This window comes from Oncorhynchus nerka, linkage group LG21 (genome assembly GCF_034236695.1).
Source record: "Oncorhynchus nerka isolate Pitt River linkage group LG21, Oner_Uvic_2.0, whole genome shotgun sequence".
NCBI classification, from domain to species: domain Eukaryota; kingdom Metazoa; phylum Chordata; class Actinopteri; order Salmoniformes; family Salmonidae; genus Oncorhynchus; species Oncorhynchus nerka.
The window spans coordinates 15928443-16042580 of NC_088416.1; the positions used below are offsets into that span (position 1 = coordinate 15928443).

The 114138-nt window shown below is 42.3% G+C and overlaps 1 protein-coding gene across 6 annotated transcripts; it reads right to left on the bottom strand.

Moving 5' to 3' along the window:
* Positions 1–8472: 8472 nt before the first annotated feature.
* LOC115103959 (signal-induced proliferation-associated 1-like protein 2) lies at positions 8473–72261 on the bottom strand. 6 transcript variants are annotated; one of them, XM_029625028.2, is made up of 22 exons: positions 70558–72261; positions 67463–67590; positions 66289–66477; positions 62876–63050; positions 56291–56394; positions 53722–53879; positions 46128–46707; positions 43895–44169; positions 42058–42273; positions 34692–34841; positions 32533–32630; positions 31864–31961; positions 29813–30231; positions 25597–25821; positions 21628–21739; positions 20402–20642; positions 18481–18612; positions 16168–16194; positions 13676–13738; positions 11559–11679; positions 10547–10628; positions 8473–9888 (listed from the first exon to the last, which is right to left on the bottom strand). In XM_029625028.2, exons 1-22 carry the CDS (start codon positions 71936–71938, stop codon positions 9739–9741), a joined length of 5124 nt encoding a protein of 1707 aa, XP_029480888.2. In that variant the 5' UTR covers positions 71939–72261; the 3' UTR covers positions 8473–9738. The 6 variants fall into 6 exon arrangements, with proteins under 6 accessions (XP_029480888.2, XP_064862445.1, XP_064862449.1 ...); XM_065006373.1 differs by having other exon boundaries at positions 11559–11676; positions 70558–72047; XM_065006377.1 differs by lacking the exon at positions 16168–16194.
* Between the last annotated feature and the right edge of the window lie 41877 nt (positions 72262–114138).

Below are 114138 nucleotides of genomic sequence, written 5' to 3' on the forward strand. Positions count from 1 at the left end.
AGATGCTAGAGAAAAGCAGAGACCAGACACTTCTTGTTTTTTTTCTTAAGAAGTATTTTGTGAATTCGGGCCCAGATGTTTTCAGCAGGAAAAAAACAGATGGAACAGGTGGTATCTCCACGGGCTTTATTATAAGCCTTCTATTTCTCCAGTCCAGATGAGACAAAGACATCCACTCTCCGTTACATATAAATGGTGTCGATTACAAAACCCACTGGCTGATGCGGAATTGCAGCACACCCAGAGGTGTCATGCCGCTAAGATTTGTCCTGTTTCTTAATTTTTCAGATGTTAAATTAATTACTAAACTCAATTTTTAAGCCCACGTTTGATCACAATTATTTATAAAAATAAGATCTGTCAGGGTTTCTTCCAAGGTGCACCATGGAGCAAAGGTATGCTAGGCAGGACACTAGATTCTCTAATGTGTGCATACACTATCATCAGTGGAGGGGGAGAGAGAGTGTTGAGTAACACACACAGCATTTGATTTGATTTTAGCTGCCAGTGATGGGAAGGACTCCCAGGAGGTACGTTTGTAAATGAAATTGATCAAGCTATGTTAGCCTATTGATTCCTTTTTGATGAATAAATAAAACCGTTTTGGTGTTTCGCTGAAATACCTAGCAATTTTATCAAGTTGGCTTTAACTAGCCAGCTAGATAGGTTCCCAATCTCCCAATCTCATTACTAGCTACCAAGCCATTTCAGGCTATCAATCCAGTTAAGAGTAGCTTGTCTAAGTATCTTAGCTGGCATGCTTGCTGGCAAGGTTGCTAGACTTTAGAAAATAACAAAATTGCTTTAATTCTTGGGTTATGATAGTATATATCAGTGTGGCAGCTGTACTAAACTACTAAGGGCATAAACGTTAAATAATCAATGTGTAATGTATAATCAATTCATTTAAATGACAATTGAACAGGTAAAGACCTATGCTTAGATAACCTATGCAGAAAAATAGATAGAAATATGTACTGTACACAGAGACATTGACATCTGGACCTGTGGCTGTCTTGATTGGATTGTCGCCATGTGTGGACCGGTATTGTGGTTGTGAGAGACGCTGACAGTTTTCAATGCATTGATGCCACAGTAGAAGCCATATTCCTTTTATGTGTCCCAGTGCCAATTATATAAAAGGAATGCTGCGTTTCTATGGTGATACATCCCGTGGGAAAGTCAAATTCAACAACTCAGAGCAGATCGAGTTGATGCTTTTGTTCAAGTCGTGATCACATGCATGTATAGCTCACAACATAAGTCTATTAGCGACTTTAAACACTTTATTGAAAATATGGGAGCCACTTTAAACGGAGTACGGCTTCATAAGCACTACATAAATGCTTCACAAGTCATCTATAAGCCTATGTCATACTCTATGAATGCTGTAGAATGTTAGATTTGGCAATTCACCATACTGCGGGAATTGTTATGTACCCTTTATACACGATTTATAGAGTATGACATAGGCTTATAGAATATTTGTGAAGCCTTGTTGTAGTGCCTATGAAGCCTTTATCTTTATGTGTGCTATATAAAACTATACTTTGTTTAAAGTGGGACCAACATGTATTTCATTTTATATGAGGCAGTAGCCTCAGGCAGGCCAGGAAACAAAGGGTTGACGGGGAACAATCTGGCGGGAGTGAGGTGCCACCTACTGCCGTTATGTCATTGAGTAAGGCGCTTAATCCATAAACTGCTAAACTATATTATTATATACTAATACAATTGATCAGAGAAATAGATTCTGTTAAACAAGTAATATAACATATCTCAAAAAGACTGGGTCAAACTGATTGTACCCCTTATTATCAATACTGCAGCACCCTCCTAACACTGAGCCGTTTTCTAAAATGTTTTATGAGATTGGAGAACACATTGGGAGGGATATTACACCTCCATCCAGAATCTTTCCAGATCCTTGATATCATTCATCTGTGCTTATGGACTCCGTTATGTATCTATATGTAATCAATTAAGAACTCTTCACAACTCTACTGACAGATAGCTTCGGGAATTTTTCATTCAGGGCACCGGACCAAACTGTCAACATGGCTAACCTTGGTAGTAGAGCTGCTGATTTCTCCCTGTAGGACCGTCGGGAGATGTGACTTTGCCTGAACCTTTTCATGAGTCTGGCCTGCCCTAAAGCTCTGTTGGCTTTGCGATTTTCTGAGAAGATAAGACATCAACGTTTTTCAATCCTGGTCCTTGTGTACCCGAAAGGTTGCACATTTAACTTGTTCTGTTTTATCCCATTTTAACTGTTCCAACCACTCAACTTATCATCAAGCCCTTGATTAGTTTGGGGGAGAAACAATGTTCCAACTTATTTGAAAGGACTGCGCAGTGAAAAGCAAAGTTGATGGAGCCCTAATGATGCTTAGATTAAGCTTCGATACACGGTCGGTCACATACACAGCAATATGCTCCAAATTACCATTGCATTCCCATGATCATTATTAGAAAAACGTTCTCATTTTGACCTAAAGCTCACTGCTGAGAATACACTCTGGCCTAGAAAGCCCAAACCTTTGGGGCACCACAGCTGAAACCATTGCACAATTTGCATTTTAACCCCGAGCCATAGAGGTCTCTGATCTTTCTCTACACTTCCTGCTTTCCATTGTGTGTGTAGAACTCAGTGAAAAATACCAAATACCAGCATTTTTTCATGAAATCAGGTCATCGAACCTATGAATTATAGATCCCTCTCCATGACAAACTCCGGCACTTACAACATTGCATAGCTTTCTTTTTCCCTTCGGTTGAACGCTTCTGTTCGGGATTTAGCGTGCCTTGTGCTTCGCAAGCATCTTTGTAAAGTGTTGTTCCATTAAGTCAAATCTTCGTTCAAAACTTGGGATCATTGGGAAGGATGGTACACAGCATCTTCTCATTTCGTGTCACACTTCTCGGGTCGGGGCTCTCATCCTAAAAACACTTTGTCATGCGGCAGGTGCTCTATACGTTTCCCACGCAACCACCAAAGTGCTCAAAAATACTCTGATCGGCTCCACTGAGGAGAACGCTGGGGTTTTGAAATGGAAGGTGAAACATGAGCTAGGGTAAAGGGGGTGACAATGGAGCTCCATTCAATATTCAGCACTCCATCCATCCAATTTTTCTTCCATTGATCTTTAAAAAAAAGCTAACTTCGAACTATTCCACTGGCCCATTTGTCTTCCCCTACTTGCAGGATGCCTCTCCTGTTTGATCGCTTTTCTCCTCCTGTCCTTCTGTTTCTCTCGGGCCCTCATTTTTTTAACTCTCTTTTTCATCTCCAACCAAACCTTGCTACTCCTCCTGGACTTCAACAACGTGCATGCGTGTGTGTCTGCTCCCAATTGCATGTGTGAGTGGGTGTGTGTCTCTCTCGGTTCCTCCACTTTTTACATATGTGCTCAAACCATATGACAGAGAAGATGGCACCAAAGAACACTGTTTTACATTCTGCCAACCAATTGTGCAATTTTGTTATTTTTTTTGTGTGTTTTGTGTAACTTATTTTTTAAAACTTATTGTGTACATAATGTTGCTATTGTCTCTTATGATCGAAAATAACTTCTGGATATCAGAAAAGCGATTACTCACCGCGGACTGGAATAAACTTTTTCCTTTAATGAATCCGACGAGAAGGATATCCTGCTTTGCCTGGAACAGGCCCGGATCCACGCCTTTTGCATGAAGAAAAGACGCCAGAAAAGAGGATACAGATCAGGCATCCTTCTGAGAATCCAGAGGTGAGCGAGCAAACTCCCATTCTCCTTGCTAACATGCAATCGTTGGAAAATAAAATTGATGAGCTACTATTAAGATGATCCTACCAACTGGACATTAAAAACTGTAACATCTAATGTTTCACCGAGACGTGGCTGAATGAAGAAACGGACAATATAGAGCTGGCGGGATATTCCATGCACCGGCAGAACAGAGACTCTACCTCTGGTAAGACGAGGGGTGGGGGTGTGTGTCTTTTTGTCAATAACAGCTGGTGCATGATGTCTAATATTACAGAAGTCTTGAGGTATTGCTCGCCTGAGGTAGAGTACTTTATGATAAGCTGTCGACCACACTATCTACCAAGAGAGTTCTCATCTGTATTATTCGTAGCCGTCTTTACCACCACAAAGTGAAGCTGGCACTAAGACCGCTCTCATCCAACTCTACAAGGCCATAAGCAAAGACGAAAATGCTCACCTAGAAGCGGCACTCCTAGTGGCCGGGGACTTTAGGCAAACTTAAATCAGTTTTAACACATTTTTACCAGCATGTCACGTGCAAACAGGGAAAAAAAATGCTAGACCACCTTTACTCCACACACAGAGATGCATACAAAGCTCTTCTCTGCCCTCCATTTGGCAAATCTGACCATAATTCTATCCTCCTGATTCCTGCTTACAAGCAAAAACAAAATCAGGAAGTACCAGTGACTCGCTCAATACGGAAGTGGTCAGATGACATGGATGCTACACTACAGGACTGTTTTGATAGCACAGACTGGAATATGTTCTGGGATTCATCCAATGGCATTGAAGAATACCTCAGTCATCGGCTTCATCAATAAGTGGGGCGGCAGGGTAACCTAGTGGTTAGAGCATTGGACTCGTAACCGGAAGGTTGCAAGTTCAAATCCCGAGCTGACAAGTTACAAATCTGTCGTTCTGCCCCTGAACAGGCAGTTAACCCACTGTTCCTAGGCAGTCATTGAAAATAAGAATTTGTTCTTAACTGACTTGCCTAGTTAAATAAAGGTTAAAAAAATAAATAAAAAAAAGTGCATTGATGACGTTGTCCCCACAGTGACTGTACGTACATATCCCAACCAGAAGCCATGGATTACAGACAACATCTGCATCAAGCTAAAGGCTGGAGTGGGACACTAATCCAGACGCTTATAAGAAATCCTGCTATATCCTCAGACGAACCATCAAACAACAAAGCGTCAATACAGGATTAAGATTGAATCCTCCTACACTGGCTCTGATGCTCGTCGGATGTGGCAGGGCTTGAAAACTATTACGGACTACAAAGGGAAACCCAGACATGAGCTGCCCAGTGACGCGAGCCTACCAGATGAGCTAAATGCATTTTATGCTCACTTCGAGGCAAACAACACTGAAGCATGCACGAGAGCACCAGCTGTTCTGGATGACTGTGTGATACCGCTCTCGGCAGCCGATGTGAACAAAACTTTCAAACAGATCAGCAATCACAAATCCGCTGCGCCAGACGGATTACCAGGACGTGTACTCAAAGCATGCGCAAACCAACTGTCTTCACTGACATTTTCAACCTCTCCCTAACCGAGTCTGTTATACCTACATGTTTCAAGCAGACCACCATAGTCCCTGTGCCCAAGGAAGTGAAGGTAACCTGCCTAAATGATTACCGCCCCGTGGCACTCACATCGGTAGCCATGAAGTGCTTTGAAAGGCTGGGCATGCCTCACATCAACAGCATTCTCCCGGACACCATAGACCCTCTCCAATTTGCACACCGCCCCAACAGATCCGCAGATGACACAATCTCAATCGCACTCCACACTGCCCTTTCTCACCTGGACAAAAGGAATACCTATGTGAGAATGCTGTTCATATTGACTACAGCTCAGCGTTCAACACCATAGTGCCTTCGAAGATCATCACTAAGCTAAGGACTCTGGGACTAAACACTTCCCTCTGTAACTGGATCCTGGACTTTCTGACGGGCCACCCCCAGGTGGTAAGAGTAGGCAACAACACATCTGCCACGCTGATCCTTGACACTGGGGCCCCACAGGGGTGTGTACTTAGTCCCCTCCTGTGTTCCCTGTTCACCCACGACTGCATGGCCAAACACGACTCCAACACCATCATTAAGTTTGCTGACGACACAACCATGACCGACAACGATGAGACGGCCTACAGGGAGGAGATCGGAGAACTGGCAGTCTGGTGCCAGGACAACAACCTTCCCCTCAATGTGAGGAAGGCAAAGGAGCTGATCGTGGACTACAGGAAAAGGCAGGCCAGACAGGCCCCCATTAACATTGACGGGGCTGTAGTGGAGCGGGTTGAGAGTTTCAAGTTCCTTGGTGTCCGCATCACCATCGAACTATCATGGTCCAAACATACCAAGACAGTCGTGAAGAGGGCATGCCAAAAACTTTTCCCCCTCGGGAGACTGAAAAGATTTGGGATTGGTCCCCAGATCCTCAACAGGTTCTACAGCTGCACCAACTGACTGCATCACCGCCTGGTATGGCAACTGCTCGACATCTGACTGTAAGGCCCTACAGAGGGTAGTGTAAATGGCCCAGTACATCACTGGGGCCAAGCTACCTGCCATCCAGGACCTAAATAATAGGTGGTGTCAGAGGAAAGCCCATAAAATTGACTCCAGTCACCCAAGTTATAGACTGTTTTCTCTGCCACCGCACGGCAAGCGGTACTGGAGTGCCAAGTCTAGGACCAAAAGGCTACTCAACAGCTTCTACCCCCAAGCCATTGGACTGCTGAACAATTTATGAAAATCGCCACAGGACAATTAACATTGACCCCCCCTTGTACACTGCTGCTTGTTACCTATGCATAGTCACTTCCCCCCCACCTACGTGTACAGATTACCTCAACTAGCCTGTACCCCCGCACACTGACTCGGTACCAGTGCCCCCTGTTTATAGCCTCTTTATTCTTATTGTTACTTTTTATTTTGGCCTACTTAGTAAATATTTTCTTCTTCTTGAACTGCACTGTTGGTTAAGGGCTTGTAAGTAAGCATTTCACTGTAAAGTCTACACTTGTATTCGGCACGTGGCAAATAAAGTTTGATTTGATGTGGAGAGGTGAGGTAATGGGACCTAAATTGGGTGGCTGGGGGCTGCAGGAGAGGCATCTGGGACATAGGCCTGCTGTTGTAGACAGGCTGGGCTGATATCTGTACAGACTTCCCCACCATACCACAGGTTATTGTCCCTAAGGGATGGGAATGTTCTCAATCTGCCATACATAATGGCTCATCTGTTGGACACAAACACAGTATGTTGCCTTCTTAGTTGGACATGATAGGGATCCACCCCTTTTTAAAATGTTCACCAAAATGACATACCCAAATCTAACTGCTCAGGACATGCAAATTCTTGATACCATTTGAGAGGAAACTTTGAAGTTTGTGGAAATGGGAAATTAATGTAGGAGAATATAACATAGATCTGGTAAAAGATAACATAAAATAAAAATTGTACCATCTTTGAAATGCAAGAGAAAGGCCATCATTTATTATTCCAGCCCAGGTGCAATTTAGATGTTGGCCACTAGATGGTAGCAGTATGTGCAAAGTTTTAGACTGGTCCAAAAAACTGTTCAAAATGTTGTATCAAGGCTGCCCAAATGTGCCTAATTGGTTTATTAATAATTTTTCAAACAATAACATGGTATTATTTCACTGTAATAGCTACTGTAAATTGGACAGTGCAGTTAGATTAATAATTTAAGCTTTCTACCAATATCTGATACGTCTATGTCCTGGGAAATGTTTTTGTTACTTACAACCTCATGCTAATTACACTAGCGCACATTAGCTCAACCGTCGCGAGGGTGGGACACCGATCTGTAGAGATCATTTAAGAGGTAAACTGGTGTCGACCAAATCTAGGCCTTGTTTTCAGAATGTATTCAAGGTTTTCATAAGAGACTAGTTTGGTTGTGTGAGGTTTTAGAAAATACTATGCTCTGATTTCTCAACACACAAGACTTTCCAATATGTTAAGTCTAATCGAAAAGGAATAAAAACAATTATAGTCCGATTACTATCGTGTGAATTCTCCAGTACCAAGACACAAGTTTGACAGCTATTTGCACTGAGCAAAATTTCACTTGTGTCACCTTGCCATAAGAGCTGATAGCCCTACTCCTCAGAGACCTCTGAGCCAAGTACTTTACAGTACCATCATTTTGGGGCAAATCTATATTTTTTATTCGTTTAACATGGCTCCAGGATCCAGATCTGAAAATTCTATTGCGAAAGTATTATAATGATATTTCTTCCAAGCCATGAATAATTCAAGGTTTATCTAGGTGATACTTGTGGACACTGCCGGCCCATCTGGGTCTAACAAGATTTGATGATAGTGTGCTACACTCCAGAATACCCGTTTCCAGCCAGCCAGGCATCACTTTTGCTAGATCCTTTGGAGAGAGGAGCTGTTTTGAATAATGGCCTGACCTATAAAAAAGGAAGGCACTATGCGGATTCCCAATTGTGCCGAAGATACGATCCCTGTACAAGTGTTACCCATAATTCAATACTCTAAGCGACTGCATGCCACTTATCAAACAGTGTCTAGCACTGATTATAGTCAGGGGCATACTATAGGATGTCTGTTTAAGACACAATTTGTCTGCAAAACAACACGGAACATTACAAAAAAAATACCGTAATACTCACAAACGTTGTCGCTGGAATTAAATGTCACTGTTGAGTCCATTTTGTTTTTTCCAACATCCTACATTTATTAAAAAAGCAAACATTTTGTCCCATCTTTAACAAAACATCTTACAAAGAAAGAAAGGCTTACAAAACAACAGGCTGTATTCTAGCAGCATCCAAACGTTGGGCTTCCCAGAAATAACCCTTTATAAGTATATAGTATTTATATCTCATCTCTTGCCAACTATACAGACATTGCCAATAAGGAGCCATTAATTGTTTTAGTGCAGAAAGGATCAAAATACTCAATATTAAAATAAACAATTTGGAGGGTAAATTTAAATAAGAGTGTTAAATACAAGACACTTTCTCTAAAGTACTGTACAAAGAACATCAAACACACTTTGGCATTGAAAATACATAATTCGTACACTTGGTGGTACCTTATGTACCTGCAAGTGTTCAGGATCGACTGCATAAGAATACTTTTCTCTGTGGCAAAAAGAAAAAGGTCATAAAATCATGGTAGACATCATTAGTGAGAGCGGTGGACAAGGTGTGGGGGTGGAAAAGGATGAGGGACTACAACAGAAAAGACTACAGTATCCATACACCACTGGTTAAAGTCAGGCACGTTTTTGTTCCTGCAAAATAAACACTTCCAAGTAATCCAATACAACCGCTATTTCGACAACACCACAATCAGTGCTAACCATTAATAACAGTTTTGTGACTATCACCATATTTATTGCTAGGACAATTTCATTTTTTTGTTCAAAAGTGGAGTATTTACAAAACTTATACAAGAACCTTGTAACACCTTAGTTATTTCCTGGTTATTATATAATGCATTAAAAGTCAAGGTAAAGTTGAGTAAATTTATTTGGGTGAACTTCTTTTCATTGTTGTTTACTGAGGGAACCGAAAAGTTTACACTTGCCTTATTCGACAAAAGAATATAGATTTCACATAAGTTACATTCATTTGTTTTTTTAAATTCACATGTTCCTTCCTATAACCAAATATCCAAAAAACATGAGATCTGAAGCATTCTTCCCTTCCTCCCCTTTATTTTAACCTTCTATAAATGTATCTCTTTACCCTCCCCCATCCCCTTGGTATATTTACACTAATTCATGTTGTTGTTTTGATTACAAAACAATGCTACTAGCATTAGCACGCTAACTCGCAACTTCTCGCACTCATGCGATGGCTATTCACTTTGAATCACTGTAGACATCGTCCCTCTTGACATGCCACTGGCTCAGGTAATGTGGAGTTAACGGCCATGTTGCAGTGTGTCAGTGTTTTTTTTTTTGTTGCTCAGGGCTTCTTGTTGTCAACCGAGTTTAGGAACCATTCGCTGAACCTCCTGAGCTGGCCGGCTGCCGTTTGGCTCTCCTCGTGCAGACGCATGTTGTCCTGACGCAAGTGCTGGACCTGCTCCTGCAACATGGCCTTGTCCTCTTGCTCCTGTGGAGAGGGAACACACACACACACACACACACACACACACACACACACACACACACACACACACACACACACACACACACACACACACACACAGGTTATTACGCAACCTGGCATGATGACATTGGCTATACATATGATCATCATTTGGCACAGTAGACAAGATTTGGCTTCATTGTGACATAATTATCTGGTTGTACACTGGTTTTCTGAATGAGAATACAAAATATAACCAGATTACAAGCAACTGGTCTTTGTTATAGCCAGGTAAAGATGCATATTATATGACGACGTCACCACATCATGGGAAAGCAATCATATTCTTGCTGTTTATCTGGTCAGATAAAGACCTATTTTTCTGGTTGCTGAAAACACTGACAAAACGTCCTTTTACAATCAATATTCCACCTGACTATGACAACTGGTTTTCGCTGGGGTTGTATGATTTACAACATACACCAACAGAGAAGCATACATTTTAAAACAACAGCTAATTGTACAGACCATTTTAGTGTATCATGATAGTATACTGATTCACGTGTTTACTTTCATCCAAAGGGATGTGCAGCTATCAGCTAAATGACCATGTTATTATTGTTATACATGCTAAGCGATTCACTGGACACATTGCTGATGTGCTTCGGGGAGTTGACTATACCTTTCGCAGGTCGAACTGAAGCTGTCTGAGGATCTCTTCCAGTTGGATGACTTTGCCAGTGAGCAGAGCAGGAGAACCATCCCTATATAGAGATAGAGAGACAGGCTTCTTCATGTTTTGCGAGTCTATAGAGCAGTCTATAGAATTTGACCTCTTCGTTATGTCTGTCTTTATTGGTATATGCTTTTATACAGCATCAATTACACCACTCTTTGAAGTGGAGTATAACTACTGACAAAAAACGGTATTGTTTACTAGCCAACTTCAGGTGTGACTGACTTAAAACATATTTAAGTGAATAGTGTTGTAGGTCCACACTCAAGGTCATTTATGTGAAGTGAAGGTCATTTCTGAAAATGTTTACATTTTTACAATTAAGCACCTTACTGTGATTGTTTTCAATTAAAATAGTCAAAAATAAACAAAAATAGCTTCTTAGCAAAGAGCCATTTTTCCAAGAAGGACTGCTAGGAGTGTCTGGGAGGGGTCTGAGTGGGGAGGAGAACATTGAAAACTAGCTGATATTGGCAGAGAGGTCTGGAACTCTTTCTTATTGGTCTATTAGCTCATTTGTGTTGACACCAGGCAGGCCAAAACTCCATCCCACCAAAACAGGCAGAAGTTTTAGGCAGTCTTTCAAAAAGCTCTTACACTAGAATGGCATTATCATATTTTTCACAATTTCACAGTATTACTCCAACCACAATGTGATTTTTTTTTAACACACACAAACACACACACACACACACACACACACACACACACACACAGAGAGAGAAGGAAAAATCACATTTTTGACTACACTGGGCCTGTAATCGGAATATTTTGATCATAAAAGTGATTCCTTTAGAGGAGGATGAACAATATTTCGGCATTCATGCTATTGTCAGTGCATTCAGTCAGTAAGTAGTGTTAAACATGTGCATATGTAAGACCTTCAATAACTAAATCCCTTCTCTACTAAGTCAAGCTCCTTTAACTGCCTGCCCACCCAAAGGCGCAGTACACCTACCCTGCCTCCAGAGCGGCAGCCTCCGACGCAGCCACCCTCCGACTCAGCTCACGGGACAGCTCCATGGCCTGCTGGGCCTGCTCCACGTCCAACATGGAGCAGAGTGAACCCTGGTCCGCTGCTAAAGAAAACACACACACAATCCTATTAAAGCCGCAATAGGTAACTTTGGGGGGGGGTAGATCTGTTCTATGTGCTCTATTTCTATGCATCCCTTTCTTACGTTTCGTTTTTTTGCGACTTTTAGTTAGTTTTGCACACCACCTTCAAATGGCTGAAAATACAGTCAACAAAAACATAAATGCAACATTCAACAATTTCAAATATTTGACTGAGTTACATTTCATATAAGGAAATCATTTGATTTTTTATTATTATTATTATTATTATTAGGTCCTAATCTATAGATTTCACAGACACAAAAAAAAGGCAGAGGCGTGGATCAGAAAACCAGTCAATATCTGGTGTGACCACCATTTGCCTCATGCAGTACGACACATCTCCTTCGCATAGAGTTAATCTGGCTGTTGATTGTGGCCTGTGGAATGTTGTCCCACCCCCTTCAATGGTTGCGTGAAGTTGCTGGATATTGCCGGGAACTGGAACACGTGGTCGTACACGTCGATCCCGAGCATCCCATACATGTCTGGTGAGTATGCAAGCCATGAAAGAACTGGGACATTTTCAGCTTCCAGGAATTGTGTACAGATGCGATGACATGGGGCTGTGCATTATCTTGCTGAAACATCAGGTGATGGTGGAGGATGAATGGCACGACAATGGGCCTCAGGATCTCGTAACGGTATCTCAGTGCATTCAATTGGCCATTGATAAAATGCTTTTGTGTTGGTTGTCCGTAGCTTATGCCTGCCCATACCATAACCCCACTGCCACCATGGGGCACTCTGTTCACAACGTTGATATCAGCAAACCGCTTGCCCACACAACGCCATACAAATGGTCTGCGGTTGTGATGCTGGTTGGACGTATTACCAAGTTCTCTAAGACGACGTTGGAGGTGGCTTATGGTAGAGAAATTAACATTCTATTCTCTGACAACAGCTCTGGTATACATTCCTGAAGTTAGCATGCCAATTGCATGGTCCCTCAAAACTTGAGACATCTGTGGCATTGTGTTGTGTAATTTTAGAGTGCCATTTTATTGACACCATCATAAGGTGTACCTGTGTAATGATCATGCTGTTTAATCAGCTTCTTGATATGCCATACCTATCAGGTGGATTTATTATCTTGGCAAATGAGAAATGCTCACTAACATGGATGTAAACACATCTTTGCACAAAATTTGAGAGAAATAAACTTTTTGTCCATATGGAACATTTCTGGGATCTTTTATTTCAGCTCATGAAACATGGGACCGAGACTTTACATTTTTGTTTAGTGTACAATGTTTTTGGTTATGGAATATACATTTCACAGCAGTTTAGATGGTACAATGATTCTCTACACTACACTTGCTTGTTTTGTCACAAACTGAAATTTGTCAAATTATTAGAATTTTAGCAACCAGGAAATGGCGGAGAGATTTCTGCATAGCGTAGCTTTAAATACCATGACACACATCTCAACTTCAATAATGTTCTTAACTGCTGGGAAATGCCAGATTAGAAGAGGAGAGCAGTTTAATCAGGCGTGTTAGTGTAAGGCTGGAACAAAAGTTAGCAGGAGAAAACATCACAACAGAAGAAGTGGTTGAGGTAAGGCAGAGACACAAGGCACAAGGCAGAGACACAAGGCAGAGGCACTAGGCAGAGGCACTAGGCAGAGGCACTAGGCAGAGGCACAAGGCAGAGGCACAAGGCATAGGCAGAGGCACTGGGCAGAGGCACTAGGCAGCTAGAAGGTGGTGATAGATGTACAGTGGTAGTAGTAGCTGCTGTAGTGTTACAGAAATGCTCGTAAAAACCCTCATTTGATTTGGTTTCAACACTAAATAAAATTGTAGCAGTTGTGGAGGTCCCATAGCAGTAATAGCAAAAGCACCAACGGCAGTAAAGGTGAAAGAAGCTTTAATGCCAGTAACTAACTAGTGGTAGTAAAAGACAAGGAATTCCAGTGAAGAATAGAGTGCCTCGCGGAGCAAAATGTCATGTCACCTAGTGAGTCTTTTGGACAGTCTTTATCACACAGACGACTGGTATCCTTGTCGAGCTCCAGACCTGAAAACAGGAGACAGCACATCCCTCAGATACAGTTCAGTTACCCACACTGTGTACAGTCAACTTTCAGTGCAAATTAACCTACAGTAGCGCTTAAATGCTCCAAAAGCAATGTTCTAAGGAAAGGCACATTCTGGTGCAGCCCTTTTAAGCAGTCCAATCTTGCAACCATGAAGGTGGAGAGCGTGACTAATAGGGAGTGATGTAGAGTAGAATGGATCCTGTGGAGGTGCTATGGTTAGCTCCCATCCCTAAGCCTTTGCCAGAGTCTATCCTAAAAGCAACAATTATGGAGCTACTTTCTAATTTTTGCTATTTTTTACATATTTTTTTTTATACTGAACATTATCAGATCTTCAACAAAACCTAATATTAGATAAAGGTTTAAGATCTGATAACATTCAGTATCAACAATATGCAAAAATAGAGAAAATAAGTAAGGGGGAAAATACTTTTTCACAGCACTGTATTTACCACCTGGATCCACTCTCTCGGGGGGGTGAAGAGGGCACGAGCAGGCTGCGGGTTAAATATGAGAGCAAACTGGATTTCACACAGTTAAGGCCCCACTCACAGTATAATACACAGTGCCTTCGGACTGTATTCAGACCCCTTGACCGTTTCCACATTTTGTTACGTTACAGTCTTTTAAAATGGATTTTGAAAAATGTACAAAAACTCAGCAATCTACACACAATACCCCACAATGACAAAGTGAAAACAGGTTTAGACATTTTTTACAAATGTATACAAAATAAAAAAATAAATACCTTATTTGCATAAGTATTTAGACTCTTTGCCATGAGACTTGAAATTGAGCTCATTTGCATCCCGTTTCCATTGATCATCCTTGAGATGTTTCCATAACTTGATTGGAGTCTACCTGTGGTAAATTCCATTGATTGGACATGATTTGGAAAGGCACACACCTGTCTATATAAGGTCCCACAGTTGACAGTGTATGGCAGAGAAAAAAAACAAGCCATGAGGTCAAAATAATTATCCGTAGAGCTCCAAGACAGGATTGTTTCGAGGCACAGATCACGGGGAAGGATCCCAAAAACATTTCTGCAGCATTGAAGAACACAGTGGCCTCCATCATTCTTAAAATGGAAGAAGTTTGGAATCACCAAGACTATCCTTAGAGCTGGCAGCCCAGTCAAACTGAGCAATCGGGGGAAAAGGGCCTGGGTCAGGGATGTGACCAAGAACCCGACAGGTCACTCTGACAAAGCTCTTCTGTGGAGATTGGAGAACCTTCCAGAAGGACAACCATCTCTGCAGTACTCCACCAATCAGGCCTTTACAGTGGAGTGGCCAGACGGAAGCCACTCCTCAGTTAAAGGCACATGATACCCCGCTTGGAGTTTGCCAAAAGGCACCTAATGGACTCTCAGACCATGAGAAACAAGATTCTCTGGTCTGATGAAACCAAGATTGAACTCTTTGGCCTGAATGCCAAGCGTCACCTCTGGAAGAAATCTGGCACCATCCCTACGGTGAAGCATGGTGGTGGCTGCATCATGCTGTGGTGGTGTTTTTCAGCATCACGGACTGGGAGACTAGTTGGGATCGAGGGAAAGATGAACGGAGCAAAGTACAGAGAGAGCCTTGATGAAAACCTGCTCCAGAGCGCTCAGGACCTCAGACTGGGGCGAAGGTTCACCTTTCAACAGAACAATGACCCTATGCACACAGCCAAGACAACACCGGAGTGGTTCCAGGACAAGTCTCTGCATGTCCTTGAGTGGCCCAGCCAGAGCCCGGACTTGAACCCGTTCGAACATCTCTGGAGAGACCTGAAAATAGCTGTGCAGCAACGCTCCCTATCCAACCTGACAGAGCTTGAGAGGATCTGCAGAGAAGAATGATAGAACCTCCCCAAATACAGATGTGACAAGATTGTAGCATTTTATCGAAGAAAACTCAAGGCTGTAACTGCTGCCAAAGGTGGTTCAACAATATACTGAGTGGGTCTGAATACTTATGTAAATGTGATTTAATTGTTTTTATTAATTATTTTAATAAATTTGCAAAAATGTCTAAACCTGCTTTTGCTTTGTCATTATGTGGTATTGTGTGTAGATTGATGAGGGGAAAAAACTGTTTAATTAATGTTTATGCTGTAACCTAACAAAATGTGTAAAAAGTCAAGGGGTCTGAATATTTTCCGAAGGCATTATAAGCCAGTGATTCTCAACTCCAGCTGTAAAGACCCACATGACTGCACATTTTTGTTCAAGCCCACCAAAACTAACACACTCGATTCAACTAGTCAACAACTCAAACAGCCCGTGGCTAAGTTGAATCAAGTGCATTAGCACTGGGCTAGAACAATAAAGCGCAGTCAGATGGGTTGTCGAGTGGAGAAACACTAGAAGCCAGTACCCTTCCTTAGTAACTGGCATGGCACAGCACACTATTGTTACCTTCCAGATAGAGAGCATAGGACAATTCTGGATAGGGAAGAAGACAAGAAAAAACAGACTAAGCTTGTGAGAAGTCACAGCAGATGTCCGAATGGGCATCACATATCAATTTAGAAAGCCGGGGAAAATGAGGTTGAGGAAAGTGAGGTTAAGTTTCTTGCGAAAGGGCAGCACCAACCATCCCCCACCTGCATCTGTCTTCTCAATATGTGGATGGCGTTGAGAGGTGACGTGGATTTGGAATGTGGTATTTTATGACAGAAAGGAGGGAGAAGGGGAAAGGCATGGGAGCTGTTCTCGCTAAGATTATTCTCGCTAAGGAGGGAGAAGAGGGGAGAGAGAAAAAGGGAATTGCGAGAGAGGGGTAAAGAGCGAGAGGGAAGAGAGATGAAAGTGGTTCTCACTAAAGATAAGTGTCTCACCGAAGTTGCTTCTGAGAGCCAAGCGAGAGACTGAAGCTTTGAAAACCACCCATAATTACACGTCCCTCTTTCTTCCTTTTAACAATCACTCCGTTCTAATTGAGTCTCAACATTGGCTGAACATTGACCGAAGTAAATCACAGGTGAAGTGATTGTCATAGTGGAAAACAAAGAACACAAAAGAGGGAAAGGGGGAAAGTAAAAGAGGGAGATCTAGAACAGAGCCAGGTATTCCTTTTCCTTAAAAAGACTAGCCTATAGTGAGTTGGAAACAACTAAAACACCCCATGACATTCTCTCTGTAATGTTCAATATGGAAGACAAACAGTCTAAGATAAATCTTGAGGTTAAGTTTATCATTGATAAATATGAATCACAAGTGAAGAATGAGACGCACAAGGAGAGAGGAATGTCTGTGTTGTGTCTGCTCTGCTGCACTCTTGACTGTGAACCATTTGTCCTGTTCTAGCATGCGTAGGTCTACGGTAACATAAATAATGCTCGCTTGTTGCTACTAATGCTCACCCTGCCCTTTTCCCCCAGCATGCTAATGAGGGCTAGCATGCTAGAGTCTCCGCGCGCTTAGCAACACTGCCTTGAGAGCACACAGCGGGCGACACGAAACAAAACAAGCCAATTAAACGACACGGCATAATAACGCCAGGGTCAACACTACCACGACTCTCCAAGACAATGAGTTCCCCCTCTTTTCTCTGGTGTTGACTTCTACACAAATCGAAGGCTGCTGTGCAGCCCGATGCTAATCCATGTCCCCGGCCCCGCCCCTCGTTGCTCAGGGTGAAAAAAACGTGGTCAACGGGTCCAAACTATCCAGTCTATAAACATCTGTTGGTCATGAAGGAAGCAGGAGCCATTTGCAGGAAAAAACAACATTGTGAGTACATCACCCTGTAATTCCAGACCAGAAACACAGTTGGACGAGGTAGCGAGGCTATAATTGCCAGAGAAAGTGTGCAAGCAAGAGGTGCAATTACGGCGTGAATTGGCAAAATGGTTGCTTGCTGTGCGCTCCATTGTCATGCAATGCTTCGTTTCTCAAGTCCCCAAATACTCTCTCTCTCCTTCCACTTCCTGCTAATTAGCACCTCGAGGTAGACACAGACAATGGGAGAGACTGAGGATTTTGACTGGATCAAGATGATATTGGGGGTCAATTTGAATTCACATCAAGTCGCTTCAGCAAATGAATTTGGCAGACTTGAATTGGATGACGGACATTGAAATCCCATCTGAACATTAAGAGAAAAGAAAAACAACTTTTATAATGGTCTTTTCGCACTTTGAATTTCACGCCAAATTAGTTACCTAAATTGACCAGAGTGGATTTGGACACCGAATAAAGGCCAGGAATTGTTGGCAGCAGCTAATGGGGATCCATAATAAATACAAATACTGAGTGAACAAAAGGGTAACAGTTCAAGCGCTGAAAGCCTGATGAGAACTGGGGACAAAAGATTTGACAGCCTTTGACAGTATGACACCTGACAGGAAGAACCTTGGTAGCAGCAAATGTTAATTCAGGTACCACTTACACCTAGCTAACATTTCTTCATTCCCAGAACATTTCTGCTAGGTAGGGAGATAACGTTTATGGTCGGTCAGGGGATAACATTCCCATAACCTTTGTTTAAGTGCTTTAAGAAAGTCTGTCTAAAGGGATATTTTCCTTTTGACATCGTCCAAACGTATCATTTCCCAACAAATGTGAAGATTCCCCTTCTGATGTTCTCACATCACAACCAAATGGGTACCTGACAAAAAAAATCCATACTGTTCTAGGCCATGTTAATTGTTAGCTGGGTAAGGTCAAACAGTGAATAAGTACTCAGTTTTGTTTAATGATGATGATGAATCTAGACGTTGTCCTTACCTTCAAAAGCTCTTGCGGCATCAACAAGATGGGACCAGTCCAGGCCAGACACTGCTTCCGGGAGAGGCATCAGACTGCCATCAGCCATTTTGCAGCGGTCGGCCAGGGAGCTGTCAGAGAACCACAGCTCATCTGTAGAGATGAGACATTTCGGGTTTAGATAAGTGACTGACAAGCTCACCGATTTGGTTCTCTCTCCCTCTCCCTCTTTCCCCCTCTCCCTTCTGTCTACCGATAATTAGACATCAGTGCTCATCCATTCTCCACTTGGAACACCTGCTCCTATATTAAGCCCAAACTGCCTGCAGATTTCCGAAGTCATTTCAGGGTTTTAGGTTTCAAAGTCAGTAAAAACACAAGTAGAGTTTAAATAAGATGATACTCTTAACGAATGAAAGACAGGCACTTTCCACCAAAGCGTAAGACAAACATCACAGAGTTATCCATACGACTTGTATCACCTTAACAGACATTTTTAGAGACATCTGGAATTCCCCTTGAAGCAAATACAACTCAGCCTGTTCAATTTGCACCAAATTGACTGTGCGAGACAAACCCCCACCCAAAATGTAAAAAAAAAAAAAAAAAAAAGCTAAACAATTACACTCTCAAAGTGCACTTCTGCTTGGAAAACTGCCAAGAACATGGCTACTTTTTTAAAACCCAATGTCAGTCTGTTGAAAACTGATCAGAGGACGGAGACGAAGGGGGAGCTTCCCCCCGTCAGACAGACAATTCACCTGCATCTAGGGGACATCCACAGGGGTCAGCTTTGGCGAACATACTCACACAAACCTTGGCATACAAATGTGTGCATAAAAACACACATACGCACCTTAATCTCGCACACAGCTGGAGATTCATGATGCACCCCCCCCCCCCCCGATAGAGTTAAGGTGATCTGAATAAGACACAGCAATCACATATCCACACACACACAACCTACACCCTCCAAGGTGTGTGTGTGTGTGGGGGGTATTCAGCCCCTGTGTGTCATTGCGAAATACAACAAGTGGTTAGAATGTTTCAACAAAGAACGCAAGGAGGACAGACAGTGAAAGGGTTAATATCTTGCATACTCAATGAGCACATACTGGGATGTTTTTCCCAGTGGAAAATATCCAATATCTTGCTGTGTTTCTTATAAACAGAGTAAACTTTTTAAAATAGGTTTGCACAAGACAGATGGGAAATTGAAAGTGGCATATGCTGTAGCTATTACAATGGGTCTAGTTCAGATTCAAGTTCAACTTCAGACTGGCAAGGGCGTTTGCATTTAATTGACCACAATGAGCTCGCAGCTAGATATTTTTTATTTCTATGGCCTTAATTTGAAAATCAAAATGGCTGCCCTGCCACTTTGTTTACTATAAAGCTGAGGAATGAGTCTGGAGAAATATAAAAGTGGCTGTAAATATCACAGAGTAGGCCTTTAAGTGCTTTTCAGGAATAGGTGAATGCAGCTGTCCACTGTCCATTTAATGCGTTTGTCCATTTGCCCTGTTTGCGTTCCATCTTTGGCAGATACATTAATGATTTCGTAACATGTGTTCCATTCCTAAATGAATGTCTGAATCAATTAAATGTACTCCAGGGTTTCCCTAATATATAATAAAATGTAGGGCAAATGTGGTACTTTTACACCGACTATACAGTTTGGACATATTTAGATTTTCAGGTAAAAGGGGCCTTGACGGTATTAGCGGTATTAGCTGAATATGGTGAGTTCGAGCCGGGCTGGAAGAATATATATACATCCTGTAGCACTCTAGGAGAAAGGTTGGCCATCCCTATTACCTCTCAACCACAGATATAGATTAAAGTATACATTATCTGTTCTATTAGATTCTGTTTTCACAACTGACAAGACCTAGCTAGCGAGAGACTACGCCACCCCTACCCTAAACGGGCAGACACTCACTCTTGTGTAGCGGCGCCCCATGGCTGTGGCCGAGGTTCACGCGAGGTGGCAGGGTGCTGTGGTGGGGCTCAGTGGGGGTGCTGAACAGGATATCGTTGGGCAGGGCCTGGTCCAGGAGAGAGCTCCGAGAGCTGACCAGGGACAGGTTTTTCCTGTAGCTGCTGCACAGGCTCTCGTCCGACAGGGTCCGGTACAGGGACCTCCGTGGGGACATGGGCAGGCCGCCAGGACCAGTCAGACTCTGCGGGAAGGGATGGAGAAAATGAGGGAGGGAAAAAGGGTGACCGAAAATCCTGAGACATTTTACATCTTGGAGGGCTGCACCACGGAAGGGGTGATTCAAGCTCCAACTGGTTGTACTAAACTAGGAAAAAACTGCCTGAATCTTCCACAAAATTGGCAAAACAGTAACTTCGGTCTACCACAGTGCCAAAAATGAGAGCCGATAATTTCCCCTCAATTTTCTAACGCTAGCTTCCCTGCGCATAGTAGTTGGTATCAATGCAGGGCATCAGATAATAATGAAAGACTTGCATCTTCCATTTATTACAGGAAGGTATGTCAAGACTATTGACTATTAATTTGCTGGCAGCCATTTTCCTGTGATGTATTTTTCAATCAGTGAACAAAGAGGACTGAAGAGCAGCTTGCTAGCTCCCAGATCAAATCCATTTGTATCAACCCCTTCCCATTCTACCTCCACCCTTGTTTCCTGGCCACATTGTCTTCTTCTAATTCTCCAAGAGCCTTTACATCAAGTGCTGTTTTTTTTCTGACGCTAGGCCGGTGGTATTGAACGGTAGATGTCTAAATTAACCTTTCGACAGGCGGAGGGAAGCTGTGCTAGAAAAAGGTTAGCCCAAGTCTGGCATCTTATAATCCCCCTTGGTTTTAATTTCAGTTCATTTGAAAACGGCGGCGGCCTTGATTTTTAATATCACAAGCAATCTGAGTGGATTATGTCAAGCGGAGGAAGGAGCCGACTGAAGGAGGGAAGGAAATTGAAGCAAGACACTCATTGTCAGGGGAGGAAATGGCTAACACTACACTAGATAATGCTGTCAGCTCTATTTATTAAATTTCTATCTGCGACGTTCAAACATTTCCTTTAACTGAACACAGCCCAGACAGCATACGAATGAACCACAGAGTCAGAGTGAACCAAGTAGAGTGAACTAGTGAACCAAGTAGAGTGTGGAGAAAAACTAGCGGGAGCAGGGGCTCACCTTGCCACGCCCCCCCTCCCCAGGGGGACTGTCGGGCAGCATCATCTTCAGGAAGGCCTCTCTGGTCAGGCTGGGCTGGACCTGGCTGTCTGCACCCAGCATGGCCCGCAGCCTGCTCCCCAGGGGAGGATGGGGGATGCAATGGAGAGCGGGAGGGAGGGGAAGACAAAGAGGCGGAAGAGAGAAAAGAGCAACAACAACAAAAAAGGTAAGAGAGATGCATTAGAGACAAGCTTATCAGTTTCACTGAAACTTTCTTGTGAAAGCTATTGTACAAGGGTATGTGGAAGGCAGCCTTTCCTGAACAAAGAACAGGTGTCTAAAATTCCTGGTCAAACGCAGTGCACGACATCTGGAATAGGGGGTCATTTTGCACACAAAGGTGCGGTAAAGGGGGCATAGTGACACGTGTGGGAGAGTAAGGACATTACTGAACAGTAAGACCGAAAACAGTAAGACATATATAGAAGCATAAAGCTATCAAAAGTAAGACGAGGCAGCACATTACACTGCTCTTTGGGAAGGACAAAATAATAAAACAAGGTAATAAGAAATAAGTATACTACCAGAACTACTGTAAAGGGTTATTGAAAGTTGAATATCAACACACACACACAAACAGGGGGAGTAATTTATTACAATATGCTGTCCGGAACCATTCAATCACAGTGCTTCAACTGGAGGGCATCTAGTTTGGGGAGTTGCGGTTTCCAGGTAAACACACAGAGTGGGGGTGGGGTGTCACGGAAGGCACAGTTTGCATTGTGTACAGACACCATGCGAATGACAAAGTGGGTAGACTTATTTTACCAGCCCATTTCAACCGGGCTCTGTCCAATATTTATTAAGAAATTACGCACTTAACTTGGAGACTTCCACACAACCAAATGGTGATTTTAATCTCAAGAAACAGGTAAATATTATATATATATCTCAATTTTACAATGTCATTTCTTAGTGAATACAAAGTAAATAGTGGACTGTAAAATAAAGCATACGTAAGAGGTTTATTGAACCAAAGAGGGTTCCGTAAAGCTAGTGTACCTGGATCTCAGTGTTAGAGTCTTTAGTAGGAAAGACAATACGCCTTCCATTCCACTGATGTAGAAAACCCCAAGTGAAAAAAGGAGGGAAATAATGTACATTGAGATGTAAACAAAAGCTGTATACATGGCTGATATGCAAGCATATTGCTGTCAAAATTCTTATGCTATATGGTCATACCTCAAATAACATTGGCCTTATAAAGCAAACCTGTTACTTTTGTGTTAATTGTTTCTGTACAGGGGTAAGTACACTAAATACTTGTTCTTGCATACATAGTACAAACTAATTACATACAGTGGGGCAAAAATGTATTTAGTCAGCCTTATTACTTATTTTCCACCACAATTTGCAAATAAATTCATAAAAAATACTACAATGTGATTTTCTGGATTTTCTTTTATCACCTTTTTCTGTCATAGTTGAAGTGTACCTATGATGAAAATTACAGGCCTCTCATCTTTTTAAGTGGGAGAACTTGCACAATTGGTGGCTGACTAAATACTTTAAATACTTTTTGCCCCACTGTAATAGCTACCTTGGAATAAGGCCAATGTAAAGTGGTGATAAAAATACTGCTCTACTCTTAACCTCCACCAATCATAAACATTACAATGAAACCTGTCATGATATAATATAACAACAAAAGAATGACAACTATCCACGAATGCTATTTCTACACTATATATACAAAAGTATGTGCTCACTCACCATTTTAAATGAGTGGATTCGGCTATTTCAGCCACAGTTGTTGCTGACAGGTGTATAAAAATGTAGCACACAACCATGCAATCTCCATAGACAAACATTGGCAGTAGAATGGCTGAAGAGCCATTTACTGAAGAGCTCAGTAACTTTCATCATAGGATGTCAAATTTCTTCCCTGCTAGAGCTGCCCCGGGCAACTGTAAGTGCTGTTATTGTGAAGTGGAAACGTCTAGGAGCAACATCGGCTCAGCCGAAGTGGTAGGCCACACAAGCTCACAGAAGGGGACCCTCGAGTGCTGAAACCTTGGTTGCAACACTCACTACCGAGCTCCAAACTGCCTCTGGATGAAACATCAGCACAAGAACGGTTTGTCTGGAGCTTCATAAAAAGGGTTTCCATGGCAAAGCAGACGCACACAAGCCTAAGATCACCATGCACAATGCAAAGCGTCGCCAGGAGTGGTGTAAAGCTCACCGCCATTGGACTCTGCAGCAGTGGAAATGCTTTCTCTGGAATGATGACTCACTCTTCACCGATGGATGTGGAGTATCTTTCCTTCTTAATGCGTTTGAGACAAATCAGTTGTGTTGTGACAAGGTAGGGGTGGGTAGACAGAAGTTGGCCCTATTTGGTAAAATACCAAATCCATATTATGGAAAGAACAGCTCAAATAAGCAAAGAGAAACGACAGTCCATCATTGCTTTAAGACATGAAGGTCAGTCAATGAGGAACATTTCAAGAACTTTGAAAGTTTCTTCAAGTGCCATCGCAAAAACCATCAAGCGCTATGATGAAACTGGCTCTCATGAGGACCGCCACAGGAAAGGAAGACCCAGAGTTACCTCTGCTGCAGAGGATAAATTCATTACAGTTAATTCCATAAATTAACTTTCAACAAGGCACACCTGTTAATTGAAACTCATTCCAGGTGACTACCTCTTGAAGTGCAAAGCTGTAATCAAGGTGTAGGGTGGCTACCTTGAAGAATCTTACATTTCAAATATATATTTTGATTTGTTTAACACTTTTTTGGTTATTACATGATTCCATATGTGTTATGTCATAGTTTTGATGTCTTAGCTATTATTCTACAATGTAGAAAATAGTCAAAATAAAGAAAAAACTTTCACAATTTTAAAAAATGGGTATTAGAAATTATGCAGACAATTACATTGATGGAAGCTATGCTCGCAGGGCGCCAGTTGGGGAAACATGTTCTAGATGAATCATGCTTCACCATTTAGCAGTCCGACGGACCAATCTGGGTTTGGTAGATGCCAGGACAACGCTACCTGCCCCAATGCATAGAGCAAACTATAATGTTTGTGGAGGCGGAATTATGGTCTGGGGCTGTTTTTCATGGTTCGGAAGCAAGTCCCAGCAGCAATGTTCCAACATCTAGTGGAAAGCCTTCCCAGAAGATTGGAGGCTGTTATAGCAGCAAAGGGGGGACCAACTCCATATTAACGCCCATGATTTTGGAATGAGATGTTCGACGAGCAGGTCTCCACATACCTTTTTTCATGTAGTGTAGCTGCAGCAATCCAAACTTGTTTGGTATTATCTATGTGCAGTCCCATCTAAAATTATATATGTTTATTTTGGGGGCTCTTTGCACACTACGAAGACTGTTTTGTGAACTGAAAATATCAGAAAAGGTTGCACTAGCCGATGGACACTTGACACTAGCTAAATGAGAGACCGTACTCGAGAACACTGCTTCAACTCCTACTTATCAATAAGATGGGACATGTGTCAAGAGGATTCTGTCAGAGCATCAAGTAATCAGAGGTTACTTTTAATATGGCTGTCCCCTTTGATCAGAACCTGCCTAAAATGGGGGCCTTTGGTTAGTATGGCTTGCCACCTTTTCAACAGGACCAAAGCAGGCAGTTTGTCAGCTCGCCATCTTTTCTTCCAGTTCAGTTAACTTAACCAAGAAAGACTGTCAACCTGGCCAAAGGTTAGCAGGAAAGTACTAGTAAAGTTGACACACGTACGCACTTGTGGCTTCTTTATTAAAATAGGACGATGGGGTTTATTTCAACGGGTTACGTAGAGTCGAGGCTGAAAACGTGTCAGTCTGGCAGGGAGAAAAATTATGTGTGGCACTGGCAACTATTATGATGCTATAGAGCATATTGACAGTGCTCTAGGAGCAAATTACATGTCCAAGTAAGAATACAACCCCACAAAACACTGCTTATTTTCTCACCCGTAGTCTTTTGGCCTGCCCAGATCCTCCATTGGAGAGCCATCCACGGCTTTCTTCCAGCCAATCAGATACTCTTTGCCTGGTGATTGGCGGGCGTGTATGGGATCATTAAGCCCCGCCCCTGTCACCGTGCTGCCGGAGGAGACTATGTAGACTTTGGAGGAGTCGACCGAGGTGGAGGTCTTAGGACCACGTTCCGAGGGGCTGCCTGAGTGCCGCGAGCCACTAGGAAAACCGAGACAGAAACATGTGATCACAGTTGTTCAATTACGTAAAATATGAGTGGCTACCAAAAATCCAAGGTTTGGGATCAGTCCATTTTATATCAGTAAAGTCAGGGGATAATCAGGAGGGATAATTATGCCTCCTGAACTGAACTGACCCAAACCCTGCTACCCATATCAGTGGTTCTCCTCACGATGGGCTCTGTGTGGTTCTCGGGCAGGTTTTGATCCTAACTCCTATGACTCCACTAGCCTACTTCAGCAGAATTCATGCCAACCCTGCGTATGCGGACAACATAGTGATACGAATTGGGGCATGATGACACTGCACTGTTGCCGCTGGCAGTGAAGGGCAAATGTGTCACACCTCATTAAATGCTGCATTGTGCCCACTGCGGGGGGAGGCAGGATCCTGCCATGGCCACAGTGAGCCTGCCACAACATGGCAGACCGGTCGTCAACCTTTTAGCATAATCTTGTTCCCAGACACTTTCACCCCAAATGCACAAAGAGTCTGGTGGACCAACGCGTCAAACTTAGCCTTTGTTAGCCAATACAGAGAGCCTGGAGAAACTCCCAGCGCAGGCATTGGTTTAAATAGGCTTAATCTACCAACCAATCATCTCCCAGAACGCTTTCCCCTTCACTATCGCCCATATGCTAGCACACCACAAGCACAGAGCCACGCCTCGCAGTCAGGTGTTTCGCAAAAATTCAATTACAAATACTTTACTCAGTAGAGCACTCCCATAGAATTCTATGGCCACTCCCATTAAGGCCAATTTAGAGTGGTTGATATCCCAGGATTATATAGGCTGGGCACAATAGCCAGAGGACGAGGTTACTTTTATTCCGATAGGAAACTGCACTTTGGCTCATCCAGTCTGACCTAAAATGGAGAACCTGATGTCACCGCTCAGCCTGGCACAGCATGAAAATGAAGACTATATCTGGTCTACCTGACCCCAAAATGGAGGTACTGGTGTCACCTCTCAGCCTGGCCCAGCAGGAAACTGCAGACTATATCTGGTCTACCTGACCCCAAAATGGAGGTACTGGTGTCACCTCTCAGCCTGGCACAGCAGGAAAATTAAGACTATATCTGGTCTACCTGACCCCAAAATGGAGGTACTGGTGTCACCTCTCAGCCTGGCACAGCATGAAAATGAAGACTATATCTGGTCTACCTGACCCCAAAATGGAGGTACTGGTGTCACCTCTCAGCCTGGCCCAGCAAGAAACTGCAGACTATATCTGGTCTCCCTGACCCCAAAATGGAGGTACTGGTGTCACCTCTCAGCCTGGCACAGCAGGAAACTGCAGACTATATCTGGTCTACCTGACCCCAAAATGGAGGTACTGGTGTCACCTCTCAGCCTGGCCCAGCAAGAAACTGCAGACTATATCTGGTCTACCTGACCCCAAAATGGAGGTACTGGTGTCACCTCTCAGCCTGGCACAGCAGGAAAATGAAGACTATATCTGGTCTACCTGACCCCAAAATGGAGGTACTGGTGTCACCTCTCAGCCTGGCACAGCAGGAAACTGCAGAGTTGGGCAGGAAACTGTCTACACCGTTTCATTCTGTCTGATCCAAAAATGAAGGACATGAAATGTTGGAAAGGTAACCTTGACTCCAGGCTACTGTGCACAAACTTGGAGAGGACGTGCGAGAATAATGGATTGGGAATCTGGTGGGGAGATTGTGATGATGACGACGGTGGTTTCTGCTTAGTCGCTGGCTAAGTAGGTTAGCTGGCTACTTTAGCTGCGTCATTATTGATGTGATGTGCCCAGTGTCTATGTGAATTAATAAAACAATCTATTGTGTAGGCACAGCAATGACCTATTTAGCCTTACTCACAGCAATGGACTGTCCATCTGGAGCACACGAAATGGCTAACACTAGAGAATCATGTCAGCTCTATTTATTACATTTATATCTGCAATGTTCCAAACATTTCCTTTCACTGAACACAGCATACGAATGAACCAGAGAGTCGGAGTGATGGTGAACCAAGGAGTCTGGAGAAAAACTATAAGGAGCCGGGCGCTCCCGTTCACGAGAAGTTGAGCTATCTAGCAAGAGAAGTCCACCCAGGAAAACTCCCAAATAAACATGAAAAAGTAACACCACCACACAAAAGAAACGCAAAAGGTAGGGCCGGAAAGTTAGGGGACAGCGCCAATGCTAACATCAACGTGCATGTAAGCCCATTCCGAGGAGGATGCCACAGCCCCGGGTCATTGCCTAGCAGAAGAAGACAGCGACAGGATAGTTGACGATTGTGAGCCTTGCTACAGCAAAAGTCAGTGCAGCCGAAGCGCTAGGCAAATGGGGATCAAGGGCAGGGAGGGAGACATGGGTAACACAACATCAATATTGGGAAAACTAACTAGGCTAACTAACTATACCAGCAACATGATACCAGCCAGACCGTTTCTTGATTAATGTACATGCCAGCCATAGTAATTTCAAGCCCTATTCCTCAACCTTTGTTGAATAGGAACAACAACATATGATTTCATATTTTTATCATATTTTTATTATGTACTTGAGCTTGTGTCTTTAAAAGTGAGTACAGCTCGGCAATTTATAACTATTTTTTTTTACCAGAAAGGTGCGATCCTTATCTTTCTTGGAGTATGCGGCATTACTAGCTATTGTTTTTGGCACTCATGATAAATAATTACTTTTGGGAATGTATATTTAGGCAGAATTCTACATTTTTACATTACATTCAACAGGTTCATGTTTGTTTGAAGCTCTACAATTGACATTAGTCAAATCAAATCAAACTTTATTGGTCACATACACATATCTAGCAGATGTTATTGCGGGTGTAGTGAAATGCTTGAAAAGGCAGCCTTTGACACAGCACAGCTGCCTTTTATTTATACATTTTATGATGATTAATTCTGACTAAACCTATTGCTTCCACTATGTTGTTATATTTATAATCTGTAGCTAAAACAACTATGAATTACAACTGAGTGGTTGTGCTAAGCTAGAGGACAGTGAGCTGCTGAGAAAACTGCCCGTCCAATAAGGTAGCCAGGACATATTTTTCTATAACTTGCTTACTTACCATTCTCTTTACGCCCAAATTTGGTGTGTCTTTTTCTGGTTCACTGTGCTGTCTGTAGTAGTGTTGTCTACTGCTTTGACAGAGTGAAGCCAGCCAGCTCTCTCTGAAAAAGAGCCAGCCAGTGCTCTGTCTCACTGAGTATTCTAGCTACTATATATCTTCTCCGTTTTATTCTAGGCTTCAGATGACGGGATGTTGTTCAATCAGGACAATTTCAGTATGTGTTCTGTAGAACTCCTTTAACAGCGTATAGCATGTTCTGTAGCACTCTGAAAATAGTACTGCATTAGTGTACAATAGCTGTGATGCAGCTAGGTGGTGGTATTAGGGGCTGGTGTGTGTACGTGTGTGCGTAGGCGGTGGAGTATCCGAGGACTGGTTGTGGTGGGGCAGTCTGTGTCAAAGTCCAGGGCCGTTTTTTTGTCCTAGTCCGTCCCTGCTTACTCATCATGATAATGTGTAATGTGTACATGCCTAGAGCAAAAATAACTCACATCCAATAATGACAGACACTGAAAACATGGGCAGTTTGACCTCACATTACTTAGCCTGATGATGTGTTTGAGCATTGCCTGTGGTTGAATTGGAATGAAAAAGGTACCAGTACTGATTTACATTTTCCAGTACCAGGTTTAGAGTGAATATTCTACAAGAGGTGGCGATGATCAAGCAGAATAACATGTCAGATGCTGGTACTGCGTATCGGTGAGTCGTTGTCAACAATTCAAGCGCTGGTCATTGGTCAGATAAAAGGGATCCATTCAGCCTCTTGGTGTATGGTGATGTTGCCCCTAGACACTGATCATGGGTCAGTTTGGCGGTTTCCCCACTAATGGATTGGGAGAGTGGAAGCTGATACTAGATCTGTCCTTTGGGGAACTTTATTTTGGAGCTACACCTTACCTGGACATGGAGGAAATCTCACTCAGGTCGCCCAGGCTCCCGTCCGTTACGTGCCCAGCCGAAGTGGCCTGGGTGCTGTAGCCTTGTGACGTCAATCCTCCTTCCGGCGTCCCCGCTCCATGGTAACCCCCCGCCCCGTGGTACTCCAGCACCCACTGTTCCCCTCGGGCATTCTGGGGGACTGGCCGGCCAGCCGAGACCCCCGGTACACTACCTCCGCCGCAGCCGGGTAGAGGGGGAGGTGGCGGGGGCATGCAAGGTGCCGTGTCGATGCCACTGTCGGTAGACGCACCCTTGATGTAGATGAGGCCCAGGGCATCGGGGTCCATGGGGTCACCAGAGCCAAAGCGCTTGTCGTCGCTGCTGCCGCTGGAGGCATTGCTGGAGAGCGTGTTGCTGCTGGAGTGGCTGGAGCCAGACTGGGGGAAGAGATGGCGATCAAAACACAACAACAGTTAGTGGTTAGCAGCATTCATTTGTGTCTGAAAATTAGCGGTTAAATCCGTGCTTCGTCCATTCTTGTTTTCTCAGTTCCTCTGAAAGAGCATTGGAGTAAAGGATCCAAGACCTCGCCCTCCGACCTCCAATGACCTTTGAGAGGAATTGAGGAAACAAGGATTCGGCAGCTAGTATACATAGGCTGTGTGTCCTTACACCACAATTCAATCAAATCTTAGATAAAATCGGAAAAACACATTGTGGGTTTATTCACTGGTTCAGAATGTATTATGAAATTTGGGCCCTGGAAATGTTTGGTACAATTTACTATTGTAATTACTCATTGTTACAATGTATTTACAGCAGTAAATTACTCCACTCCTAACCCTAATCTAATCCACCAAGTCGTGTGGGAAAATGACCAACATACCACTTCACAGGCCTTTTAGTGTAACAAAACTGCATTTCAGTTAAAACATCATTTTCTTGTTGCTAGACTATATGTGGTTTGGACTTTAAACCATTCGCATTTTGATTTAATAGAGCTATCCAGCCAATGAGCTTCCTACTCCTGTTAAGAGAGCTATATTCATAGCAGACTTGGGTCCCATTTCAACTACACCGTAGTAAAATAAATAATTCCTGAAGCTGCAATTAATTGAAAATCCAATAAACCAAGCCATTCCAAATGGGTTAGGAGGGCATATGAAACTTTAATGCGCTCTGCATAGGTAGAGACAAGTACATTCTACCCCTCTTTCTGTTTATCCAGGGCCAATTGTTGGAAAGCTTCCTCATTTGTAGTAACACTAATGAAAAATAAATAACGCACATGAATCGATATTCACCATGCGTCGCCATTACTTGCAATACACTTTTACAGCTTGGGGCCGTATGGGTAACCAAGCCGTTCTCTACTGCCAGGTGTGACCCTAAAGATCAGATGACTATACGTACGGTCTCATGACCCATCTGTCTAGGGTGTCGTGTTGCGGTCCAAACCGAAGACCATGCATGTTGCTCGTAGGGGATAAGGTGGTCTGCGAGCGGCTACCCTGCCTAGTGGTTAGAGCGTTGGACTAGTAACCGGAAGGCTGCAAGTTCAAACCCCCGAGCTGACAAGGTACAAATCTGTCATTCTGCCCCTGAACAGGCAGTTAACCCACTGTTCCTAGGCCGTCATTGAAAATAAGAATTTGTTCTTAACTGACTTGCCTGGTTAAATAAAGGTAAAATAAAAAAATAAAAATAGCTAGGTCTACCAAAGCCTTTATCGACTGACGGGACTCCTATGGGATACGTTCACCAAATGGCCATGATGTTCTGTCATTGGATGACATCAATGCTTTCATATGAAACATTTGATTGGTTAAGGTATTCCTTTGTTTATTTAAAGGGTCTTACAACTAACTGATTTTGTCCTGAAAAAAAGTGTTACAAGACACACTTTCCATTGATGCTCAAATGTAGGCATATGTATTGCATGAGATGACATAGATGCAACAACAAGCTAACCCAAATCCAGCATGACAAGTGCGTTAGTGTAAAATTAAATTTAACCTGGCAACCCTCAATAAACATTAAGATAACTCTTTCCAAGTATGAGTACTCACATGTTGGTATTTATTGGGGGAGTCCTTTGCTCCTGGTCTCGGCTGGCTTCTCTCCCTCATGTTCAGAATCTTTGTGGAGGGATGGTGCCACTTGGCCTCTGCAAAAGAGGAATAAGACCATTTGTGAATTATTTATTTTTTTAGATATAATTTTCTCATTAAAATACTTGTGGTGCAATTTCTACGATACTGTCCACCAGAGTTGATGTCAGGAACTATTATATATTCACTAGGAACCAAACAGATTGAAGTGGGGAGGGACTACCTGAATGTGCCCAATAAGAAACGCCTGTTTTCCTTTCCCTAGTTGCCATTACTGGCATTTTTTCAATGCAGTTCGTGAAATGCCAAAAAATGAATTGGAATGGCAGTTATTTGGTCATTCTATTTTGTGTTACAGGCTATGAAAGCACATTTGTCATTTGTTGACATCACAACATGACACATTTGGTAACACTTAATGTGAATGACAATCGTGAATCTATAAGAATGACAGTTAATATTGCTTTCTGTTTTGTCTGTCTCCAGCTGACCAATTCGCTAAAGTGCATTTCTACTGACAGGCAAGTGAGTCTCTTTCATAGCACAGTTGATAATGATGATGAAAATTATATTGGTGGAAACATGATGCTTATGATGGTGCTGGTGATGAAGAAGAGTAACTCATACCTGCAGATCTGGTCCTCTCCAGCTTGGGCTCCCTCTCTCTCCGGCCCTCTCCCTCCTTGTCGCTCGGCTGGTCCAGGAGCAGTGCAGGGGACTGGCATCTACAGGTGCATGAAAGAAGGATATGACAAAGCTAGCGGTATCAGCAAACTGGTTTAAATCTTCAAAAGTGGGAGGAAAGATGTGACGTCTTTGCTGAACATTCTAACCATGAAGACCATCAGTGACGCACAGGTCAGCCATTTTTTATTTGCCCAAACAAACTCAGTTAACTGAACCCGCACCTGAATGATCCAATGTAGAGCTGCCAGTTCTTATTACAAGGGTTGGCAACCCTTGTCCTGGAGTGACATAGGAACTTCAAATGTTTTTGATTTAACCGACCTGGATGACCAGGTGTTTTGCATTTAGACAATCATTTAACTGACCATTTTACCTCAGTTGGTCAGGTGTGGTACCTAATCGGAGCAAAATCCTGCGGCACTCCAAGAACAGGGTTGCCTACCCATGCCTTACCTAATCACAACTGTATCAACTTTCAATGCAATAATTTTGTCAAATGAGAACTGGTGTCCTAAACTCAGGCCTCAAAGAGAAAAGAGAATGCTAACCAGAATATCATGGCTCCCAAACATTACAATTGAGAAAATGTGTTCAAATTATAGTCTTCTCCCACAGCATCCTCAATGCTTTGCCATTGCTTTAGAACCTTTTAAGTGCATTGTAATACTTATCAACCCCACTTCCTGCTTTTCACACCACTGGCCATTGTTTCACTGTTTCTCACCACTTGGCTAGTCGCACTGAGCTATTTCAAACCTTTCCCTTGGTGTGTAACAGTATCCGTTAAGCTGCGGCCGCCCAGACACATTTCCACAACGGATGCTGTGGGGAAATTGAAGGAATGCCTTACAACCTGAGAGCCAGGGTCCGGCTGGGGCCTCTGGCCTGGCGACTATAACCTGGTCTGGATTGCCGAAGGTCAAGGAATGGGGGTCCTGGAAGAACCAGGATGGGGAGGTAGTAATGGTATCGTTTTGTCCTAGATAGAGGAGATGGCCTATCATATGACACAACTGGTCCCACTACATATACTGAATGTATGGGTCACTGTACTGAATATATACACTATGCTGAATATATGGGCCGATGTACTGAATATAAACACTATACTGATGCTTCTGCATTGTTTGGTCTTTGGTGTTTTAGGCTGGGTATCTGTAAAGTACTTTGTGACAACAGCTGAGGGATAAAGGGCTTTTAAAATAAATGTGATTGAATTTGATTGATTCATATACAGTATGAGTCACTGTGAATGCTGAACAGTTATGAAAATGGCTTTGGATAAAAATGCTAAATGACCATAGTATTATTATAGTCCTCTTTCTCTATAGATTATGTGCCATCTACAGTATGCCCAGGAGGGAATAGTCTGGTTTAAAGGAGTAGAAATATGGATTGAAATTTCGATGTAAATATATAGCCTGTAGCATTATTCATATGAATTTTATTATTCATATGAATTGTGCATTATTCTGTGTTTCTATATATTATGTACTTTGTCTTTTTAAGCACATGACCAAATTCATTTCCCCCTGTTGGGATAATGAAGTTGATCTAATCTAGGAGCAAAGAAAAGCACCTAATTGCATTTTATTAGATGACAGCCATCTCTCCCATTTATTTGTGCTCGGGGTCTGTAGACTTCTCCCAATGCTCATAGCTGTAGGCCTATCTGTCTATCTGCTGTAGGCCTATCTGTCTATCTGCTGTAGGCCTATCTGTCTATCTGCTGTAGGCCTATCTGTAACCGGGACACACAGCAGATGCCATCAAATATGGACTTGATTATATTGAGAAACGTAAACATCGAATAAACTTTGATTTTGGACTAAACTATCCCTTTAAACAGAATGGTGGGCGGGGTTTCCACTTTTGCTACTATTTCATTGGCACCATTGCCCCAGACAAGCTAAATCAAGCGCAGATACAGTATTTGAATATAATTGTATTCAAACCCAGTCTGCTGTGTATGTAACTCTCCATGGAAGGGTGAGGCTTGAGGTTGAGAGTTTGCTAAAATGTACACCGTAGTTGTCCTAAAATATACACCACAGCTGTCATAAAATGTGCACCGCAGCACTGTGCTCCAATGCACTTACACGTTAATGCATCCCGCCTTCTGGGACCAGGTGCCACAGGGTCCGGGGTCACTGGACGTGGACTGGTTGCTGGGGGAGCTGCAGTACAGTTGTCCTGGTTCCCGACTGCTACAGGAGGCCGTAGGGGAGATCTCATATTCCTGCAGTACCCTGAAAAAACACAAAAATAACATTTAGGGGACATGTAACCAAAATGGGCCTCAACCGCTAAATTGCCCCACCTGTAGGCTACAGCTCCAATGGCCCTGTTAAATGGAAAGGGTTAGTTGTTTGTTTGATTCTCAAAAGGGCCACACACTAGGTCTAAGGAAACAATTTGACTGTACCTAGCAGACCAAACTAAATTGGCCACTGGGTGGGTCACTTGGGATAAATGCATCTGCTAAACGACCATGTTATCACTCCTATTATTCTCAGAGTTGTGAAAACAAAATAAAAGAGCTGTCAAGACAATGTCAGGCATGTCAATACAACTCATCACCTAGTCTGGACGTATGATGCATGTGCTCCTGATGTTTGTTTGTTTAGTATATCATTATGTGTATTATGCCAAAGGTCAAACTACACAGTGTAGATAAGAACGTTTATATATTTTTTTTAAAAGGAGGGTTTATTTCATACAGACAATACAAATAGTAGGTCAACCGTTATACTGTGATGATAAGTAGTAACTGGACTACTGGAATCCCATCCATTTATGAAGAGTGATTGGGGAAATACTTGCGGAACATAGCGTAAGTAAGCAGTTTAGGCAAGGTGTTATTCTTAGCCTGAACACACTGTTCCAAGCCTCCGGGGCGTGGGAGATGCCCGAGCCTCCGACTCGTGAAACCCGACTCTCCCACCAGACCGGGAAGAACGCTGAGACCTCGAAAAAAACACATCATATGGAAAAGCTGAGATGGGATCGTAAATGTGCAATGGAGAAGCTCGCATAATGGAGGTTATATAGGCCAGGGAGGGAGTAAAGGATGAGGAGGTGTGAAAGGGATCTTCAATGCTTGCATCTTCAGCAGCATTGGAGCAGGCCTGCTTTACAAGGCGTTGGCAGCTGCAAATTGAGTCCCGCTCCTTCTTAATTAGCTGGCAAAATTAGCTGGCAAAACGATTAGGAGTCGAAGCCACAAAGTGTTTGAATTCAAACGATCCCCACACAATGAACATATGCAGTGTCTCCATGTATGTTTCCCTTAGGAAAACATGTCACCTTATTGGATCCATTGTACTACCTCAGAGTCTATCACGTTTTTTTGTAGAACCCAGGCAAAGTGTTACATATGACAAATATGGTATGGTAAAAGTGTGCGGGAAATGTAATGTTACATAAATCATAACCCAGAAATCAGTTTTTATATTTCCTGCTGGTAACGGTGTGGTGACTCCCGGTACGCTCCACAGCGCTTATAAGAACCAGTATGTTACTATTAGAGGTTGACCGATTAATCGGAATGGCCGATTAATTAGGGCCGATTTCAAGTTGTCATAACAATCGGAAATCTGTATTTTTGGGCGCCGATTTCCGATATTTTAATACATTTTATTTTTTATACCTTTATTTAACTAGGCAAGTCAGTATTCTCAATGATGGCCGAGGAACGGTGGGTTAACTGCCTTGTTCAGGGGCAGAACGACAGATTTTCACCTTGTCAGCTCAGGGGATCCAATTTTGCAACCGTACAGTTAACTAGCCCAATGCTCTAACCATTGCACTCCACGATTAGCCTGCCTGTTACGCATATGCAGTAGAAGCCAAGGTAAATTGCTAGCTAGCATTAAACTTATCTTATACAAAACAATCAATCATAATCACTAGTTATAATTAATAATCCAGTTTAGCAGGCAATAATAACCAGGTGAAATTGTGTCATTTCTCTTGCGTTCATTTCATGCAGAGTCAGGGTATATGCAACAGTTTGGGCTGCCTGGCTCATTGCCAGAATTTTACGTAATTATGGCATAACATTGAAGGTTGTGCAATGTAACAAGAATATTTAGACTTAGGGATGCCACCCGTTAGATAAAATACCGTATTCCACTGAAATAATAAACGTTTTGTTTTTTCGAAATGATAGTTTCCGGATTTGACCATATTAATGACCAAAGGCTCGTATTTCTGTGTGTTATTATGTTATAATTAAGTCTGATTTGATAGAGCAGTCTGACTGAGCAGCAGCAGGTCCGTAATCATTCATTCAAACAGCACTTTCGTGCATTTTGCCAGCAGCTCTTCGCAAGCACAGCTAATGACTTGAAGCCTATCAGCCTAATGGCTGGTGTAACCAATGTGAAATGGCTAGCTAGTTAGCTGGGTGTGTGCTAATACTGTTTCAAACGTCACTCGCTTTTAGATTTGGAGTAGTTATTCCACTTACGTTGCAAGGGCTGCGGCTTTTGTGGGGTGATGGGTAATGATGCTTCGAGTGTGGCTGTTGTCGATGTGTTCCTGGTTCGAGCCCAGGTAGGGGCGAGGAGGGGATGGAAGCTATACTGTTACACTGGCAATACTATAGTGCCTATAAGAACATCCAATAGTCAAAGGTACAGTGGGGCAAAAAAGTATTTAGTCAGCCACCAATTGTGCAAGGTCTCCCACTTAAAACGATGAGAGAGGCCTGTAATTTTCATCATAGGTACACTTCAACTATGACAGACAAAATTTGAAAAAAAAATCCAGAAAATCACATTGTAGGATTTTAAATTTATTTATTTGCAGATTATGGTGGAAAATAAGTATTTGGTCAATAACAAAAGTTTATCTCAATACTTTGTTATTATATACCCTTTGTTGGCAATGACAGAGGTCAAACGTTTTCTGTAAGTCTTCACAAGGTTTTCACACACTGTTGCTGGTATTTTGGCCCATTCCTCCATGCAGATCTCCTCTAGCGCAGTGATGTTTTGGGGCTGTTGCTGGGCAACACGACTTTCAACTCCCTCCAAAGATTTTCTATGGGGTTGAGATCTGGAGACTGGCTAGGCCACTCCAGGACCTTGAAATGCTTCTTACGAAGCCACTCCTTTGTTGCCCGGGCGGTGTGTTTGGGATCATTGTCATGCTGAAAGACCCAGCCACGTTTCATCTTCAATGCCCTTGCTGATGGAACTATGTTTTCACTCAAAATCTCACGATACATGGCCCCATTCATTCTTTCCTTTACACGGATCAGTTGTCCTGGTCCCTTTGCAGAAAAACAGCCCCAAAGCATGATGTTTCCACCCCCATGCTTCACAGTAGGTATGCTGTTCTTTGGATGCAACATCTTTTTAAGTGGGAGAACTTGCACAATTGGTGGCTGACTAAATACCTTTTTGCCCCACTGTATATGAAATACAAATGGTACAGAGAGAAATAGTCCTATGAATACTATATTAACTACAACCTAAAACCTCTTACCTTGGAAAATTGAAGTCTCATGTTAAAAGGAACCACCAACTTTCATATGTTCTCATGTTCTGAGCAAGGAACTTAAACGTTAGCTTTTTTACATGGCAAATATTTTACATGGCACATATTGCATATTAGCACATATTACTTTCTTCTTTGCATTATTTAAAACAAATTGAACATGTTTCATTATTTATTTGAGGCTGAATTGATTTTATTGATGTATTATATTAAATTAAAATAAGTGTTAATTCAGTATTGTTGTAGTTGTCATTATTACAAATGTAACGCTTAAGGGGGAAAGCTTTTAGAACGTAGACTGAGAAGGCTAGTGTCTTGGAAATACGTGGTCATTTAAAATGTGATATATGTTTTTATTTTCAAGACATTACGGTCAAATTGAAAATTCTAACTTTGTTCTAAAAGCTTTCCCCCTTAAGCGTAGCTCAAAGCGCTAACTAAAACCCACATAATAAAAAAGGACAATGACTAGTTGGTCAGGACTTTATGTCCACTAAAGCCTTAGATGGAGTTTATCATAGCACACTGCACTTTATTATGGGCGGCAATTTTAGTACTCATCACTGCATTCTCTACCAGAAAGTTTGTTGGCCCTCTGATGTCATGTAGGTTGATACATTGCTATGTTTTAAGTGGGACTAACATATTCACTAAACTTTAGACACCCGGTCTCAGGGATGGCGAACTCTGATAATTCCTTTGGTAACTCAGCTTTTAGTTTTCTGGCACCTTATTTTGTGGAACAATCTTTAACATTTTCTTAAATGTGATGTTTTGGTGCCTCTAGGGCATGTTCAATTTTGTTTAAATAATGCAAAAACAAAGTGTTGGAGAAGTAAAAGTGCAATATGTGCCATGTAAAAAAGCTAACGTTTAAGTTCCTTGCTCAGAACATGAGAACATATGAAAGCTGGTGGTTCCTTTTAATAGTCTTCAATATTCCCAGTTAAGAAGTTTTAGGTTGTAGTTATTATAGGACTATTTCTCTCTATACCATTTGTATTTCATATACCTTTGACCATTGGATGTTCTAAGAGGTACTTTAGTATTGCCAGCCTAATCTCGGGAGTTGAAAGGCTTGAAGTCATAAACAGCACAATCCTTGAAGCACAGCGAAGAGCTGCTAGCAAATGCAGGAAAGTACTGTTTCAATGAATGCTTACGAGCCTGCTGCTGCCTGCCACCACTTAGTCAGACTGCTCTATCAAATCATAGACTTAATTATAACTCTGCTTGCACGGAGCGCAAGAGAAGTGACACAATTTCCCTAGTTAAAAGAAATTCATGTTAGCAGGCAATATATACTTGTGTATTGATTTTAAAGAAAGGCATTGATGTTTATGGTTAAGTACACATTGATGCAACAACAGTGCTTTTTTTCGCGAATGCGCTTGTTAAATCACCCGTATTTGGCGAAGAAGGCTGTGATTCAATGATAAATGAACAGGCACTGCATCGATTATATGCAACGCAGGACAAGCTAGATAAACTAGTACTATCATCAACCATGTGTAGTTAACTAGTGATTATGTTAAGAGTGATTGTTTTGTATAAGATACGTTTAATGCTAGCTAGCACCTTACCGTGGCTCCTTGCTGCACTCGCATAACAGGTAGTCAGTCAGCCTGCCACGCAGTCTCCTCGTGGAGTGCAATGTAATCCGCACATAATCGGTGTCCAAAAATGGCAATTACAGATTGTTATGAAAACTTGAAATCGGCCCTAAATAAATCGACCTCTAGTCTGAATCCCTAATAAAATAAAGATAAAATAAATTCACTATTTGGTGCTAAGTGGGGTTGACATCTTAACTCATGACATATTAAGTTTAATGAGAGAAATTTCACAACAACCATTTGGTTTCCAGACTGCCACCAGAAGAGTTTGTAGCGAAGCAAACCACCCATTTTCTTTAACATGTCTATAATATACACTGACTGTACAAAACATTAAGAACACCTTCCTAATATTGAGTTGCCCCCCCCCCCCTCCCCTCTCCGTCAGAACAGCCTCAATTCCTCAGGGCATGGACTCTACAAGGTGTCAAAAGCATTCCACAGGGATGCTCGCCCACGTTGACTCCAATTGTGTTGGAGTCAATAAGGGATCAAAGCTTTCATCTGGATTCACCTGGTCAGTCTATGTCATGGAAAGAGCATGTCTTCACAATATTTTGTACACTCAGTGTAGACTTGTAAAGTCTTTCATAACAGACATATACAAGGACACTCCAATCTGAAAATAGAGTTCTCTCCTGAGAGGCCAATCCATGCCGCAATCAATCCTGTGAAACCACTGACTAGAAGGGAATCAATTAATCTCAATTTTCCGCCAGCAAACAGGCTGTGCTTTTCTTTCTACAAAAGGTCAAACTCATCCCACACAATTGCACTACTCCCACATATACCGGTATGCTTGCATGCGCACACACAGTTGTCACACAGTTGTAAATGGACATGCACACACTGATTAGATGTAACACCACAGATACGCATGGCATGGACACACACGCGTTCAACCTGATATGTAATGCAACACTACCCTGAAAGACCAGTGCTGAGGTAGCCTTACTGTAGCTGTGCGTGTGTGTGTGTGTGTGTGTGTGTGTGTGTGTGTGCACAGACAATCGTGGACAGTCCACAGCAGAGGGGCAGTGCAGGGCTGCAAACAAGCACCTCGACACTCCAGAGCTCAATAAAACATTCACACACCATGACACCCTGCTAGCTAACACCACCCCTCCCCCATGCTGTGTGCCATGTTAAATAACAGGGGCACAACATGGAGGTCAATCCTCAACCCTCAGACAGAGTGAGAAACATACACTCTAAATACAGGGTAAAGCAAAATGTAAAAACAAAATGAAACATTTCATAACACAATTTCAACATGATTAAATTCTGATAGATATTCTGTTGCCACTAAAATCACTCCATAAAACATGACCCAACATAAGAGCAAAAATAAAACACTAGGAAAAACCGTATAGTTTATTCTGTTTGTTTATCTGTTATTATTATATCACAGTGCCAAAGAGCTCTTATCTACATTCACCATTGATTCAGTTGTTTTCTCTAGTCCTGGGACCCACTGTGTGTGCAAATACCATCTGAAACAATGTCTATGAGAAACACTGATTTAAGTATAGTAGCCACAGTATGTTAGAGTTGGAATTAGAGCTGGGTCGAGTTCATTAGGCATGAACGGTAGAAAACAGACGAACAGGGGCGGTTTACCTAGACTTGTCAAATAAAAGCTCATTTCCGTTTTCCATTGTAAATCATTTTAGAACACTTTGTTGGTTTCCCTAATGCCCAGTCTCAGTTTCCCAGTCATGTATTTGCCACTTGCTAATTTTATGCTAATCAAATTACAAAAACCTTGACCTCATTATGCACAGCCTATGCTAATATCGTGCAGTGTCAGTGATACTAAGGATAGAGGTGCCATTGTGTTCGTCGAGAAAATTATACCATTTCACTGACAAAGACAAGTCGCAATGACTCCCATTCAATTATTTGTACAGGTTCTTGGGATGAGTCAGACATGGTTGGCCAGCAAATCGGTATATGTACATGAACATATTTTCAGAATTGGAGTGACTCTTCATGACAAGCAAAGAAGCATGCTTGATGTAATATAGCTGAAGTCTATTTTGATGACACACTTTGAGCATGATTATGAGTGTCAAAGGCAGGGATACTAAAATCTGGCCTCAAGACAAGAAGTACTGCTGATGTAAATTCTTTGCTCTAAGCAGGGACTGATTAAGATCGAGATTCCACTCACTAGCACTAACCAAACAGTGACAATGAGTTTACTCTGTTCGAAAATAAATAAAAAAACATCAGGACTTTGGCCATCCAGGCTCAAATGTGAGTACCTCGGATCTAGGGTGCTGGAACTAGGAACTATGAGTCAATTGAGTCAAAGAAGATGGAAGTGGGTGCTGAGGTGTACCTGGTCCCGTCCTGTTGCTTCCTGTCGAAGGAGGTGCTGCGGGAGATGGCCCCCTGGGCGTAATGGAACATCTGCTGCCCGGGGCTGGGGCCCTGTGTGGGGGAGGTCCGGGACATGGATGGGCCACCACCCGGGGCTGCCGAGACGCGGTGCCAGCCGGCAGCCGTGGTAGTCTTGTACTCCACTACGGGGATGCGGTACATCTCCGAGCAGCTCCTGATAGAACAAATCAAAAAGACACATTAACAATTGAGCGTCTTATTATACTGTAAGAGCATGTGTAGGTGTTGTTACATGTTATTATGTGCATTATAATGTAAAAAAAAAAAAAAAGAAGAACTGTGACGCAATCCTCATAGGTAACTCTAAGTCAATAGGAGATTTATGTGGATGTTTGGCAGATGGACTACAGTGTTAGGTATTTTGAGATTTTTCACTGCCAGAAATTTGTGGAGAGGTTGAAAAATGAGTTTTAATGACTCCAACCTAAGTGTATGTTACTTCCGACTTCAACTGTATATAGACATTTGGTTAAAAGGGGACATTATACTGATCAATAAAATGTTTGAGACTATGGTAAACATTACATTTTGGTTTGTTGTCAGAATTCCTTCAGAACACAGAGTACAGCAGTGCCGTCATAACTTGATTGATGTGACGGCTAACATGTTCTGGCAGTTGTGCAGGTGAGCCATAACACTGTCAAGAGCCATTATTCCCCCTGAAGACAGGGGAGTGCAAGCCACTAACAGGAATAAGAATTATTGATGTAAAACCCAAAAGGTTATAGTGGTCGAAATTGTGGGAAATCGATGAAGTAATGATACGAACAGTGTTTAAAGTAGCAATTTGTCATTTTTATGTTGCCAGTGGCAACTTAAGATACTACAAACACAAACATCCAAGAAGCAAAGTTAAAAAATAAAGGGACATACTCACCAAGACCCAAACCCTGCCCTTTTGAGAAAAATAAAGTTACAGATTAAACCTTTAAAGATTGAGTTGGTTATATACTGAACAAAAATATCAACGCAACATGTAAAGTGTTGGTCCCATGAGCTGAAATAAAAGACCCCATAAATGTTCCATATGCACAAAAAGCTTATTTCTCTCAAAGTTTGTGCACAAATTTGCATACATCCATGTTGGTGAGCATTTCTCATTTTCCAAGATAATCCATCCACCTGATAGATGTGGCATATCAAGAAGCTGATTAAACAGCATGACCGTTACACAGATGCACCTTGTGCTAGGGACAACAAAAGGCCACTAAAATGTGCAGTTTTGTCACAACACAATGCCACAGATGTCTCAAGTTGAGGGAGCATGCTAACTAAAGGAATGTCCAACAGAGCTGTTGCCAGAGAATTGAATGTTCATTTCTCTACCATAAGCCGCCTCTCCAATGTCGTTTTAGAGAACGTCCAACCGGCCTCACAACCACAGACTACGGGTAAACATGTCAGCCCAGGACCTCCACATCCAACTTCTTCACCTGCGGGATTGTCTGAAACCAGCCACCCGGACAGCTGATGAAACTGATGAGTATTTATGTCTGTAATAAAGCCCTTTTGCTGTGAAAAACGAATTCTGATTGGCTGGGCCTGGCTCCCAAGTGGGTGGACTTATGCACTCGCATGGCTGTGCCCCTGCCCAGTCATGTGAAATCCATACATTAGGGCCTAATGAATTTATTTAAATTGACTGATTTCCTTATATGAACTGTACCTCAGTAAAATCATTGAAATTGTTGCATGTTGCGTTTATATTTTTGTTCAGTGTAAGAATAAAACCCTGCTTAGTTTAAGTGCAAATGAGGTGGTGGTGTTTAACCTACCTCCTGGGCGTGCCGTCTTCGTGGGGCTGGACGATGACCACACTGACTGTGTTGGACGTGCGCAGCAAGTCGATCATCTGCTCGTGGGATAGTGTGGCCACAGCCACCTTGCAGATCTCCATCAGCCGGCTGCCCGGACGGAGACCCACCTGCCAGGCGAAGCCGAAAGGCTCCACGTCCGCCACCACGCCCTCAAAGTTGACGTGGAATCCCAGCTGGCCCAGACCGTTTCGCCGAAGGGTCATCTCCACTGTCTCGCAGCCCCGGGTGACAATCTAGGACGACATGACCAAGAGAGTCAATTTCAGCCTACTCTGATCTAATGGCTTTATTAGGGATTATCCATGTTGGCAACTGTTTTGATAAATTATGAGCATTACCTTATAAAGCCTACTGTAGATCAACCTTTACCCCAGTTAACCTCATGGGGGGGGCAGTAATTAGCAACTTTGTGGTTTGATCTACTCCACACAAAAACAAAACTTTAAAATCGCACCGAAGCCAATGAGAACTTAAATCATTATCCCTTTCCAAGATGAAGTCGGTTGAAAAGACTAAAGGGCTCCATTCAATCAAACTTGGCAACAAAAACTAAATATAGTCAAAAAGTGGCCTGAGCTGGCCTCTTGAAGCGCAGGAAACAGTTACGGGATTTGACAAAAAAAAGTTTGCCAACAACAGAAGAAATCATTTCAGAATAAACCAGCCAAAACACAATGTGAAGCTCTGCAGAGATTAGGGTCGTCACCATGCCAAAGGAAAAAAAAAACACCATCTCTGTTTGGAGTGGCAACGTATTACTATTTTTCATCCAGACACTCCAGTTCTTCACCCCTTTTTGGAGTCTGAAAAGCCTGGGCATCTGAGGCTAATGGTATCATGACAACCCTAGCAGATGCTTTAGACACCTTTGGATTATCCCATTTAACTGAAATGTAAAGGGCCTGGGACAGAGCACTCAGGGACACCCGACCCCATACGACCTCTCGTCTCCCCCAAAATAACACAATTATCAACCAAATGATTAAATCAATTCCAGGCCAAAAAAAAGCAGGAGGAAAGTACATGCCCCGGCAGGCGTTTATTACAAACAGTGATTCAAGAACAGTAACTTCTAACAACAAACATATTGTTGTGAGGCTGAGGTAAAGTGGCGGTATAATGGGGGACATCTGCTGACTAAACTACTGTGACTTGGGCCGGCTCCCAGGACTTGAGTAATCTTCTCACTGCAGCGTTAACCCAAAGTAAACCATTTAACCTAACAAGATCTTTTCACATCAGATCTTTTACAGATCTGATTGGTCAAAATACCAATTAGTGAAAAAATAATCAGAATTGGGCTGCCTGTCTAAACGCAGCCAAATACTAAGGTACAAGGTTTTATGCAAGTGTCTTATGATATTAAACTACAGTTCAAAAGTTTGGGGTCACTTAGAAATGTCCTTGTTTTTGAAAGAAAAGCACATTGTTTTGTCCATTAAAATATCAAATTGATCAGAAATACAGTGTAGACATTGTTAATGTTGTAAATGACTATTGTAGCTGGAAATGGCTGATTTTTAATGGAATATCTACATGGGCTTACAGATGCCCATTATCAGCAACCTGATCACTCCTGTGTTCGTTCCAATGGCACGTTGTGTTAGGTAATCCAAGCCTTTTAAAATTATAAACTTAGATTAGCTAACATAATGTGCCATTGGAACACAGGAGTGATGGTTGCTGATAATGGACACCTATGTAGATAGTCCATTTTTTAAAAAATATATATATATATATTTTTTTTTTTATATATATATTTTTAAATCGGTTGTTCCCAGCTATAATAGTCATTTACAACATTAACAATGTCTACCCTGTACTTTTCTTTCAAAAACAAGGACCCCAAACTTTTGAACGGTAGTGTATGTCTCAGGCAGAAGTGGCCAATCTTCTCTCTGGGCCAGTGTGGGTACAGCCAAGCAGTAACAAACCCGAACCCAATTTTCAAGTGATAAACTAAACCTAGTTTTCAGTAAATACTTGGAGAAGTTGAATTATATATGTTCCTTGTGGTTCCGATTGGCGACCACTAGTTTAAAGGACTTTAACACTTAAGCCTGGACTAAATATCATTCTCAATGGAAGATCTTAATTGAAAATACTGCTTAGTCCAGTAATAGGCTTAACCTGTGTACAGGATGTGTAGCACTGAATGATGTTGTCTTTTAGCCTAACACAACCTTCTTACCTCCAACCTCTGCATGATCTCCCGGACGTCGTCCAAGCATCCTTCCTGCGTGGAGAACACCACACACTCGCCTCGCTCGTAGAAGAGCCGGACGCTCCCAGATGTTGCGCTCCAACCAAGGACGTCGCGGCAGTAGCAGTTGAACACCACCTCCTTGGACGCCTCTTCAATCAGCACCACAAACTCATTGGAGACGGCCAGCAGGCAGCCAATGTCCGCCGACTGGCCAAAGTCCCGGGCCACCACGGCCCAAGTGACTGCCCCGTAGCTCTGGAGGTGGGCGTTCCGCCGGGGTCGGCTGCGCTCCTTCTTCTTGACACCCAACGAGATGAAGCTAAACTTGGCCGCTGAAGAGTCCACGGGGTTGGCGCTTACAAAGTTCTCGGACAAATCTTTCAGGTACTCTTGGCGCGTGCGCATGGCCATGGCGCGGAACTTGTCCGACTTATGCACCGCATTCTCACCGTTCATCATCTTGGCCAGAAGGAAGTCCCGGAACATGGCCGACTTTGGGAAGAGCACCCCCTGGGGGATGGGAGGACCAAAGGCGGGCACGTCTTTAGATCTGGTGACCGCCACACTAAAATAAAGACAAACAGCTATTTTAATCCCTCTGTCGTTTTCCATCACGATATTTTATAAGTAACACAAACAGGTCAAAACAATACATCTGAGAGAGAATTGTTGGGGGGAATTTGAATTAAAGCCACTTCCCGGAAATGGAAAGGTTACAAACTGTTGTTCTGCTAATCCAAAGGGCAATTATAAGAGCAGAACAAGTGGTTTCATGATCAACTATACTTCATATTAGATAGCTAAAGTGCTGTTCCATTGCGTGAATATAATTGACTACACAAGCTTAATTTTAAAATCCTCTATAATAGATAGTATAATGTATATAGACTCTCCTTTTTTCTACTGTATTATTGACTTGTTAATTGTTTACTCCATGTGTAACTCTGTGTTGTCTGTTCACACTGCTATGCTTTATCTTGGCCAGGTCGCAGTTGCAAATGAGAACTTGTTCTCAACTAGCCTACCTGGTTAAATAAAGGTGAAATAATAAATAAATAAATAGAGGTGTGGTTTCAGTTTAAACAAATGTAGGTTGTTTCAAACCTCACAGTGGTGTAGGTAGTGATAAGCAACTGGTGTTTCTGTATGATCAGAATTGTGATTCAAGACTCAGGTCCACTCACAGTAAGGGCCGGAAATCATCGTACTGGATTTGAATCGTACAGCAACATATCCAAATTACATCAAAGTTTATAGGTCGCTAACACAGATTTGCAGATGTTACCGCAGATACAGCAAAATGCAAAATTAGGGGGAAAAAAATCCAGAAAATCACATTGTAGGATTTTTTTATGAATTTATTTGCAAATTACTGTGGAAAATAGGTATTTGGTCAATAACAAAAGTTTATCTCAATACTTTGTTATATACTGTTGGCAATGACAGAGGTCAAACGTGTTCTGTAAGTCTTCACAAGGTTTTCACACACTGTTGCTGGTATTTTGGCCAATCATTTGCAAATAAATTCATAAAAAATCCTACAATGTGATTTTCTGGATCTTTTTTTCTCATTTTGTCTGTCATAGTTGAAGTGTACCTATGATGAAAATTACAGGCCTGTCTCATCTTTTTAAGTGGGAGAACTTGCACAATTGGTGGCTGACTAAATACTTTTTTGCCCCACTGTACATACACATACATATAAATGGTGTAAAGGCAGTATGGACATTATTGATATATAGGTTGAGCCATGACTAGAATACAGTTTGAGTGCATTCGGAAAGTATTCAGACCCCTTGACGTTTTCCAAATTGTATTATGTTACATCCTTATTTTTTCCCTTATCAATCTACACACAATACCCCATGACAGGTTCACACATTTTTATTTCTTAAAAGTAAAAAAACATAAATATCACATTTACATAAGTATTCAGACCCTTTACTCAGTACTTTGTTGAAGAACTTTTGGCAGGGATTACAGCCTGGAATCTTCTTGGATTTGAAGCTACAAGCTTGGCACTAGAGGTCGACCGATTAATCGGAATGGCCGATTAATTAGGGCCGATTTCAAGTTTTCATAACAATCGGAAATCGGTATTTTTGGGCGCCGATTTAATTATTATTATTTTTTAATAACTTTATTTAACTAGGCAAGTCAGTTAAGAACCTATTCTTATTTTCAATGACAGTGTACCTGTGGATGTATTTCAAGGCCTACCTTCAAACTCAATTCCTCTTTGCTTGACATCATGGGAGAATCAAAAGAAATCAGCCAAGACCTCAGAAAAAAAATTGTAGACCTCTACAAGTCTGGTTCGTTACTGCCTTGTTCAGGGGCAGAAGGACAGATTTTCACCTTGTCATCTCGGGGGATCCAATCTTGCAACCTTACAGTTAACTAGTCCAACGCAATAACGACCTGCCTCTCTCGTTGCACTCCACAACGCAGTAAGCCAAAGTAAGTTGCTAGCTAGCATTAAATTTATCTTATAAAAAACAATCAATCATAATCACTAGTTAACAACACATGGTTGATGATATGACTAGATATATGCGTTGCATATAATCTGACTGAGCATACAAGCATACTGAGTGGTGGTAGGCAAAAGCAGGTGCGTAAACATTCATTCAAACAGAACTTTCGTGCGTTTTGACAGAAGCTCTTCATTGTGCTAAGTTAAAATAAGTGTTCATTCAGAATTGTTGTTTATTGTTTTTAGGTCCTCTAATAATCGGTATCTGTGTTAAAATCATAATCGGTCAACCTCTACTTGGCACACCTGTATTTGGAGAGTTTCTCCCATTATTTTCTGCAGATCCTCTCAATCGCGGTCAGGTTGGATGGGGAGTGTTGCTGCACAGCTATTTTCAGGTCTTTCCAGAGATGTTCGATCATGTTCAAGTCTGGGCTCTGGCTGTGTCACTCAAGGACATTCAGCGACTTGTCCAGAAGCCACTCCTGCATGGTCTTGGCTGTGTGCTTAGGGTCGTTGTCCTATTGGAAGGTGAATCTTGGCCCCAGTCAGAGGTCCTGAGCGTTCTGGAGCAGGTTTTCATCAAGGATCTCTCTGTACTTTGCGTCGTTCATCCTACCCTCAAATCCTGTCTCCCAGTCCCTGAAAACATCCCCACAGCATGATGCTGCCATCACACCTCACCGTAGGGATGGTGGCTGGTTTCCTCCAGACGTGACTCTTGGCATTTAGACCAAAGAGTTCAATCTTGGTTTCATCAGACCAGGGCATCTTGTTTCTAGTAGTCAGAGCCTTTAGGTGCCTTTTGGCAAACTCCAAGTGGGCTGTCCTGTGCCTTTTGCTGAGGAGTGGCTTCCGTCTGGCCACCATAGAGTCCTGATTGGTGGAGTGCTGCAGAGATGGTTGCCCTTCTGGAAAGTTCTCCCATCCCCACAGAGGAACTCTGGAGCTCTGTCAGAGTGAGCATTGGGTTCTTGGTCACCTCACTGACTCCCTTCTCCCCCAATTGCTCAGTTTGGCCGAGCGGCCAGCTTTAGGAAGAGTCTTGGCGATTCCAATCTTCTTCCATTTAAGAATGATGGAGGCCACTGTGTTCTTGGGGACCTTCAATGCGGCAGAAATTCTTTTGGTACCCTTCCCCAGATCTGTACCTCAACACATTCCTGTCTTGGAGCTCTACAGACAATTTCTTCAGCTTCATTGCTTGGTTTTTGCTCTGACATGTACTGTCAACTGTGGGACCTTATATAGACAGGTGTGTGCCTTTCCAAATCATGTCCAATCAATTGAATTTGCCACAGGTGGACTCTAATCAAGTTGTAGAAACATCAAGGATGATCAATGGAAACAGGATGCACCGGAGCTCAATTTCAAGTCTCATAGATGATTTCCATAATTATTCAAACCTTTTGTGATCTGTTTATTTATTTGTTTAAATTTACAAAGTTTCCTAAAAACCTGTTTTCGCTTCATCATTATGGGTTATTGTGCGTAGATTGATGAGGAAAACAATTAATTTGATACATTTTAGAATAAGGCTGCAACGTAACAAAATGTGGGAAAAGGGGTCCGAAAACTTTACAAATGCACTGTACATACAAAATGTGGGATAACCAGTATGTAAACACTATTAAAGTGACCAGTGTTCAATGCCTATGTACATAGGGCAGCAGTCTAGGGAGCAGGGGTAGAGTACCATGTGGTAGCCGGCTAGAACAGTGAGTAAGTGTCAGGGCAGGGGACTGAGTGGAGGCCGGCTAGTGGGGACTGTAACAGTCTGATGGCCTGGAGATACAAGCAGTGTCTCAGTTTCTCGGTCCCAGCTTTGATGCACCTGTACGGTCTCTGCCTTCAAGATGGTAGCGGCGTGAACAGGCTGTGGCTCGGGTGGCTGAGGTCCTTAATGATCTTATTGGCATTCCCGTGACACTGGGTGCTGTAGATGTCCCGGAGGGCAGACAGTGTACTCCCGGTGACGTGTTGGGCTGACCGCACCACCCTCTGGAGAGCCCTGCAGTTGCGGGCGGTGCAATTGCCGTACCATGCGGTGATACAGCCCGACAGGATGCTCACAATGGTGAATCTGTAGAAGTTTGTGAGGGTCTAAAGGCGTCCTGCATGTTTCAGTTCGGCCTAAGTCGGCAAATGAGTGTGTTCGCATAATCCCTTCTGAACTGTTTCGTCTGGGAAGCATGCGGATGCCTTCAGGGACCAAGCTGAATTTCTTCAGCCTCCTGAAGTTGAAGAGGCACTGTTGCTTCTTCTTCACCACGCTCTCGGTGTGAAGGGACCATTTCAGGCTCTCTGTGATGTGTACGCTGAGGAACGTGTACTTTTCACTTCCACTGCGGCCGTCGATGTGGATGGGGGAGTGCTCTCTCTGCTGTCTCCTGTAGTCCACAATCAGCTCCTTCATTTTGAAGACGTTGAGATTATTTTCCTGACACCACTCCACCCAGTTCCCTCACCTTCTCACTGTAGGCCGTCTCATCGTTGTTGGTTATCAGGCCTACAATCGTCAGCAAACCTAATGATTGAGTTGGAGAAATGAGTGGCCACACTGTCAAGAGTAAACAGGGAGCACAGAAGGGGCTGAGCACACACCGCTGTGAAGACCAGTGTTGAAGACCAACAACACCTCTGCCACTCTGCCTAACCTTACCACTTGGGGTCGGCCCGTCAGGAATTCCAGGACCGAGTTACACAGGGAAGGGTTCAGACCAGACTGAGCCTCTTTCATCATAGCGCTTGATGGTTTTGCGACTGCACTTGAAGAAACATTCAAAGTTCTTGAAATGTTCCATGTTGACTGACCTTCATGTCTTAAAGTAATGGACTGTCGTTTCTCTTTGCTTATTTTAGCTGTTCTTGCCATAATATGCACTTGGTATTTTACCAAATAGGGCTATCTTCTGTAAAACCACCCCTACCTTGTGACAACACAACTGATTGGCTCAAACACATTAAGAAGGAAAGAAATTCCACAAATTAACTTTTAACAAGGCACACCTGTTAATTTAAATGCATTCTAGGTGACTACCTTATGAAGCTGGTTGAGAGAATGCCAAGATTGATGACAGCTTTGCACAAAGGTTGGCTACTTTGAAGAATCTCAAATATAAAATATTTAGATTTGTTTAACACTTGTTTAGTTACTATATGATTCCATATGTGTTATTTCATAGTTTTGATGTCTTCACTACTATTTTACAAAGTAGAAAATAGTAAAAATAAAGAAAAACCCTGGAATGAGTAGGTGTGTCCAAACTTTTGGGTGCTAGGTAAGGTAGAGGTGATAAGATTTTTTATTTTTATTTTACCAGGCAAGTCAGTTAAGAACAAATTCTTATTTTCAATGACGGCCTGGGAACAGTGGGTTAACTGCCTGTTCAGGGGCAGAACGACAGATTTGTACCTTGTCAGCTTGGGGGTTTGAACTCGCAACCTTCCGGTTACTAGTCCAACGCTCTAACCACTAGGCTACCCTGCCGCCCCGATCCTTAACTAGTCTCTCAAAGCACATCATGATAACAGAAGTGAGTGCTATGGGGTGATAGACATTTAGTTCAATTACCTTTGCTTTATTGGGTACAGGAATAATGGTGGACATGTTGATGCAAGTGGGGACAACAGACTGGGATATGGAGATAAAATATGTCTGTAAACACTTCAGCCAGCTGGTCTGCTTTGAGGATGTGGCCCTGGCAGCCTTGCAGGGGTTAACACGCTTCAATTACTTACTTACGTCAGCCACGGAGGACAGAGTCTTGGTGAGCGTCGGTAGGTATGTCAACGGCTTTATGTTGTTTTCCTCAAAGCGGGTGAAAGTGTTAAGCTCGTCCAGGAGCGAGGTGTAGGTGTCCACAACGTGGCTGGCTTTCCTTTCGTAAGCCGTGATTTTCTGGAGTCCCTGCCACATATATCTCATGTTGGAGCAGTTTAATACAACTCCACTGTGTAATGTTGTTTTGCCTCTTGATTGCGTTACTGAGGTCATAGCTGGCCTGCTTGTACAGGTCCACATTCCCAGTCACCTTGCCATGGTTAAATGCGATGTTTCACACTTTTAGTTTTGCGCGAATGCCGCAATCTTTTCAATTCACGGTTTTTGGTTTAGATGAGTTCTAATCGTCACAGTGGGACAACATCCTCTATGCACTTCCTTATGAACCCAGTCAGTGTGTACATCAATACTACTATTCTAAGGCGGCGACCCGGAATATTTCCAGGTCCGCGCGATCAAAACAATCTTGAAGCATAGATTTCGATTGGTCAGACCAACATTGAGCAGTCCATACCACGGGAGCTTCCTGTACCCATTTTGCCTATAGGTGGGCAGGAGCAGAACAGAGGTGTGGTCCAATTTGCCGAAGGGAGGGATGGGGGTTGGCCTTGTAGCCCGCCTCAAAAGGGAGAGTAGCAATGATCCACAGTCCGTGTTGCGCATGTAGCACAGGAGATGTGTTGATTGGATTTCGGTAGCCTTTTCCTCAGATTTCCTTTATTAAAGTCCCGAGTTACAATAAATGCGGCCTCAGGATAAGCGGTTTCCAGTTTGTACATAGAAAAGTGTAGTTCCTTGAGAGCCGTAGCAGTGTCGGCTTGGTGGGGAATATATACGGCAATGACGATGACCGAATAAATGTATTTTGGGGGGTAATGCGGTCGGCATTTGATGGTGAGGTATTCCAAATTGGGAGAACGTTACCACAATCACACAGTTGTTAATCATGAAACATTCTTTTTTTTTGACTGTACGATGGACAGAGAACCCTGCTGGCTGAATGGACAATATATCCGCAGAGTCATGATTCTGTAAAAAAAGACTATGTTATACAGTCCCTGATGTCTCTCTGGAAAGAGATCATAGCCCTAAGCTTGTCTACTTTATTGTCCAAGGACTGAACGTTAGCGATGGAGGGAGTTGACACTTGATTCAACAATCATTAATAGAGGTACTTATTAAAATGATTGGATTGCAGCCTTATTGAAATTGGGCCCTGAGGTACCTGAATGCTTGAATCAATGCAAGTTAATTGAAACCAGCTTTACACATCTCTCACACCATGTATTTTAGAAGTATCAGCGGTATGCTTTGCTCACCTGTAGCAAACATTTTCTGTGCAAGGGTTGTGAACTCTGACAATGATGAACACGTGCTGGAAGTGTGAGCGAATGTTTTTGGGAGTGAAGGGAAGAGCACCAGGTTCCTGGAAGATGACGGTGACGATGTCATTTCCAATGTGCCTCTTCCTCAGTAGCTAAATGGCAAGAAAAGGAAATGGAAAAGAAAAAGCACATTAGAATTCAGAAAAATAAATGCCCTTACAGTACATGAGAGACTAGGACAAGGTCTCAAACGCTGATGAAGACCTAATTGATGGAAATCTATCCCACTCTAGAACACAAGTCAAGCTGTTAAGTGGTCAAGGAAAGGATATGGAGGACAGTAAAACATGTTTATTTGGAGTCTATCAGAGGGCCTGTGGGAGCTATAGTACTGGCATATTGCTTATACCTCTCATATCCTTGCCAATCAACAGAAGTGCTAAAGGCAGTGGCTAGGGTCCAGGGGTTTCTAACAGGGCGATAGCCTCCTCACCAGGAGGCAATAATCTGTTAAGTCCCTTGGTGTAGGTGGTAAACAAACGGGATGAGGGGTGGAATTGGCTGGATAAAGGGGCTCAAGTAGTGGCAGAGCCTCTGCCGAACTTGTGGGGGCTTACGGCTAATCTCAGAAATCAAATGGGATCCCAGGGGGGGAATGAAACTTCAAATCCTAATAATCAAGGCCCAAGACACATGCGAAGCCCAAGACACTTGGCCCGTTCTGATTTCGGAAAGCTCAGAAAGACACTGGCCCTCGTTCCTGTATAGGTGGCTTTCTATGAACGCTGGGCAGATTGCGGCATATGTCCAGGAATCAGGATTGCCAAATGGCCACAGCTTTAAGATGGCCTAAAAATCTTTATTAATGTAATTTAATTTCAGACTTGCAGAATAGTCCATTAATATTTAAAAAAAACTGTGATCCGAATGCTGTTCCCAAGAGCTTTATGTAAGATACTGCTTACAACTGCAAAGCAAATAGAACCAACATGGTGCACGTGACAATTCATTTACAGGGCGTGTTGCTATGGTCTCGATAGAAAGACCCACCCAGGCATATTCACAGACACCAAGCAGAGTGGGGAATTGAATTGAGGAGTGCATGCGAAATTGTTGTCGTGGCAACATCTCCAGAAATATCATTTCCAATTAACATGTCACTGACTGGGGGGAATTATGCGCAACTCTGAAATGATGAGTGCCAATTTCTAATATTGGAGAGCAGATTGTGACTAAAGGATCAACATGGCAAGCTACCTGTTGTAGTAAAGGGGTAGAAACTATAAGAAATGTTCATGATAATGATCACTATAATGACGATTAAAAAAAAGGGTTGCATTTAGAGTTAACTTCACTAACAAGTGATTTAAAAAAATATTCTTCACACAGCAGCTTAAAAACTGTGAGCTTGACTTGAGTTTCTGGGGGTTACTAAGCTAACATATGGAATTGTTTTAAGATGGTCATATCAAGGATCATTTAGCCATTTGATTTAGAATTTTAGAACCCCTTTAGGTATCCCCCCAAAATATTCAAACAATATTTGATGAAACATTGAATTTGGGCTTACTGAATTTAGCCGATAGAAACACATTGATAACATAATCATACATGTAAAAACAGATCCTTTTTAGATCCTTTTTTTTACTAAGTTTGTTTTGAAGTGTCTGTCCTATATCTGAGTGATATAAGATCAGGAAACTATTTTATTATTTTTGCACATATTTACCCCATTATTTGGGCACTAAACTATTTCCATATATACTTTAATAACATTTTGTAACTGGTACCGGGTTGCCAGTTAAACCCATGTAATAAAATAGATACAACTATCTTAGACGGACTTTGATGGGAATTTTTTTTTAATGCCAATTAGATTGTCGCAGAGTCGCGGAAATGAACTCAAGATGGTTATGTGCAGTGGTGTAAAGTACTTAAGTAAAAAATACTTTGAAGTACTACTTAAGTAACTTTTACTTTACTTCATTCCAACAGAAAATAATGTACTATTTACCCCATACATTTTCCTTGACACCCAAAAGTACTCGTTATAATTTGAATGCTTAGCAGGACAGGAAAATGGTCATCCCATACTAAGTTATCTTTACTTTTACTCAAGTATGACAATTGGGTACTTTTTCCACCACTGGTTATGTGCACATTTCAAGTTTAAATTCAGCCCTTAATGTTTCAAAAACTGACCTACGAGATCCTTGTGTTAATTATCAATAAGGTGTTAAATTGCTCTTTTGAAGTGGCACTCCAAAATCTGGCTTTAAGGGCAGTTACAACAATATTCAAATACCTGTGGCAGTGACATTTGCCAAGACCGATCTCTCAGATTACTTACACAAATGTTGGGGGGGCCCACTGTGTGTGGACACAGATTGACTAGAGCTGCTTTAAAAGGGATACTTTGGGATGTTGGCAATGAGGCCTTTTAGCTACTGTCCCAGAGTCAGATGAACTTGTGGATAAAAATGTTACTCATCCGTGTCCAGTATGAAGGAAGTTATAGGTAGCATTGCTAGCAGATACCCATAGACTTCCAGGGTCCACTCACCTGTTGTCTGTTGTTGGGGGTGTAGGGGAGCAGTGTGGACACGTGGAACATCAGCTCATAGTCTTTGTAAGTAGTGTAGAGAGAATGTGTTCCAGTGGAATCCGCTGTAACACCCAAACAAAGAATTTGGGTCAGAGCAGCTCTAAACAATAGAATTGAAAATAATGTAATACTGCAGTCTCCGGGAAAAATGATCTGCAATAAGATCATTGCATTCTGCAACAGTAATCCTGTGGTATTGCCAGGGACGGCCCAATTGTTTTCGTGAGGCCCCCCATTATTAGTCAAATAACGATAATACAGCGCAAATGATTTTTTTAAAACAAATGTACACAGGACCACTGGGCTGACCACCTATCTTGCATTTGCCTGAAATGCCCTATGGCCAGTCTATTTCTGGGTATTTCTAAATGGCCCGTTCTCTTTCCCTAGACCTCAGAAACGACACTGGCCCTGGTTCCTGTATAGGTGGCTTTATATGAATGCTGGGCAGATTGCGTGTTATGTCTAGGAATCAGGATTGACAGACGGACACAGCTTTAAGATGGCATAAAATCTTGATTGCTGTAACTGAATTTCAGAATAATCTCCAGAATAATCCAAAAACAGTGATCTGAATGATTTCCCCAAGAGCATTACGCAAGATACTGCTTAGAACAGCAAAGCAAACAAAACCAACAGGGTACACATGACAATAAATGTATATAGAGTGTTGCTATGGTTTAGATAGAAAAGACCCACCCGGGTTTATTCACAGAAACCAAGTCAAATCAAGCTTTATTTATACAGCTCATTTCAGACATGGAATGCAACTAAATGTGCTTCACAGGAAGAAAAAAAAAGAAAGAAAAAGAAGGAAAATAAAAGCTGAAATATTTACTACACAACAAACATAAGAATAAAAAAAGAGTGACAAAAACTGAATGACTAAAAAGCACCCGAAGGAAAAGCAAAGCTAAAAAGATATGTTTTAAGATCTCATATACAGTTGAAGTTTACATACACTTAGGTTGGAGTCATTAAAACGTGTCTTTCAACCACTCCACAATTTTCTTGTTAACTTCTTTGGGACTGGGGGCAGTATTTGAGTAGCTTGGATAATAAGGTGCCCAGAGTAAACTGCCTGCTACTCAGGCCCAAAAGCTATAATATGCATATAATTAGTAGATTTGGACAGAAAACACTGAAGTTTCTAAAACTGTTTGAATGATGTCTGTGAGTATAACAGAACTCAAATGGCAGGTAAAAACCTGAGAAAAAATCCAACCAGGAAGTGGGAAATCTGAGGTTTGTAGTTTTTCAAGTCATTGCCTTTTTATTTTTTATTTCACCTTTATTTAACCAGGTAGGCTAGTTGAGAACAAGTTCTCATGTGCAAATGCGACCTGGCCAAGATAAAGCAAAGCAGTGTGACACAGACAACAACAGAGTTACACATGTAGTAAACAATAACAAGCCAATAACACAATAAACAAGTCAATGACACAGTAGAAAAAATAAAGTCTATATACAGTGTGCGCAAAAGGCATGAGGAGGTAGGCAATAAATAGGCCATAGGAGCAAATAATTACAATTTAGCAGATTAACACTGGAGTGATAAATGAGCAGATGTTGATGTGCAAGTAGAGATACTGGTGTGCAAAAGAGCAGAAAAGTAAATTAAATAAAAACAGTATGGGGATGAGGTAGGTAGATTGGGTGGGCTATTTACAGATGGACTATGTACAGCTTCAGCGATCGGTTAGATGCTCAGATAGTTGATATTTGAAGTTGGTGAGGAAAATAAAAAAGTCTCCAACTTCAGTGATTTTTGCAATTCGTTCCAGTCACTGGCAGCAGAGAACTGGAAGTAAAGGCAGCCAAATTAGGTGTTGGCTTTGGGGATGATCAGTGAGATATACCTGCTGGAACGTGTGCTACGGGTGGGTGTTGTTATCATGACCAGTGAACTGAGATGATAAGGAGGAGCTTTACCTAGCATAGACTTAGAGATGACCTGGAGCCAGTGGGTCTGGCGACGAATATGTAGCGAGGGCCAGCCGACTAGAGCATACAGGACGCAGTGGTGGGTGGTATAAGGTGATTTGGTAACAAAACGGATGGCACTGTGATAGACTGCATCCAGTTTGCTGAGTAGAGTGTTGGAAGCTATTTTGTAGATGACATCGCCGAAGTCAAGGATCGGTAGGATAGTCAGTTTTACTAGGGTAAGTTTGGCGGCATGAGTGAAGGAGGCTTTGTTGCGAAATAGAAAGCCGATTCTAAGATTTGATTTTAGATTGGAGATGTTTAATATGAGTCTGGAAGGAGAGTTTACAGTCTAGCCAGACACCTAGGTATTTATAGTTGTCCACATATTCTAGGTCAGAACCGTCCAGGATCGTGATGCTAGTCGGGCGGGCGGGTGCGGGCAGCGAATGGTTGAAAAGCATGCATTTGGTTTTTCTAGCGTTTAATAGCATTTGGAGGCCACGGAAGGAGTGTTGTGTGGCATTGAAGCTCGTTTGGAGGTTTGTTAGCACAGTGTCCAAGGAAAGGCCAAAAGTATACAGAATGGTGTCGTCTGCGTAGAGGTGGATCAGGGAATCGCCCGCAGCAAGAGCGAAATCATACAGAGAAAAGAGTCGGCCCGAGAATTTAACCCTGTGGCACCTTCATAGAGACTGCCAGATGTCCGGACAACATGCCCTCCGATTTGACACACTGAACTCTGTATTCATTCTGTATTCGTCTATTCATGAACTGAAGTTCAATTTCAAAAGAAATAGCTAGCCAGCTTCTTAACCTTGTTGCTCAAAGCTAATGTTATAAGCAGCCAGCTAACTTCATCTGGCTAGTGTGTTGTGAAGTTAAGGATTAGGCACAATAGTAGAATTTGCAGGTTGCCTTCAAAATAAAATAATGTAATTGACAGTGATGCAAATGAATACAAATAGTAGAATGATGCAAAAACTTTTATTTTGAAGGTTAACCGTAAAGTCCACTCGTGGCTATTCCTTATTGTGGCTAATCCTTATTGTGGCTAGCTTCACATAAGATCTGTCTTATAAATTGGGGTTATTTTAGATGGTGACACCTAGTTATATATTTAGCTAGCTAACTATATAGCTACTGAAACAGATGTCATTTTGCTATGTTTTTTCATGTTTACATCCATGAGCTAACTAGCTTTTTTTTATGTCCAGCACTGTAGGTGCGCGATATAACTTTACCAGCATCATAGCATACGTATCGATGAATCGTTGTGACATATGAAATACGAGTGGCAGTCTAATCAATGTGTATAATATATACGTTAAAAAAATGTATGAACGCGTTAAATTATTATGTGACGTGCAGTCATAGTCAGGTCCTAATTGGTCAAAAAGCTTATTTGACACGTCAAATAGTATATTTTTTGACACGCAAAGATCCAAACAGTGTTCCATAGAAATCCTGGCTGAAAATGAAACGACTGAACAAACGAACCACGAAACAGCACAGGAAGTATGCGAAAGAAATAGGTTTTGATCATGTTTTACTGGTAATGGCGACATACGTAAATGCCAACAAAATAACTTTTTGGTCAGTGTGTGTGTATAACCTTTATTTAACTAGGAAAGTCAGTTAAGAACAAATTCTTATTTAAAATGATGGCCTAGCCCTGCCAAACCCGGACAACGCTGGACCAATTGTGCGCCGCCCTATGGGACTCCCAAACACGGCCAGATGTGATACAGCCTGAATTTGAACCATGGATATATATATGCTAAATAACCCCACTGAACAAGAGCTTACGGCTCTTGAACCAACTATTCTTTGTTTGGACCCGATTTTTGCCGTTATCTGGAAAGAAGTTGGCGAAAATGGGACCCGGCTAGCTAGCATGAAAAGGCTAAAATCGGTATTCGCGCCCACTTTGAAGAGGCTAAAGGCAGGGACCTCCAGAACGACAATTATTGCTCTAATATATGTATATATATATATATATATATATAACTCAGCAAGAAAAGAAACATCAATTTTTCAGGACCCTGTCTTTCAAAGATAATTCATAAGAATCCAAATAACGTCACAGATCTTCATTGTAAAGGGTTTAAACACGGTTTCCCCCGCTTGTTCAATGGCCATAAACAATTCATGAACATGCACCTGTGGAACGGTCATTAAGACACTAACAGCTTACAGACGGTAGGCAATTAAGGTCACAGTTATGAAAACTTGGACCACTAAAGAGGCCTTTCTACTGACTCTGAAAAAAACACCAAAAGAAAGATGCCCAGGGTCCCTGTTCATCTGCGTGAACGTGCCTTAGGCATGCTGCAAGGGGGCATGAGGACTGTAGATGTGGCCAGGGCAATAAATTGCAACGTCCGTACTGTGAGACGCCTAAGACAGCGCTGTAGCAGGACGGACAGCTCATCGTCCTCGCAGTGGCAGATCACGTGTAACAACACCTGCACAGGATCGGTACATCCAAACATCACACCCGTGGGACAGGTACAGGATGGCAACAACAACTGCCCGAGTTACACCAGGAACGCACACTCTCTCCATCAGTGCTCAGACTGTCCGCAAAAGGCAGAGAGAGGCTGGACTGAGGGCTTGTAGGCCTGTTGTAAGGCAGGTCCTCACCTGACATCACCGGCAACAGCGTCACCTATGGGCACAAACCCACCATCGCTGGACCTGACAGGACTGGCAAAAAGAGCTCTCCACTGACGAGTCGCGTTTTTGACTCATCAGGGGTGATTTTTCGGAGTCACGTTTATCGTCGAAGGAATGAGTGTTACACCGAGGCCTGTACTCTGGAGCGGGATCGATTTGGAGGTGGAGGGTCTGTCATGGTCTGGGGCGGTGTGTCACAGCATCATCGGACTGAGCTTGTTGTCATTGCAGGCAATCTCAACGCTGTGCGTTACAGGGAAGACATCCTCCTCCCTCATGTGGTACCCTTCCTGCAGGCTCATCCTGACATGACCCTCCAGCATGACAATGCCACCAGCCATACTGCTCGTTCTGTGCATGATTTTCTGCAAGATCGGAATGTCAGTGTTGGCCAGGGAAGAGCCCGGATCTCAATCCCATTGAGCACGTCTGGGATCTGTTGGATCGGAGGGTGAGGGCTGGGGTCATTCCCCCCAGAAATGTCCGGGAACTTGCAGGTGCCTTGGTGGAAGATTGGGGTAACATCTCACAGCAAGAACTGGGAAATGTGGTGCAGCCCATGAGGAGGAGATGCACTTAATGCAGCTGGTGGTCACACCAGATACTGACTGTTACTTTTGATTTTGACCCCCCTTTGTTCAGGGACACATTCCATTTCTGTTCGTCACGTCTGTGGAAATTGTTCAGTTTATGTCTCAGTTGTTGAATCTTGTTATGTTCATACAAATATTTACACATGTTAAGTTTGCTGAAAATAAAACGCAGTTGACAGTGAGAGGACGTTTATGATTTTATATACACATACGGGAGTCAGTACCAATCAGTCCTGGTGTTGCCAGCATCAAGCAGAAGGCAACAACAGCTCTGAAGTTGGCCAAACTCATACAGTACCTCCATAGACTTTAGTCATATCTCCATATACAGTGGCTTGGTTTTCATGTTCAATGAGAACTTGTTTCACATACTCTACACTTTCAAAGCAAAGGAGAAACAAAGGATAGGAGCTGTGTGGGTTTGGGTGTGGCGGAACAGTTCTCTTTGGAAACAGTATTGACTGATAGGAACAAACATGGAAGGTAGTCCTTCGCTGCATTAGCAAAACTCTCCAAGGCACTTGTGTGTATATATATTTTTTTTAAGTATTATTTTGTTTGCACTGTTTTAAATATCCTGGCCATGTAACTCCTTTTTCAGTGTACAGAGAGACTTTTTTTGTACATTTACATTTAAGTCATTTAGCAGACGCTCTTATCCAGAGCGACTTACAAATTGGTGTGTTCACCTTAAGACATCCAGTGGAACAGCCACTTTACAATAGTGCATCTAAATCTTTTAAGGGGGGGGGGGGTGAGAAGGATTACTTTATCCTATCCTAGGTATTCCTGAAAGAGGTGGGGTTTCAGGTGTCTCCGGAAGGTGGTGATTGACTCCGCTGTCCTGGCGTCGTGAGGGAGTTTGTTCCACCATTGGGGGCCAGAGCAGCGAACAGTTTTGACTGGGCTGCGCGGGAACTGTACTTCCTCAGTGGTAGGGAGGCGAGCAGGCCAGAGGTGGATGAACGCAGTGCCCTTGTTTGGGTGTAGGGCCTGATCAGAGCCTGGAGGTACTGAGGTGCCGTTCCCCTCACAGCTCCGTAGGCAAGCACCATGGTCTTGTAGCGGATGCGAGCTTCAACTGGAAGCGCAGTTGTAGTTCTTTTGCAATCTACCACATTTATTTAATACAGAGAAAAGGACTAACTTCCAAGTTTGCTCCTATAAAAAGATATGTCATTCAAAACTGCATTATTCTTCTTTTCAGTTGGTCTGTACAAGATGATGTACAGTATGTGTCCAGCTGGGCCCTGATCCTCTAACTTATTGCACATTTATCAACCATATGATAAATCAAATGTGAATAAAACAAACAAATGATGTGTGTGTTGTGCCGTGAACTTACTTTTGTTGTCCAGCTGGGCCCGGTACTTGGTGAAGCCCTTCAGCCTGACCCTCTGGCCCAGCAGATCCAAGAACTCCTCCAGGGAAGGGCTGGCACTCTCATTGTTGTACATCTCCTCTTCGGTGCTCTGGCCCGCCTGGCAGTACATGATGCCCACCTTGTGCTGGAAGCTCAACTGGAACCACAAAGAACAATAGGATCTGCCCAAAATCTGTTAATTCCATGCTAATGGGTGGAAGAACCTTGTAATATCGGGGTGGGTTAAAGAGACACCTATTTTCTGTTTATTATACAATAATATATCTATGGCATAACGCTTGTGAAACATTTCTAAAAATGTTTGGGCTCATGACCAAATTATAGCAGGTGCTATTTTTCATAAGACACGTTATTTCAGCCCAAAATGGGAGATGAGATGGGCCATACAGTTTTCAACAATGCGTTCCTCCTTATCTGCACTCTTGATTGAAATACTCTGTAGTGTCAGAGACGATTACCGGCGCCGGTCTATGGTGTCAAATTAGACTGAAACGCCCATGTAAGCACTCAGGGAGGAAGGGCTTTTTCAAGAGTTTTACCAGCCCAGTGGATTTTATCTCCTGCTCTCAATACCTATTACCTGACACCCGGTGCTGAGATTGTTCATTTTGATAGCTAGTGCTAAGTGCACTGTGGAGCAGACACACACAAAAAAGAAGAAGTCATTAGAGTGTGAGTGGCCCTCAGACCACACCTAATTGTTGGTCCTGAATCATTTAATAATCTTAGAAATGCTATAGGATGAAACATTTTTTGGGGGTGTGTGGGGGAGGCTTGGGGTGTGTAGTGCGTATGTGCAAGACCAGGGATCAGTAGACCCTTGTGAAACAAAAGACAGTGGGGGTGCCCACTGCTCACAGCTAGGCAACACGACGAGACGAGTGTTCAAAAGAAACATTTATTAAAATCTAGAAAAGTCTCAATTTGCTTGGCTGGTCTCTTCTCATCTCTCCTAACACAGGAAATAAAGGAAATAAAGGGGCTCGCATCCTGGTGCCGCTGCGGCAGTTGTCGTGGCAACACTGTAAAAATTCAGTAGGAGCCGAGGCCATATCGTTTTGGATAAGGGGAACGGAAGCTGTGCCGCCTTAGTAAATTATTCACACTTGAGGGGGATGGGGGAAGTACTGCTTGTAAAGCGATTTTAGATTGCCATTGATTGATGTCTTCACTATATCTCCATGGTTGCTTAATGAGTAGCTAAAACAATAATAGCATTCCAGTCCTACTTACAGTAGATATAACCGGTGAAAGCTTATTATGATATTATGAATATCACATCAATGAAAGGTAATGTAATTAAACTTAATTGAATTAAGGAACATGTAATTCAACTTAAATCGAATTGAGGAATAAGAGATGTGACCGCTAGATATTGACAGAGGTCAAGATTCCCCCCCTCCTCGCTCTCCGATAGATTTACAAACCACCCGCCACTTTCCCCAAATGAAAGAGGCTTGTATGAAACGTGATATCATCAATACTCTTATTGCACACTGATGCCATTTCTCCCCCTGCTGTTACATGCTTTAGGAATCGATCTGTCTCGATGCACGTCTCTGGTTACCCAGATTCCCAGTTACACGGCAATACCGCTTATTGTTTTCCCCCTGTCCAGAGTTGAGTGAAGCAATCAAAATCTGCAGTGTAATCCCTTGTTATAAGCGGAAATACTTACTTATGACAACAGTGACGTAGATTGTATTAGGATGTGTCATATTGTGCACTCATTTCCAATTCAAATACCGTAGTCATTTACACTACCGTTCAAAAGTTTGGGGTCACTTAGAAATGTCCTTGTTTTCCATGAAAACATACATGAAATGATTTGCAAAATGAACAGGAAATATAGTCAAGACGCTGACAAAGGTATAAATAATGATTTTTATTTAAATAATAGTGTCCTTCAAACTTTTCTTTCGCCAAAGAATCCTTAATTTTCAGCAATTACAGCCTTGCAGACCTTAGACATTGTAGTTGTCAATTTGTTGAGGTAATCTGAAGAAATTTCACCCCATGCTTCCTGAAGCACCTCCCACAAGTTGGATTGGCTTGATGGGCACTTCTTACGTACCATACGGTCAAGCTGCTCCCACAACAGCTCAATAAGGTTGAGATCTGGTGACTGTGCTGGCCACTCCATTATAGACAGAATACCAGCTGACTACTTCTTCCCTAAATATTTATTGCATAGTTTGGAGCTGTGCGTTGGGTCATTGTCCTGTTGTAGGAGGAAATTTGCTCCAATTAAGCGCTGTCCACAGGGTATGGCATGGAGTTGCAAAATGGAGTGATAGCCTTCCTTCTTAAAGATCCCTTTCACGCTGTACAAATCTCCCACTTTGCCTCCATCAAGCACTCCTCTAGCATCTTTTCATTTTTTCTGCATGATGAGTTTCAGAATAAAGTTAATTGTTTCTGGCCATTTTGAGCCTGTAATCGAACCCACAAATGCTGACGCTCCAGAAACTCAACTAGTCTAAAGAAGGCCAGTTTTATTACTTCTTTAATCAGAACAACAGATTTCAGCTGTGCTAACATAATTGCAAAAGGCCTCCCTTTTTGCAGCGCCAGCTGTGCCACCAGAGACTCTGGGTTCGCGCCCAGGCTCTGTCGTAACCGGCCGCGACCGAGAGGTCCGTGGGGCGACGCACAATTGGCCTAGCGTCGTCCGGGTTAGGGAGGAGTTGGCCGGTAGGGATATCCTTGTCTCATCGCGCACCAGCGTCTCCTGTGGCGGGCCGGGCGCAGTGTGCGCTAACCAAGGTTGCCAGGTGCACAGTGTTTCCTCCGACACATTGGTGCGGGTGGCTTCCGGGTTGGATGCGCACTGTGTTAAGAAGCAGTGCGGCTTGGTTGGGTTGGATACCACGAAATTGGGGTAAAATAAAAAATAAACATAATTGCAAAAGGGTTTTCTAATGATCAATTAGCCTTTTAAAATTATAAACTTGGCTTAGCTAACACAACCTGCCATTGGAACACAAAAGTGATGGTTGCTGATAATGGGCCTCTGTACGCCTACGTAGATATTCCATAAAATAATATGAGCAGCTTCCAGCTACAATAGTCATTTACAACATTAACAATGTCTACATTGTTAACGGCCGAGCCATTTGGGCTACATATCACTGTAGAACTGATCAATTTGATGTTATTTTAAATGGGGGAAAAAAAAAGAAGAAAAAAAGGGATCGTCTTTCAAAAACCAGGAAATTTCTAAGTGACCCAAACTTTTGAATGGTGGACTGACACACACTTTGAAAATATGGAGTAGTTTTATTACCTTTTTACATCATTTAAGCCAGCAAAATGAAGACTGTGCAAGAGGTGCGGAGACTTTCATAATCGACTGTATGTCTATGGTCACTCACCCCCTGTTGGTCCAGCTTGAGGAGCTGCTCAGGGACCTTGGGCGAGCTGGTGGCCAGCCTGAGACACTGGATGTTCAGCTCTGGGACCACATACTCCAGCACCTCCTTCAGCGGTAGGCCCCTGGCCATACCATGCTTAGCGGTGGAGGGCACGGCGTCTTCCAGGATGGCCCCTCGGAGAGTGGTGAGCTGGGGAGGACAGAGAGAGAGGCTGGAGGTTAGCTGAGTGTCTAGCCCTGACGGTTGAGTCGAATTACGAGTAACAATTTATAACCTCATGAATAAAGTTGCAAATTATAAGTAAGTATAGATTATGAATAACTGTTTCATTATTTGCCAAGTTTAACCCCCTAGAGTGTATTGATGCACTGGGATGAGTGGGAATCATTTAAATGTTTGACTATCTTTAGTAATGTAGCTATGATGTTATTAAAGAAGTATTCCGTTTTGGGGGGGGTGCTTACAAATTATGAATAATATTTTTTTTTTAACTACATCAGGAAGAAAACGTAAAAGACAAATTACTGTAATACTACATAAGAAACGTGAGTGATATATGGAGTAGTAAACTAGGATACTTGTGATGAAAAGAGAGTGCCTCCCCAAACAGCTTCAATTTCCCGCTGCATGCAGTTAACCCAGTGAACTGGGAGAGAGACGTTTAAGTTAGGGAATTAGCTTTTAGTCAAACTAAATAGATTAGCTTTTAGCATTAGCGTGTCATAAGAAGTGCAACTGCGAACTCCCCGCTTACAGTGTCTCATGGGAGAACTAACATATCGTGGGATCAAACTTTCCCTTTAAGAGTTTAACTTCCATTAACTTGTCTAATGTCCCATTGGTTTTGATCATACAAAAAGTCTGCTCATCTAGTTGACTGTGTATAGTTTCAGAACAGATGTACCTTTTGGTTATTTTGTGATTATCTAGAGTTGAACTTGGGGGTTCTGTGGAACTACTTGGTTAAGTTTGAATTCAATTTAGAGGTATTTCCTATTTCACACCATTTGTTGTGATATATTTAATTGATTATTCATTATGTATGAAGGTATGACAATATTCTACGACTTCAGCATAGTCAGCAATGTGAGAGTCCACAGTAAGAACCTGTGTACATCATACATTTTAGGACACCCTCAGCCTTAAATTACATCTACCCTTTTCAATTATTTACCTCGCTAGTCCGGAAGGTTACCCGGTAGTTGTACTGTGCTCCCTCCTTTCCCTCATCCAGCTTTTCCCGGCGGATACTGACCGCCACGGGGCCCAAGTTCTCATCCGTGCCAAAGTAGTTCTGGTGATCTGAGGGTAAATGGTAAACGACGGTACAACACAAATGTTAGCTGTGGTTTGGATTATGATAACATAAGAAATCTTTATTTCATTCACATAAAATAAAAATGTGGCTTTGGCACTCAGGTCAAATATAAAAAATAAAATAAAATAAAAAGATTTGCAACAAACACAGTTCAACTTAACATGATTTGCCTTTTGATGGATGTTCCTTTGCATTCCTTAAACTCCATGAATAGTGCCAACACATCATAGATTATAACACTAGCAAAGCCAGAAAAGTAGATCAAATTCACCAAATACATGGACCCACTGACATTGCTAACCCATAAAGAGATATGCCTTAACCTAGTGTATCAATAAATCAATGAGTAGACAGATACAATTCATGTAGTAATGCTCCCTTTACTGATGAATTGACATGTAGGCATATGACCTTGCAGGGTTCGAAAAGACATGTAACTACAGGCTCATCTCAATAAAACCTGCACGGACTGAAACCAGCACTGCCCAAAACCTACACTGTAGGAAAAACAGTCTTTGTAGTTCCATTAACTTCAGTACGGGTTTCATTAAATTCATCCCTAAAATCAAGTGCATAACAATAAACATAAGTGGAAAGTAGAAAGTGTTGAAAAGGTAAATAAAAGGTGAGGAAAAGGGGTGTCAAATTAATTTTGCCCCGGGGGCCACATTCGGATTTCAACGAGGTCCGGCAGGCCGCACTGGAAATGTGTTCAATTTCCTCTGTCAAAATGTACTCCCTGACTGTCTAGCTTTAACTTATGTGATTATTAGCAAGCTGGACAAAGTCAAGAAACTGTATAAATGTAGGCCTATTAACATGTCTACACAGTTGCGATGTGGTTTTAGTCATTTAGTCAAGTACACTACCTATATATATATATATATATATATATATATATATATATATATATATATATAACCAAAAGTATGTGGACACATCTTCAAATTAGTGGATTCAACCATTTCAGCCAGACCCATAGCTGACACGAGTAAAAATCAAACACACAGCCATGCAATCTCCATAGACGAGCGTTGGCAGTATAATGAAGAGCTCAGTGACTTTCAATGTGAGCAGTGTATATAGTTTGTTTTCCCACAACAACAAAAATCCCAAAAGAGCTTCAATGGTCTATATTATTTATAAAATATACAGCACATTTGAAAAATATTCAGACCCCTTGACTTTTCCCACATTTTGTTACAGCCTTACTCTAAAATTGATTAAATAAAAAAACGGGGCGGCAGGTAGCCTAGTGGTTAGAGCGTTGGACTAGTAACCGAAAGGTTGCAAGATCGAATTCCCGAGCTGACAAGGTGAAAATCTGTCGTTCTGCCCCTGAACACGGCAGTTAACCCACTGTTCCTAGGCCGTCATTGAAAATAAGAATTAACTGACTTGCCTAGTGAAAGGAAAGCAAAATAAAATACAAATCTACACACAATACCCCATAAGGACATAATTGAAAACAGGTTTGTAGAAAGTTTTGACAAATGTATTAAAAATAAAAACAGAAATACATTATTTACACAAGTATTCAAACCCTTTGCTACAAGACTAGAAATTGAGCTCAGGTGCATCCTGTTTCCATTGATCATCCTTGAGAAGTTTCTACAACTTGATTGGAGTACACATGTGGTAAATTCAACTGATTGGACATAATTTAGGAAAGGCACACACCTGTCTATTTAAGGTCCCACAGTTGACAGTGCATGTCAGAGCAAAAAACAAGCCATGAGTTTGTAGGAATTGGCCGTAGAGTTGAAGCACAGATCCAGGAAAGGGTATCAAAACATTTCTGCTGCATTGAAGATCCCCAAGAACACAGTGGCCTCCATCATTCTTAACCAAGACTCTTCCTAGAGCTGGCCAAACTGAGCAATCAGGGGAGAAGGGCCTTGGTCAGGGAGGTGACCAAGAACCCGATGGTCACTCTGACAGAGATCCTCTGTGAAGGTGGGAGAACCTTCCAGAAGGACAACCATCTCTGCAGCACGCGACCAATCAGGCCTTGTTATCAAAGATCCCACCATGTCGAACCAACAATTTATCCGTCTGCCTTTCTAAAATAATAATGAAACTTCCTGTTTCCATTATTGCTGTCATGATTTTTACAAGGTATGACTTTACTCGCATAAAAAGTGTGGATGGAAACATGGTTATGAGGAGTATGTTGACACCAAGATGTTGTCTGTATCATGTACGGATCACAGATCATAAGGTCTTACAGGAGGCATATAAAGGTCTAAAATAGGCCTAAAATGGCCACTTTCATCATGATTTTTTCATGATTGCGATACAAATGTAAAATGCATGTCAAACATTCTTCCTCCCAATGAAGTTTGTGAGAATTGCCAGAACAAAAACACCCAAAAATATTTTCCAACTAAGCTGGGGTGGAATCGCCCATCTTCAAGTTTAGCTCAAGTCTGTAAAATGTCTGAAAAAAGCTATTACCAACATCTTGGGTTTGATGTGGATATTCATATGGCTAATAGGAATTTATTTTCAACCTATGTATACTGACAAATGTAGAGGGAAAAAGTACTGCACTGCGGTGACTCAACAGTGACTATAGTCATCTCAGGCAATGTCAATCACTGACATATAAGCGACATTTAAGTGCCTTTAAGTGCCCAGAAGTTATGGTCAACAAACAAGCTACACTTATGCCATCCAAAAAGCAGAGTGGAAAATTGCAGATTTTTACATGTACCTGCAATTCTTTCCTCATTCAATGAGCAGGTCATAGATGTTCAGCAACATTTAGCTACACATGGCCAGACTCTATGGCGTGTCTGCAAACATTGTGCATTTGTAAACACTGCAAAGCACATCGTAAATTAACTTGAAAAACTGAAAAGCCCCATCTGGCTCTTTCTTTAAGTTGCTACAGTACATTATAGTAAGGAAACAATTTAGTATTAGGAGGTAATCAATGCCTCTCTTACCTTTATTGTAAAAGTACTTGTGGTAGTAGTAAGCCCCTTGGTCAATGTGTTCGATTATGTAGCGCTTGTACATGTCCCTGTGGAAAGCCTGGCTCTCCCTTGGCACCTCGAGCACCGACACCCCTGCGTTGGTGCACCGGGTGCTGAGCGATGATTCCACAGAGTAGCCTTGTCCTCCACCCCCATAGTTAGCAGCATAGTCTCCGCTCCCATAGCTGGCGCTGCTGGCTTTGCTCAGGGCCACCTTCCTCTCACCCTCGCCACCAGTCTCGTTACGGAAGTACGGACAGCTGAGCACCAGGGTATTGCTCTTACCATCCCCTTCATCTGCGTCCATGCTGGCCTTGTGGCCCAGGTCCTCGCAGCTGCCTACGGGTGACTCACAGATGGGTGTGGCGCTTTCTCCCAGCCCAGAAGCCGGCGCCTGGCACTGAGAGGCAGCCGATGCCCCAGTGGTAGTGTTCTTCCTGCGACCCAGGTCAGCGCGGTTGGCCACCGCCTCGCTGATGTTGAAGAGGACGCTCTGCACATCGTAGTGGGCAAAGCACTTCTGGAAGCTCAGGGGCCTTCCGAAGCGCCCTCCGTACTCCTGGTCCAGGTACTCGCCCTCGCTCTTCACATTCCGCAGCCGCCGGAAGATGGAGGTGTCGGCCTTCTCCGCCTTCATGCGTTGGATGAAGGACTTCTCCCGCTCACGGCTGTAGAGCAGGGAGCTGTCCACGTAGTCGTAGCCCGGGATGCAGACAATGTCACCTCGCGCGATCTGGGCGGCCGTCTGTAGGCTGGGTGACAGGGTGGTGTTGAGACGCAGCAGCTCCGGGAAACTCTGTGGAGGAGGCACGCGGGGTTGGTCCGAGCGGTCCTCCATGTGGTAGCCCCTCAGGGTTCCCACAAAGCCTTCGCTGGCGCCGGACAGACTCTGCTTGTCGAGAGAGGACGTGCTGCCATACTCACGGCGCAAGGTGGCCCCAGTGTTGGGGTTGATGGTGGTGTGATCCAAGTCTTCGGCGCCGATGTCACTAATGGTGACCTCGCTGTTGCTCCTCTTGATCCCAGGGAAGCCCTTCGTGGGGGAGTGGCTCAGGAGGTCACACAGCGGATACTTGGTCTCTGGGAACTCGGCACTGAGTAACTCCTGGTTCTTTTGGAGGATGACCTCTGTGCTAAGATTTGACGGTCCCTTCTGGAAGTTCGGCACCAGGCTGTCATAGCGTGGTGGAGGTTGTGACTCCCAGCCGTCCTTTCGCTGGGGCCAGTCCGACACCCTCGCCCGGACACCCATCTTGGGCATGGCTGGCGTTCCTTGCACGTTGGCATTTGGAGGTCCCATGGGCCCCTTTAACGCTTGGAGTTTCTTGTTGAACAGGTTATCCGACTGCATCAAATGATTGGAGCCTTTGGTTCACCAGCTACTCCAGCAAGATTTGCTACGTCCTCAGTCCAGAGGCTAGGCGCAGGTACCTTACAGTCCCAAATTTCATGACTGGTTTCCAATACAAGCCATTTGCTCTGGAAACTGCGATCGGGTAGTACTAGGCAAAAACCCAAATCTGGGGTTTCACTTCGCCAGGTCCATAATCCATAGAAAATGATTAGCTTGACAGATCTACTTGGGTCTCTGAAGGACAGTGCAGCATAGAAGGTGAAGATCCTTTCCTGGTCCACATCAAGCCAATGACCGACACATGGTGATCCTTTGTGGATTCAGATCTTAAAAAGTGAGAAACATAACATGGTTAATTTCACTCAATTATAACATCAAAAATAAAAACAGAACTAAAATTGCATTTCAACAATTTGTACAAAGGCCTAAACACAACGAACATCAATTGTCATAGCTATTTCGGTTTAATCAATCGGACAGAGGGCCTACAAACAATGTCCATGTACCAATATTAGAACAAAATACATGTATTGCGGTGATGGGGTTTTTGGCAGCTTTTAACACATTGGGAATGGTGTGGCTGAAAGATTAAAGGCCTTTTCAAGTTCAAAGGCTCATTTGCAATAATTTAGAATGAATTATTTCATGTCTCTTGGTGCTGCAAGCTACATGGCTGTAAATGGCCCACAACCTTGTTGAATTTGAAAGATTTATCGCAGTTATCTGATCTGTATTAATGTAACATGCCACACAGCCTATGCAAAAACAAGTAATGCCTCCTAGGTCTTACAGAAGAGTAACAATGTCATATGATACGAATCATCCTATCACTCTCAAAGTAAACTGTTTATCACACAGCCTCTGGACTGTGGAGTCATTAAAATGTTAGTTGTGGAGGGCAGGATTTCGGAAAACAGTATAAAACTGCCAACATTAACCAGTATTTGGTTAGTCATCTTGGAATGTGATTAACCGCGTGAACATGTGACCAACATTTCAACCTTCCTGATAAGTACTGTATGCATTTGAAAGTGTTACTAATTAGAAATGACAACATTACTGTGGAATTGCCCTTATTAAAAAGAGTGGAGGGAGTATGTTTATGTTAAGGTAGTTGCATTATTCAGAGGATTTATTTCAAAACAGGCTACAATATTTGTGAACAAGGACAAATGTATATCCGTACCAGATTTGAATATCCATAATTCACCATTTCCTATAGTAAAAATCAACAGATTTAACACCAGGGGGTATATTAATACCATGTTGGAAAATACCAGTCTGAATATGTCCCAAATGGCACCCTATTCCCTACATAGTCCCGGGTCAAAAGCAGTGCACAATCTTTAGATAGGCCCCAAAACTTTGACCAGGCCGAATAGTCCCCCTACCCTTTGAGGATAAACACAGGACTTATCCTTTCATCTGTCTCTTTTGCCTCATTGTATTGAATGTTGAATGGTTCTGATTGGATGCTCATTTGAACTTTAAGGTTACCTTAGTGTAAAAATGTTTGAATAAATAAAGAGTATGATAACTAGAATAAAGTAACATCATGGGTTTTTAAAATTTGTTATAGGATACTTTTGAAAGTGCCACACCCATTCAAACACCATGGACCTTTACTGACTAGTTTATAAATCAACACTCTTAGCAAGAGCCAGACAGACCATTGCACACTAATCAGTGTAGAAACACCTCTAACAGACGGCTGTTTAAAACGAGCGTTGAGCAGTCATAACATCAAGGTGTAAAAGTTATTCACTACAGAGGCAGCCGTGCTATGATTGGACCCGGAACACTGAGGGGGCCCAAGACGCAGCAACCGATGCCAATGACTCCCTGCTCCATTATTAAAAACACCCTAATAAAATGAGGAGGAGTTCAAAGTGAGAAAAGAGCCCTCATTAAATGCATGGCCTTAATGTCCGACTGCTTGAGAGCAAACAGATCATGAAAGCGTGAGATGAAAACAGCGTGTGACATACTTTCTTCCCCCTTCAGTACTCGTCAGGAATTTTCTGAAAGGTTCCTGCCTCGGCAAAAGACAACTTTGGTTCTGAGGCTTGAGTCAGTTGTCTGATCTACAAAGCCGAATTAAGTGGATATGGTTTAGAAGTACAAGTTCATGCTGCTTTACATATCAGTATGTATACTTCCTATTGGCCATCAAAGGCCCGACTGATGCTGCAGTAGGGTCTGACTGATTCTGGAAGTTAGGACAAGCTAAAGTATGATGGTGCACTGCATCGGATGCTTGATTCTTCAATATGTCAAAGTTCGTGTTGTAATATGTCTCAAATTAAAAATACATTTTAAAAAAAAGCACATAGCACTCTATTAAGCGTTGCAATAAACTGTAATAAACTGCAATAAACACATAGTAATTACCAAGAGTCAGATAAATTGCATGAACATTGTGTTCAAGCATCAGTCAGTCCCTAGATGGTCTTTAAAATAAGACCATCTAAAAGGGGGGGATTTATAATACTTTTTTTTTTTTTTTTAAACATACAAACGTGGTCACAAATGAACATGGCGACACCGTCCATCAAACGTCAGCCTGAATGTAGGCTACAGTCTCACCACTGCTGGTTAATGACAGAACCGATGTGCGCTACAGTTGGTTCCATGAACCAGCGGGGCACACAGAGCTGACCACTCACCCAAACATAACGGTAATCAAATGAGGGAACAGTGCAAATGTTAGGGTAGTGACATGGGAGCAACATTTGGCTGGGAGGCAGAGTAGTGTTGTTTTGGTTGAAATCTATAGAACGGACACTATCTACCCCGACTGGGGTACAGTGAAGTGGATGTCAAGTACTGGGTATTGGATTCTGTGATTTGGGAGAGTTTGAGATTAATGGTGTGTGGCATCTAGAAATTAGCCAGGCCTAACTCATTGCTGGCTGCAGAGGTTTGTACTTGTTATGTCTTGTTAAGACCATGGTGCTTGCCTACGGAGCTGTGAGGGGAACGGCACCTCAGTACCTCCAGGCTCTGATCAGGCCCTACACCCAAACAAGGGCACTGCGTTCATCCACCTCTGGCCTGCTCGCCTCCCTACCACTGAGGAAGTACAGTTCCCGCGCAGCCCAGTCAAAACTGTTCGCTGCTCTGGCCCCCCAATGGTGGAACAAACTCCCTCACGACGCCAGGACAGCGGAGTCAATCACCACCTTCCGGAGACACCTGAAACCCCACCTCTTTCAGGAATACCTAGGATAGGATAAAGTAATCCTTCTCACCCCCTTAAAAGATTTAGATGCACTATTGTAAAGTGGCTGTTCCACTGGATGTCTTAAGGTGAACGCACCAATTTGTAAGTCGCTCTGGATAAGAGCGTCTGCTAAATGACTTAAATGTAAATGTAAATGTAAATGTCTGTCTGTATGGCTCAAACCCATTTGACATACTGTTACACTGAACTATAGATTTGTGTGTGATCTGGACATTGTACTTGAGCTATTTTCCTATGTGATTAAGCTATTGTTTGCAGTACTACAGTTCAAATTCAGTTATTCAGTGACATTTTGGAAATGCTCATGCAGTCCCTGTATCGTCACACTTCATTAACCACGGGAACAAGCGCAAGTGGCGATGTCCTTCGGGAAAACTGGGTAAAGATTAGGAAAGGCAGATAGACCTCCACTTTAAAGTATGATGAGGTGTAGAGGTCGACCGATTAATCGGAATGGCCAATTTCAAGTTTTCATAACTATCGGAAATCGGTATTTTTGGGCGCCGATTTTGCCGATTGTTTTATTTATATATATATTTTACACCTTTTACTTAATCTTTATTTGACTAGGCAAGTCAATTAAGAACATATTCTTATTTTCAATAATGGCCTAGGAACGAGGCAGAACCTTGTCAGCTCGGGGGATCCAATCTTGCAACCTCACAGTTAACTAGACCAACGCTCTAACCACCTGCCTCACGAGGAGCCCGCCTGTTATGCGAATGCAGTAAGCCAGGGTAAGTTGCTAGCTAGCATTAAACTTATCTTATAAAAAACAATCCATCGACTGTCGTTGCACCAATGTGTACTTGACCATAAACACAGATGCCTTTCTTAAAATCAATACACAAGTATATTTTTTTTAAACCTGCATATTTAGCTAAAAGAAATCCAGGTTAGCAGGCAATATTAACCAGGTGAAATTGTGTCACTTCTCTTGCGTTCATTGCACGCAAAGTCAGGGTAATGGGAATTGATGGGGAATGATGTAAAATATATCACTAGCCACTTTAAACAATGCTACCTTATATAATGTTACCCTACATTATTCATCTCATATGCATACGTATATACTGTACTCTATATCATCTACTGCATCCTTATGTAATACATGCATCACTAGCCACTTTAACTATGCCACTTTGTTTACATACTCATCTCATATGTATATACTGTACTCGATACCATCTACTGTATCTTGCCTACGCTGCTCTGTACCATCACTCATTCATATATCTTTATGTACATATTCTTTATCCCCTTACACTGTGTATAAGACAGTAGTTTTGGAATTGTTAGTCAGATTACTTGTTGGTTATTACTGCATTATCGGAACTAGAAGCACAAGCATTTCACTACACTCGCATTAACATCTGCTAACCATGTGTATGTGACAAATAAAATTTGATTTGATTTGATTTGGTATATGCAACAGTTTGGGCCGCCTCGCTCTATTATGACATAACATTGAAGGTTGTGCAATGTAACCGGGATATTTAGACTCATGGATGCCAGCCGTTAGATAAAATACGGAACGGAATAAACGTTTTGTTTTTGAGGTGATAGTTTCCGGATTTGACCTAAGGCTCGTATTTCTGTGTGTTTATTATAGTTAAGTCTATGATTTGATATTTGATAGAGCAGTCTGACTGAGGGGTGGTAGGCAGCAGCAGGCTCGTAATAGTCAAAGGTATATGGTTTAGAGAGAAATAGTCGACGCGTTATAATTCCTGTAATAATTTGCGACTGAACTTGAAAGGGGTTCCTTCGTTATTTTACCGTTCATGTCTTTCATAGAGAATGTCTTGATCTACTTCAAATAAGGTCTGTGTTTCGTTCAGGCTTAAACCGCCTCGGCGTTTTGATACCCGTGTAAATCTCACTAGGATAAGGTAACGTTTGTCAAAATATTTTCATAAATCCACTCTACAAAAAAAAAAGATCTTCGCTTATATTTAGCCAATATTGATCAGAGTTACCTTGTCCTATGGATATCTACACAGTTATAAAATTGGCAAGGTGGTGTAAGTCTACACGAAACACAGACCTTATTTTAATTTAATCTAAAAATATCCTATGGAATAAATGAATGAAGGAACCGCTTTTCAGATTTTGCTAGAAGGTGTCATGGGAATTATGACTCGCACTTTGGTAGTCAATTCTTACCATGTCAATTATTAAAATAGGATTTCCTGCATATAGAAATGAGAGTTTTTGTTTTCAACATTCATCACAGGTAACTGAAACTCTATTTTTATTATTCAAACAGTTGAGAGTATTTGTCTCCAAAGCAGACTCTTCAGTGTCATTGTCACTTCAGAGCTGTGTGTGTGTGTGTGTGTGTGTGTGTGTGTGTTTGTGTTTTACAGATGGCAGAGAAAAGCAGAGCACCAGTGTGGGACTATTACACGGAATTGGCACCAGGGAATGCAAGGTGTCTTATTTGTGATAACGATGTAAGCATGGGGTCAGCAAAGTTTAAATAAAAAAAATACCACCCTGTGGAATCACCTTAAGAACACCCATCCAAAAGCCGATATGTATTATATTAAGTTAAAATAAAAGTGTTCATTGTTCATTCAGTATTGTTGCAATTGTCATTATTACAAAAATGTGTGTACAGAAAAAATTACAGAGAAAGGAGGTTAGTGAGCAGTGGAAGCTTTGCAGCCAGTTCCAAAACCCCCAGAGACAGACAGACAACCCCATCATTCCTTTGTTCTCTTTACCATTAAAAATGATTCAGGAAAGTAAAACATACTGTATATATTTTTTTTTTGGGGGGGTTCAAATCGAGATTCAAATTCACACCAAGGGATTGGCCGCAATATGCCTTGAAGCCTTCGAATCAATGGGCTCATGTGTCTCCAACTGCTGACTGGGCCCGTATCCAAACCAAGGGGCAAGAAAACAAGGGCGTCTAGCCTGCTTCCAACACCGTACATGGGGTGCATCCCATTAACTGGCAACCCACCCTGGCATTCACATAACCTCACACATCAATAAGACAGAGCTAAGATAGCAGGGACCCCATCCATCTTCCCACTGCTTGTCTGCTTTGCCTTGTTAGGTGCACTAGCCTAAGTACCCAGGCATTCTAAGCCCCTGGAAGAACTACGAGATACTCCCAGTCACAGAGCCTAATGCATTCCATGCCAGGGGAAGTTTCTCCAGGATTTATTCCAAGCGGAGGCAGGCAGGATGGGGTGGGGGATCAGTTCACATACACATTCCAGTGCGGTCCTCCGATATGCACTCCACCACGACATACTTGCGTACGTTTGATTTTGATTTCCTGAAGCAGAGACAAATCAGTGTGTGTTTACTTTAAAATGACTACTCCCTCAAGAAGGCAGGTTGGTTGGGGGGTGGGAGAGGTTGGTCAGCCATCGAGAACACTGTGCGGCTGTTTAGTTGTGGGGCTGTAGCTAGTGAAGAGGGGCAGCGGTGGTAGTGGTAGATGGGCCAAATGAAGGTTTGGAGAAAGGCCATAAATAAACAAAAAGAGAGGAAATGCAGACATCAAGGAAGTGAATGTAAACACTGATGGCTCTACAGGAGCTAAATGAAAGACGGACCCCTGGGAAGGTTCCAGGGAGGCACATATGGGTGGGTTGTCGGGAGGATAGTGCATCTGGACATTAAACATTGGTTTTGTTATTGTTGTGGCTAATTTCCTCTTCTGCTGGTCTCTCTGTTTACTATATCAAACAGGCCAGCTAACTTTTCTAAATATTTTTTAAATAATTTGAAACGAGTATGGTTTAATCGACGTAACAAAAAAACACAAAATAAGTTGTTTAACTGACTTTGTCAGACATAACCTAGGTACAACAGATCCATTTATTGTATGGGACACTTAAAATGTGCCTTTAGAGGCCATGCAATTCAGTTCTCATCTATAAAACAAAAGCAATTTAGATTAAGAGTCGATATTAACAAAGGAAATTGAAGGACTAACAGTACAGTTAGATAGCAATAACAACTGTACCATAGCGACACAGAATACGTTAGAGGAAAAACAAAAAGAAATGGAGGAACTTATTCAAGATAAGATACAGTGCAATATATTATAAAAATAAAGCGAATTGGATGGAATATGGGGAAAAATGCACCGAAATCTTTTTCAATCTTCAATATAGAAATGCTATCAAATTGTTTTTATTGAAACTTGTTAAAAATTGAGTCACGCATGATTCACCGAATTGTATTTTGAAAGAGGAAGTAAAGTACTTTAAGAATAGGTTTTCATTTCAGTCCCCTCCATCTCCACTAACCGATGCTAATTGTATGGATTTTTTCCTAATAATAATGTCAAATTCACATGAGTCTTTCTGTACAATCCAAATTACAGAGGAGGAACTTCTTGATGCAATTAAAGCCTTTAAGGCTGTGGAAACTCCAGGGCTGGATGGCATACCAGTGGAAGTACACCAAACTTTTTTTGATATACACAGAGGACCACTATTAGCATGTTTAAACCACTCCCATATAATGGTAGACACGCAAAAGAAGGTCTGATATTATTATTACTGAAACAGGATCCAAGTGTTGTATATATAAATATCCAGTCCATTTAAAAAATTGGAGACCTCTTACATTTCAGTGTTCTGATGCAAAAATCCTAGCAAAATGCTTGGCGCATAGAATTTAAAAAATATTGTCAAATATTATTCATCCTAATCAGACAGGTTTTTTACATGGAAGATACATTGGAGATAATATAAGACAAGTACGGGAAACAATTGAATACTATGAAATATCGGGGACACCAGGTCTGGTTTTCATAGCCGATTTTGAAAAGGCTATTGATAAAGTACGACTGGAGTTTATATATAAATGCCTAGAATATTTCAATTTTGGGGAATCTCTTATAAAATGGGTTAAAGTTATGTATAGTTACCCTAGGCGTAAAATAGTAAATAATTGCTACATCTCAGAAAGTATTAAACTGTCAAGAGGCGTAAAACAAGGTTGTCCCCTATCGGCGTATCTATTTATTATCGTCATAGAAATCTTAGCTATTAAAATGAGATCCAACTATAATATTAAGGGATTAGGAATCCAGGGCTTAAAAACTAAGGTGTCATTGTATGCTGATGATTCATGTTTTCTTTAAAAACCACAATTAGAATGCTTCCACGGCCTCAGAGGATCAAGCTCATTTTCTGTCACAGGTCCAGGAATGGCTGAAGAATTGCAATATTTGCCTAGAACTAAACGCTGCAGATAGCAATACTGGGTGATTTGAAAAGCCATAATCAATCAATCAATAATATAATAACTATTTTAGCAAAAATGTTTACCTTTAATTTACAATCTGCAGAAGCTATGAGAATAGAAAGGATCAGAACTTTTGTGAAGCATCACAGCAATGTTGAAAAATGTATGGCAAATAGAAATCCAAAGAGGATGGTGTTGGGAGACAGATTGGTGGGGTTGAATGGAGCTGAAGGGTGGGACTAATAACAAGATAACCAATGTAAAACATACAGGGTCTGTAAAATGTATATAGTTTCAGAAATATTGTTGAATGGCACAGTTACAAGTGGAAATCAAACTGGATGGGCATCAAGAAAAAGAGGATGGACTAAAAACAAACAAGATATAACTATTGTAAAATAGATTGTTTGTAAAATGTGTATAAGATGTATGGACTGAAGGTAGAAGCCTGAGTGTTGTTGTTTATTAGTTTGCTCCAATTGGGGGAAGGGTGGTGGGGTTTTCGGGAATAATAAAGGTATATTCAAAAAAAAAAATGTTTTTATCTATATGGGTATGTATATGAATGTTTATGTATGCAAATGTATGGGCATATACAGTGTGGAGAACAAGTATTTGATCAATTGCAAAATCGGCAGTGTTTCCTACTTACAAAGCATGTAAGAGGTCTGTAATTGTTATCATAGGTACACTTCAACTGTGAGAGACGGAATCTAAAACAAAAATCCAGAAAATCACATTGTATGATTTTTAAGTAATTAATTTGCATTTTATTGTATGACATAAGTATTTGATTACCTACCAACCAGTAAGAATTCCAGATCTCACAGACCTGTTTTTCTTTAAGAAGCCCTCCTGTTCTCCACTCAGTACCTGTATTAACTGCACCTGTTTGAACTCGTTACCTGTATAAAAGACACCTGTCCACACACTCAATCAAACAGGCTGCCGGCACTGGGGAGTTACAGTTCATTGAGGGAACCATGAATGCCAACATGTACTGTGACATACTGAAGCAGAGCATGATCCCCCTCCCTTCGGAGACTGGGCCGCAGGGCAGTATTCCAACATAATAATGACCCCAAGACGACCACTGCCTTGCTAAAGAAGCTGAGGGTAAAGGTGATGGACTGGCCAAGCATGTCTCCAGACCTAAACCCTATTGAGCATCTGTGGGGCATCCTCAAACGGAAGGGTGCAAGGTCTCTAACATCCACCTGCTTCGTGATGTGGTCATGGAGGAGTGGAAGAGGACTCCAGTGGCAACCTGTGAAGCTCTGGGGAACTCCATGCCCAAGAGGGTTAAGGCAGTGCTGGATGGTGATGGTGGCCACACAAAATATATTGACACTTTGGGCCCAATTTTGACATTTTCACATAGGGGTGTACTCACTTTTGTTGCCAGCAATTTAGGCATTCATGGCTGTGTTGAGTTATTTTGAGGGGACAGCAAATTTACACTGTTATACAAGCTGTACACTCACTACTTTACATTGTAGCAAAGTGTCATTTCTTCAGTGTTGTCACATTTAAAGATATACTCATATTTACAGAAATGTGAGGGGTGTACTCACTTTTGTGATATACTGTATATATAAAATAGCAAAACTATATATATTTACCCCAAAAATATATGGGGGATTGGGAATGAGAATTGCAGAGAATTGCATTGATGGAAGCAACAATTTTGCCGCAATATTAAGCTGATTCACCCCAAAAAAATAAAACATGTTTAGATTTATTAACCAGAAAATCTAGTTATATATGGTTGTTTATAAAAGTTAGCTGGCTAAAGCAGTGATCCTGCTTTGTAGTATACCCCTCAGCACCTACCCTGAGCTTCTTGAGATCATAGTAGCATTGAGTAAATATGTCTTTACCCCAATAGCCACATACAATCACAAACTAATGGTCTTGGGTACGGGAGATATACAAAGTAGACCCCCCTCACATGGATGCTTTTTGTGTGTACATGTAGTAGCTTTTTTTATGGCAAGCTGTTACTGAATTAGGCCCATATAGTCTGTGATGAGTGAGATGAGAAGTAAGGAGAAAACAATCTGAAAAATCCATTTTCATATCACTACTCCCCGGTGGGCAAAACTGGGCTGAGCTGGCTGAAATGACGCAGTTACAGGTTATATGTTTATTGGATTTATTGGATATCCTAAACGTATATGGTATAGCTATCCATGTTGGAGTATAAAGTACTGTATCATTACTTTCAATCAGCCTATGTCAGCAATCTCTAGCAGTTTTTTGGCAAACCAAGTGGTCAACGTTAAGGGCTGCCAATAAAGCTATCGTTGAGTTTTTTTGAAAGTGGGATGGCCATGCTCTGGCTCTGCTGACTGGCCCAGTTGACTTGGATCAGCTGTTCAAATAAATCAATGCCAGAACGCACCAGAAGCCCTTTTCAACCTGTGAACCTACCCCCCAGCCAACATAACCCTTCACAGCTGAGCTCTAGGCAAGCTGCCACATGGAACCAAGATATGGGGTTTTTGTTTGCATAGATAAAGCACTGATGACATCTTTAAACAAGTTATGGGATTTATGGGAACTGTATGTTGGGCTGTTGTTTGATATAGCAACATGGTGCTCCAGGCTCGATCACATCGAGCCCACACAAGGAGCTCCAGCTGAGATGGAACTGCTGGACTAGGACAATGTTGACTTTTGTTTGTTTCATTTAGGGGGTCTGACATTTTGTTCAACTCCCCCATCTGGACTTCTCATGCTGGGAAACACTCCCACGTTGTTCTCCTTCTTTCCCTTAAGAGCAAGCCTTGGAATTCGGGGGCAATTAAGTGTGCTATGGCTCAGTTATTCTAATTTCTAACTTTAAAGTAATACCTACCATATGCCTTGCAGCATGCAACAATGCCACTCTTCGAGGCTAAGGACCAGACGGGGATGTGACTGTGTCATTACAAAACAACTTGGGACGAGTTTCCTACATATAGCACAAGGATGGGATGGCCAAGAGCCAAAACCTTTCAACTGCAGACTGTTGCTGTGTCTATCTATAAAAAGGCTCAATCATGCTCCATGCATTCCCCTTTTCTTTTTTGTTAACTTCAGCATACGAAACACTGAACCCAAACTCAGTCCTGGAGGGCCACTATGGAAGCACTAGACTCTTCAAGATATGTCTTAAATGTATGCAAATCGTTGGGAAAAAATGACAAAATCACCTGAAAGGCAGCATCAAATCATTGAGAGCATAATTTTTTAAATATGAGTTGAAGACAAGACCAGCATATACTGCAGTCTCTCAAAACCAGGTTGAGAGGGAAAAAGCCATGTTTGTGAAGGGGACATGGTCTGGAATGAGACTGAGTAAATGGACAACAGGTGAGCCTGAAGATGCAGATTAAAAGGCGCGCAGGTTAGTCAGGCATTGTTTGGAAAGGACAGCATACACCGGCCTGTGGACAAATGTCTCTGCGTGATGGTAACTGTTAGCTGAGTAACAAGAAACACAAAAGAAATGGGTCAGCCCTTGGTTAATGACATCAGTTTTTGTTTTTTTCACCTTTATTTAACCAGGTAGGCCAGTTGAGAACAAGTTCTCATTTACAACGGCGACCAAGACAAGATAAAGCAAAGCAGTGCGACAAAAACAACAGAGTTACACATGGGATAAACAAACGTACAGTCAATAACACAATAGACAAATCTATGTACAGTGTGTGCAAATGTAGTAAGATTAGGGAGGTAAGACAATAAATAGGCCATAAAGGCAAAATAATTACAATTTAGCATTTTTTAAATATTTTTTTATTTTACCTTTATTTAACTAGGCAAGTCAGTTAAGAACAAATTCTTATTTTCAGTGACGGCCTAGGAACAGTGGGTTAACTGCCTGTTCAGGGGAAGAACAACAGATTTGTACCTTGTCAGCTCGGGGGTTTGAACTAGCAACCTTCCGGTTACTAGTCCAACGCTCTAACGACTAGGCTACCCTGCCGCTGCAATTGATAGATGTGCAGATGATGATGTGCAAGTAGAGATACTGTGGTGCAGGAGAGCAACAACAAAAATAACAATATGGGGATGCGGTAGTTGGGTGGGCTATTTGCAGATGGGCTGTGTACAGGTGCAGTGATCGGTAAGCTGCTGACAGCTGATGCTTAAAGTTATTGAGGGAGATAAGTCTCCAGCTTCAGTCATTTTTGCAATTTGTTCCAGTCTTTGGCAGCAGAGAACTGGAAGGAAAGTCGGCCAAAGGGGTGTTGGCTTTGGGGATGACCAGTGAAATATACCTGCTGGAGCGCGTGCTATGGGTGGGTGTTGCTATGGTGACTAGTGAGCTGAGATAAGGCGGGGCTTTACCTAGCAAAGACTTATAGATGACCTGGAGCCAGTGGGTTTGGCGACGAATATGTAGCAAGGGCCAGCCAACGAGAGCATACAGGTTGCAGAGGTTGGTGGCATATGGGGCTTTGGTGATAAAACAGATGGCACTGTGATAGACTACATCCAGTTTGCTGAGTAGAGTGTTGGAGGCTATTTTTGTAAATGTCATCGCCGAAGTCAAGGATTGTCAGTTTTACGAGGGTTGCCACTCATAACTCGCCTGGTATTGGGCTCTTCCAACTTGTTGCTGTTGCAGACACTTTGAATCTGGGCACATAGGAGGGTGTGAACAAAACATAGAAGGACAAGCCATGTGCACGCACACAGCCTTGGTGTTCTCTTTCATTTCTATATTCATTTTATCAAATCAAATGTTATTTGTCATATGTGTCGAATACAACAGGTGTAGACCTTGAAATGCTTACTTACAAGCACTTAACCAACAATGCAGTAGAGAAAAATACCAGAAAATAAAAGTAACAAATCATTAAAAGAGTAGCAGTAAAATAACAATACCGAGGCTATATACAGGGAGAACAATGTGCAGGGCACCGGTTAGACAAGATAATATATACATGTGGGTAGAGTTATTAAAGTGACTAAGCGTAGATAATAACAGAGTAGCAGCAGCGTAGAGGAGGGGGGGTGCAAGTAGTCTAGGTAGCCATTTGATTAGATGTTCAATAGTCTTAAGGCTTGGGGGTAGAAGCTGTTAGAAGCTTCAAGGACCTAGACTTTGCAATGCGGTATCGCTTGCCGTGGGGTAGCAGAGAGAACAGTTTATGACTAGCGTGGCTGGATTCTTTTAACATTTTTAGGGCCTTCCTCTGACACCGCCTGGTATAGAGGTCCTGGATGGCAGGAGGTTTGGCCCCAATGATGTACTGGACCGCACGCACTACCCTCTGTAGTGTCTTGCGGTCTGAGGCTGAGCAGTTGCCAAACCAGGCAGTGATGCAACCATCACCATGCTCTCAAAGGTGCAGCTGTAGAAACTTTTGAGGATCTGAGGACTCAGGAGACTGAAAGTATTTGGCATGAGGGGGAATAGGTTTTGTGGTGCCCTCTTCACGACTGTCTTGGTGTGCTTGGACCATGTTAGTATGTTGGTGATGTGGACACCAAGGAACTTGAAGCTCTCCTTCTCCACTATAGCCCCGTCGATGAGAATCGGGGCATGCTCAGGCCTCCTTTTCCTGGAGTCCACAATCATCTCCTTAGTCTTGATCACGTTGTTGTCCTGGCACCACACGGCCAGGTCTCTGACCTCCTCCCTATAGGCTGTCTCGTTGTTGGTGATCAGGCCTACCACTGTTGTGTCATTGGCAAACTTAATGATGGTGTAAAAGTCGTGCCTGGCCGTGAGTGAACAGGGAGTAAAGGAGGGGACTGAGCACACACCACTGATGGGCCCCCGTATTGAGGATCAGCGTGGCGGATATGTTGTTACCTACCCTGGAGGCAGCCCATCAGGAAGTCCAGGATCCAGTTGCAGAGGGAGATGTTAAGTCCCAGGGTTCTTAACTTATATAGGTGTTATTTTTATCCAGGTGTGAAAGGGTAGTGTGGAGTGCAATAGTGATTGCATCATCTGTGGATCTGTTGGGGCGGTATGCAAATTGGAGTGCGTCTCGGGTTTCTAGGATAATGGTGTTGGTGAGCCATGGACAAGCCTTTCAAAGCACTTCATGGCTACAGACGTGAGTTTTGCGGGTTGATAGTCATTTAGGCAGGTTACCTTAGTGTTCTTGGGCTGATGGACTATGGCGGTCTGCTTGAAACATGTTGGTATTACAGACTCGGACAGGTTGAAAACACTTGCCAGTTTGTCAACGCATGCTCTGAGTACACGTTCTGTCAATCCGTCTGGCCCTGCGGCCTTGTGAATTTTGACTTGTTTAAATGTCTTACTCACATCGGCTGCGGAGAGCGTGATCACACAGTCATCTGGAACTGCTGGTCCTCTCATACATGTTTCAGTGTTACTTGCCTTGAAGCGAGCATAGAAGTAATTTAGCTCATCTGGTAGGCTCGGGTCACTGGGCAGCTCTCAGCTGTTTTTCTCTTTGTCGTCTAATAGTTTGCGAGCCCTGCCACATTTGACGAGAGTCGGAGCCGGTGTAGTACGATTTGATCTTAGTCCAGTATTGACGCTTTGCCTAGTTGGTGGTTCGTCGGAGGCCCTAGCAGGATTTCTTGTAAGCTTCCGGATTAGAGTCCTGCTCCTTGAAAGCGGCAAGCTCTACCCTTTAGCTCAGTGTGGATGTTGAATGTAATCCATGGCTTCTGGTTGGGGTATGTACGTACATTCACTGTGGGGACAACGTCATCGATGCACTTATTAATGAAGCCAGTGACTGATGTGGTGTACTCCTCATTTGCCAAATGGAGGGCGAGCTTTGTACACATCTCTGTGTGTTGAGTAAAGGTGGTCTAGAGTTGTTTTCCCTCTGTTTGCACATTTAACATGCTGATAGAAATGAGGTAAAACAGATTTAAGTTTCTCTGCATTAAAGTCTCCGGCCACTAGGAGCGCCGCTTCTGGCTGGGCGTTTTCCTGTTTTCTTTTGGTGTTATACAGCTCATTGAGTGCGGTCTTAGTGCCAGCATCAGTCCATGGTGGTATGTAGACAGCTAAGAAGATTATATATGAAAACTCTCTTAGTAGATAGTGTGGTCTACAGCTTATCATGAGATACTCTATGAGACTTCCTTAGATATCGTGCACCAGCTGTTGTTTACAAATATACATAGACCGCCACCCCTTGTCTTACCAGAGGCTTCTGTTCTATCCTGCCGATGCAGTGTGTAACCCTGCCAGCTGTATGTTAATCATGTTATTGTTCAGCCACGACTCAGTGAAACATAAGATATTACAGTTAATGTCCTGTTGGTAGGATATATGTGCTTTTAGTTCGTCCAATTTATTATTCAGCGATTGTACGTTGGCCAGGATGGCAAAGGCAGATTAGCCAATTGTCGGCGGATCCTCACAAGGCATCCCGATTTCTTTCCGACATATCTCTTCAGTCTTTTTCTCCTGCGACTTAAGGGGATGAGGGCCTCGCCGGGTGTCTGGAGTAAATCCTTCTCGTCCGATTCATTAAAGAAAATGAATCGGACGAGATTATTCGTCCAGTTCAAGGTGAGTAATCTCTGTTCTGATTTACAGAAGCTCTTTCCGGTCATAAGAGACAGTAGCAGCAGCATTATGTACAAAATAAGTTACAAAAAACTATTTTTTTTAAACTAACAAAATGGCACGGTTGGTTAAGAGCCCATGAAATGGCAGCCATCCTCTCAGGCGCCAATGCTAAGGGCAATGCTATGTCCAATGGCAATGGTAGCAGAGACAGAGTAGGAGAGTGAAACGAGAAGGACAGTTTTTCACAAGCCTATTTTCCCGCCAGGATTTCCCCATGGAGCTTGAGGAAAGCAGTCTGTTGCATTGTCTGTTGACAAAAAATTAACCCCATTGGGTGGAAGCGAGGAGGAATCATCATCATTCATTCTGGAATGCTAATGAAAAAGAAAAACGAGGGAAAGAGAGGCGGCAACTGAAGTCTCCTATGAATATGAAAAAGGAGAAGGAAAAAAACAGAGCAGCAGGTAGCTTGATTGCATTTCAGTCGTTCTGCTTCTCTTGAATGAAGGCAAGTCAGTCATCCCATATCGGGCTATAGCTAGGCCTAGTTGTCGAACAATAACACCTTTAAGGAGAAGTACATCCATCCACCCCCAAATTTCGACCATCTGGTGACAGAAGGAGCACTGAACAGAGAGCTAGTGAGACTCCCCTCACACCCTACTGTGAGAGGGATGGGATGTGTAGCTAGCTATCCCCGGGTGTCCTTCCCTGAACAAATGCCCACACTCTCCAACTGCCGAACTGATTGGGAGGCATTAGCATGTGTATAGAGAAAAGGGACACCATGACATTCAGTTTATCAGGACGGCAGATACATCCGGATTGTGTCGCCCAAAATAACCCCGGTCTACGTTGCAACACCCCCAACTTCTGAGGGACTGAAAGGGTCTTTAGAGGGGGAGCAACAGGATTGAAGAAGGGCCTTTCAACGTATTCTGGGGGGACACAATAAAAGAACAGAGCCCCTTTAAGTTCTGGAGGGTTAAAAAGAAAAATGCAAAGGAGGCAAAGGATCTGGTGCTTTCAGAGCCTCCAATAGGACCTTCTCTGGGCTGCATATTTTTGACTTCCTGTGGATTGCAGCGAAAGAATAGGACAAAGGTATGGAGGGAGAGTGATTTTTCATAGAGATCAGAATGTACAATTCAGTCTCGATTTCGGCCTGTGTGTATGGGTATACGTGCGGGTCTGTACATGCATGTGTGTCTGCATGTGTGCATCTGCACTCAATTCATCTAACCACTCCCTTTCACTTGGGAGCTTGTTTTGAAAGCGTTACCAAGTCTGACGAGATCATCTGGGATCAACCAAAGTCTAAGAGAAACATCCTCGACAAGAGCTTGATGCTTCTGCTTAATCCTTAAGTACACCACCACCAGTGCCTCTATTTAGACAGACTAGAGCGATCGGTCTCTAAGTCAATAAGTAACCCTTCCTAATCTCTTTTACACTGGTCTTAACTGTATAAACGTCTTACAATGCAGGGTTTGATGCCGAGTGCTTGTTTCTGTGTGAAAACGTCTGCCTGGTGCAACCTACAGGCAAAAAGAGAAATCTTGTTCGGTTTGTTTAGACTCTAGGGTGGGGGGCTCTAAATAATGCTAATTTAATCATTATCCGACATGTTTAAAATGCAGTGGTATGTTTTACAGTGGTAAATATGAAAACAAATACCCCCACCTCTCAGTCATGGTTTAAACCATATTTGTATGTGGTGGCGTTGTCCAATCAGTAGTGCTGAATTTCGGCCACAGCTGAGCTCCTTTACACAGTTTCCTGTGTACTTCCTCCTTTTTCGCCATTTGTTTGCAATGTGTCCTTAAAAAAAAATGCCTATGATTTTATTCCAAAGCATTAGATTTATCCTTTGATATATCATTGTTTGCTTTTGTCAGTCAGCTGTTAAGAGTGTTCATTGCTTTGTGTTTCAGGTGTACTCCGTGCCCAAAAGTAGATTTGTTTAAATAAATATTTGTTTTCTTTCAGCTGATGATTGACAATATCACTAGACAACTAGCCAAAAGCTGGAGACCAATGCGCATCCAATCCATCCAACAAATATATGTTAATTACAGTAGGCGTATAGTTAACTCTTTCGGTTAGAAGCATTCGATTTCGCAATGGCATAGGCCTAAATTATTTTGGATTGTTTTCATGGTGAAACATTACGTAGGCATAGTTACAAATACAGGACATTTTCCGAGACCTCTAAGATCAATGATTCATACAGGGTTCAATTGTTCAATTGTTAAATGCTTAATAATGACAAATAACACTGTCAAAATTGTACTTAATGTAAGGAACGGTAGTGTTTTATGTCACACAATCTGTAAAGACTCCAAGCATTAATACATTAAGCACTATTTATTTTTACCAGTACACACTGGCTACCAGTAGTCCTATTTGAAGAAGTTCACAGTAATACACATTGTAGCCTTGTTTAGTAAGTTGACCGTGTGTGTTAGGGTGACCATCACGTTTTCCCCAGGACAGTTTGACGCATTTTAGGTGTCCCGACTTATCAGACCACAAAAAAAAGTCCATTTGTCTATTAATGTAACAGATGTCCATTTACCGTCATAAAATGGTGCAAGTATACACGCAGTTTGTATACTGGAATTATTTTAGAGTGGATGAACATGCACAGGTAGCCTACTTTTTTAATTGATTTGTTTGACAGTCAGATGAAAATATCATGACTGGTTGTGTTCATGCCACAATAAAAAAGTCATTCATTTTTACTGTTTAAATTAGGTGTTGATTATTAGGCTCAGACCACCCCCCACCCTCCCTAATGTCACGGTGTATTTCGCACTCTGCTTAGGGGTCACACGTGACACCAAAGGTCGGAGTCCAGGAGTTGACGCAATATTAAAACTAGCGTTAATGTTACTTATCGTTTCAGAGTGCATCAAAACGCCACACAACAATGGTTTAAGCATCAGAAAAACGTCAATGATAGGCAGTCCCAGTGGTTACAATTGTATGATTACTTTGTCAGTCTTTTGCTCAATCACGCAACAGCAGAATGCGTGAAAACCTTTAGAAGGCTTGTCTCATCAAAACCCATTTTGGTTGAGGGTCAGACACCTCTCTCATTGGTCGTAAAATATGTGGTTCCCATGATACTAATCCATATTTAACACAAACACGAATCACCAGCGGTTGTTCTCCACACCCCATTGAAAACTTTCCAACAGACAAGTCTGTATTTTAAAATAGATTTCTGTGGGTGAGACAGAGGAGGTGTGTGTGTGTGTGTGTGTGTGTTCGGGGGGGGGGGGGGGGGGGACTGCCAGCGTTTCAGTCTGGTGGAGTGCTGTAGATCACTGCCTCCCATATCAGACAGCTGTCAATTATGTGTTGTCTGTGGGCAGAGAGAGGACAAGAGACAGAAATAAGAAAGTGTGAGGCTGAAATGGACAGAGGCAAAGTAAAGAGAAGGAAAGCAATAAGAGTGGGAGTGATAAAGATGGACAGAGGGAGAAAAAGTCATATGGGGAATAATAAGAGGGGGAGGGATTCAAATGGAGACCGAATGACAGACATGGAAGGAGAGAGAGAACAGGAGAAAGACAGTCTTTGGATCAACCCTTTGTCTCCTAACACCAAACAGATCCTAACACATATATGGACACGTTCACTCTGCAGCCACAACAACCAGAGACTAAAAAAAGACCCCAGATTGTTTATCAACATACACTACATACATTACACCGGTCCAGCTGACACTTGGCATTGCGCATGGTAATCTTAGGCTTGTGAGTGGCTGCTCAGCCATGGAAACCTATTTCATGAATCTCCCGACAAACCGTTATTGTGCTGACATTGCGTCCATAGGAAGCTGTCACTCAACAGAGGACAGATGATTTTTACACTCTGAGCTCTTCAGCACTCGATGGTCCCGTTCTGTGAGCTTGTGTGGCCTACCACTTCGCAGCTGAGCCGTTGTTGCTCCAAGACTTTTCCACTTCACAATAACCGGACTTACGGTTGACCGGGGCAGCTCTAGCAGGGCATACATTTGATAATCTGACTTGTTGGAAAGGTGGCATCCTAAGACGGTGCCATGTTGAAAGTTAATGAGCTTTTGAGGAAGGCCATTCTACTGCTAATATTTGTCTGTGGAGAATGCATGGCTGTGTACTCGATTTTATACACCTGTCAGCAAATGGGTGTGACTGAAATAGCCAAGTCCACTAATTTGAAGGTGTCCACATACGTTTGTGTATATAGTACAGTTTCCATTTGAAAGAGGGCGTGGCAATGTAACTGTGTGCCAGTGATGTTAATGGCCAAAGCCATCAATCACGGGACACCATTCATTACTATGTGAAGCAAACCAAATTCAAATCGGTTAAGATGGCATCTCATGGAAACATAACATGAGCGGTTTGAGCTACTCCAGAAAGTGAGGTTGCAGACTTGCTCTGTGTTACCCCTTCTCATTGAGTAACTCAAGGCCGACCAGGGTACTGCAGGGCGCCATTACAAACTCAATTATCCTCATAACTTCTGTGTGCGATTTTAAAATAATTGGTTCAATGACACAGTGCATTCGGAAAGGATTCAGACCCATGATCTTTTTCCACATTTTGTTACGTTACAGCCTTATTCTAAAATTGATAAAATACAAAAAAAACATTAAATCTACACACAATACCCCATCATGACAAAGCGAAAACAGGTTTAGAAATGTGTGCAAATGTATTCAAAATACATTTAAATACCGTATTTACATACAGTGGCAAGAAAAAGTATCTGAAAAGTATCTGGAAATACCTGGATTTCTGCATAAATTGGTCACAACAATAGACAAACACAATCTGCTTATACTAATAACACACCAACAATTATATGTTTTCATGCATTTATTGAACACACCGTGTAAACATTCACAGTGCAGGGTGGGAAAAGTATGTGAACCTTTGGATTTTATAACTGGTTGACCCTCTGCACAACAGTCAGGAGGTATTTGACTATTCCTCTTTACAAAACGGTTTCATTTCAGCAAAACTGCTCTCGAGGTCATGCCTCAGCATCTCAATCGGGTTGAGGTCAGGACTCAGACTGGACCACTCCAGGCGGCGTATTTTCTTCTGTTGAAGCCATTCTGTTGTTGATTTACTCCTGTGTTTGTCCTGTCGCATAACTCAACTTCTGTTGAGCTTCAATTGGCGGGCAGATAACCTTACATTCTGCTGTCTTGATAAACTTGGGAATTCGTTTTTCCGTCGATGATAGCAAGCTGTCCAGGCCCTGAGGCAGCAAAGCAGCCCCAAACCATGATGCTCCCTCCAACCATACTTCACAGTTGGGATGAGGTTTTTATGTTGGTGTGCTGTGCCTTTTTTCTCCACAGACAGTGTTGTGTGTTCTTTCCAAACAAAGTTCACATCAAGCATACTTCACATCAGGCAATGCTTCTTGTGAATAGCAAACTCACATTTTGTGAGTGTTTTTTTATAGGTTTATAGGTCTAACCAACATCTCCAATCTCGTCTCATTGACTGAACTCCAGGTTAGCCGACTCCTGACTCCAATTAACTTTTGTCATTAGCCTAGGGGTTCGCATACATTTTCCAACGTACACTGTGAATGTTTAAATGATGTATTCAATGTAGACAAGACAAATACAATAATGCGCGTGTTATTAGTTTAAGCACACTATGTCTATTGTTGTGACTCAGATGAAGATCAGATCAATTTGATGGCCAATTTATGCAGAAGTCCAGGTAGTTCCAAAGGGTTCACATACTTTTTCTTGCCACTAAGTATTAGGACCCTTTGCTATTAGACTCTAAATTGAGCTCAGGTGCGTTCTGTTTCCATTGATCATCCTTGAAATGTTTCTATAACTTGATTGGAGTCCACAAGTGGTAAATTCAATTGATTGAATATAATTTAGAAAAGGCACATACACCAGTCTACACAAGGTCCCAGTTGACAGTGCATGTCAGTGCAAAAACCAAGACGAGGTCTAAGGAATTGTCCGTAAAGCTCCAAGACAGGATTTTGTCTGGGCACATTGGGAAGGGTACCAAAACATTTCTGCAGCATTAAAGGTCCCCCGAGAACACAGTGGCCCCTATCATTTCTTAAAATGGAAGAAGTTTGGAACCACCAAGACTATCCCTAGAGCTGGCCGCCCGGCCAAACGGAGCAATCGGGGGAGAAGGGCCTTGGTCAGGGAGGTGACTAAGAACCTGATGGTCAGTGACAGAGCTCTAGAGTTACTCTGAGAAGATGGGAAAACCTTCCAGAAGGACAACCAACTCTGCAGCACTCCATGAATCAGGCCTTTATGGTTGAGTGGCCAGACGTAAGCCACTCTTCAGTAAAAAGCACATGACAGCCCGCTTGGTTTGCCAAAAGGCACCTAAAGGACTCTCATACCATGAGAAACAAGATTGAACTCTTTGACCTGAATGCCAAGCATCATGTATGGAGGAAACCAGGCACTGCTCATCACTCTACGGTGAAGAATGGTGGTGGCAGCATCACACTGTGGGGATGTTTTTCAGCGGCAGGGACTCGGAGACTAGTCAGGATTGAGGGAAAGAGAAACGGAGCAAAGTACAAAGAGAACCTTGATGAAAATCTGCTCCGGAGTGCTCAGAACCTCAGACTGGTGCGAAGGTTCACCTTCCAACAGGACAACGACCCTAAGCACACAGCCAAGACAACGCAGGAGTGGCTTCGGGACAATTCAGTGTGGACCAGCCAGATCCCAGACTTTAACCCGATTGAACATCTCTGGAAATGGCTGTGAAGCGTCATCCAACCTGACAAAACTTGAGAGGATCTGCAGAGAAGAATGAGAGAGACCCTCCCCCCAAAATGTTTTTCCATTCACTATAACGGAGGTTCCTGTTGTTTTCTGCTAACAATTACATGATATACCGCTGTCGGCCTTAAACTGCCGTGGCTTCAATGAGAGGGGGCAGTCCTTCTCCCCTGTGTGCAGTTGGCCACCACGCAATGCAAACATTTTGCAATGGGAAAAAACGGTTTCTTATTGGACAAGTACAGGTAGTGCCTCCCTGTTTCAGTCTGTGTTATTCTGTTTGTTACCTAATGAATATGACCTAGTTACCCACCATTTGCAGAGGAAAGCAGTGCCAGCCACAAGTTGAGGGATCTGTTGGACTGGTGACCGAGTGTGATCGCAATAATTCACATAAAGTGAAATAGTGCAGGAAAGAGGGATGGGTAACAAAATTATTAGGCAATAATGGAATGGGGAAGAGAGTGGAAGTATATGAGGTAGAGATAAACCAAGAGAGATGGAGATTGTCACAGTGAGTATGTTTATGCCTCTCTTCTTCCGTCTCTAGGCAACAACCAACCGATTGGACTATTTTCTTCAGAGACAGCAACCGGTCGGCTGGGAAGGCGTGCACCGTATCATTGAAGAGGAATTTGATTGACAGAATGTGCCTCTCCGTTTGGCTTAAGGCCTGTTGGGAAACCATTTTAGAGGGGGATAGACTGTAATTTAAGGCTCTTTCAAGCCTGCATAAAGTGTGGCATTGCTTCAACACATCTGGTGGTTGGGTGTGTGTGTGTGGGAAAGAGTGGGAGTATTGGGGGAAGGGGGTGGGGGGTTGGCAGGGGGATAGTCAGCAGATGTTTCTACCACCTGACACTCCCATGTTAAAGAAGTGACGTGCCAACTGTTTTGCAGCCCGCTGTGCCAAAGTCAAAATTCTACGAGTGCGTGGTCCACTTGAGTAAAAACAGGGCGTGTTGCATTTGTGTGAGAGTGTTAAAGGGGTAGTGAAGGGGGGAGGTGGCAGCTTGGTCCAACAAAATTACACACAAATGATCATAAACTTTGTAACTAGCTGAAATAAATGTTTTGCTCCAGAGACCGCATAACGGTCTAGTTTAATGTAGAGCAAGTTATTTCCATTCCTTTGTATGTTAGTGGAGGGGTATGGTATGTCCATTCATCATCTAGGGAGAGAAGAAACAGAGCAGTCTAACTTTACAAAGTCTACTGTAGGTTTCATCAACCAGGCTTGCTTTATCATCATCATCATCCAGGCTTGCTTTATCACCATCATCATCATCATCCAGGCTTGCTTTATCATCATCCAGGCTTGCTTTATCATCAACCAGGCTTGCTTTATCATCATCGAGGCTTGCTTTATCATCATCGAGGCTTGCCTTATCATCCAGGCTTGCTTTATCATCATCATCATCATCCTCATCCAGGCTTGCTTTATCATTCAAATATCCTCTACGGTACAGTGAAAATACAAATAAAACGCTTCATTTGTTTTCACGGACTCTCAAAGCTCCCATCCTAAATCCTATCTCACACACGCACAGGGTGCGAGCGAGGTTGGTTGCATGCAACGCTAACGACGTAAGCAATTTAGCTATCGCTAGCTTTAATTACCGTCTCCCCCCTCCGTGGAGCCAGAACACCTGCACTATGTAAGCTCTGAAGTGGATGGGAAGCTTGACGCTAATGACAGACAGACTGGGGGTTCTCTTGTGGTGGTTACAGCAGCGTATTAGACATTGCTGTATGACATGTAGGTCTCGCTGAGAGAGTACAGTCGGCCTTTGAAAGGACTGGAGCTTTCTTTAAGGCTAGACCCAAAGCATTTTAGTTGGTTGGCCTCCAAGCTCTAGCCTGTTCGCACGTTTGTCTGAGCTGTAGGCTGTGGACAAATCCTGTGGTGGTCGTCATGGCCATAGGAGTTGGCAAGGCAGCAAAAACTGATATGGTTTTTCTTAGTCTTTGTTTTTACAGGTCACACGTGTACAAGAGTGGTGCGAAAATGGAAATGGTGTTTTTTTGCATATAGCAATGAGACACCCGCATAGAGTGGGTCACGGCCAGGGATCAGACATTACTGATAGCTAACCTGGAGAAATTAGGCATACGTGCCTTGCTCATGTGCAGATCAACAGATTTTTCACCTAGTCAGCTCAGGGATTCAAACTAGCAACCTTGCGGTTACTGGCCCAATGCTCTAACCGCTAGGCTATCTGCCGCCCTGAGATAGGGTGCAGAGTGTGACAGGGTGTGTGTGAGTCATGAGAGAGTCACTGACTGGATTTTCAGAACTCCCTTTTACAGTGTTTGTTTTCCTGTTCCAGACTGATAGCAAAAGAGTACATCTGTACATGGTGAATTTGTACAGCCGAACAGATGATGTTTCTACAAACTGACCAGTGGCCATTGCAGTGTTTTCCACAAGCACATGGAGTAGCCAGCCAAATAGAAATAGTAACCAGCCAGGCTCCCCCGGGTTGGGGGGGGGGGGGGGGGGGTGATTTTCTTTGCAGAACAAGCTCTATTTTGGTGGCCTCTGGAACATTCAGGAAATTTGGGATGCGCGATATGTCGGTGAACATATCAGAATCGTCCAATACTAGCAAAAAATGCCAACATGGACCCGATGTCTAGTTTAACGCTGATGTGCAAAACTGATGTCAAAGCTGATGTGCATACCTATATAAACGTCGGTACATGGGGGAATGACGCCACGTAAAATGTAGCTCTACACGTGCAACACAGCATTCCTCACCTAGCCCAGTGTCTGCTGTGTGGATCGAGCGGTCAACAAGTCGAGCAGTCATTTGAAAGAGTAAGAACATTTCAACAAGACAACTCAAATTGGAAATCCATTAAAGCCAAGATAACTGAATTCATTGCCCTTGACAATCAACCGTTCTCTGTTGTGGGTGATGTTGGCTTTTGCCGACTGATCGAACACCGGTACACACTACCAAGTGCGCTATTTTTCAGATGTTGCCCTACTGCAGTTACACAGTAATAGCGTCACTGCAATTAGTTTCATGACTGACATATGGACCAGCGATATCGGCCCAATGAGCATGCGGAATCTAACAGCACAGTGGGTCGTCGAGGATTTCGTACTGAGGAAAGTCGTAATTGCATGATCATGAATATGCTGGTTGGCATACCGCTGCTGCCATTTCAGTGGCATTTGAGAACAGGTTTGAAACATGAACACACTAGCTAGCTCCAGTCGAACAACTGACTCAAAAAATAAGCTCATCGACTGCTCCTGCAGCAGACGTGATACCCTCTGTCATGGCATTGAAACGCCTGCTCAACAAAACTGCCGACACAGGCTGTGAACAAGTGATTTGGTGACATTTTCGCTTTACTATGACGCCACCATGCTAGATGCTATGTACAAGGACCACCACTTCGATACGGACATACGTAAATGGCAACAAAATAACTTTTTGGTCAGTGTGGTGTGTAACCTTTAACAAGACAATTAAGAACAATTTCTTATTTACAATGATAACATTTAGCCAAACCCGGACGACGCTGGGCCAATTGTGAGCTGCGCTATGGGACACCCAATCACAACTGGATGTGATACAGCCTAGATTCGAACCAGGGACTGTAGTGACACCTCTTGCACTGAGATGCTGTGGCTTAGACCGCTGCGTCCATGTGTGTGTGTTAACTATTTAACTGTACTAGAATGCTTAACCTCTTACAGCTACCCCCCTACTTTTTTCAATTTACGAAATCTTTTCAATACCCAAATCTAACTTCCTGTAGCTCAGACCCAGGACCAAGGATTTGTTTCATTTGAAAGAAAACACTCTGAGGTGTGTGTAAATGTGAATTGAATGTAGGAGAATACAACACAAGAGATCTGGTTTAGACAATACAATGAAAAAAAAACATATGTTTTTTCATTTTTATTGTTGTATCATCTTTAAAATGAACAAGACAAAACAAAAAAAATCAGATAGGATGATGGGGACAACTTCAGTGAAAAACATAAGAGGGCAACAGTATTTGTGCAAAGTTTCAGAATGATAACTTCCAAAATGAGTGTGCTACATGACATTTACCATTTACCCAGGTATCCCACACAAGTAGCCCAAATGTACCCAAGTGGCCAAATTGGTGAAGTTATACATTTTGAATGGAATAACTATATACAAAATACCAAAATGGTATTCTAACACACACCCCCCCCCAAAAAAATGTTTGATAAAAAAAACATTTAAAAAAATATATACATTTACAAAATAACACTTTCAATATTTGGAAGACCCTCAGTCCTCTACACAATATTGTGCTGCTGATGCCAGGTGCCATAGCAGTCTCTTTCTGCTGTAAAGCAGAGGGTCACCAAGCATGTGGTGCAGGTGATTGGGGACTTCATTTTGCAAAGAACACAGCGACGCCTCCATGCTGTGCCCTTTTGGCCCTGAGGCACATCCATGCCTGCAGAAATACATTTGGGCAGATGAACACCACTTGTGGCAGGAGCTGGATGAACCAGCGTCAGTGGGGGATGGACACCTTGGCACTGGGGGCTCCCATTCGGAGTCATTGTCACTGTGAAAGAAAATGTTCAGTTAGAATAGTTTCACATATGAGCCCTGTATCAACAGGTATAATAAACAGATATATATAGAGAGTACAGGGAACATAAGGTTGAATATATTATTATAGACCTGCTGGATCTACTGTCTCATTTATATTATGACAGACCAGCTAGATCTACTGTTTATTTTATATTATGACATTTCAGCTAGATCTACTGTGTTTATTATATTACGACAGACCAGCTGTATCTACTGTCTCCATTTTACTTTGGCCATTGTTGTGGGCCTGCCCTCCCCTCAAATAGGCTCTCATTTCACAAATAGTATTTTATATTATTAATTTCAAACAACGGCATTGGCATGAGAAAAACTTACCAGTCCAAAACGGTGTCCTCTCCGTTCAAAAAAATATTCCTCCATTTGGGAATCGCTAAATGAATCGTCCTCCAACAATCTCGGTCTCACTTCCCCGATCAATTTCTTCAAAAATTGTGTGTACATCTGTATATCTAGACTTAGATTTAGCTTTCCCTGACTTAGTCGCCATACTGATTGATATATAAACAGCTGAAGATGCGCTTTACCAAAACAATGCTGTGCGTAACATGCGTGGCTCCTTCCGGTATGAATCTTCAATGGCAAATTAACCTCTTTATGCCGGAGTTTACTACATGGGTTGGTCTTCCAACACATAAGCATTACATATTGCCGTTTACCTCAGCTCATTGGCAATATACCCAGCTAGATTTCAAGATGATCAGTGGTCATTGGGTTAAAATACAGTCAGTCAATCAACAAAACAGAGGTCATATCATTGGTGCACAGTGATGTCATTACTTATCTTCAAATCGGTTTCTTTCAGTCAATCAGTCAAAAGTTGTGTTACAAACAAACCAGTTGATTGCAATGAAACCAAACATGACTGGAAAAGTCACGTTTAGTGTGTGTATTTACATTGAATGTGTCGTCGAAAATGGAAGGAGACGGAATTCACGACACAAGCGGTTCACAAAATGTTTTGTGATAGGCTATAAAAATGGATTTTATCAAACAAAAGACCACTCATTGTGTAACAATGAGCATTGGGATTGCAAAACAGAGGAAGATCGTCAAAGGTAAACGATTTATTTTATTGCAGTTTGTGATTTTGTTACGCCTGTGCTGGTTGAAATAGTTGTTTTTATGGGGCTCTATCCTCAGATAATTGCATCGTTTTCTTTCGCAGTAAATTATTTTTTAAATCTGACAACGCAGTTGGATTAGCAAGATTCTAGGCTTTCGAAACACGCGAGACACTTGTATTTTCATGAATGTTTAATATGACTATTTATGTAGCGATCACCGTATGTTGTCGAATTTCATCCCGCTAGCGGGTTCGGTGCGCAGAGAGGTTAAATGGCCGTCTAAATGTTTAATATCGGTTATCGCTTTTTTCTTTTTGAAAGGAAAATATCCAAAACATGTCATATCGGTGCATCACTAGAGGAAATAACACCGATCAAATGTTCACACTTTTACAGTGTTACTTGCATCAGCTGTTGTACAATATCATATAAAAACAGAAGAGTCTGCGGACAGCCACAGGCATCAAGCTTCCTCTAAAGATGCATTTTCTAAGCTATTTGCAATACAGGTGTTAAACATGGGCTTTGCTACACAGAAAGCAGTAGATAACTACTCCATTGTCAACACTTGGATTAAGATCATTATATCACATACAGAGTCGTGAAAAAGTATTTCCCCCCTTTCTGATTCTTTTGATACTGAATGTTATCAGATCTTCAACCAAAACCTAATATTAGATAAAGGGAAACAGTGAACAAATAACAATTACATACTTATGTCATAAACAACGTTATGCAATATCGAATACCCTGTGTGAAAAAGTAATTGCGCCCTTACATTCAATAACTGGTTGTGCCACCTTTAGCTGCAACGACTGCAACCAAATGCTTCCTGTAAATAAATAAAAAGAATGTGTGTTTATTAATTTTTTTAACTACGGTTCCCTTTGTCTAATATTATGTTTTGGTTGGAGATCTGAACATTCAGTATAAAAACCAAATATGCAATTAGAGAATATCAGAAAGGGGGAAAATACTTTCACAGCACTGAACATCATTAGCTTTTAAAAAAACAATTACATATGTTTATTTTATCACGCTCAGTGCAGAAATGTTAAAGTAACCACAGCGCACACAACACACACAGGTAAAGAGAGGTAGGATCGACAGCAGACTCAAACCAGCAATGTTTCACTGTTGTCACTCACTGTGACTGACAGGCGCTGTCCTATGATGTTCAACCTTTGTCAGGTATCTCTCTCCATACTTTCTCCCGCTAAAATGAAAGATATGAATCTTCTAGCGATCTATTGATAGGACTCCTGTATCAGTAGGATCGTAAGAAAATCCATACGGAAATTGTTAGGATCATAAGAAAAGCCATGCGTGAAACATAAACATTAAAATTCATCTGTGAACATATGTTACACCATGTTACGATCACAAAATTGGGTTGAAAAGGGGGGGTAAAATACAAACAAACAAAAACTCCATTCTCTACTACTCCTCTGAGCTCTGTCTGCAATCATAACCAGTAGTATCTACCAGGAAAAATGAAACACATAATAATAATAATAATAATAAAAAGATGTTTGGTGAATCTATGAATTATGAATGACCACTGGAGTCTTTGCATCACTCAAAATCTTGCCAAAGCATATTCTGTAGGAGGGGTTAATATACATTTTTCATTTGACATGATTTATATGAATTGGGTCATGAATATCCTTTGAAATTAACAAGGGAGAGGTTAAACGTAGGCTAAGTCTGGCATAAGCTTATTCCCACACTACAATAAGTAGAACGGGGTTTCCTCTGACACATTGGTGCGGTGGGCTTGCCGGGTTAAGCGGGTATTAAGAAGCACGGTTTGGCGGGTCATGTTTTGGAGGACGTATGACTCGACCTTCACCTCCCGACCCCATTGGGGAGTTGCAGCGATGAGACGAGCTCGAAATTGGGGAGAAAAGGGGGGTAAAATACAACTTTTTTTTTAAGGGAAAAGTGCAGTAGCAAGAAAAGTAGAGGTCAGATTGAGAGAGAACTGAGCATCTGAAAACAGGGAGAGAAAGAAATCAGAGTGAGAGAAGACGCAGCAGACAGCCATTGAAAAAATAAAAAAGATTGAAAGAGTGAGGGTGAGAGGGAGAGAGCAGACTAAAAGCCTCAAGAGACAAAGAGCAGAAATAAGACAATGACAGAGGAAGAGTGGAGAGAGTGAGTGCATGTTTAATGCCCCATTGGGTACATCAGAGCCCTTCCCCGACTGGAGGCGGTCACATCAGTAGATTCTAGGAAGCAGGTTTGGGAAGCCTCAACCAAGACAGATTGAACTACTACCCCCCCCACCCCCAACTGTGCTCCTCCATCCCCCATGTCCTCTCTACCTCTCCCACCCCCCTTCTCTCCTCTACTCAGGGAAAAGGCCTGTCTGCATCAAGGCTTCCTTCAGCAAACATGTCTCCAGGAGCAGTATGTCTAGTCTCTGAAGAGTCACCTTTGACCTCTCGAGTCTGCCAGAGCTAATGATCTCATGAAAAGACATGCCTTTTTAAAGGAGGCAGGTACTCAGATAAAATGTGTATCCTGGGTTAGGAAAGAAAGAGGGGAAAAGAGCGTACAAGGCTTTTGTGAAATGCTGACTTGTTATATAGAGCAGAATAGTTCAAGGCAGTGACGACTATAAGAATAAAATATTTCTCTGGTGTTATATTACTAGTTGAAATGCCTGTGTGTTTTGGAGCTACTCTGGAAGTGCACAATGAGTGCTGAGTAGGGGAGGATTAGTCAGCCCTACAAATTCCTGCGCCCACACCCACACCATATATAAACCAGATACCAAAACACAACAGTCTAGTAACAAACAGACATATGCCCGAACACCCACCTAACACATGATTTTCCAATTATGACAAACTCGCACATTATAACCCAGTCATCCAACAACACATGGACCATATAGACGTCGAAAACCCGGGCCCCATGAATGATATCAAGAGTATTTCTGCCCATTGTGGAGTGAATTTGAACAGCTCTTTCTGCGTTTTGACCTATGGCCTTTGAGTGTTCATGGCCGTGTTGGCCAGAAATGTCCATTGAATAATCACGTATCACATCATCCTAAATCCAAAAAGTCGTACTTTTGGGAGTGATTACTATTGCAAACTACGCAAAGGGCATGTTATCCGGTGATCACGGTCACTACCCATTATCTGCAGTTGCAACTAATTAAGCCTGTTGAAACTGCTCTCGGGTCCACGTCGCCGCTCTTGATTAGCGACCATAATTCCAATTAACCTCGAAACGGATGGGGTCATCTTCCATCTAATGGTTCCCTTTGCAGAACGGAAAACTCCCCATGTGACGGCACACAAGAGACGCCACCGGTAATCGGTTCATCAGCGGCTCGTCGTGAGGGCGAGTTCACTATATAAATTTCCACAGTTGCCGGAATGTCTTCGAGCGGATGGCCGAAGTGGGATATCGATGGGCTTCCTGGTTGGCGGGGTCAACTTGGGGTCAATGTTACCCGGCAGGATGTGGGTGGCAGAATTGTGAAGCTGGCGATACGCATTCCATGAATTATGAATTAAATCCATAGACAAGCCTATGTGACGAGCCATAGACAAGTCTATCCATAGACAGAACTCTTGGTGAGTAAGACACGGAGCAGCACTTTTAAAAGATTTAGCTTCTCTGTTTGAAGCATATGGTGGAATCACTGGACTGAGATTTTTTTATAAATAAAAATAAAAACAGCCTTTCCTGTGTGGTTGAGGCCTACTGTGCTGAGTACCCTCTACAAATACATCCAAAGGTAGCAGAGACGCTGCTCCCAAAAGCGAAGAAGATTTAGAAGACTTAGGTACGGAATAACATTTCAACTGGTCGGTAGCTAAAATTTGTGTTATTGTATCCCCAAAGCTTCTTACAAAATCCCTTTTGGGAGCAGCAAACAGTTTAGTGTGGTGGCAGGGATAAATGTTTGAAGAATTGAAAAAAAAAAAAAAAAAACACAGATGGTGAAATCAAAACATAATACTTTAAAACCTATAAGGAAACTGTAATTAAAAAAGCATGACAACAAAAATAGGACTCAATACCAATCCAAAGCCACTAGTCGGTCACACTGTTGGTAAATGACTACATAACTAAACATCGGTCATGAGGCCTTATGACTGGTTGGTAGTAAAAGCTGGGTGAAATGGCCTAAAAATCATATTTAGATGTTTTCCAAATTGATGGGCGATTCATGATATACATCTCAATTTCTTGAACGTTTTCTCTAAATAAGCATTGTTGGAAAATTTAAAAAAAGGTCAATGCACTGCATTTCAAACAGGCAGGAATAATCTAATGAATTCAGGGCGTGAAACATTATACCTAGGCTAAATAAGCATTCCACAATCATAACACACACAAATAATTAAATTATTTTATCAAAATAGTTTAATTATTAACCTGCTTTTTTGCAATAATCACAGATCTGGCTTTAAAGTCAGTCTTCGAAAATTAGATTGTTGGTTACAAATTTAACCTGAACCATGCACATCCACTAGTAATGACCACCTTATGGCAGGGATTGTAGAAAATGAACACGTCTCCTACACAACCTCTCAAGCACAAGGTCACGTGCTAGTGAGTAGCCAGCTAAGTAGCCAGACAACTTGGATCTATTTGCTTGCTAACAAAGGTAGGCCAGTTGAACTATTAGGAATTGGTGTCTGTGTGAGAGTGGGAAGGTGCACAGTTCACACAGCACAGAAGAAGTGAAGAAGACGAGACCAAAAACACACAACACTCATGAAAACTAACGGAAAATGATTATTGCGATACAGGCATTGCACTAAAACATACATTTGAATTAATTTATGATACATCGTCATGCATTAGTATGACGATATTGCCTGATTCAGAACCTTCCTCTAACATACAAGCCAACATGGTGACAGTAATCAAAACCATTAGAGCCAATATGGTTGTTTAGCATCCAAAGCCACTTAGGCCTCCTAAAAGGGAATCAAACCCACACCCTTGGTGTGCCAAGCACCATCCTCTAACCAACTAAGTTCTTCTTGGTTCTTATAACTGAACCACCAATATGCTGTCATCTTTTTCTACCTTTTGACTTGTCTACCAAAAATGTTCAAAGACAACTTGTGTTTGCTAGTAATCGTCCTTTAAAACTAAAAATCGGCAACAAACAACGTCCTGCCAATATCAGCACATCCATAATTTCCCTCAGCCAGCTCTGCTCAGTGGGACTTTATCAGATGACTTCCCATCCCAATTCATAAACGACATCAGCGGAGATAGAAGAGTCAAGTGATCCAAGAGTGTCAAAGGAGATCCCTGAGGGCTTCCAATTGAGATGTCACTTTCGCCTCAGTGAGGAGAAGGAATGCAGGGAGGGAAGGCCGGTAATCTTCTTTTTATCTCCCGTTCGAGGCTGGGGCCAGTGAGGTCAGTACCTGGCTTCTGCTCTGGGCCGGAGAAGACACAACACATCCCCCCAGGTTGTTTCGCCTCAGAGGGGCTGCAGTTAACTGTAGCACGGCCAGAGGGGTTATCACAAGCTTGAGTTCAGGGTCATTGACATGGCAGACTTTGCTTTCCTGACGTTGTATGAAAATATCTGGTAAGGTGGGCTTAGTTTTTATCTGAAAGATTGAACAATGCGACAACTTTTTCATGGTGTCCTTTATGTTAGCCCTTGCCCTTTAAAATGTTTCAGTCATTGAACGGTCATTAAGCCAAATGATACATAAGAAAAACAAAGATCCTTCTCTTCATCTTTCACAAATATATGGAAGACATCTGGTAGATGTCTGGTAAAGCTGCCCCTGCAACTAACCGACACCAAGGGGAGAACTTCAGTGCCGTGATTGGACATTTACAGGATTTTTACTTTTGACCTGCAAATCCTCCGAGAATCTGAGGATTCCCAGGGTTATACAAAGTTTACACTAGTGACCTATCATAGGTGGCGGATGTCGAACTATAGGGATGAGGTGAGAACACCTCTCTGGGAGCCAAACAGAAAAGGCTTCATCGCAGCCTTTTGATTGAGTTAAACCTCTGATTGGATGTGGCTGACCCCCACGTCTGTCAATTTGGTGCATTGAGGCAACTGGGTCTAACAATGCCATAACCCACCCAGTGTCATTCTGTCATTATCCCAATAATAATTCTAATGATAGTGTATCCCAGAAAAAAGGACATTGTTGTACTATTATTTATCACCATCCACTAAACGACGAAGAATAACAATACTCGAAGACGACAGATTTGTTATGAAAGCAGTCAGAGCAAACTAATCTTCCTTTACAGCACAAGAAAAAGGTTAAGGAGGATTACATAAATTAAATCAAGCATATCGGGCTCATCATCCACCCACACAAACGAACCCACAAAGAAAAATAGAAATGCCATGGGATATCACATCAGTGTAATATGGCGGGAAGTGTAGGCCACAAACAACATCATTTGTACTCTGCTGTCGAAGACATTTAGTCTACATCCTCATTAATTCTTAGACAAATGGCTCGAAAGTGATCTCCTCTGGCAATGAAGAATGGAAATACTAAATGGTTCCCCGGTCGTTGCTGAAATAACACAAACTGTGGGACTCCCAGTTGGAGTTGATAGCTCTGAGGGACCAAATATAATAAACTATGATTAGTAAATCGAGCAAACAAATGATGCAAAGCATAGAAATGGAGAGCAATGTCCCCAAAGGGCTAATTGTATGCATTAATACAACAACAAAGTCGCTTGTCATTCACTAATAATTGCAGAACCATTGTCAAACTGTCATCTGAAAAAAAGCCTTGCTCAAGCCTCAAATGCATTAGTAGTGTTGAAGAGAAAAAAAAACACAAGAAACTTGTCAGCACAGCTGCCAAGATCCAATAGAAAACTTAAACGAGACGTTGACCAAATATGATATGACCAGTTAAGACAAGCCCCAGATGATTGTCGATGTAGACACCCACACTACTGCTTTGTAGCTCGTCACTACTCAATAGTTACGAAGGCCTCCAAGTGTCCCAACACTCTAAATAAACCCGTCTGTCTTTTGATTGCATACACCTCAAAGACAACAGCGGTTGTTGCTTTACCAACCTTTTGACATGTGTTTCTACAATAGCATAAAGGCTTCTCATTCTTTCTTTTCATAGACCCACCAAGCTCGATTCGTTGTTTTGCATTTCCCAGATGGACACCAACCAAGGATCAATTAGAGGTTATTAAGAGGTGAAATTAATCAAATTTTCACCCGGAGGCAATTGCTGACATCCTGAAAACAGCTTCGACCTTGGGGAAATTAAAGATGGCCGTCTACTTTAAGCAACATTGCACTTGTCTTTGTTAGTAGTTTGATGTAAAGGTCAAAATGTCTAAGATCTTAAAGTTACTTTCACTGAGAACTCTGGAAACAAAGTGTGCACTTAGCAACTGTATCAGCCCTGGCCTACTATTACGACTAACTCAAAGATTCAATAACCATAAATTCAGCCAAATTAAAATGTTGCAAAAATAAACTCTCAGCAGTCAAAAATACCATTTTGCGCAAACCAATGAAACAAATACACGAACAAAAGGCCAAAAGTCCTCAATTATACTTGTCAGCAAGATTGCATACAGCATCCATTTGTCATATCTAATTTGAAACGCATCCAAACCGGGAGGTTGATTCAACACCGCCCCAGCTAAAGCACACAAGCATTCAGACACACTTCATTGGTCCACAGTCATTTTCAAATATTAAACATGTTTTCAACAGATTCTTTTCTGGGTGAAAATAAAAAGAACGTGTGGATGTGACTCCTATGACTGGAGATCGGCGATCTATTCTATTGGTGTGGTAGATAGTGGTGATGCTTTGTCGTCAGTTTTTAAACCGTCTTTAATAGGAACAAACACGTCTCTGAGGAGAAGTCGAATTGGATCTCAGTGTGGGCTATGGTGTCAGGTGTCCAGGCAGATGGCTGCATGTTTGGAAAAGGCCTTGCCAGCAGCTTGATCCACTCCCTTGAGAGTATGTGGTGCTGGATAGAGAGAATTTCAGATGATAGCGTAGAGGTTCCAAAATGTTACAGAGACTGGGAATGCGGTTACACCACACGAGCAGGCTAAACGGTATCCTTAGCCTGCTGTTAATCCCATTTCCTTACAGGAGTGTATGAGAATAGCAGTAGTGTTTGATTCAAGCCATTCATATTTTTCCAAGGATCCACCGAGAAGAAACTCTAAAAAGTAGAGTTGTCCCATCTAGAAAGTTAATCACAAAGGTTGCTTCAGTATTTAAATATTTCATTGGTTTAACTCCTTACGCTTAAGTCCATCCACTTAATTGACCTTAAACCTTGACTGTGGTCCGTGACCTAAGTCAATCACCTGACCAGTTTATGGCACCAGCCCAAACACCGCGCAGGCCCAGTCACCGTAGAGTAATTACAGCTAATAATAGATTAAACACACAAACGAGTCGAGTGAATAAAGCCGTCCACACTGGTAAACCTGTTAATCCCATTTTTCAACCTGCAAGGGCTATGGCCCCCCGTGACTGACTAGCTGGGCTGGCTGGAAAAGTAGGCTGCTAAGACCAGGTGATTCACGTTTGAATGTCACCGCGATCAGTAGAGCGGAAGTCAGAGGCCTTTCCCCGAGCTGGCATTGCCTATTCAGGGCTCTCTGCTGCTATCATGGGGAAGGATCCGTTTTAATTTCCATCGACCTGCAACTAAACTCTCTATGGGGTTTACGGAGGAGTGGCGCCTGCCTGGCCACAGACTCCTTTCACCTGTGGTATGGAGAATTGGGAATGAAGGGAGGTGATTGTGGAGGCAGCTCCTCCCTCCAGCTTCACGGTGAAATCAAATCATTGAAGACCACAGGGTGGCCCAGATGAAGGGAGGTCAACGGGGAGTCCAGCAGAGACTTCCGGACTCCATGCAGGGACACCAAGAAAAGGCCTGGCTACCGCTGTCCATCTCACAGATGGCCCCGGCTAGCTAATCCCAGTCTGCGTCCGTGCATTCCCTTGTTACCAGATACCGGATCACAAGAGTTGATGAAGGCCCTTTAAAAATGTGTTTACCCAGTCCTAAAACCCCTTGTCTGTAACACTATCATGCAGCCTTTCTAGTCAGGCACGTTGAAATAGGTCTACAAGCTGGCCTGCGGTCAGGTTACACATGTGGATGATTCGATGTGCAGACTATCGCCAGTGGCCATTTTCCTGTTCTACACCACACAGGATGTGTGTACAGAGAAAAAAAGTGTGCAGCACAAAGTTGCAGACACCTGGTTAGGAATTGAAATATGTGCAGTACACTACTGGGCAGGGCAAGAAAAAGGTCAAGTGAAGGACAAGAGGAGAACTTGTTTAGTCTACAGCAGTATGGCACCGAGTCCTTCCTCTCTTGACCTTGTTTGGAGGAACACGAAACACATCAGGATTGATTCTCTCACTTCATTATCTATAATCATGCAAACCATGCACATGATCTTCCCTGCCAAGTAGGATACTGGCGATGAGCTCACACTCCAATTATTTAACCTCCCCGGGGGAACCAAAGAAGCAGAGTACAAGGAGGTGGGGAATATGGAGATGAGTAGAGAAACCTGACCCGCAAACAACAGATCCAGATAACATTATACCCCAATGCCCTACAGTAAGGAGTACTGAGTTTCCAAATATCAAGAGTGGAAAAGAGGAAAAGGCAACGCAGATAAGGATTACTTTCATCTACAGTGAACACCTTGCTGAGGGACGACTTTCCTTGGCCTGCTCAAGGGGACCTTAATGCAGACAGAAAATACCCTGAATACACTGCTCTCGAGTGTGGGCTGCATCTATAAACGGGCTTGGCTTGTCTCAGCTGTCCAGCATTCCAGGAACAGGATTAGAAAACAAAAGCTGTGCCTTTTAATTAGCTGCCTCCAGTAAAGAAAGTTGGAGCCCCATTGAGCGGGCTTGAGTGCTGACAGGTACTTTTGCAAATTCAGATAAAAGGAGCTAATCTGGCCAAACAAATCACCCATAAGCTTGTCCTTTCAGGCGCTTGGCAATACAAATGCTATTGATTTTAGCCATATGAGGAGGGTATGCAAGCTAGAATTGGTTGCCAGTTTTGAGCATTTTAGGCATGTTGGTGAGTGGAAGTATTTTGGGAGCCAAAGGACCTTGTTTCCATAGCCATTTTTTAGGGATTCTCGTGTGTTTTGGGGACTTTATATTTAGGAAAAAGCTAATCGAGGCTAATGTATTCTTGGCTGCCTCTTGAACTACCAAGGTCTATTCTGGAGAAAACGACTCCCTTTTTTCAAAGTTGAGCTTTTCTGTCAGATTAGTTTTCTCATGGCCGATAAACCACTTCACAAGTCATGGTGTTTGACATCTCAAACACGCAAAGCATCAGCGAGCTATAAGAAGATGTACTTAGCAGGCGTTTCTCCAAAAGTCTGAAATCAAAAGTACCGCGTTGTAGGCTGATGAAGACAACAGCTGGACTGTCAAGGTTAACACTGCCACACTAGGTAGAAGAAACAGACTTAGCTTCAATATAAACCAAACCCTTACACAGGTACCAACTAGTTTAGTTGACAAATTGTCCAAATATATGCTTGTGTGTATGAGACTTATTTTGATAGCATAATAATACCATCATCATCACTACGCTATCAAAACACAATTTTTAGCAACAGCCTACATACTTAGGTTAGTTTAATTTGAAACTATACAAAATGTCTTGTAGAGCAAACTTAGCCAATTTGAGAAAGCATGTGGTGTAGTGGAGGGTATACGCAAGTATATGGCGTATAACCATTTATCTTCAATGGTCATTGCATATAATCACTTCTTAATGCCCAGGATGCATACCATCAGAGATGGAAATATCCATTTGAAATGTAGAAAGTGATCCAAAGATGCAACAACCATCATGGGTTGCCAATATGACTAGGATAATGCCTTTGGTTGCTTGACAATAAAAGAAAGTGGAAAGAAAACTAATTGAACAGGATAATACTTATGAGGAAGGCTTTATAAAATAAATTGCCTCCACATTTCTATGGTGGAATTTTGGCTATAGGCTACTTTGAAGCTAGGTAAGAAATGCCTCATAATATGAAATAAAATGTCCAGGTTTCAAACAATTAAGGAAAAGGACAAATATAGCAATGCTAATGATGGGCCTATCAAATCAAATGTATTTATATAGCCCTTCGTACACCAGCTGATATCTCAAAGTGCTCCAGCCTAAAACCCCAAACAGCAAGCAATGCAGGTGTTGAAGCACGTTGGCTAGGAAAAACTCCCTAGAAAGGCCAAAACCTATGAAGAAACCTAGAGATGAACCAGGCTATGAGGGTGGCCAGCCCTCTTCTGGCTGTGCTGGGTGGAGATTATAACAGAACATAGCCAATATGTTCAAATGTTGATAAATGACCAGCATGGTCAAATAATAGGTCTGGGACATAGCTGCCTATCCGTCCTCATGCCTATCCGTCCTCAGGTAGATGGAAAGGCTTTCCCAAAAACCTTCTCAGTTAAATGTTAACTAGCTACAAAGTAGCCTATGCCTACCTTGCAAAATAATATCATGATTATTATTATCAATCCAGTGGCCATTTGTTTTGCAAACTCCATCTCCTGTGCAACAGAAACACCACTAACCACAGTGTTTAGGTACCTGAGCCTTTGAATTAAAGGGAAACTACACTCAAAAATAAAAATGTCGTACATTTTTTCCCAGGTCTCAAAAGTTGTCTCCTGATGTGGTTTATGCATTGTTGTGGACTTAGAAAAACAACAAAAACTAAATATTCAATTAAAAAAGGTGTGAGAGCGTAAACCTGAGAGAAAACCAACATGGGGCAAAGCTGAAACCTGTGAATTTCTGACTCTGTTGACAGACTTATTTATCTGTTTCAATAGTAGGCCCAAGATGTACTCTTAAGGAGCCTAACATTGCCTAACATTGCCGTTACTCCTAAAAGGTCAAAGGACCTTGTGTTATTTTCAGAGGTAGACTGGCTCTGGCTGCCAAAACAGCCAAATGCTCCATCCAAACAGAAATTGATTCTCAATTGCAATACGATTCTAGAAAAACAAACCGCTTTACTTTCCTATCCCAACAAAATACTTTCACAAATGCAAAAAAAAAAAAAGTTGTCATAATATGTACACAAACTGTTTCCGAATATTTCTCCACTGGAAGCATGCGGGCCTTTAAGCCTACTGCATGCTTCTGCTAGGGGTCCCAAAATAGGGTGCTTCGCTAGAAAAACTAGAAAAAAAGAGACAACAGTACTGTTTGTCCATCTTGAGACGCCATAGCCAGATACACTTCCTCAAAATAGTCTGAATTAATCTAAAATAACTGAAGAAATCTGTCATTTTTTCACTTTTCTGTCAAGGAGATCATAGTTGGGCAATTTTACATCTATGTTTAGTGCAGATTTTCTCAAGTACATTTTTTTGCATAAAAAACTATTAGTCTCTCCTTGAATTACAAACACTTAATTGAACAATCCCTACTGTTGACCAATCCCCAATCTTCCTCAACAGAGTTCGGCTTGCCTCAAGAAAAAAATCTGTGCATGAACAACCGGAAAAAACCTTACCGAAGACCGAAAACGTCACAAAATGTCGTCATAATACATGCAGGAACTGTTCCAGACGGGAAGTATGCGGACGCCTTTAGCTTGTCCTGACTTAAAGACCAACATAGGATGTATCATTTTAGGTGTGTATGTCACTGTTTCTCATAGAATTCTTCACAAAAAAGTTAGTATAATTTTGGCTAAATATTTGTATACCCACTTCACACCACAGTCGTTTTTACCTCTTCCCTTGAATCCCAACATAACATGCAGTGAGTTTTGCAAACAATCAACATTTAACTCAAAGGAAAGAAGTTGAACTAGCGCTGTTATTTGTACAACATCAAGAAGCCGTATCGTATCAATTCTGGATTCAAAATATCAGTCCAGTCTACAATTTATGAACGGTGTCTTGCTTCTAATGAAAAGTTAATGTAATTTAGGCTAGAGAGCCCGCTGTTGAAGGCGAACTCACAGCACAATAGAATCGCAGAACCTTTTCAGATCTCGCTGTTGTTTTTACCATTATACACCAGATTTAGATGGTCAGGCCGACTTTTAAAGTTGCATTCGGTTATACCATTTGAACAATACCAATTCATGCCAAAGTGTAATTCTTATAAATGTGGCTACTTTAATCGAATTACTTAAACAACAAAAAAGATCTTACCTCAGACGAGATCTAGATAACTCCAATCCCATTTTATCCAAAACGATTAACTTGAAGGCTTAACATCCTAGTTGAAGAATAAACTGTGTTTACCAAAGACTTTTTGCAATTGCAACTAGACAAAGCCCCGTCCCTACAATTCATGATCTGTATCAATAGGCCTAGCTGTGTCTGTCTATACAACTAGTTTCTGTTGAGTCGCGCTGGCAGCATCGGCAGAAGTCCCGCCTATCCCATGCGGTCATTTGTTTAGGGATAGGCTGGCCTACCGTGACGTTATTGCTCGTTTGTTCTCTGAGATGTCAATCATCACTTGTAATTGCTGAAACATAGACACAAATAATGCAGAAAGAATGAGTAAAATCATACAGAATACAGTAATGAAAACATGAGCATAAGTAATAGTAGTGACACATTATCTTTCCTGTACTGCTCGACAATGAATTCACATTGGTCCACATTGTGTCCACATAAAGTAGCCTAATTAAATGAAGGCTCTTAAATGGTCTATTACTGGCCCCAACTGGA

Excerpts from the sequence above, each read along its gene's own strand:
- LOC115103959 (XM_029625028.2), bottom strand. The coding sequence starts at position 71,938 with ATGCAGTCGGATAACCTGTTCAACAAGAAACTCCAAGCGTTAAAGGGG. Across the intron at positions 31,962-32,532 it reads GGAGAGGACCAGATCTGCAG|AGGCCAAGTGGCACCATCCC; the intron begins GTATGAGTTACT and ends CCTCTTTTGCAG. Across the intron at positions 30,232-31,863 it reads CCCCCAATAAATACCAACAT|TCTGGCTCCAGCCACTCCAG; the intron begins GTGAGTACTCAT and ends CTCTTCCCCCAG.